Here is a 144,179-nt window from a genome sequence, read left to right as displayed (position 1 = left end):
TGTTCCTTTCTGTGTCCATGGAGGATGACCTTTACAGACTCAACTACGTAGGCTCCCCTGTATGTCTACATGGTTGTATGAATATTGATAGAAGGGATAGAAAATATACATGCCAAGCTTAAGTTATCTGGTTTAAGTGAGCAGGGGTTTTGGTGGTGGTACTAGAGATGTTGGGTAAAAAAGAAATTTTAATTAAGTGAAAAAAAAAACTAGGGCAAAATGAGAAAAAATTACATCTAAAAACATTATGTTCAGTAAAAGAAATGAGACACAAAATCATACCTATGTATTATAACATTTGTGTGAAACTCTAGAAAATGAAAACTAATCTATTGTGACAGAAAGCAGATCAGCAGTTGCCTGTGGCCAAAAGTGGAGGGAGAGATTGACTGTAGTAGGGTATGAGGGAATTTTTTAGGTAAAGGAAATATCTGATATCTTGATTGTGGTAGTGGTTACAAGGTGCATACTGTCAAAACTCAACTACCTATACTTAAATGGGTACAGTTTATTATGTGTAAATTATACCTGAATAAAGTTGATTTTCTAAATATTCATGACATAAGTGGAAGATATATATCATAGAATTCCAGATGTGCTATTACTATAAATTTGTACAACATGAATGCACACATAAGGACCAGAGGCTGACATGGACCAGTGAACACAGCAGTTTGGTTCACAGATGCCTGCTACTTTATAAGCAACAAACAGAAAAGACAGCGCTGAAGAGGACATCTGAAGACAGGGCCCACCCAGCGATGCCAAACTCTTGATGAGACTGCCTTTTAAGGAAATATGTATAGGCATATTGGAAGGGTCAAGAGGAAACAAAGAAGACTCTATAGTGTCCTGATGGGTGTCTCATTTTAAAATAAAGAGTTTTATGCAATGGACTATTGAGTTATAACGAGGCTTACAGGTAGAAGGAGCATGGTCTCAATGCCATTGGGATCAAATAAGTTTGCTAACCTCTCCAATTTTCAGTTGCTTACTTTATAGACTAAAAATAACATTAGCCTTCAAACGCCAAGTTCTCAAGACCCCAATTGCTATGAGAAATAATTCCAAAGACATGAAAGGAAACATCTATTGACTCAAACACAAAATGTGTTTGGCCCATCAGCCTTGGGTTAATTGTTCAGGAAATTTAAAACACAATTAGCTGTATCATATGGTAGCTCTAATTTTAGTTTTTAAGGAACCTCCATACTGTTCTCCATGGTGGCTACACCAATTTACATTCCCACCAACAGTGCAGGAGGGTTCCCTTTGCCCCACACCGTCTCAAGCATTTATTGTTTGTAGATTTTTTGATGATGGACATTCTGACCGGTGTGAGGTGATACCTCATTGTAGTTTTGATACATGAACTTCAATGTTCTTTGCAGCACTATTTACAATAGCCAGGACATGGAAGCAACCTAAATGTCCATCAACAGAGGAATGGATAAAGAAGATGTGGTACATATATACAATGGAATATTACTCAGCCATAAAAAGAACGAAATAATGCCATTTGCAGCAACATGGATGGACCTAGAGATTATCATACTGAGTGAAGTAAGTCAGAGAAAGACAAGTATCATATATCACTTATATGTGGGATTTAAAAAAATGGTACAAATGAACTTATTTACAAAACAGAAATAGAGTCACAGATGTAAAAACAAACTTATGGTTATGGGGGCGGGGAGGGATAAATTGGGAGATTGGGATTGACATATACACACTACTATATATAAAATAGATAGCTAATAAGGACCTACTGTATAGCACAGGGAACTCTACTCAGTACTCTGTAATGGCCTATTTGGGAAAAGAATCTAACAAAGAGTGGATATATGTATATGTATAACTGATTCACTTTGCTGTACACCTGAAACTAACACAACATTATAAATAAACTATACTCCAATAAAAAAAAAAACTTAGAGGCTAGAAAAAAAAACACACAATTAGCTCCTTGAATTTATGGAACTAAGTAGAACCCATCCTCTTTACGTCAGTCAAGTGGCTCTTACCCTGGCTGTGTCCCACAAGCATCTACAGAACTTAAAAAGTACAGATTCCTGAACACAGCTCTTGGAATGTATGACTCAGTGGGCCTGGGATGCAGCCCAGAGAGCTGTGTAAGTTTCACGGTGACTCGGCACCATCAGCTAATGGTAAGAACTACACCGCCTGGCACTCGTCTTGGTATTTTTTTTTTTTTTTTCGTCTTGGTATTTTTATGCAGCCTGAACATTCCAACATAGCCCTCTCAGAGCACACTCTCCATTTTCTGGCATGAAAGAAGTTTTTTGATATTCATTTAGCACTGCCCCCAACTCCATGGCCTCAAGATTTGAAAGAACTACAAGGCAGCTTCCTTACCCAGCTGAGACTAGATACATCTGAACTAGGGTAAAGGAGACAGAGAGATAGGATGGTAGGGATCCCCTTCCATGTTTCCATTAAAAGGGCTTAATTTGAAATGTAATTATTATGTATCTTCCTTTCTACTTCTTCTATTGGTGGTTGAGCTAGTTAACAAATAATACCTGAGAAGCACCATTGGCACATTATGCAATAAAATTTTAAGGAAATGAGACAACTTCCTGACCTGCTTATGACACCCTGACATACATGCCATCCTGAGATCCAGGCTTTTCGGGAACCAGAAAAATCAGCTCTTCATTCATTTCTTCAAAAAATGTTTATTGTCTGCCTACTTCATACAAGCTCTGTTCTAGGCACTGGGGACGCAGTGGGGCATGAAACAGACAAGGTTCCTTCTCTTCTTGGCTTACAACCTAGTTAGAAGAGACAAATATGAGACAACAAAACAAAAGATAGCATCAGATTATAGTCACTGTAATGCAAGAAATTAAAAATATGTTGTGATAAAGAATGAAAGGCAGGAGGCAGGACGCAGGGGTGGGCAATGACATAGTGGGTAGTCAGGGAAGGCCTTCCTGAGGTGGTGAAATCTGAGCTGAGATTCAAGGGAAGGAGGAAACCAGCATGCAGAGAGCCCAGAGGGGAGCCTGCAGAAGGAAAAGTGTGACAGCCGAGGTCTGTCAGGAAGCAGAAGACACCCAAAAGTGACTCTGTACAAAAGTGCAGACAACGAACGTTAATGAAACTAGCAAGAGAGAGGGAATACCCCAGGGCTACCAAAAGTGGGGGGAGACAGGAGCACTCGAGACCTGCAGGGGCAAAGGGAGGAGGGGTTGCCAAAAGATAGAGAAGGTCCCGTAGGAGCCATGGCCCTTGGTAAAGATATACAGCCAATCCCCAGGGACTGAGCCAGGAATGAGCAGGGGGAATAAATACCCTAAAAAAAAATCTCCTCCCTCCCTCTCTCTGATATTCTGCTAGTGCTTCCCATTGGCCAATTCCAATAGGAAACCAGAAGGTGAGAGTGTCCATCGATGCAGTTCACACAGTCAGCCTGCTGGGGCACGGAACACGGTGGGAAAGCATGGAAATTGGGTGTGGAAGGGTAAGTGGAAGGCATCAGCACAAACAGCAAGGGCAAAGGCTTGAGACAGGAAAGAGCATAGCTTGTTCAAGGAACAGAAGGGCCATGGGGCTGGAGCCTAGTGGACAAGGTAGAGGAGGAGGGCAGGGAGGAAGCCAGGCCAGATCATGCGGGGCCTTGTATGCCATGTTGAGGTGCTGGTACTTCATTCTGTGCCCAATAGGAGGCCTTGGGATGGTCTGGATGGGAGATAGGATCCGATTCTCACACTTTGAAGGCCTGCTCTACCTGCTGTGTAGGGTAGGAACTGCAGGAGCGGTGTGTGTGTGGTGGGAGGAGGGGAGGAACAGGAAGCAACCAGCATAGCAGGGTTGCAACCAACTAACCCCAGAACGCAAATGTGCACAGAAATTAGACTTCCACTTGGTCTTGAGCTGATCTAGTCTTGCTCACCAGTTCCTACCCATGACAGGACAGCAAAAGGAGCCGGGGGATAACCTTTAGACCAACACAATCACTTGAAGCTCCTTTTTAGGGGAGGGAGAGGGATGGACTGGGAGTTTGGGGTTGGTAGATGCAAACGATTACATTTAGAATGGATAAACAAGGTCCCACTGTATAGCACAGGGAATTACACCCAATCTCCTGGGATAAACCATAATGGAAAACAATATTAAAAAAGAATGTCTCTATGTGTATAACTGAGTCACTTTGCTGTACAACAGAGACTGGCATGACATTGTAAATCAACTACACCTCAATTTTAAAAAAAGGAAAAAAATAATAAATACACTTCCTTTTAGATAGAACTCAGCTTCTTTGGTTGGACACGCTTAATCTCTAGATTAGGCACCACCCCTGTCCTCAGGACCGTGCATGGCGGGACAGAATCCCTCCAGAATCCATGACCTTGTGGATTTGGGGGAAAGAGTCCTCAAAAGCATGCAAGGCCCTCTGGCTCCCCAGCAATGTCCCTTGTCCCCCCTTGTCAATGGCCTGCAATGGGGTCATTAGGGCCTCTGGCTGAGGCTACAGCTGCTGTACATCTTGGTCTGACCTCCCTCTCAGCTCGGTGTCTGACTGACTCATGTCACCTCAGCTCTCACTGGCATTACAGGCCCCTCTGAGTGACTCAAGGTCCCCATGTTGGCCCTGCTGACTCTCAACTCCACATTCATGCCTTGGGAGAACAGAGGAAGGACTGGGGAAACCAATTAGACCCTCATTTCCCTGTCCACATCTCTGAATTTATTTTCATGTGGTCACTCTCCAGGTTGGTCAAGAAGGCGACCCCCAGACCCTCCAGGTGACTCTTCCCAGGGTCCCAGACTGGAAGCCAGGAAGGAGCCCCTCTGTCCTCTGTATCCTCCAGCTATTGAACAGACCTCCTCTCTCTGGGCTGCAGCCTTGAGGGAAGATCAGAATCCCTAAATGACCAACTGCTTCCTCTGTCTGTCTCCCTTCTGTCTTCCTTCTCCAAAATTTTTTTGGGGGGCAGAAGCACAAGCTTCATCATCATAGTCCCATCTTCTGAACTCCAGCCTTATCACTCAGCATTAACGGTGAAGAGTATAAACATTCTGCATGTTATGGGAGAAATTTATCATCTCATCTTGCAGTCCTGACCCCTGCTATGTAAATAGGAACTAGAAACATTTATAAAATCCTTTCTCTCCCTGCAAAGACTAGCTTTCAAGCCCATTGTCCTTCTGTAGAACCCGACTTTTAAATGTCAGAAGCCAAATCTTAACTCTTTCTTCCAGTTTCCATTCTTTTTTCTCCTCTGAGCAGGTATAGTCAGGAAAAAGAGAAAAGCACATTAAATTTTTCAAAACTATTGCCATCATTACACCTTATATTGTTAGGAAGCACACTATCTTAATGGTCTAGCTGAGAGATAAGTACAGCTTGCTACCTGGTGGAAGTGGAGTAGAGAGCAGGAAAGGGAGAGAAAAGTAGGCAGGTATAGAAAATATTTCAGCAGGAGAACTAATAGAATTGGCTGATGGATTAGATGGTAGGGGTGAAGAAAATGGGAAACCCAGAATGACTCCTATGTTAGTAATAGACAGATGGTGGTCAATTTCTCTGGAATGGAGAATGCTGGGGAAGAAACAGGTTTGGGGTGGGATAAGTCAAGGATGCTGTTTTGCACCTAGTAAATTTGAAATTCCATTTAGACATCCAAGTGATAATGTGGAACAGGCCACGCAGAAGGGAGGTCAGAGATGATGATAAAAATTTGGGAGTCAGCAACATACAGATGGCACCTAAAGCTCAACACTCGGATAAAGAAAGGCTCGGTCCAGGCATGACTATACCAGGGCTGGAAGCTTCTATAGGCCATGCCATGTCAGGACAAGCAGAAATCCTGACCCAATCCAAACCTACCTCAAGGCAAGCTCTCAGATGCAGCATAACATTTAAGGTGCAGGCAGCACAAACCCATTTGATTTTAGTGATAACCACAGAGGAGAGAGAGCATGTATACATTGGAACTAGGTCATCCATTTTGTACAGACTTATATCCCAGAGAAAGAAACAAATACTTATTTGGGGCCTATCATCACGGAGCAAATGCCCTATGCAAGCAGGAGATGAACAAGAAACGAAGCACTCCTTCCGGACTTTTTTCTCAAAAAGGAGCTGGTTGTGGACAACTTTTCATCCAGAAGTCACCCAGAGGCTGAGCTCTCTATTCAAGTTTTCCAACATACACTCAGACATTTTTGTTGTTGGATAGGAATGGGGGGGGAAAGAATTCATAGGCCCTTCTAACTAAATAAGAAGAGGCAGAGTGGAAGGATGGGGGTGAAAGGACTAGTACTATTTCCAAAGAAATAGCCCCACCTGCTGAAACACATTTCCTTCTGGATTCCCATAGAATTACTCTTCTGAAACAGTAAGAGATCTCCTCCACCATCAGGGAATGGAAGTCTGACAACTAGAAGACAGATACGCTTAATAAGGGTTTAGGGAAACCTAGCGGAATGTCAAAAAAGGAACCAGGAAAATAGAAAATGGTGAAGAGGACATGATTCTTCAAAATGTAGGGTGGAAGAGAAAGACAGAGAGAAGAGAAGAGAGGAAGAGAGGGGAGGGAGAGGAGGGGAGGAGCGAAAAGGAGACAGAAGAGCTCTTTTGCAGGAATTATTACTACTTAACTATAACCCTCTTGCTCCCTCTGGAGGTCAAGATCATGAATAACATGTCTGTAAAAAAAAAAAAATCATTGTATTGCTAGAAGCTGTGGCTTCATTTTTCACTGCACCTTTCTTCTTCACTTTAAAAAAAGTCAGTATTAAAATAAAAGGACAAAACAAAGAAATGCAAGAAATTAAAATTCCACTGGCTTTCTGGCACTTTCCACATACTCTGAAATCTGAAGCCCAAGAATTTGGGGTGCTTTGTAAGCAAAGCCAGACCTACAGTACCAATCAAATACACAAGATGGGCCTTAGAAGATGGGGAAAAGATATACTTTTGCATCAGCCTTCACTAATATATTTCTCCAAACTACTCATTGTTTATTTTGAAAACAGGAGGAATCTGTAGGATGGCATTATTCCTCACATCAATGTTAAAGTCATTCTGGAAGAACAATGTCTGGACTTTGTTCCAGGTTTTCTGTATTTGAACAAGGATATCATTGTTGCCAGGCAACTCTGGACTCCAGATGCAGGTGCACCCACAATTTAAATGACCTTGTAATTCTAATGACTGTACTCTGGCAGTAATTGCAGTATTACAATTTGTTTACCTAGATCCAGCAGCTGAATTAAGAAAACAAGTCAAGGAGCCAAAGACAATGAACCTTAATAAAGCCAGTGCTCATTAGGCCATTCTTCAAGGTTTCAAGACAGTGGTTCCAAAGTAGCACTGAGAGTAATTTTAGAAAGCTTCCTTTCAGCCTAATGATTTTACAATATAACAGATACTGATAACATTTGGACAGAAGGAGCAATGTCTCATAGCTTTGGGTTCAATTTGGGTAACAGTGTTTTATAAATACAAAGCCAGAGGGTACATTTCTCTAGCTTTCAAGATTATTGTTGCAATAATTAACTATACTTTCAGAAGTACAAACACCAATCTGGAATGCTATTTGTGGCCACAGGCAATGAAAAGACAGCATAAGACAAGCCACACCATGACAAAGGACAAAAAGAACAAAAACGAATATTTAAAGGTGATTCCATGCAATTTATTATACGATAAATGTGACATCTCAATGCACTGAGGCAAAGATGGGCTTTTTAATTAATGGTGTCAGGACAAATGGGTAGCCATTTAGAAAAAAAAAAAACAAAACGGTAAAGTTAGCTCTGTATTTCATCCCATACAAAAGAATAAACTCTAAATGTATCAGATATCTAAGTGCAAAAAATAAAACTATACAAGTACTAGAAAAAAATGAGTAAATTCCTCTTCAGTCTCAGTGTAGAGACAAAGACCTAAAATATAGAGGCAATAAAAGAAAAGATAGATAATCTGACCACATAAAAATAAATACAAAGCATAAGCACAGGTGAAAGACAACTGACAAAATGGGAGAAAATATTTGTAACAGACATACCCCTAATATGTAAAGAACTCTTAAAAATCAAGGAAGAAAGGACTATTCACCCAAAAAATATAAAACAGCTCTTAAATATATGAAAAAAAAGTTAGAGTTAGAGAAATTAAATTAAAACAACACTGAAATACCATTTTTTATCTATCAGACTGGTAAAAATTATAAAATATGGTAATACATTCTGTTGGCAAGGCTCGTTGCTGGTGGGAATGAAGATTGGTATAACTCTTCTAGAAGGAAATTGGACAATACTTAACAAAAACTACAGATATATTTAACTTTTGCCCCAGCAATTCCACTTTTAGGAATCTACTCTGAAGATAAATCTCCAACAATACAAAATGAATATTTACAAGGTTATTCACTGCAACAGTGTAACTGCAAAATATTAGAAGCAACTTATCTCAGTGACATACATTGGAGAGTGGCTAAAGTCTCCTATGGATAAACTATGATACATCCACACAATGGAGTACTAAGCAGCTATAAAAAAGAATAAAGATCTGTGTGAAATTATATGGAATGATTTTTTTCTAGGACACATTAAATTTAAAAAGCAAAATGAAAGAGTATTTATAGTATGCTACATTTCATATAAGGCAGAAGGGGATATGAATATATATATATTGAATATTCACATATATAATATTCTATATATATTCATTTGTATACAAATGATTGTACAAATATTCATTTGTACAAATGAAATGCCAAAAGGATAAACCGTAAATTAATGAGATTGGTTACCTACAGTGAGTGGGAACAGGGCAGAAAAAAATGGGGAAATAGAAACACGGCAGTGATGGGAGGGAGTGGAAATATTCTGAGTGTACTTTGTTTTAAATAACTCTGATACTTAAAACAATGTAATGCTTCACATACCCAAAAAATAAATAAATGATTACAATAAACTAGGAGGTGGGGAGAACCCAAAATGGAATAAGCAGTAACAAATAAACTTAACTGGATTACAGATGAATAATGTTCCCATATGAAAGAAGTGGGAGAAGGAAGAGCTATCCTAAGAAGCAGTATTTTAATGATCTACTACAAAAAGAAGCAAAGACAAAAAGAAATGTGTACAAATATTGTACTCTACTTAGTAAATTTGTGAATACTGGTTGTGAACAAACAAGTAAATATATTACGGATTATGGGAGCCAGGTTTCTCATTATCAAAGAAAGACATTACAAATAAGGAAGAGGGGGTAAGGGGCTGGAATGAATCCTATAGTACTGGACTGGAATTGGAGGTGCCAATATGAATTCATAGTTTTTAATATTTGTACAGATGGAAAGCTATAAAAATAGATTTAAACGTGTGTGTGTGCATGGGTTAATATACATACATATATTTCCTAGCTCTATCCTCTGAGAGGGCCTAGAAGCAATGAGCACACCTCGCTCCAAGATCTTGGTTTCCAAATACCATTCTCCAATAAATGGAACCAAAGCTCCTTGGAGAAATGGTAGGTTCCAAGCCTGGCACAGGAAAAATAGAAGATGCACCTGGAACATCTTCTGGTGCCAGAAAATAAGGAAGTGCTCAAAAAATGATAGGGTCATGCTGAAAGGACGCAGGAGCCAAATGGAAGGAGCTAAGGCAGGAACAACACACATTTTGATATCTGAGCAACAATATATATAATGATAGTGATGGATTATACCCATGAGTCCAAAACTGATAAAATAAATCAGCATTCCAATTAATAAATGTGGAAGGAATGATGGAAATAGAAAATCAGGGTCAGGCAAACACCATACCTAATAAATGTTGCATAGAAGAACCATCAATGGATGGTAAAATTAGCAGGCAAAAGTATTATGAGAAACAGGATTTTTGCGTAGTCTCAAAGCATCTCCCTACAACACACTTAATGATTACAAAGGGAAAAAATAGTCACCTTACAGCACAGAAACCTGGCATACAGCATCCTAATCAACTTATCAAAGTGAACATCACCAGTAATAAGACACGGTGACATCTCGTACCCCTGATGGGATGCACTGAGAAGGGCACAACATAACTTCTCCAGTATTCTTACCAAAAAATGCATCATCTCAGTCTAATCATGAGAAATCATCAGACAAACCCAAACGAGGGATATTCTACAAAATAACTGATCAGTACTCCCCAAAATTGTCAAGGTCATGAAAGACAAAGAATATTAGAGAGATGACAGAGACATGACAACTAAATGCAGTACGTGATCCTGGATTAAATCTGGGACCAGAAGAAGGATTTCTTCAACGTTAGTGGGAACACTGTTGAATGTGAATAAGGTTTATAGATTGGTTGATAGTAGAGTGTCAATGTTCATTTCCTGATTTTTCTGTTGAATAAGTATACACATGAGAGAAAGCTGGTGAAGGGCATATGGGAACTCTCTGTATTATTTTTGCACGTCTTTTCTGTAAGTCTACACTTATTTCAAATTAGAAAGCTTTTTAAAGGATTAAGAAGTGTTTCTGTGAAGTGAAAACATGTCCATGTGACACATTTCTGAGGTTATTACATGTGTAATACCTTTTTATAATTACTGAGCTTAAATCCCTCTGCAGTTATTGGTGTAAATTCTGTAGGAAGAATGTTGGACACTAGAGAAAACATCAGCAGAACCATACTTTGTTTAAAACATCATAAAATAAAATAGAGCCTATTTGCCATTTAGCAGATTTGGGGAAATAAGAATAATAATGAGCTATTTGTGCTATTTCCATATTTTCAGAAATATAACCAAGTAGTCACTAGATGCATACTATGTGCTCAGAATTGAGCTGGGGCCTATTAGTTTCACGAAATTTTAACGGACACCTCTTAGGCACCGATGTACATCCTTTGGTCCCACCTTTTGGAGTTTACACTTGCATGGCCAGCCTTAGCCAACAGGAGGCAGAAACCAATGGATAAATGCTCTCTCCTTTTGTTCCCCAGGCAAACAGTTCTGAGACACATTTAAAAGAATATCCCATCAATACTGAGCACCAATCACCCATAGGTATGGACAACTTAATAATGTATCACTGTATTAGTTTTTCCTCCCTCCCTGTTCAATTCCCCTGATTCCTTACCCTTGCTCAATGGGATCACGTCCAAACAAATTACTTGCTCACCAGTCTTTGTCCTAGGCTCTGCTTTTGGGGGGGCAGGGAGAGCAAGGTGGGAAGGGAGTGTGAAGGAAGGGATGGCGGAGACACAAGCTAAGAAAAAGATACAGGCTTGCCTTTAAGTGTAAGTTGCAGACACAAATATGAAATAGATATCAATCAGTGGGCGTATATTACCAAGTACATAAAATAGCCATAAAGATATCCGCAAATGAGAATTCTACCCAGTGAACAACCTGTTCCAGATGGAGGTAGGTTGTGAAGTGATCCCTGAAGGAGTAATAACTCTTTGAGAGAGTGACAGAATAAGCAGAGGGCATTCCTCGTCCATGGAGAGTCAACTCAGGAACCAGCTCAAGATGGGTTTTCTTCTTGCCACATGGAAAACAAGACTGTCAAAAGACTTCATCAGCACTGCTCAACAACTTCTTAAGTACATGAGCTCTTAAAGAAGTCCATTATTAGCCAGCAAAGATGAAAAATGAGAACATTTTGACCTGGGAAGGAAAAAGATGTATTTCTGGCTTGTTTACATGAAATGTAAGGCGTACATTTCTTTTTTTTTTTTTTTTTTTGGCTGCGTTGGGTCTTCGTTGCTGCACGCGGGCTTTCTCTAGTTGCGGCGAGCAGGGGCTACTCTTTATTGCGGTGCGCAGGCTTCTCATTGCAGTGGCTTCTCTAGTTGTGGAGCACAGGCTCTAGGTGCCCGGGCTTCAGTAGGTGTGGCACACAGGCTTCAGCAGTTGTGGCACACGGGCTTAGTTGCTCTGTGGCATGTGGGATCTTCCCAGACCAGGGATGGAACCCGTGTCCCTGCATTGGCAGGTGGATTCTTAACCACTGCGCCACCAGGGAAGCCCCTACATTTTTTTTTAAGGGAGAGATTTCTTTTGTGAAATACCAGATAGGAAATATTTGGTTTATTTATACAAGGAACAAAAAAGGCAGAGGAGACTAAAAGAAATATAACTTAGCAAAATTTACATTCAGCTTTTTAATAAAAAATAAATTCAGTGCTATCGATACTTGAAACAATTTTTAACAAAACAGCTACGTATCAATTTATGGTAACCACAATCACATTATTTTATGTTTGGCATACAAAACTTTTGTTGCTCTTTTCTCCTTGTGTTTCCTTTATTTATGGTAATACATTAGTTTGTTTTCTTTAAAAGATGTATTAGCTACTTCCTTTAGGAAGAAAATATAGGAATTGTGAACTAAGACTCTGGTTAGCCAGTACCCATGTTCCTTGCCAGTCTGAAATTTCAGCTGGAAAATAGTCAGCTACTAAATATAGTGTATTTTAAACCTAGTCAAGAAATCCAGCAAGGTTTTGGAAGATTTGCAAGAGAGCTACTTCTCCTGTCATGAATGGCTTCTCCCAGGTGTGGTAAACACACACACAAACGAATAAAAAATCATGTGTATTATACATTAGTTATACATCCTAATAAAAAAATTAGGAGTTTACCTATTTTATATATACATTACTATATATAAAATAGGTAAACAACAAGGACCCACACTGTATAACACAGGGAAGTTTGCTGTAGACTTGAAACTAACACAACACTGTAAATTAACTATACCTTAATTTTAAAAATAAATGATAACGTTTGACTCTAAGAGTTTACTCTTGTTATCTCCATATTTAACACACCTGATGAGGATGACTTTTAAGTTTCTAAATCCCGTCCCCATGAAACAAGTTTTCCTCAGTATATCAAATCATGTTGCTTTCATTCATCTTTTTCCATTTCTCAAACTATGGGATGCAAGCTTTTAGGAAATCTAACCACCCCACACAGTTATACAGCTTGCACTGCACAAATGTACCAAGGGGATGTGAGGGTCAAGGAGGGGGTTGGTTCGCCCAAAGAAAATGCATGAATATAAATATATGTGCAAAACTACATAATTTCAGGGGATCTCAAACCTTTTGAAGTCCAGATCACAAGTTCAGAACCCCCTGCTCTATTAATTTCTATTCAAATAAATGAGATTTGCATTTTACAGTAATGATTGACAATTTGTTGCTGAGTCAATCCAACCTCAGGCACAAAGCTAACTACAAATGTGCCTTCTTCAAGGAGAGAGAAAATTTATCTTTACCAAGTTAATTAACTATTTTGTCCTCTGCGGCAAAACACAGATTTTTATCTAAATAAGATCTTAACGCAATAACTCTCAAGTATTTTCTCTATAATTTCTCTTCTGCCTCATGAAAGGTCATTCTCTGGCCTTTATAAATTTAATAAAGAACTAACATAATGGAAAGTATATCCAGAAGTAAAAGTCATATTTATAACTTTGTGATATCTACTTTGTATCATTTTTAAATTTCACTAAAATGAGTAGAATTTATCATTTGAAACTATCAGTTAGCACAGCCTAACTGAGTGAAATGATGCAGGAACATACCCTTAGATACATACATTCATCTGTCAAACCCAACTGATTTAATAACAATATTTGACAATAAAAGGGAGGAACAAAAGCATCACACTTAATTTCAGGACTCACCTATAAATTTAAACTCAATTCTGTGTTTGTGAAGTCACCCCTATGCTTCAGCATAAATAAGGTCCCAAATGTAATAGTTAAATGATCTTCCACAATAAAACATTTCTGTTAATCTTTAATTTTCTCAAAACAGTGCTGAAGTGATGGCAAGGAGATTTTTTTTTTTTTTTAAGTGTAAATCCACAATACAAAAAAGAATAGGAGAGTACTTCTGCCTTAGGCAATTTAGTGAAGTGGATAACTCGAGAAAAACTCCTAAGACAGACACCTAAAAGGTCTAGATAAATGTTATTTTAAGTCTCTTTAAATATATGGCTGGGCATTTAAGGAGAAACTCTCCACAGGCCAAACATGAAGCAAAAACTTGAATCCAGTGAGACAGCTAAGTGCAAGACCTAACAGCTACCACTGAAGCTTCTGCCCACCATTGGTAGATTCGATTTCCAGCTTTTTGGTCTTTATAAAAACAGGGGCACCGGAGAAAAAGCCTAGGATGACAGGTCAGATGAGGTGAAATTTGCCAGTAACTCCTTCAGACATAAGATAAATACAGACATCATAAGAAAATGTGCCTGTTTCACCTTAGCTCTGGGAGAAAGGAAAAGTCTTCTCTGGGAGTTTCTATCCACAAGGTGGCCCTGCACACAAAGACAAAATCTGTACCACCTTCACGTGTGAAAAACTCCATGGTGAGAATTTACTTTAAGACACCACAAGTGACTGGCAGAAATAAATGAAAATCCTAGAGGAAAATACCTTAAAGCCAGGCCTCCAAGGATTTACAGATAAAGTAAATATGACCTTAAGATCAAAAATTCTTAGGCACAGAAGGAAACAAATAAGCATACACGACTGACACTCAGAACACAAACAACTACATCAGACTCACAATGACTGAAAATAATTATATTGACTATATTTAAAAGATAGTATTTAAAATAAATAGCAGATTTCATAACTAGAGTGTCTAGAAATTAAAAATATATAATTGAATTTAGAAACTCAATGAAGAGATGAAATAGAAGATTAGACATGAATAAAGAAAGAATTACTATTGGAGATAGTTCTGAAAAAATTATTCAGAATGGAGGGAAGAATAATAAAGAGATAAAAAATTTAAAAGGGAATTTGATAGATATTGAGAACAGAGGGAGAATGTTTAGCATAGCTCTAATAAGACTGTCAGAAGGAGCTAATAGATAATATAGGGATGAGTCAATATTTAAAGACATAACAGCTGAAAAATTTCCAAAAATGATAAAATGCACAAATCCTCAGATTCAAGAAGTCAGATAAATCCTAAAAATCTTAAATAAAGAGATACACACCTAGACACAACAGAACAACAAAAGGCAGATCATATATGCAGTCAGAGGAAAAAAGACATCACCTTTAAAAAATTATTCTAATAACTGGTTTCTAAAATTCAGAAGACCTACTCCAGGAGGAAGTAAAATGGGCCCAAAATCATGGTACATGACACAAAATCCAATGGTGAGCAAAATAAATGAAAACTATATGGGAAAATAGAAATTAACATTGTATAAGACAGCAACAAAATAGTACTATCTAAATTGTGGGGTTAAAGATAGAGAACTAAAATTAAAAATTATAGCATATACATTGAGAGATGGGCAAAAATAGTGATTACATTTTGAAGTTGTTAAGTTAAACATGCTTGTTAGAACCACAAAAAAAATTAAAATAGCATCATTTTCAATGAAGGAGAAAGATGGAATTTCTTTAAAAAATTGTTAAATCTCTGTCAAGCCAAAAGAAAGGAGACAATATGTATATAAAAATCAAGACACAAAGCACAAAATAAGATGGTAGAAAGAACTCCAAATATATCAGTAACCACAATAAATATTAATATTAAATTTTATTCTTCAATAAAAGAAAAGATCCATATATCACCACCTGTTTTGTAAATATTATGTTATTGGAACGTAGTTCCATTCGTTGATTTACAGAGGGTCCAAAGCTGTCTTTGTGCTACAACAGCAAAGTTGAGCTCTTCAACAATGTCTCACTCTAGGGATTCCTAGTTACTATAAATCTCTCTGCCTATTTGTATGGGAGTAATCTGTACAAGCTTTTAATGTTCTGACTTAATTTCATGGGCATCACTGGGGGCCAAAGGCTTACTACAATCTTCTTCTTGACCTAGTGGCAAAACCTACTGCCCTGCTAAGGGCAATAGCTACAGCATCTAACTTAGTGAAGGCTTCTGCAGATTTTGTTTTAGGGTCCCCTTTAAACTTGATGCATCTTATGCTGTACAATCTGTGTTGCTTGCTGAAAATACACATTTCTGAGCAAGTGGGCTTACCCCCTATGAAATCGAAATCGTATTATTTTCTCTTCCACATATTTCATTCATTGTTACAATATTTTAAATGCTGCTACTCTTCTATTACCTGGAGAACGAGAAACCCCTGACTGTTTAACCTCTATGTGTGTATGACCTATACTCCAAATTAATTCATTAGAAAATCCAGACTTAAACTTCTCTGTTGATGGATCATATCTTAAGACCTACAGAGAAAAATATTAGGAGAGATACACCATAACAGGTCTCACTTCACCTCTAGAATATGACCCCTTGCAAGAGGCAAAATTTGCCTAGATGGCAGAACTCATTACACTCACCAAGGCTTGCTGGTTACTTAAAGATAAGAGCATTGATATATAAACTGATAGCAGATATGCTTTGGGGGTAGACCATGATTTTAGAATGCTTTGGATACAGTAAGAGTTCTTAGTTTCAGCAGGAAATCCAATTAAGATCAGTTAGCAAAATAAAGAATTTTTTTAAGTGCTCTAATACTTCCTAAGGTGCCAGTCATTAAAAAGGTCAGAACTCACCCCCAAAAGGGCTAACCCTCAACAAAATATCCTTGCTGATCAGTGTGTGAGACAGGCATCTCTTGCTAAGATCCTAGCATCCATGAAATCCCAAAAGACCAAATTTTTAAACAGACTCAAAAAGGCTATTACAGAATGCCAGCAATTAGATCCAGAGTCAAAAAGAGGTGCTGGGAGAAATCTGGATGCAAATCATATAAAGATCACTTCTGGCATTCTCAGCATGGAATGTTGTAAAGTTTACATGAAATTACTCACCACAATAAGGAAAAATTGGCCACTGTACTGAATCAACATTGGTTCATGTATTAGGGTTCTCCAGAGAAACAGAATCAATAGAAGGCGTATAATTATAGGAGAGAGATCAAGAAGGCAGAGTAGGAGGACGCTGGGCTCACCTCCCCTCACGAACACCTCCAAACTACAACTACATATAGAGTGACTCTTGCTGAAATCAACCTGGGGACTAGCAGGATAGCTTTTCTACAACCAAGGCTGTAAAGAAAGATCCACATGGCTTCTGTTAGGAAGGGAGAAGTGGTCAGGTTGGGACCTACACCCCTAGTAGGAGACACAGAAGAAGAGGGAGATATCACAGGCTCAGGGATCCTCCCTGGGGGGTGAGAGATTCAAGCCACATATTAGGTACCCCAGCCATGGGGTCTGACACCAGGAAGACAAGCCCCCTTATTTAGTTTGAAAACGACTGGGGCTCACTGGAGGGCTGTAAGAAACCAAGACTCCACTTTTGAAGAACACGTGCACAGACTTGCTTACTCAGAGTCACACTGTGGATGCAACAGACTAAAAACTGCCTGGGGCTCTGGCCTGCTTCCCAGGACTGCCCTGGTGTATCCCCCAGCCCACACCAAGCTCCTGCTCCAGCCCTTCTTGCTCCAGGGCTGCTTCCCACTAAGGTGGAGGCTGCTAAGGAGGGTGTGTACACTTGAGTGACATGAAGCTGGCTGGGACCCTCCGGACCAGAGGCAGCCATTGCCAGCATGTGCATCAGTGCACACACTAGGGAGGGAGAGAAACCAGCTCAGCAGTGTAGTACCAACCTCTACAGTCCCGATCCAGCCTCTAACCAAGGCACACACACTGGGGGAAAATGTGAAACCAGCAGAGAACTATACCCCCAAGCCCTCAGGCACCAGTCACGCCCCTAACCAAGGCAGAAACTGCTATCACACCTGGGAGAAACCCAACTCCCTCAGGGCTCCTGCTCCAGACCCTCAGGCCCTGATCCACCCCCCTTCCCCCGTAGGGTGGTGATGGCCATGGAGCCTAGGAGAAACCCCAGCTTGCACCTGGCTCTGGCTCTAGTCCTACCCCCTCACTAAGACTGTGGTTGCCAGCACACCCTGCGGGGGAGATGCAGCCCGTGTTCCCTTCAGATCCAGCTCTCCCACCAAAGCTGCTGGGCACATGCCAACCACAAAGGGAGGCTCCCACACAAGGACATGCTGTCAAGACTGGGATATGTAACTGTTTTACCTACTTTTATAGAGACAGAGAGAGTTAAGCAAAATGAGAAGGCAGAGGAACATGTTTTAAGCAAAAGAACAAGGAAGAAAATGCTAATGAAACAGAGATAGTTTCCCTAATAAAGAGTTCAAAGCAATCATAATAAGAATGATAACTGAACTTGAGGAAAGAAGAGATGAACACAGTGAGAATTTTAACAAAGAACTAGAAAATATAAAAAGAACCAGACACCGCGATGAAGAGTGGCCCCCACGTGCCGCAACTAGAGAAAGCCCTCGCACAGAAACGAAGACCCAACACAGCCATAAATAAAAAAATAAAAAAAAATAAAAAAAAAAACAAAACCAGACAGAGCTAAAGAACACAATAACTGAAACGAAAAATACACTAGCGAGAATAAACAGCAGACTAGGTGATACAGAATGCATAAGCGATCCAGAAGATAGAATAATGGAAATCACCTAGTCAGAACAGCAAAAAGAAAAACAAATTTTAAAAATGAGTACAGTTTAAGGGACCTCTGTGACAACATCAAGCATACACATAAAAAAAGAATATGCGTGTGTGTGTGTGCATATATATATATACACACACATATATATATATATATATATGAAGAAATTTATTACAGAAATTGGCTCACATGGTTATGAAGGCCACAAAGGCTGGCAATCTGCTGTCTGCAAGCTGGCAAAACAGGAAAGCCAGTGATAAAATTCAGTCCAAGTCCAAAGCCCCAAAAACCAGAAGCTCTGGTGTCCAAGGGTAAGAGGAGAGTGAATCTACCCTTTCTCAGCCTTTCTGTTCTATTTGGGCCCTCAACTTATTTGATGCTGTCCATCCACATTGGTGAGGGTGGATCTTCTTTATTCAGACTACTGATTCAAATGCTAATTTCTTCCAGAAATACCCTCACAGATGCACCCAAAAATAATGTTTACCAGGATCTGGGCAACGCTTAGCTCAGTCAGGTTGACACAAAATTACTCATCACAGTAGGGAAAGTTTGTTAAATTTGCTGGTGCATGTTTCATGCCACCAGCATTACCCTGGAAAAGCTGTAAAGTTGAACATGGACAAAAGCTCCCCATTCAGGTCCTCTTTGAACATGTCCAAATGGATTTCATACAAGTACACACTGCTATGGGTTTTAAATATGCCCTGGTCATTATTTGCTTATTCTCAGGATAGACGGGTCTTTCCTTGCCAGAAAGCTCTGGCTCTACAGTAGGAGAGAAACTACCATATTTCATGCCCCAACCTGGGGAATTCAAATCTATCTCTCTAGTGTCAGGGGCAGCAATTTTTCTGGAACTGTTATTAAAGAGCTTTAATAAGTGGTAGGTAAAGACCTACCACTTAATCAGAAAGTTTGTACAGGCAAACCTTGGAGATACATCAGGTTCAGTTTCAGACCACTGCAATAATGAATATTGCAATAAAGCGAGTCACACAAAATTTTCAGTTTCCCAGTGCATGCAAAAGTTATATTTACATTATATTTTAGTCTAGTAAGTATGCAATAGTATTATGTCTAAAGAAAAACCGTGGACATTCCTTAATTTAAAAATATTGGGGACTTCCCTGGTGGTGCAGTGGTTAAGAGTCTGCCTGCCAATGCAGGGGACACGGTTCGAGCCCTGGTCTGGGAAGATCCCACATGCCGCGGAGCCACTAAGCCCATGCACCACAACTACTGAGCCTGTGCTCTAGAGCCCATGCGCCACAACAAGAGAAGCCACCACAATGACAAGCCTGCGCACCGCAATGAAGAGTAGCCCCTGCTCTCTGCAACTAAGGAAAGCCCACGCGCAGCAACGAAGACCCAATGCAGCCAATAAATAAATAAATATATTTATTTTAAAAAATATATTTTATTGCTTAAAAATGCTAACCATCATCTGAGCCTTCAGTGAGTCATAATCTTTCTGCTGGTGAAGGGTCTTGCCTCCATGTAGACGGCTGCTGACTGATCAGGGTGGTGGTTACTGAAGGGTGGGGTGGCTGTGCTTTTTCTTAAAATAAGACAGTGATGAAGTTTGCCACATCGATTGACTCTTCCTTTCACGAACGAGTTCTCTATAGCATGTAAAGCTGTTTGACATAACCATTTTACCCACAGTAGAACGTTTTTCAAAATTGGAGCTAATCCTCTCAAACCCTGCCACTGCTTTATCAATTAAGTTTATGTAATATTCTAAATCCTTTGTTGTCATTTCAGCAACCTTCACAGCATCTTCAAGAGAAGTAACTCCCTCTCAAGGAACCACTTTCCTTGCTCATCCATAAGCAACTCCTTATCCATTCAAGCTTTATCATGAGATTGCAGCAATTCAGTCACACCTTCAGGCTCCACTTCTAATTCTCGTTCTCTTGCAATTTCCATCACATCTGCAGTCACTTCCTCCACTGAAGTCTTGAACCCCTCAAATTCATCCAGGAGGGTTGGAATCATATTCTTCCAGACTCCTGTTAATATTGATATTTTGACCTCTTCCTGTGAATCACATATGCACTTAATGGCATCTAGAATGATGAATCCTTTCCAGAAGATTTTCAATTTACTTTGTCCAGATCCATGAGAGAAATTACTATCCTTCGTAACTTTAGCCTTAAGAAATGTATTTCTTAAATAGTGAGACTTGGAAGTCGAAATGACTCCTTGATCCGTGGGCTACAGAATGGATGTTACCAGGCATGAAAACAACATAAATCTCATTGTACATCTCCATTAGAGCTCCTGGGTGACCAGATGCATTGTCAATAAGCAGTGATATTTTGAAAGGAATTTTTTTTCCTAATAGTCGTTCTCAACAGTGGGCTTAAAATATTCAGTAGGCCATGTTGTAAACAGATGTGCTGTCAGCCAGGCTTTGTTGTTGCACTTACAGAGCACAAGCAGAGTCAACTTAGCATAATTCTTAAGGGCCCTCAGGTTTTCGGAATGGCAAATGAGCACTGGCTTCAACTTAAAGTCCCCAGTTGCATTAGCCCCTAACAAGAGTCAGCCTGTCCTTTGAAGCTTTGAAACCAGGCATGACTTTTCCTATCTAGCTATGAAAATCCTAGATGGCATCTTCTAATATAAGCCTGTTTAGTCTACATTGAAAATCTGTTGTTTAGTGTAGCCATCTGTATTAATGGTCTTAGCTAGATCTTCTGGATAAACTTGCTGCAGCTTCTACATTAGCACTTGCTGCTTCACCTCGCACTTTTATGTTATGGAGACGGCTTCTTTCCTTAAACCTCGTGAACCAACCTCTGCTAGCTTCAGACTTTCTTCTGCAGCTTCCTCACCTCTCTCAGCCTTCATAGAACGGAATAGAATTAGGGCCTTGCTCTGGATTAGGCTTTGGCTTAAAGGAATGTTGTGGCTGTTTTGATTTTCAATCCAGACCATTCAAACTTTCTCCATATCAGCAAATAAGGCTGTTTTGCTTTCTTAACATTCATGTAGCACTTTTAATTTCCTTTAAGAACTTTTCCTTTTCCTTCACAACTTGGCTAACTGACACAAGAGGCTTAGCTTTCGGCCTGTCTCGGCATTTGACATGTCTTCCTCAATAAGCTTAATCATTTCTAGCTTTTGATTTAAAGGGAGAGACATGCAAATTTTCCTCTCACTGAAACACTTAGAAGCCATTGCAGGGTTATTAACTGGCCTAATTTCAATATTGCTGTTTCTAAGGAGATAGGGAGGCCCAAGGAGGAGATGGGGGTGAACAGCTGGTCAGTGGAGCAGTCAGAACACACACAATTTATCGATTAAGGTTGCAATCTTATCGGGGCAGTTTGTGGCACCCCAAAACAATTACAATAGTAATATCAATGATCACTGATCACCATAACAAACATAATAATGAAAAGCTTTGAAACATTGCAAGAATTACTAAAATGTGACTCAGACACAAAGTGAGCAAATGTTGTTGGAAAAATGGTGCTGATTTACCTGCTCGACACAGGGCTGCCACAAATCTTCAATTTGTAAAAAACATAGTATTTGCAAAGAGCAATAAAACAAAGCACAATAAAATGGGGTATGCCTGTATCCATATTGCCTCCAATTTCTAGGAAAAGTAGAAAGAGCAAGTGGAATTCTGAAACTCAATTTAGCAAAGCTCTCAGTCTCTCAAAGTTCTATGGTCTAAGAGCTTCTCATTGGCTTTAATGACTCCTCTGGGCTTCATCAGCTCTTGGCTTATGATTAAGTAACAGGCCTGTCCAGACATCTAGGAATATTTCATCTGATCCTAGACTCCACACACTACTAGCAAGTAGACATGACTAAATATTGCAAGGAGCTCATGCAATACACCCAGCCTTGTCATCAACGGGTATGAGCAGCCTTTACTCAAAATCCTCCTACACCTTGCACAACCTAAAACCAAAGATTTAGTCTTCAGGAATAGACAGTTTACTCATGAACTGGTTAAATCATGCAATCAAACTAACTGCTGCAATTGTACACATTTTCCTTTGGGAGGAGCACCCAGCTTTCCTTGGTTCTACTTCCTTATAATGATATCAGATGATTTTCTGGGTAACTGACAACTGTTTTATTAGGTGACTTTTTGGATGGCAAACACAAGTATAGCCAGAAATCTAAAATCCCCTATCATCATAGATCTAGATGATGATCATCTAGGTGAAAAAAAAAATACCCTTGTCTCCACCAAAACTAATACTTGGGACCTTCTGTGGGAGCTAGCTTTCACAGATACAGAGCTTGGGACAGAACTAGGGAATAGGTGGTGCATATTTGGAAGCTGTCTCACTTTATCCAGTTTTATAGGTAAAACACACTATTTCTTTCACTTTAGATCTGCCTAATTAATGGTCTTGACACTTTATCACCTGGAGCCAGACTACTCTTAAGTGGCCCCCAAATCATAAAAAACTATTTGACAACCCATAGGGGTATTTTGACCAAAAATAGATGACTGGGTGGCACCAATGACCAGATTTGTAACACAGAATTGAATTTGTAACACAATTACATCTTTTTTTTTTTTTTTTGACTGCCCCTCGCGGCATGCAGGATCTTAGTTCCCTGACCAGGGATTGAACCTGTGCCCCTGGCAGTGGAAGCATGGACTCTTAACCACTGGAATGCCAGGGAAGTCCCCTATGTCTTAAACACAAAAGCCCACCATCTACTACCTGCAAAATGGACAGGGGGTAGTTACCTTGATAGATGGATACCTGCCCTCAAGATAGTCTGACATGCTATGATTCAGAGAAAAGCAGACAAAGGGGAGTTAGACAAAGCCACCAAGGCTATAAAATTCCACCAAGGAACTCCTCATCCAAGAGGTTCAGGAAATTAAATGGAATAAGAGCCCATTAGATATAATATTGGTGTCTTGAGGGGGAGCATGTGCTGTTTTTTTTTTTTTTTTTTTTTGCATGTGCTGTTTTAGGCAGGTAGGGGGAAATGGTGAGCTTATATCCTTCCAAACTTCTAGGACATCTTTATTACTACTAAAGAGATCTGGTAAACTAACAAAGAAATTACAAAATTGGGTAATTTGGCTAATAATCCCATATTTGGTACTGCAGGCTCATTACACTGGAAATGAAATCTGTTCTTCCAGTTTAATTTGGGCACTCTTGGCTCATGCATTAGAACTCTATAAACTCTGGTCATAACCCTTCCCTTGCTATTTGTTATACAGGGCCTCAGATGGGTGACTACAAGTTTTATAGCCACCATGCAACTGTCATCCCACCACATGATTAAAAAAAATGATCCAGTAAAAGAACAGAAAAATCTCACACTTATGGATGTTGAAACAACCATCTAGGAAACCTGATACATGATAATGATGCCACAAATAGTGGTGAAGCTCTGCAGTCAAGATCGTGAGATCACATCCTCAGTTGTGAATCCTTCAGCTCAGGCCAAAGAATGGCAGTAAGGGGGCCATACGGATAACTGAACCCATTTGCACCCATACAGCTTACTATTAACAACTTTATTATTCGACTGTCTTCATTCACATGGCATTTATATTCTAGGAAACTTGCCCAGGAAGCTAAAGTTGCAAATAGCTTCATTGTTCAAGAACTTCTTCAATGTCATTTATCTGAACACTAGACTATTCAATTCACCCTCAGCCAAGTTTATACTCCCTTCTCAGAACAATAGATGGCATTGAATGACTGTTTACTTTTCAAAATTTGCTTTAAAACCCTAGTCCCTAATATGTCCCATCATAAACAAGCCCTCAGATCAAAAAATCACCTTAAACCAGATCCCAAAAGAACTCAATAACCTGCCTCTATCCAAGACACTACTAAGACTGTCAATGTAGTGACCGGCCTTACCATATATAGTAAGCAATAAACTCAGCTTTAGTTTATCAATAGGATGATTTTGGTGTATTTTCAGGAAGCTAGCATTCGACAAGAGTACAAAGCTTAAATTATAAGGTACCATACAAAAAGTTCCATACAAGATTAGGGTAGTACAGTATAGGAAAAGTTACTACACTAATATTCCCCCCAAAGTGTACTTTAAGGAATACTAATGCCTTGGGGTGTTTAGAGTGTGTTAGTTTTAAAAGGGGTTCTATATTCAAATAAATCTGGGAAATATAAGGTTGAACAAAGGTAAACTGGTCTTGTTGGTACAGGGACTGATGTATTATGAGCATCCAGAAGGAACAATATACACAGGCTTTCCCAAACTCATTTCACCATGAAGATCTTCTTCATGAAACATCTTGTGGGACTAGTGTTCTACAGAAAATAATCTGAGAAACATTTAACTCTATACTAAAGTCAGCAATCCTAGGTTCGAGTCTTAATTGCAGCACTTACTAGTTGTGTAATCTCAAGCGGGTCTCTTGGCCTCTCAGAGTTTCAATTTTCTTATCTGTAAAATAATAATAATAATAATAATACCTACCCTAAAATCAAGGTTTCTATGAGACCCAAATGAAATAAAGCTTGTGAAAGCCCTTGGTAAACTCTAAAGCAATACACACAAGTAAAGCGTTTTTAACAATACCTCACATTAGAGATAATGTAAATCAATGGGGATCATGAGACAGAGTATAGAAAATACTGTAATAAAATTTGTATTGTACAAAGTCTGATAACTGGCACCATCGGAGCTTTCTTTGGCGGTCTGCCTCAAGGTCAGCGGTAAACATTGCAGAATGAATACATTCAGCAGACATTAAGCTGTCATAGTGCCAAGACATGAATGCGATCCACATGAACTTAACTTGGGCAATTCTCTTCTTACTATAAGTTTTATAATGATGCCTCAACTAAAAAAAAAAAAAAAAAAAGGCTACAGAACCTCAGTGTACCTAACTGGTCTTTCTGTTCCTTAGTACCAAGCATCAGATTCAATCTCATCTCCCTATATGATGAGGCAGAAATGTTATTAATGCAACTAAATTTGAAAGATAATCATTCACCTTGATGATTCTGTCTTTCCAACACAGACACATAGAGAAATGAGACTACAGGCCTAAGTGGTACAGTAATAGTCACCTGATAGATCTATAAGCCAACAGCCCATTTTGATCAAAGACGGGTTCCATTTAACAACACGAATAGCGCATTTAAGTTTGCAGTGGTATAACATGGCATGGCTTCCACTAACGCCACTCAGAGAAAACTTCGTGAAGTAGGAAGAAAGCAGTTAATGTGAGGAGACCTGAATCCTCACTTTCTACTGCCTTTTATGAGCTGTCTAGTGAAGAAACTTCAGTTTACTCATCTCAGACTAGATGAGTTTGTTCTCAGAGTTCAAAATTTTGTGGCCCAGTAAAATTCTCCAAATTTAGGATACTCACAAGAGATTGTCAACTCTGAACTTTGTTTTTTTTTTAATTTAGCATTTTTAATTTTAAAAACATTAAGAAGTAGAAGAATATATCAGAATAAAAGATGGTCCTTTAATTTAATGAAAAAAAAAACTCACCACATTGTCCTGTTCTTGTGTACTATAATTTCTCTCTAAGCTCATATGCAAGGGGGAGAACACGTAACATCGTTTTGTACAATTTGTGTATCCTCGGATTAAAAATCAACCTGAAGGCTGCGGCCATTGCACAATCTGAACTCATACATAAACACCGAACATAACAAAAGAATTTTTACATGCTGTATCTAATTGAAAGTTATCGAGTCATCTGGCTTCTCCAGCAATGATGTGTCAAAGCATCCATTGATAAGGAGCTCAAAAATCATATCAAAAAAAGTAATCATACTCTTTGCAGGTCTGCAAAAAAAGCCTTCAAAAATAGCTCAAATTACAATGCAAGTTACATAGTCTATTAAGCAGTAGGGCTATTCAACTGAAATCCCCTTTCATAAACATTAGATTAAGAAACATTCCATATTGAGCAGTTTGCACGTGCTAAGTTATAACTGGCATTTTCACATACATTATCTCATTTAATCTTGACGATAAACAAAAAATAAACTAAAAAAAAAACAACCCACATATTTCAGAAGACATAAACATACCTCAGCCTTTACTTCCTCCTCCTCAAAGGGGACAAAATGGCAAAATAATTCTTTCTTACCACCTTCAAATTTACACTGCTCCCGTTCTCAGGAGAAGACTCAAGTTACTGTCAAAATGACACGTAAGATTTTGCATACTAAACACAAAATCCACATAAAATAGGATTTAAACTTGCCCCTAGTAAGCAAGGACGGAGTCAAGCTTCCCCTGAAGCACAGGGCTGCAAAGAAATGCAGAACTTAAAATCTGGGTTCTGGTGTGAAGGATGACATGAGAGTAAAGGCAGAAGAGTTTTTCTTTTCCTGCTCCCCCATCTCAGTAGATTGAGGACCCAAGTGAGTTCCTAGTGACACTCACACAGCTTACTGTCAACATTAATAGCTTTACTATTTGACTGTCTTCCTTCACAAGGCATTTATATTCTAGGAAACTTGCCCAGGAAGCTAAAGTTACAAATAACTTGAATGTTCATTTCAAGAATTTCCCCAAAGTCATTTATCTGAACACTAGACTACTCAACTTACCCTCATTTCATAAATACGAAAATCAATGTCCAGAGAGGCGGCAGTTGCATTCCTGGTCAGGGGCGGAGACAAGATTTGAAGCCAGGTCCCTTGACCTCTGCCCAGAAGTCTCCCCCCAACACTACACTTCGTATCAAACTAACAATAAGTTCCAGGCCTCAAGGAGCTGACAGTCAGCTTTTCGAGACAACAGATGAGAGCAATGTTTATCTTGTTGAAGGTAGAGAACCTCCGAAATCACTTTACTCACAAATCGAGGCCTAGAGATGTATTGTGGTTGCTCCATGTCAGTTAATTGGTATAATAAATGCAAGAGGAGAAATATTACAAGATAGTATATGATTTAACTGCCAGAGAATGGTAGAAACCCACAAAATAGTTTCTTTCTGAAATAAATGACTGTGGGCCAGAAAGGACTCACAGGATTTGAGCTGACTCTTGAACCAACAGATGGAATGAGGCAGGCTCAGAGAACAACAGTTCATATGTTAAAGTAGTTTCAGGAACATTAGTTGGGTTGGGGCCAGAGGGATAGGGTTAAGAGCATTTACAATTTCCAACCAAGTATGTACTTGATTCTGTGGCAACAGAAAGACTAAAGTTTAGAGAAGGTTTCTTAGGAATGCCTTGGTAGCAATATGTTGAAACTTCCTAAGTACTTACTTGAGTTGATACATTCTAACCCACTAGCAACCTTCTTTCTACTACATGCTTTAGTAAAGCACTGAAGCTTAGGAAGTTTAAAAAAACACTTAATTACTTAAGTTATTCTTCCAAGTGAAGTATCAACATATTTTCAATGAATTTAAAACATGATTCTCTCAATTATGCTTAGATTTAAAAGAAGTTTCAGATAAATCAAACCTCTATTTGCTCAACTGACTTCTTATATTTTCATTTTCAGGATACAACCAGTCTGAGTTGTAATACTACAATGAGAACAGGCTTATAAGTAATGTCACACATAGCCAAATGGGTAGAAAGGAAGGACAGCTGATTTCATTAATGGCCACAATACAGTACTGATATTATCACCATTTGTAATGAATGAATCAAAATTAAAAAATCATTAAAGGAGAAGGAACATTTTAGATGTTTAGTTCAAGTATGTAACTGAATCTTCTTATAGATTATCAAAGTTCCAATTTAAACTTATGTTTTTCTAATTTCAATGGCTCTAAATAAAACAGGTGCAAAAGTTGCTGGATATGAAATACCAACATATCTAAATCTGCAAGTAGGATATTCAATTTAAAATTTACTTTTAAAATTACACAATTATACTCAGTATGACCACTCATTTAAATTCCAACCCAAAACAATTATGATTAATAAAAGACCCACATCGAAAGTAATTTGTCAGGGCTTCCCTGGTGGTGCAGTGGTTGAGAATCTGCTGCCAATGCAGGGGACACGGGTTCGAGCCCTGGTCTGGGAGGATCCCACATGCCGCGGAGCAACTGGGCCCGTGAGCCGTAACTACTGAGCCTGCGCGTCTGGAGCCTGTGCTCCGCAACAAGAGAGGCCGCGACGGTGAGAGGCCCGCACACCGCGATGAAGAGTGGCCCCCACTCGCCGCAACTAGAGAAAGCCCTCGCACAGAAACGAAGACCCAACACAGCCAAATAAATAAATAAACTAAATTAAAAAAAAAAAAGTAATTTGTCAATCATACCTCAGTAAAGCTTGGGAAAAAAATTATCTAAAGAATTCTAACTTAGATTATGCAATGAATCAGAACATCCTAGGTAACTTTAAAATGAGTTAAAATGTTCATTCAAAAATGTTTATCTAATCACAAGTCCAGTACTATGCCTTTTTATGCATCGGGCTCAATAAGAACACAACTGACTAGAGAGAAAACTGCTTTCAAAGGCATCATTTATGGTAATAACCTCGATTCTTTATGCAGTACCCAAAACACAAGACTGCAAGTACTGAATTCTGGTATTTCTGAATAGTATTTGTTGCAATATTCTGGTAAGAGTGAAATTTTTATATTTATATTGTCATTTCATATATAAATTGCTAAACTTGCAGTACTCATGCTGAAAAAAAAAGCATGATTTGAAATCTTGTGGTTTCAAATTGTACCTATTTCTGCCATAGCTCTCTGAGCCTGTTCACCTGAATGACACGTAATGCTCAGATATCACATACTGGAGTCAGACTAAATGAATTATTACAGGAAAATAGCACAGCTCCAATACTCAATGAATGAAAAATGTTCCCTATGGAACCTTCATTAAAACTATTGTCAGTCTTGCCCATTTAAGTATTTAGGCAATACGTGGTAGAATACTGCATTTTCTAGTGGAGTGATCAGATTTCAATACTTTAGTGGCGGAGCTGAATGACTGAGGCAGTGTGGGGAGAAGCGTTCTCCAGGATGCTGATATTGCACCTTATTCCCTCCTAGACGACCTGTTGCTAAGCTGCCATGTGGAGCCCCTTTAAACCAATGCAGAAACAAAAGGGGTCTGTTGAAGGTAAAATGATCCCAATATAGTTTCTGTAAGCCTCTGGTGTGACAGAAAATTGATTATTCAGATGTCTACAGTGACAATCCTGAAGACACACAAGATCATCTCTTTTCTGAAATATCAAGTCTCTACATGTTCAGCCTACTTGTAATCTTCTGTATATATTGCATTTTTTAATCACTTAAAAATATACTGTCATGTATACTACAAGACTAGAAAAATAGAACGCTTAATTAACGAGCAGCATTTCTCTATCATCTCAAGTGACAGAAACAGATGTGTATGACTCTAGCCTTTTGATTACACATATCAAGTATATACACAGTGACACAAATATTCACTTGAACACTGTTAAATGCAAATTAATTAAGCATCGTTAAATATGCAACTAGAAATCACACTTGCCTTCAGCTTCAGTGAAGTGCTTAGAAAAGTTTATTTTGTGCTTAGATTATTTTTCTAAAGAATCACAAAATTACACATCCAAACTCTTCAATGGCAGAATATTTAATATTCTAAAGGACAGGCCTTTAAAGAAAACTGTTGTACATTATGATATTGTAAGTCTAATGAATTCACACAGCAGCAGAACCTAGATGAAAGGGGACATTACAGAAATTGTCTATTACCATAATGGAGAGGTGATCCATTCTAAATATTTATGCTTTTTCCCCTTCTTGTAGCTAATACAGTTCTCTACTGCCACTGCACACATCCGCCCACCCCCTCTTTTGCTGTAAAGTGAAAACTCTATTCTTAAACTCTTCAAGGAGTAAAAATATATTAAATGTCCCACCCTGCTGATACCCACCTGTGAAATACCACACAACAGAAAGTACAGTAGAATATGGAGTTTGTCTTTTCAAAAACATAAGACTTTTATGAGTTTAAGACATCAAGCATACATTGACTTTGTAAAATCAATTAAGAACTTTCTGTATGAGGACAAATATACACTGAAAACATACACTACAAGATGCTTTTTCCTGAGTAGAATGCTAACTTTATATCAAATTAAGCTTCTGTGAATTTTCAAAATGTAAAATACCAAGGCTTTTCCACAAAATCAAATAAAAATCAGGAATGTTCACCTTCACATCCAAAAAAAGTTCAAGTAGAGGTTCAACAAGAATGATGTAAAATCTGAAACAAGTAGCCAAGATTTTAAATTATCAGTAGATGCCTCTTCACTTTTAAGGATTCCTCAGTAAACTTCAGTTTGAAACAATTTATTAAAACATGAAAAACATTTCCAAGAAATTATCCAATTTGGAAAATGAAAAATGTAACTCATGGTAAGAAAAATACAAATCATACACTGAACAGAGGAGAACAAAAAGGCAACCAACCTTTTATAGGAATCAAGACAACATCATGGGCTTATAAAATCTTCCTAAACATATCCTGTATTATCATATGTAGAAAACTGTAACTAAAGTAAGGTAGCTTTTATTAGTTGCATACTCTAAAGCTATGACTAAATTTTGGACTTTACCTCTGAAAGGACCTCAGACTTGTCACTGAAATACACATTTCTTGAGACAATGGGCAAAGTTCCCATTAATGGGAAATATGTTCTTTTTTTCACACAGTGAAACTGAGAAAAATTGTATCAAATGAGAAACCTTTTTCTCTAAAGTAATCTCCTTAAATACCTCAATAATGCAATACTTGGGAAATGTAATTTTTCAACTCAGACTTGAAAAGGTTATTATGAAACAAACATACAGAAATCTTATTGCTTGGCACCAGATTTTTCAAAAATTAAACAACTGTTTGAACCACCATACTGTTCTCAAATCCTGTGTTTTCACATAGTGCTACTTTTATTTCCTGAAGGTAGACTGTTCAACCTAATGACAATCTAGACTGAACCCTGCAATGTACAAGCAAGTCACAGTTCACTTCAAACCAAATGAAATGATCCATCTTCTGTTTTTGTCAGAATCATAGGCATATACTTGTACAAATTAACTAGATTTATCTGTGGCCAATGAAGGAGCCACAGAACGTTGTCTTATGGCATTCTGTGCAGAGTCTGTGTTTATTCTTTCTTTGCTTTCAGGTTCCTCTTCTGAAACATCTTCTTCATCAGCCTCTTGTTCTTCCTCCACTTTTTTCAGAGGTTGAGAAGATTCTAGTAATAATTTTTCTTAAAGATAAAAACCAGAAATGTTCTTTTGTTGATGTATTAGAGTTGTGTTAAGAGTACAATCAAGACACAATTCATACGCCCATAAATTGCTTTGGCATTTATTTATCAATCATGTTTGGATTTCCAAAAGGAAAAAGCTATCTTCAAGAACAAGTGATACTGTAAAAACAACTGGTTTGGAAGATCCATTTTACTTACCAAATTCATTCTTATTATCCACCTATTCATAAACTGAACTGAAATTAATGAACCAGAATTAATGCTGTGCATATGGATGTTGTAAGAAAACAGACTGCATTAAATATAACAATCTTATATTAACTTGCTATTAAATCTTCTAGCTAAGAAGTATACTAAGACAAACTTCAATACCACCCTTGTTTCAGCTCCCAGGAGAAAAGGAATCAGACACTTAAGTTGAAGGCTATTTTCCTAGCCATGTTTTTTTTCAAGTGGTTTCATAAAGATGCTTCCACTTCTCCACATGTGTAATTTTATTAAGGTGTAATTACAAATAATATAAGATACATATCTTAAGTATACAGCTCAATTAATTTTTTAATATGCACACACACACATACCCCCCCTCCCTTTGTTAATAGGGACTGTTGCTAGTTAACGTAAACATAGAACACACCATGTTACTGAGATCCAGAATACAGAATTTGGCCAATGAGCTTTTCTCTGTTCAGTGATCCGAGACCGTCCCTAATCCTAGGCAACCCGGAACGGAGCGGGAAGAAGAACACGGGGGTGCAAGGTAGAAGAAATTACGGGAAGGAATTACCGTAAAGTGGACAGTCTGTTGTTTGGTCTGCCTAGCATCCCTCTTCCTGTTGGGTTACCCCTTCCCTATGCCACACCCCAGGTGGCTGTGGTGAGCACAAACGACAGTGTAGAGCAGTGGTTCTCCACCAGGGGTGATTCTGCCTCCTCGGGAACACTTGGCTATGTGTCAAGATATTTTTGGTTGCTACAACAGAGAGGGGCAGTGCTACTGGCAACCAGGGGGATGCTGCTGAACATTCAATAATGTACAAAAGACAGTTCATCACGATTAAGAATTATCCAGCCCAAAAGACCAACAATGTCAAGGCTGAGAAACCCTGGTTTACAGTGACTGTTCCAAAAAGTGAGCCCTCTATACAAGTGGAATACACCAGAATTTTCCCAAAAGATAGGTGAGTACAGGCAGAAGTATATTTCCTTCTTACTCGGGATGAGCTATAGCTTTCTATAGTCATTCTATTCTCAGGACTAAAAAGAGCCCAAAATGGAGCAAGCAAAGTCATAGAGAACTGAGCAATTCAGAAACATAAAAACATTTGAGCCCCAGGATCCAATCAACTCTGCCCTGAGGCTTCTGGACTACGTGAACCAATAAATTCTGATTTTGCTTAAAGTTAGACTCAGTTGGATCTTTCCCTAGCAACTCAAAATCTAAGCCAAACACACATAATGGAAAACAACTCAAAAATCCTGTAGCCTGCTGCAGAAGGGGTAATATCACATTAAAGTATGGATTAGTATCAGTTGTGTCACAGGTTACTTAAGAGACAAATCTGTTGTTAGGCTTAAGGTTTCTGAAGCAAAATAAATATAAAATGTACATTCACTGACTTAATTGTCTTTTAAGTAATCTGTGCTTATTATATTTTTTCCTACAGGTCAGTGGCCCTTGGTGGATAAAATTATTCCCTCCCCTACCTGTGTCCTTCTTAGCATCAATGCAACTATCTAAGAAATTTTTTAAAAAACCTTATCAGTTGTTTGACAGACGAGGAATACTGTAAATGCAATCTCCACTGATTTCATTTCAGGAGTTTTGACCTCAGTTTAAGTCCTAAGTCACGAAACACAACAGAACAGAAATGTCAGGCCAAAAGTCTGGTTTAGGTTCTACTCTCAGCTCCGTCATTTCTGTGTGAACTTGGAAACACAGTTCATCTCTCTGAGCTTTAGTTTCCTCAACCACAAAATGGGAAGAGTATCACTTATGCAGTCTACTTTAAAGAGCTGCTGAAAAGCAAATGGGACGACAGAAAGTGAAAGCTCTTTACAAACAGCAAATAAGAGGGCCTTCATAACAGTATAATTTTCAAGATTAAAAATAAATGATTGGTAGGTAATTATATTAAGATAAACAGCAGTGAATATTCTAATTCTATAAACCCATCGTGTAGTAAAATACAGCGTCAGTGAGAATCCTCAAGCAGCTACAGGATTTGCTTTTCCCAATAACCTAACAGAAAAACTTAGACTTGACCAGTATACAAAGAAAAAGCTTCAAATGTGGTCACTATACCAATGAAAAGACTTCAAGAGTGGAATATATTCAACTTTTTTTGACCCAAGTATATTCAAATGGATCCATGAGTATCACGGAATTTTCAAACAAATTGACATCAGGTCAATTGTTATCAAATATCTATAAGTTATATGCAGTGTTAAAATTCTCCACACTATAAAAACCAAAAAAAAACTATGTTTCTAAATCCAATGGGCTGTCATTCTTACATGAAATATACATCCCTCTTCCCCCACCACTCCATATTTAGACACCTAAGCTAGAAAGGCAATTTGTTTTATGTGTGATTGTGTTTATTACAGAAATCAATGGGATTATAGTGAATAAAAATAAACATTTAAGGGGCTTCCATGGTGGCGCAGTGGTTGAGAATCTGCCTGCCAATGCAGGGCACATGGGTTCAAGCCCTGGTCTGGGAAGATCCCACATACCGCGGAGCAACTAGGCCCGTGAGCCACAGCTACTGAGCCTGCGCGTCTGGAGCCTGTGCTTCACAACAAGAGAGGCCACGATAGTGAAAGGCCCGCGCACCACGATGAAGAGTGGCCCCCACTTGCCGCAACTAGAGAAAGCCCTCTCATAGAAACGAAGACCCAACACAGCCAAAAAAATAAAAATAAATAAATAAGTCAGGAGCTCTTAAAAAAAAAAAAAAAGTAAAATAAAAATACAGATATTTAAATAAATAAATAAATAAACATTTAAAAATATACTTACTGGAAGGGTATGGCTGTGGTCTGCGCCTTTTTGAAGGACAAAGGCAATCTGCCACAAATATCATGCACTGCAAAAATAAACATAAGAAATATGATGTACAATATAAAGCTAGTGAAACTATACTGAATTATGAAATTCTAAAGTATTTTTCTTCCCAGTACTCCGAAAATGAAGTGCTTACAAGTCCTAATAATAGTCCCGAAAGCAGAGTTGCTAAGGCAAACACTGTATATGATCCCCAAACCGGTAATCCAAGGTCTTCAATAAAATAGTTATGGCAAGTCTAAAATCAAAAGAAAAAAATAAACTAAAAACATGGTCATTTCTTAAAAAGTGACAGTGTCAAAATGTTTAAAATGGAAATAAAATTTTAGCCCATACCCTGATCCACATAGACAGCTGAAAGAGTGCTGACATACTACTCATCCTAAAATAAAGAGACAAGTGAAAAACTGAATCAGATACACAGCTTTGAAGTAGAATACATGTGTGTTACCTATATCTATTTTTTACTCTATAATTTCCCCAACACAACAGATTTTATTGCTGTTACTCAAGATTAGTGATACATCAGTGATTTCAAGCCCATAATAAGAAGGTTTGTTAATGGAAATTAATAGTTTCTGAATTTTTGCCACTATGTGATATCCTCATAAACAAAACACTTGATCATTTTTGTTTCCTTTTCTCCTATTGTTTTGACTTTAACCTTTCACCTGATGATTTCTCCAATATACTTTGAGTACATGTTACAAGCTCTATGGAACAAACTGGTTTGAAGTTAGGCACACTGTAAGCAAATGGCAACTCTTATTCACCCTTAAAATCCTCCAAAGAAAAAGTAGAGAAGGGAGTCTGAAGGCAGACTGGGAGCACTTGTTGAGTTGATCCTTCCCACCTAAGAATTACCCTCCTTTCGTATTAAACTTACAAGAGCATTAGTTTGATATAGTTTAATGATACACAAAATAATTACACAAGAAGTAAATGCTAAGTTACCATATAAGTAAAACGGTAAAAGTAAAAATAACAATTTTCACATAATTAAACCCAAGTAGCTTTGATGGGCAGTTAGAAAAGCGACCTGCTCCAAAACTTAGCTTTGTGGGTTCTCTCTAGCAGAAGTGGGGCCACTAACACATAAACTAATTCACACACAAGCCAGAGGTCTTGCATGCAGGATGGCCTAATCCAATCACCGATCGCTGGGTGGGTGAACCTGCCAAGCTGACCCTGGGAGTGCCTCTTACTCAGTCTACCAATAAAAAAGGTATGGACTGCTGCCCGGAGGAGTCAGCGGGGACTTACAAGCGACCCCCACTTCCTCGACCAGAGACGGGAAGAATCGTTTATGACATGAGATTTCAAACAAAAATCAGTTACATTTTCAGTCCAACACAGACAGGTACATTAACCATGTTGCTTCTGTTCTTTAAAACACAAAATGGGAATAGGAACAAGGAACTGAAACATGTATCACTGTGTTGTCTCACTGTAGTCTGTGCTAATTAGATTCTATCAGGAAGAGCAAGTGCCTTATTTGGGCTGGGCATGGTGGTTCAGTGGGGGAATTCTGACAGTTCAATTCAGAGGTGTTAGGAAAAGGTCCTAAAGATGAACTTTCTTTTTCAAAATACTGCTTAGGGATGATCATGCCCCCACTCCCAGATCCAGAGCATTATCGCTTACACTCTCCATCCTCCAAAGGCAAGTGTGGTAAGAGGACAGGAAGAGATAGCTTAGCCACACCAGGATGAGTCCATGGTGGCCTCAGCAAAACTCAGTATTCCCAGAGGTCTCTCAAACGACCCGTGAGGCCTTGCTCCCCAAGAAACGTTCAGAAAATGCGTTAGTTATGCCCAATCCTACTGCTCCATAGCGAGCTGCTATGGAGAAATGTACCCTCTACCTACATATAAAGCTCAGTGGTTAGTCATGTCATCGGGCTCATCGTTCATCTGTACTATTCGTACAAAAAGCTATCAGACAGGTGGAATAATTCAATCACATTAAATCAACAACTGAAATCTAAAGGTAGCATGAGTAGATATATGGTTGAGGCTTCTCATCCAAATGCTAAGCTTAAATGATAAGGACTTCCCTGGTGGCCCAGTGGTTAAAACTCCGCACTCCCAATGCAGGGGGCCCGGATTCGATCCCTGGTCAGGGAACTAGATCCCGTGCGCCGCAACTAAGAGCCCGTATGCTTCAACTAAAGATTCCACACGCCGCAACTAAGACCGGGCACAGCCAAATAAATAAATAAATATTTTAAAAAACAAAAACAAACAAAAAAACCCTCAAATGATAGTTTTACCTATTATATCGCTCACACTCTTAAGGGGATTTATTAGTTTTTGATGATACAGATGACCATATTTACAGAGCTAAAATATTCCTAAAAAGACTTTCAGCTTAATTCTATAGAATGCCTCCTTCTACATTAACAAGGATCACAGTATGCACTGGACTTAGAAGATAAAGTCAAACTGAAAATATCACATAGTAAATCTGAACGTATCTTAAGAGTCCTAGAGTTAAAACTAAGTATATATGCTTTATTTACATGAAATGTATGTCCCAATTAATCCTGAAATAAATAAGAGAAAAACCCCTCATACTTACAAAACAGAACCTGGACCAAGCCATGATGAAACGGGTTCAATACTCTTCCACTCTTTTTCACTTATAAAGTTTATGAAGTCCTTCTTAGTCCTTGAGCCCTGATAGCGCCTAAATTCACCATTTTTACAACTAAAGAAGATCACAAGTAAATATTAATCAGCACCAAATAAATAAACTTTGTTCTGCTATTTCTATAACCTCATTTTACAATCAATCCTAATCTTCAAAATCATCAGCAATGCACAAGTAGCAAATTACACTAATTACCTACCCTTGACATCCTAGCCCCAAATTTAATTAAACACTGAGGTTATATTTTTAAACAATCATAAGTCTTAAGACTGTTACTGTTACTCTTCCAAATAATAAAACTATGAAACACAGTAAGTAGTTATATGTCAACTATGTCTCAATAAAAAACTGGGGAGAGGGCTTCCCTGGTGGCGCAGTGGTTGAGAATCTGCCTGCCAATGCAGGGGACACGGGTTCGAGCCCTGGTCTGGGAAGATACCACATGCCGCGGAGCAACTAGGCCCGTGAGCCACAATTACTGAGCCTGCGCGTCTGGAGCCTGTGCTCCGCAACAAGAGAGGCCGCGATAATGAGAGGCCCACGCACCGCGATGAAGAATGGTCCCCGCTTGCCGCAACTGGAGAAAGCCCTCGCACAGAAACGAAGACCCAACACAGCCATAAATAAATAAATAAATAAATAATTAAAGAGAAAAAAAAAACAAAACTGGGGAGAAAAAGAAATGCAGTACGTAGATATATCTCAGAAAATTATTTTTAAGCCACAATACACACATTAAAGAGATGACTTCATGAAAAAGCGGTTAGAATCGCGCCTGACATTTATTATTTATTAGCTATTGTTAAAGAGCTTCCACAGCCATCATGCTTTAAGTCGCTGGAGGCATCTGATGCAGTGACATTCGGCTTTGCGTTCTTCCTGACAGCCACCTCCTCCTTCCCATTCCCAATGCACGGAGCTCTGTCAGGATCGTAAGTGCTCTCCCTGTTCCCACATCCTCACCATTTCTAAACTATCTTAAATAATACTGCCAGTCTAACTCTACTCAATGAACACTTCAATTTTTATCACTTAAGCGCAAAAACTTTCCATAGCTCCCCACTACCTACAGTATGATTAGAGGATCCTTTATCCATCCAGAGCCAAAGACAACAAGGAAGCCCCCACTCAAAAACCCAAAGTTTTGCGGAGGAAATGACATTTGAGCTGTTTTTGAAGGATAGGTAGGATTTCAGCAGGCAGAAATTAGGGGAATGGGCGTGATAAACAACGTTACTAAAAGAAAAAGGCAGGAAATTCCAGAAAATTTCAGGGGGTGTTGAGACAAGGGGGAGACTGACTAGCCAGTTAAGGGGCATGTGGAGAAAAGGACTGAGTAAAAACGGAGAGAAGCACTTACAGAGACAGAGAAGAGACATTTAAACATATACAAAGGGAGTAGTGGCAAATAAAAAGGTACAGGGAAACAGATACAAACATGAAAAAAAGACAAGGAAAATCGAGAAACACACAGAACCGCCGACTTCTTGTTTTCGTAACTTTTAAGTGAAGGAGAGAAGTGCCTCCTGGCATTCAACCCACCAGCTAGATGAACATTAAGGTTCAGGGCAGATACAGAGATTTAAGATTTCTTATGGCCAGTTCAGAAGATAAAGACAAACTAAAAAACCTGACACTGCAGACTACATAATCTTGTTTATTCTGCCTTAACAACCATTTCACCTACCACTGTCCCCAAGGCTGAGCTACAGCACTTTCTTATAGCTAATGTTTGAACATACCCTGCTCCTAATTATAACTGTTTATGAGACTGTTCTCAGGATGGAATGCTTACTCTGCACTCTTGAAAATGCTACCTCCAAGGTTGAGTTTAAACCCCATATTCTCCAGGAACCAGTCCAAAGCAGCATTTTTTTTCCCTTACCAAATTTCCTACAGTATTTAACCACAACTCTGCGCTCATAATCACTTACTAGCTGAATGGTATCACACCATTTCTCGTGCACATCATCTTCTAAAACAATTACAAATCTTTGGGATCACAGATTGTTTCATACATCATTCATCTATCTAAAGGCACCTAGGATAGCACTAAGCAAAGTAAGCCTTCTAGTAAACTTACTGAATATAATGCTCTTTAAACATGATCTAGGCTAGAGGTCTACTATTCTGATTACACTGTGATGCATCTTTCATAACTGCAGAATCTTCAAATACTCACTGATAAATAGTAGGAAGAGCAGTTATGATAAATCGTCCGCTTAGTCCTACAAATGATAAAGAAAGATTAGAAATAAATACAAGAAAGAACACATAGCAGGTTTTATATGGGCCAATCACTTACTACTTAAATCTGACTCTGAATTACTTGAATACTAATAGGCAAAGAATATGAAATTATACCTAAAAATAGTTGAGCTCTATAATATAAACAATGAAAGAAATTCCAATTATGTACTTAAAGCAACTGAAAAAAAAACTACTATACATTATCTCCACTTAAAAGTATGTAAAATCTGAATATTGAAGACATTTGTGAACATATATATACGTATAAACATTTGGTCAATTATACTACTATAAGATTACTAGCAATGAGTCATGGGACAGCACAATATAACTGTGGTCTTAGGTCTAAAATCAAATGAAATTGCATTTGATAATCAAAAAACAAACACAGAGTTTCTAAGGTATTGTTAAAAATGGAAAATATTATGAATCTTTCAAAAGGTGGGCCATAACAACGTCAGCTAACATTATCAACCATGTGTTAAACACTAAAATAACTAAGAACCAATCTATGACTCCGTTTTCTGATCTGTAAAACGGGGATATTATCTATCCCACAACGTTGTGTAAGGACTACATAATAAATGCAAAACACTTGGAGCAGTACCTGTAATAGTAAGTGCTCACCAAATATTAGCAATTATTACCATTTGGGATAGGGGCAGAATCAAGAATTCAGGTTTACTGTGACCAAGAACAGGTAAGAAGAAGCATCTGTAAGGGCAGGGCCTGACACTTCTCCAGGGGGCCAAGTCAGGAGGCCACAACCATGAGGGCTTTGTAATTAACAGCCAATGTCCTCAAATCATAGTTAACGGATTAAATTTGAAACCCAATTGCAGAGATTTAGACGACTCACACACAGGGAATGTGACCTTGACTCTACAAAGAACCTCAACCACATGCTCCTTATTCTGAAGCTTCATACAGATGCAAATGCTGGGTTGACCAATGTCCACCTGAGCCGCAATGTTCTAGGGCTTCTCACAGACGTCTTACATACTACTCTGGGGCCTGAGATGCAAAGGAAAAAAGATCACAGGCAGTTCTGTGAGGGAAGAGTTGGGGGAGGGAGATGTCTCCAAGGTCCCTTAGAGCAATACAGAAAAGAAGTAAGCTGCCATACCCAACCAGGGAATCCACTTTTTGCGGCACTTCACACTGAGCCCCCATCAGGGAGGTGGGTAAGTCAGCCTAACCAGCTGAAGACAGTTCTGTTTTTAAAAACTAGTGAAAGGTAGAGTTAAGATCAAGCAATGTGGAAAACAGATCAACAGATCATCCCAATCTGCAACGAAACAAAATTAACCACAGACTTACAGTACCTGGCTGCTCTGTGACATCCACTTTTGCAACATTAACCTCAAGATCTTCTCCCCATTCGGCAAAACTTTCCCATTCTGGTTGAAGATTCTGACAAGCAGGACACCATGGAGCATAACTAAGAAATAGTTTTTAAAAAAGTTAAACACTCTAATATGATTATATTGGGATAAAAATTCTAAAATGTGTAACTTGTGAAGAATATTTTATACTAAAAACAAGACAGCAAAGTGGTTAATTTTGTGAAGATGAAAAGGTTTTAAGTGTGAGTCGAACACTCTGGAAATCAAGAACTATGAATTGATAATGCTAATCACAGAAAAGTAATTCTGAGAATGTTTTTAAGACACAAGGCCTTTCTCAAGTGCAAAACAGCTCTTTAAAAACCTTTGGATTTCTCTTATTATAAGGTGGGCAGAAAGCTCAAAGCCAAATTTGGAGTTCATCAGTTTTAACAATGGTATGTGCAGGAGTCACAAGTGCCAAGGTGCTAGTAAAAAAAGAGGAAGCACCCACGGCTGCGGTGAACAGGAAACACGTGCCTCATCTTAAGGAAGGAAACACTACTTAGCTTGACAGGTCCAGGACAGCTGGCCCAGTGCAGCAGGCTATTCTAATTTAAAAGGAGCTGAAAATCTGCATTTTTATGTAAAAATACTACCTCAAAACTTAACCCAGACACAAATACTAGGCAGGCCAAATGAAATTCTTTGCCTAGACCTTGGTCAATCTCAGGTTTATAAATCTGTGGCCAAGCATATTAGCATTTTAATTACTCTTCTGGTATTCAGTCTTAAAAGGCCCTGAATCTTTCCTAGGATTTGATTCTTCCCATTTTATTGTATATTACCTCATAATTTACCTCAGTTTTTTTTTAATGGAACCAGGAAGAATAAAGCCTGTACCTGTTAAACACAAGAGTACAGCTTCTGTACTTCATTCTATTTTGACTTATTTTATGAAAATAAAATTCTTAAAAGTAATATGCATTGTGGAACAAGACTAGTACCATACACAAAAGCTAAAGTCCGTAACAATAAATTGAATTACAATGAAAATATCTCTGTAACATAACTCCTGATCAGGGCAGATTTAACGCAGATAACTAACTTGTAATAAGAGCAGACTATCGTTAGAAATACTAGATACTTTTTCAAGTTCCTTTTGTTTCTTAGGTGCTTTTTAGAGACAACTTCATATTCAGTAGGCTAGGGGGAAAAATACTATGGTATACTCTTAATTTCATACAGATGCTCTAATTCAAATCCCCAAATACTTCACTTCTGACTGCTGTATTGATATAGTTTGATCAAATGAGTTAATAAAAATCTCCTTGAGTAATACTTGACTGAATTTGCATAAAAGTTCATAATCACAATTGCTCAACACATTATTTATGAAATTGTGAATATTTTACGGGCACAATCTAAAACAAGGTACTGAGGACAATGAAAACCAAATGCTGTCCCTGGCTGTATTTCCTCTCCCCTGCATCTTCAACGGTGCCTGAAAATTCATTTCACTGAGTTACAGATTACATGCATACTATATAAACATTTCCCCTATTGTATCCTGCATATAAACGTTCTATGCCTTGTTTGACTTTATGACTCAGGAGTTACTGATGTGACCTTCTGGGTTCTCCCTTGGGGATGTCCACCTCCACCTCCCTCCTTAACTGGCAACCCAACCACCCAGAAAAAAGCCCGCCTGAACCCTGTTAAGGAAGGGGGTTATTCTAACAACATCTGCATGTCTACTCTGTGTTAGTTTCTGAAGACAAAAAGAAAGCCACTATGGCAATACCTGGACATGTTAATTAAAGCTTTTAGATATGTCTCTCATCTGTAAAATGCGGGAAATGATACCTATCTTACAGAATTTGTAAAGAATTAAATATGATAACGTATGTAAAGAGCTTAGAAGTGTTTAGTACACAGTTAACAGTCAGTAATGGTGTTTTTTACTAATGAATAATGACTAGTACCACTAATAATTCTGCCACCACCGTCACCACCACCACCAATTTAGTGACTAAAGCAAAGGCAGACAGTTTATTATCTACCGATGCAGAAGGGACATTATTAAAAACGGAATCACCACAGACACATGGTTTTATCTGAACAATAAATGACGACCTGACGCTCTTTTAAGAGTTTATAATCACACTCGTACATTAATTTTTTGAATGCAATACCATTTAGAGAGGCATAAGAGTAATAACCCAAGACATTCAGTACTTTGCAAAAACACACACCCAAAAGAAAAATGAAACGTGGGCAAAGAAAAAAACAACAACAACAAATGATAAAGGGAACGCAGATGTTTAAATAACGCAACTTGAATTTACTTGGCATTTAAAATAAAAATATGCCTAATCCATAAAATAACATTTAAAATAAACTAAGAGTCTCAAGTTCTAACACTGTATGTGGACTAATTTTTAAGGATAATGAGACAAAAAGAGAGGAGAGGTTCACTCAGTTTCCTCCTTTGTAGAGTTTGGTGAAATAAGTCTGTAAGTCTGTGAAGACTCATTCCAAAATAAATAATTGTATAGGAACTACACAGACCAACCACCCTCAACCCCAAAGCCATGAAGAAAAGTTGAGAGAATTCAAAGCTGAACGTAACCTCACAGGCGCACCTCAGTCCTAGCAACCGAACTAGGGTGCACGCTTTAGAAGAAACTTAACAGAGTTATCCCCTGGTCAGAAACGAGGAGGAGGTGGGACCAAGGCTGCGGAGGATCCCAAGAGGAGTTAGGGGATCGCGAGGAGTCGGGGGCTCCCGCCCCGCAGCTCGGAGTCGCAGTCCCGGGGAGTCTGGGACTCGCATGAGACAAACGGGGATGAAAGCGGGGGTCCAGACTTGGATCTAGGACCCCGGCCCACCGAGGGGGCCCCGAGACTACCGCCCCGCACTCACAATTCTATCATCCACTCTCCTTCCAGCAACTCTCTCCAGTTCTCGTCCGTGATGATCCGCACGTCGCTCCGCCGCCCGTGGGTCCAGGGAGCCCCCCAAAGCAACAGCAGCAGCACTGCCACGGGGATCCTGAGACTCCTGGAGGGCGCCATGTCGGCCGCTCGCCCACCCACAGCAAGCGCGGCAGCCCTCACTCCGCGCAGCGCCTCCTCACTTCCGCCCGCGCAGGCTGATCGGCCCGTGCGCATGGGCGCGACGGCGCTCGCGCGCGCGCGCGCCTTGAAAACTCTCAATGCGCATGACGAAGCCAGGTCCTAGTGGGTTGGTGGAGCAGAGAAAAAGGGAGCGCGCCTGTTCCCTAGTGCGCATGACAGAAAAGGGGTCTCTCGTCCAACCTTCTGCTTTGCTCTAAACCATTTTGGAGGAAGAGTGAACGGAGGGCGTGGTGTAGAAAGGGGGGCGGGACTTCGGAGAGGAACGGCTTAAAAATTTGCCTCAGGATTTTGGCGCCGAATGATTGGCATTTATACTTAACGAAGGCAATAGGTAAGTTTACACTAAAGCAGTTTCCAGTTAAATGCACGTCAGAGTTTTCTTTTGTTTCCTTTGAAAAATTTTGTAGGGAAGCTAATGGGTGTTCGTATGAGTCAGAATATTGGTTTACTTCTGGGGGATTATAGACTGTAACGGGGTACAAGAGAACCTTATGGGTTCACTTTGTATTCTGTATCTTGGTCTGAACAATGCTTACACAGGTGTACGCATACCTAAAAAACCATTGAGACTGTATAGCTCAGGGAACTCTACTCTGTGCTCTGTGGTGTCTTAAATGGGAAGGAAATCCAAAAAAAGGGGATATATGTATACTTATAGCTGATTCACTTTGCTGTACAGCAGAAACTAACACAACATTGTAAAGCAACTATACTCCAATAAAAATTAATTTAATCAAAAAAACACAAAAAACCATTGAGCTGTACGTGTTTAGTGCACTTAGGATGTATATTATGCACTTTAGGATGTATATGATCCCTCAGTTTTTTGTAATGCAGCAGTTACAGAGATGCTAAATCAGAAATTCACATGGAACAAGACGCAGGCTTGTAACAAATATTTAAGGGTTTTTTTCCTCAAGCATTTGTAAATACAAATGCAAATCAAAATGTGCACTGTCTTTAGAAAGTATTAATCAGTCAAATGAAAATAGTTGCCATTACACCTCCTCACTTCACATTCTCTCCTAAACTCAATCCAGTTGGCTGATTTCCCCACCCCTTCGCTGAAAGGCCCTTTCTAGGACACTAGTAATCTGCATGTTAACATTCTTTTTACTTGACTGCCTGCAGCATTCTGTCACCACACCCTTCTTGAAAGGCACAGTGTGGTGCCTCACTTGCTTTTTTTTCTCCTTCCTCACTAGCTGCTCCTTCTGAAATTCTTGGCCGTCCTCCTGTACTTGACTTCCAGACATTGGCTTTCCCCAGGATGCTGTACTGGCCCCCTCCTCTTCATATCCACACGCTCCTCCAGATAACCTCAATTCTGGAGCCCTAAAAGCTATCAATATGCCTGTCGTTCCAGCCCTGACCTTTCTGGGAACTTCAGACATGTATGTGGTTAAAAAACAAAAGTCAACCAAGTAAAGTTAAAGATCTAATTGTCTTGGGACTTCCATGGCGGTCCAGTGGTTAAGACTTTGCCTTCCAATGCAGGGGTGCAAGTGCGATCCCTGGTTGGGGAGCAAATGGGAAGGAAATGGGAAGGAAATCCAAAAAAAGAGGGGATATATGTATACTTATAGCTGATTCACTTTGCTCGTGGCTCGTGACCAAAATATCAAAACAAAAAACAGAAGCAAAATTGTAACAAATTCAATAAAGACTTTAAAAATGGTCAACATCAAAAAAAAAATCTTAAGAAAAAAAGATCTCATTGTCTTTATTCAGTGATTGATGAATCAGGCAGCATCCCATCTAGCAACTAGAAGGGCACTCCTAGAGGTTATACAGAATGGAAGGCTTTTATAGGAAGAAGGGTGAGGTAAGGGAGTTATTAGCAAAAGAAAAGAAACAATTATTTTTTAGGCTTTTTTAGGAGAGGAGAACTGGCAAGGGTTTTATCATGAGATTGCCTCTTCTTTAAGTCTGGATTTGCTCTCATGGGGGACAAATGACTCCATTTTGAGACTGTTATTTCTTTTTTAACAATATTCAACCCGTGGCTGGATATCTCTTGGATATCTAATAGGTAGCTTAAACATAACAGGATCAAAAAATAAAATTCTTGATTCTTCCTCTCCTGGTTTTCCATCTCAATTAAGAGCCCCAAGGTCCATCTGGTTGCTCAAGACAAAAATTTACATTTTAATTCTTCATTATTGTTCTCTCTTTTCACCCCCTCTTCATGTACTCCATCAGCAAGTCCCATGAACTCTACCTTCTCTAGTTTCCATCTCCACAGCCAATACCCTAGTCCAAGTTTCTATCATCTCTTGCCTCGACAATAGTAGATTCCTAACTGATCACCCTGTGTCCTCTCTCTTGCTTCTCTAAATAAGATCTAGCAATTTCTCCTTAAAACCCTCCAAGTGGTTCCCACTGCACTAAACATTAAAGCCAAACTCCTTAAACTCATTACTATGGCTTAAAAAGTCCTACATGATCTGACATCTGCCTCACTGCTACCTCGTGTAGTACTGGCTCTCCTCCTCCCTACCCTGCTACACTCCAGGGGGTCCCTGAATACATCAAATTCATTCTCACACTAGAGAATTTGCATTAGCTGTTCCCTCTGCCTAGATTACTTCCCCACCAGTCTTCACATCACTCCTTTTTGTCATTGATCTCAACTTAAAAGTTACCTCAAAAAGGCATCTCCTGACCACCCCATCTAAGGAGCCTTCCCAGTCATATTAGTGGGTCATATTATCCATCATATTTGTCCATGATAATTCTCTACATAGTATTAAACTGATATGCTTCTTTATTATCTAATTTCTTTCCTCACCCAGTAAGCACGTTAAGTTTCATGACAGTGGAAACTTCTCTGTTTTGTTCATTACTACATTACTACAAATCTACAGGGTTTGGTGCTAAGCCACTATTAAAACCTGGCACATTATAAATGCCCAATAAATATTTGTTGAATGAATGAATTAATGAGGAAAATTATAATTATAGATATGCTGTGCTTTTATTATAATGTATGGGCTTCATTGATAAAAAGAATGTAAATATATTCTTATATGTAATATGGAGCAATACCTGCCATTTATACCTCATGGGGTTGGTAAAATGATACAATGAATTATGTTCATGAGTATTCTTTTTAAACTAAATCATTCATGATAATTTGTTAAGATTTCATTTTAATATTTCATTTATATTACAAAAGAAATTCAGTCTTATGACTAAAAAGTGCAAAGTACAAAAGGTTGGAAAGTGAAAAGAAATATCTTCTAGATTCTTTTCCCATCTCCTGCCAGAATTTGCATCCCTTAGGCAACTGCTATTAACATTTTCTTTTGTATGATTTCAGAACTTTTCTATGCACATAAACTACTCTTTAAAAAAACACTAATGAGCTCATATTTCATTATTAGTCAGCTTTTGTCACTTAACAATACATACATATCAGTTTAAAAGAATTCTAATGTGGTCTCTGAAATATTTGTCTAAAAGTATAAGTATCAAGATACATATGAAAATACCATAAAATATCATGGTATTAATAATTTATTATATTAATAATTATTAACCATTAATTTAAATGTAGTTAATATTATAATTAAATAATTAATATAAATTAAATACTATCAGATGGTATTCATTATATTTGATAGTATTTAATATATTATTGATATTATCATTTTTTCTCATGCTCTGAATGCTACCTTATTCTCTGTCAATTAAAGCTGGTATGCAGACTAGACCATATGTACTCTTGACCATTGAGTTTTATTTAGTATACTGTACTTCCTCTCTGTATTAACCAGAATACATTCTACCATGCAGCATGAGTGTTTTCTGAAACTAGTGCCACCCCGTGAAAGATCAAAAGGCAGTGTAGTGTAGTGATTAAATGAATGCACTCTGGGGCCAGACTGGGTTAAAATCCTGCCTTTACCACTTAAATGCTCCTTGATCTTTGGCAGGGTTGCTTAACTTCTTTGCTTGGCTTCTGTGTTTGTATTGATAAAAAGGGGTAATGATTGTCCTCCCTCATGGAGTTCTCATGAGGATTAAGTGAGTTAACATTTGTAAAGTGCTAAACACAGAGTCAGTTCCAATCCTCCAAGATAGGGGTCCCAACCCCCAGGCCACGGACCAGTAGCGTCTGTGGCCTGTTAGGAACCGGACTGCACAGCAGGAGGTGATCGGCAGGTGAGCCAGGGGAGCTTCTTCTGTATTTACGGCCACTCCCCATCGCTCACATTACCGCCTGAGCTCTGCCTCCTGTCAGATCTGCGGCAGCATTAGATTCTCATAGGAGCATGAACCCTACTATGAACTGCACATGTGAGGGATCTAGGTTGCGCGCTTCTTATGAGAATCTAATGCCTGATGATCTGAGGTGGAGCTGAGGCGGTGATGCTAGCGCTGGGGAGTGGCTGTAAATACAGATCATCATTAGCAGAGAGGTTTGACTGCACAGAGACCATAATAAATCAATTGCTTGCAGACGCATATCAAAACCCTATCAGTGAGTGGCAAGTGACAACAAGCTCAGGGCTCCCACTGATTCTGCATTATAATGAGTTGTATAATTATTTTCATTATATATTACAATGTAATAATAATATAAATAAAGTGCACAATAAAGGTAATGTGCTTGAATCATCCCGAAACCATCCCCGGTCTGTGGAAAAAATGTCTTCCACAAAACTGGTCCCTGGTGCCAAAAAAGGTTGAGGACTGCTGCTCCAAGAAACAAATGCTAAAAAGGGATTAGACATACAAGGGACTTATTGGGGGAAAAGGTCTGTGAAGGATAAGGGGAAGAGAAGCAGGAGTAGGTGGCAAAACTTTCAGACTGCAGTGTTGATGTGACACCTGTGAAAGGGCAAGGCGAAGGAGGATTGGCTGGGAAGAGCCTCAGACCAATCACAGTACAGTTATAAGAAAGGGTCAGCCAGATCAACGGGAATTGTGAGCCAAAATTGCCTGTTAGAGGAATCCCACATCAGGCGGGAAAGGCTGGCATTAGTGTATCTGCTACTCAGTCATTGGCTGGGAGCAGTGGTTAAGGGGACAGGGAAGGGAACGTGGCCTCAGCATTCACAGTGCCGCAGCTGGGGACCATCCATCTGCTAATGGTCCCACAGCAGACTGTCTTGAAAGTGATCAGAGTAATGCATCTACAGCCCACACAGGGCCTGGCACATACTAATAAGTGTTGATAAATAATGAGGCATAAGAGTCTAGGGTGGGCTTCCCTGGTGGCGCAGTGGTTGAGAATCTGCCTGCCAACGCAGGGGACACGGGTTCAAGCCCTGGTCTGGGAAGATCCCACATGCCGCGGAGCAACTGGGCCCGTGAGCCACACCTACTGAGCCTGCACGTCTGGAGCCTGTGCTCCGCAACAAGAGAGGCCGCGACAGTGAGAGGCCCGCGCACCGCGATGAAGAGGGGCCCCCACTTGCCGCAACTAGAGAAAGCCCTTGCACAGAAACGAAGACCCAACACAGCCATTAATTAATTAATAATTTTTTTAAAAAACATGCTAAACAAGAGATCAAATGGAAATTTAACAAAATGTTAATAACAGTTAAAAAAAAAAAAAGAGTCTAGGGCAATTCTGTCCAATAGAAATATAATGAGAATCACATATATAAATTTTAATTTTCTTATAGCCATATTTTTAAAGTAAAAATTAAACTTAATTTTCATAATGTTTGAATAATATAATTGAAAAACATCAATCTAATAGCCCTATATGAAACTCTAAATTTTGATAACAGAGAGAATATATTTTCTTTTCAGTTACTCAGAGAACTTTTACTGAAATTAACTTATATAAGACTACAGAGAAAAGATCAAAAAATTCGGGAAACTAGATGAAGAATAGCATAGTGGTTAGCCTGTCTTGGGTAAATCCCACCTCCACCCTTGGCTAGCTGACCATGGGCAGTTTTCCCTTGAACTTCCTCTTTTCAAAATATCACCAATTAGAACAAGAACAAGCCATAATGCTCCAGCAATGTCCTGGTGGCCCCTGTGGCAGCTAACAGTTAATTAATGCTTTAGTTGTGAGGAGGTCTCTTAAGAGGGAAGGTGGAGGGCAGGGGTAGAAGCCGGGGTGGCCACGGTAGCTGGGAGCTTTGCGGAGGTTGGTGGGGGAGAGGGTGGAGGGGGAGGAGGTAGGTGGCTCCAGGCAGCAGCTATTCACCAACCATCCTGGATGTATTTTAATATTTTAACAACTGGTGCAGCTTTATTACAACAATGTAACTGAGTAACTATCCTGGGCTAAGTGCTGTTCCTCTTCCTCTGCCAACTAGTTTTTCATTGTTTTAGTTTATTTCATTAGGTTTAGGGGGAGGAGCCATTGATGATCTAACATCATTGCTCCATCTTAACATGAAAGCTCTCAAGGAGATACTGTTAAACTTGAGTCACTAAAACCAGATCAACCCTCCTAACTGATCAACCAAGTCTTCAAGTCCTGTGCATGCTAACTCCTAAACTGATCTCAAATCCCTCTCTTCAACCCACTATCACAGCTTTGATATATGCCATCATCTTTTATTTTCCTGGAGTCTGCCGAGTTTATTTTTTTGTAACATCATTGTTGATATATAACTCATATACCGTACAGTATACCTACTTAAAGGGTACAATTCAATGGTTTGTAGTATATTCACAGAGTTGTGCAGCCAAATCAAATTTAGAGCATATTCATCACCCCAAACAGAAACCCCATATTCATTAGCAGTCACTCCCCATTTCCACCCAACCACCACTTTCCCCAGCTCTAAGCCACCACCAGTCTACTTTCTGCCTCTATGGTTTTGTGTAATCTGGATATTTCATATCATATAAATGGAATTTTTTTAACATCTTTATTGGAGTATAATTGCTTTACAATGGTGTGTTAGTTTCTGCTTTATAACAAAGTGAATCAGTTATACATATACATATGTTCCCATATCTCTTCCCTCTTGCGTCTCCCTCCCTCCCACCCTCCCTATCCCACCCCTCTAGGTGGTCGCAAAGCACCGAGCTGATCTCCCTGTGCTATGCGGCTGCTTCCCACTAGCTATCTATTTTATGTTTGGTAGTGTATATATGTCCATGCCACTCTCACTTTGTCACAGCTTACCCTTCCCACTCCCCATATCCTCAAGTCCATTCTCTAGTTAGGTCTGTGTCTTTATTCCCATCTTGCCCCTAGGTTCTTCATGACCATTTTAAATGGAATATTTTAATACATGGTCCTTTGTGACTAACTTCTTTTATTTAGCATAATGTATTCAAAGTCTGTACATGTTGTAGCATGTATCAGTACTTCATTTCTGTTTATTGCTGAGTCACATTCCATTTTATGAATATGTTTATCCATTCATCAGTTGATGGACATTTGTTCTGCTCTTTGGCTGTTTATGAGTAATGCTACTATCAACATTCACAAGTTTTTGCAGGGACGTAATGTTCTCATTTCCCCTGGGTACACACCTTGAAATGGAAATGCTTGTGATGTAGTATCTAAGAAACTGACTATTGCCCAATCCAGGGTAACCAATGTTTTTTATCTAAGAGTTTTATAGTTTTAGCTCATACATTTGTGTCTTTTATCCATTTTGAGTTAATTTTTATGTATGGTGTGGGATAGGGGGTCCAACTTCATTCCATAGCATGTGGATAGCCAGTTGTCCCAACACCATTTGTTGAAAAGACTATTCTTTCACCATTGAATGGTCTTGGCACCCTTGTCAAAAATCAGTTGGCCATAGATGTTCGAGGGGGGTTACTTTTCCCCTGACTTTTCAGTTCTATTCCATTGATCTGTGTGTCTCTCTTGATACCAATAGCACACTCTCATCATTACTTTAGTTTTGAAATTGGGAAGTATGAGTCTTCCAACTATGTTCTTTTTCAAGATTATTTTACCTATTCCGGGACCCTTGATTTTCCATATAAATTTTAAAATAAGCTTGTCAATTTCTATTAAAAAGTATGCTGGGATTTTGCAAGAGAATGCGTTAAATCTGTAGAACAAATTGGGGAGTATTGCCCTTTTAACAATATTAAGCCTTCCAGCCCATGAACATGGGAAGTCTTGTCATTTATTTGGGTCTTCTCAATTTTTTTCAGCAATGTTTTATAGTTTTCAAATTCTAAGTTTTGCACCTCTTTTATTAAATTTATTCTTAAGTATTTATTCTTTTTGATGCTAATGTGAATGGAATTGTTTTCTTAATATCATTTTTGTTTTGTTCATTTCTGCTGTATAGAATTACAGTAGAGTTTGGTATTTATCTGTATCCTGCAGCTTTGCTGAATGTGTTTATTAGTTCTAAAAATTACTAGATAATTTTTAGAGGATTCCTGAGGATTTTTTGTGTACAAGATTATGTGATCTACAAGTAGAGATAGTTTTACTTCTTTGTTTCCAATTTGGATGCCTTCTATTTAATTCTCTCACCTAATTTCCCTGGCTAGACCTCCAGTACAATGTTGAATAGAAGTGGCAAGAGTAGATATCCTTGTCTTGTTCCTGTTCTTAGGGGGGAAGCATTTAGTCTTTTATTATTAGTATGATGTGAGTGTGGGTTTTTCATAGATGCCCTTTATAAGGTTGAGGAAGTTTCCTTCTGTTCCTAGGTGGTTGTGTATCCTGAAAGAATGTTTAATTTTATCACATGCTTTTTCTGCATTTATTAAGATGATCAAGTAGTCTCTGTCCTTTATTCTATTGATATCATTTATTAATTGATTTTTGAATGTTAAACCAACCTTACATACTGCTCACCATATGACAGGCCAGTAAACCTAGAGATGAATTGTTGGGGCACAGAATAGTGACTTTATTTTGAAAGCCAGAAGACCGAGAAGATGGTGGACTAGTGCCCCAAAGAGCCGTCTTGCCTGGGTTTGGATGCTAGTTTCTTTTATAAACAAAGAGGGGGAGATGAGGAGGTAAAGTAAAAAAGGTAATACACAATAAGTTGTTGCAATATTTCCTGGTTCCAGGTAGACTCCGGAGGAGATGCGGTAATTTCTTCTTTCCTGCAGCAATTCACAGGTGAGCCTGGTCAGGATGTTTCCTGTGAGCTTAAACAAAGGTATTTTTGCTTGACGTTCAGGCATGGGAGGCAGGGTACCTGGAAATGGGCCATTATGTATACTTTAAGCTGTAGGCAACATCCCTTTAGTGATTAACTTGTATTATAGCAAAAGCAATACAATACAAAGGTTAAAGTAAAAGAAACAGATCCAATATGGAGTCAGATCTGTTATTCCCTATTAATGGTGTTTAGTTTTTTTTGTATATTGCTAGATTCAGCTTGCTAGTGTTTTGTTGAGGATTTTTATATCTGTATTCATAAGAGATACTGGTCTATAGTTTTCTTGTGATGTCTTTATGTCATTTTGTTATCAGGATAATACTAGTTTCATAGAATGAGTTGAGCAGTGTTCCCTCCTTTTCTATTATTGGAAGTATTCGTGAAGAATTTCTCTTGTCGTCTTCTTTAAATGTTTGGTAGAATTCTGCAGTAAAGTCATCTGGGGCTGGGCTTTTCTTTGTGGATCTCCAATCTCTTGTAGATTTATTCAGATTTTCTATTTCTTCTTGAATCCGTTTTGGTAGTTTGTGTCTTTCTAGGAATATGTCTATTTCATCTAAGTTATCTAATTTGTTGGCCTACAAGTGGTCATAGTATTCCCTTATAATCCTTTTTATATTTGTAAGGTCAATATTAATGTCTCTTCTTTCATTCCTAATTTTAGCAATGTGAGTCTTCTCTCTTTTTTCTTGATAAGTTCAGCTAAAGGTTTGTCAATTTCATTGAGCTTTTCAAAGAACAGACTTTTAGTTTTGTTGGTTTTCTCTATTGTTTTTTTATTCTCTCTTTCATTGTTTTTTTCTTTTTGCATGATTTGGATTTAGTGTGCTTTCCCTCTCCCCCTAAAGTATTTTAAAGTAGAAGACTAGGTTATTGATTTGCAATGTTCTTCTTTTCTTAATGTAGGTTTTGAACCACTGAGTTTCCTCTAAACACTTCTTCAGCTGCATCCCATAACTTTTGTCATGTTTGTTATGTTGTGGCCCTCATTTCATTCATGTCAAAGTATTTACTAATTTCTCTTTTGATATCCTCTTTGTCTGTTATTTAGAAGTGTGTTGTTTATTTCCATATATTTGTGAATTTCCCAAATTTCTTTGTTATTAATTCCTAATTTCACTCTATTGTGATCAAAGAGTATACTTTCTGTGATTTCAGTTCTTTCTAATTTATTGACACTTGGTTTATGACCTAGCATATGGTCTATTCCAGAGAATGTTCCAACCCTTGAGAAGAATTTGCATTTTTCTGTTGTTGGGCAGAGTGCTCTATAGATGTCTATTAGGTCTAGGTGGTGTATAATGTTGTTCAAGTCTTTTAATTCCTTGCTGACCTTCTGCCTAAGTGTTCTATTATTGATAGTGGGGTATAGAAGTGTCCAACTATTGTCCCTTCAATTCTGATAGTTTGTATTTCATGTATTTTGGGGCTCTGTTTTATATATCTTAATAATTGTTGTATATTTCTGATGGATTGACTCTTATAAAACTTCCCTCTTTATATCTAGCAACATTCTTTGTTTTACAGTCTATTTTGTCAAATATTAGTAGAGCCACTTGCTATGATTTTGTTAAATTAACACGTGTTATTAGAGCCCTGGGGTGTCAGATGGATAGCTGCCTTCCGACAAAAGACCACAAAAGACCACCAGGGAAATTGAATAGAGAAGTTTATTACTCACAAGTCCTGAAGGAAGTATACAGCATGCCTTGAGGGCCCACGCAAGGAGGGTGAGGCAGGGTGCAGGCAGAGAGAAGCAGGACTTGGGGCACATGCCTTTCTTAGGGTCAGTGGGTGGAGTGCTTTGGGGTTCCTGGGCAATTCAAACCAAAAAGAGCAGGGTTTTAGTAAGCTTCTCAGGGGTCTTATCTAAGGGGTGCACAGAGCAAAGCCCCTGAGAGGATGAGGGGGACAGTTTATCACAAGGGCCACTGGGGGAGTCATATCAGTAACCTACATTTACTTGTGACCCTCGGGGCTGTTATCTAGGGCATACACTCACGGGAGGGGCTAGAGTTAGTTCAATGCCCCTGCAGGCTGCTGGGTCACACAGAACGTATGCCGAGGCAGCAATATTATAGCGTAACTTAGCTAAACTCTCCGAGAACTACACTGACAGTAAGATAACATCCTCAAATGGTCTCACAGCTCTTTAAGCCAAGATTAGGAAGATTAATTATTCTCCTCTCCCATTTGGATACAGCAAGGCAAAAGTAAGGATCATTCTAAATGTATGAGGTTGGCTTTAAAATTTAACTTTAAAGACGCTTATTAAATATTTTATAATGTTCATGCATAAAATATTTAAACCCAGCTAGAGAAAATTGTAGCTTTGCAAAGGGATACTATCATGTGAAACCCTAAATTAGAGTTAATAAATGAAGATTTGGCCATCTGAAGGGTTACTAATCACTGACATAATTACTTGCCAAGTTGCAGAGTATTTGTAGCTCAAGGTTAGCTTAATGTATGTTATTGCACTTGTCCAAAAGGCACAGGAAAGCTAAAGCTATAGACACCAGAGTTAAATTTGGAAGTCTGGCCAATTTTAGGAGGAGAAAGAGATGTGTGTTCACTTAGCATTAAAATCTCTGACACAAGTAGCAGCTCTTCCCATACAGATGGCTCAAGGCATAGAAGAGGTCATGAATGATGCAGAGTCAGGACAACAAGAAATACTTGAACTGAACCAGGACAGAGATGGTTATCTGAGCACACCATGGGTCTCACAGTTTCCCTGCCCATGAGAGTTGGCAGTTAATATAGAGCAACATTGCATCTTAACTTATTTTTACCTATTATATTAATTATAGTAGGTTAAGTATCAAATTTTATATATGTACACGGATATATCATACTTAGACATGTAAATGTCTCTGAAATTCAATAATTATGGAAAATGACCCCTTAATTGTTGTTATGGACTGAGTGTGTCTCCCTAAAGTTCATGTGTTAAAGCACTAAGCACCACTACCCCCTCCCTGTCCCATGCAATGGTATTAAGAGGTGGGGCCTTTGTGAAATAATTTGGTTTAAATGAGGTCATGGGGATGGAACCCCCTTGATGGAATTAGTACCCTTATAGGAAGAGGAAGAGAGACCAGAGCTTGTTTTCTCTGCCATTTGAGGGTAACAGCAAGAAGGCAGCTATCTGCAAACCAGGAGGAGGACCCTCACCAAGAACCCAAACTGCTGGCACCTTGATCTTAGACTTCCCAACCTCTGGAACTGTGAGAAATAAATGTCTATTATTTAAACCACTAAGTCTGTGGTGTTTTGTTACAGCAGCCTGAATAGACAAGGACTGTCATTTTTAAAAAATTAAAGGCAGCAAGTCAATATGCTTTTGGTTTTTTGTTTGTTTGTTTTAATTTATTTATTTATTCATTTTTGGCTGCGTTGGGTCTTCGTTGCTGCGCGTGGACTTTCTCTAGTTGCGGTGAGCGGGGGCTACTCTTCGTTGCAGTGTGTGGGCTTCTCATTGCAGTGGCTTCTCTTGTTGCGGAGCACGGGCTCTAGGCACACAGGCTTCAGTAGTTGTGGCTTGCGGGCTCTAGAGCACATGCTTAGTAGTTGTGGCACACGGGCTTAGTTGCTCCGCGGCATGTGGGATCTTCCCGGACCAGGGCTCGAACCTGTGTCCCCTGCATTATCAGGCGGATTCTTAACCACTGCACCACCAGGGAAGTCCCTGCTTTTGTTTTTTAATATTTCCATTCTAAATAATATTTGGACCCAATAGCATAGGAGTATCTGTTTTTACAAAAGCCTAATATATTACTTATCTATTGCTTCCTCAAATTACTTCAAGTTTAGTAACTTAAAAGCAATACACATGATCTCTCACAGTTTCTGTGTATCAGGAATTCAGAAGTGGCTAAATTCCTGGTGATTCTGGCTCAGAGTCTTTCATGAGGTTATTGATAAGATGTTGATCATAGTGCCGTCATCTGAAGGTTTAACTGGTACTGGAGGATCCACTTCTCAAGTGGCTGTCATGTGCTGGCAACTTGGTGCTGACTGGTGGGATACTCCAGCACCTTTCCACGTAGGTCTCTCCATAGACTGCTTGAGGTCTTCATGACTCCAAGAAAGCAAGCCAGAAGCAGTGATGCCTTTTATGACCTAGCCTCAGAGGCCACTCGCCATCAGTCACTTCTGCAATATCCTACTGGTCTCAAAGGTCAGACCTATTAATTGTGGTAGAGGATCATACAAGAGTGTGATACACATAGACAAGGATCACTGGGGGCCATTGTGGAGTCTGGCTACCATACCTAATAGATCCATTTTAATGGTCACGATGGCTTAGGTCTGGTGGCTAAGAACCTGGTTCTGGTGTTGGGTAGACAAGCATTCCAGTTTTAATTGCACTACCTACTTACTCTTTCTAATCCTCTGTTTCCTCATCTGTTGTATGGAAATGGTAGATCCATCTCACAGGTTTGCTGTAAGCATTAAGTGAGTTAATGGACACAGAATAATCCTTTCTGTCAGATCATGTCATTTCGTAACTTAAAATCCTCCAGTGGCTTCCCATCAGACTTAGAATTCAACTGGTCTACCAGATCCAGACCTAGCTACTAACTGACTTAGACACTACTACTACTGTTACCACTATCACTACTACTACTACTACTACTACCACCTCCACAACCAGCACCACTACCTAACCTAGCTCTGATATGGTTTCTTCTCACCGTCTCCCTTCCTCACTCCACTCTATCCCCTGGCCTCTTTTCTGTTCAACCATACTAAGTTCTCTCCTACCTCAGAGCCTTTACCCTTGCTGTTCCCTCTACCTGGAACATCCTTTCCCTGTATGTTTTCATGGATCATTTGCCCACTTCATTCAGGTCTCTGCCTGAATGTTACCTCCTCAGAGACCTTCCCTAGCCATTCCTTTCATCCCTTTATCCCTCTTTGTTTTTCTGTTTATAGCCCTTATCACTACTTGACATTTTATTATATATTTGTTTGCCTATTTTGATTTTTGTGGCTCTCCTTCATTAGTATGTGAGTTCCATGAAGACTATGTCTCATTCACCACCTTATCCTTAGTGCTTAGAAGTATGCCTGGCTTATAGTACACGTTTCATAAATATTTGTTTGAAAATTAAAGAATGCATGCAAATTACTCAGCACATTGCTTGACCCACAGCATCATGAGGAGTTCAGTAAATCTTACCTGACTTCAACCTCATCGTCATCTACATCCTTCCCATCTTCCCCAACCACCCTAATATCTCACATGTATATGGTGCTTTACAGTTCTCAAATTCTTTTGTCGTTTATAGAGAGTAGGTAATAATACTTTAAAGCAAAGCTGTAATTGTGTAGCTATAATTGAAATGCTCTGACAAGTAATGAAACTGGAAAGTGCAGGGGGAGGATTTGTCTCCTATAAACAGCTTATTTTTTCAAATGGCCCTGCCTGAAAATTGGTCTTTTCCCACCAAATGAGCAGGCTTTCCTCAGGACAGATCAATGTATTATAAACTGGTCATTTTAAGTTCATTTAAGACTTGACTCTTAAAAGAGTCTTTAATGGTTGAGCAGTACCCTGGATCTTTCCAGGCCAAACTCTGAAGCAGAGGATCATGTCTTATGACTTTTCAACTTTTGGAATTCTCCTGGAAGGTTAGTCATTTCTTCCACACGCTCACTATCCCTCTGTCTACACCCACTGTCCCTAGCAAATCAGATCCCCATGCTGGCCTGCTTGCCAGTCTGGTGCCTTCACATAAATTAGGAGAAGGAAACCTTTCCTCCTGCAGGGGCCTTGACTTGGCAGAGATAGCGGCTGGGGCACAGGGCACTGTCTACAGAATACAAGATGAATTTGAGCCTCACTTACCCCTTGGCTGGAGGCCCTGGAGGACAGTGGCGGGCAGTGGAAGTCTCTGCTTCCTTTGTGCTGCCCACAGGCCGCCCATCTCCGCTGTCATCCTAGGAGATGACTATCCTGCTGAATCCTATTGAGTAAAACAAGTCTTGGCTGAGTCTAGTCCAGTGCGGACTGTGTAGCAAGGTGCTTAAGAGTCAGGGTTCTAAAGTCAGATTCCTGGCCTTGAATCCTCCCTCTACCAATTAGTGATCTGAGACCTTAGGCAAGTTATACAATCTCTCTGTGCCTCAGTCTTGGGCTATTGTGAGGCTCATGTGAGTTAATATATGTAATGTGTACTGAATACACGTTATTTATTGATGCAGAGTGGCCCAGAAAACCTAGGAGCATTGTCCAAATAGTGCATCCTTGTGCATTTTTGAGCAACTGGATGAAAATATAGTAACGTCTAAGAATGCTTCATTTTGATGCCTTCCACTCACCCTTTCTGGAGTCAGAGACTGGCGCTGTCATTCAGCTAGCATTTGAACACTTCCTGTGCACAGTGGTGGACAAACACATTTAAAGAGATAACCCCCAACTTCAAATTATGTTCCCTAATTCTCAAAAAGTGAATCAAACTAAGAGAACACTATTGTTCTAAAACAAATGTGACCATATCAGGAAGCATGGCATATTCTTGTTTACTGGCATGGACTCATGCTTTAGAGATAGATCATCTTTCAATTCAAGCTCCCTCACTTATTGGTTGTGTGACCTCAAGTAAGTTATTTGACTTCCACAAGCCTCAGTTTTCCACTAAGTAAAATGAGGGGGGAAAAGTTTCAAGGGTTACTGTAAGGGTTGAAATAATATTTAGAACGAAAGGGGTCTGGTACACAGGAGATAATTATTCAGTGGTAGCTTTTGTCCTTATCAATCATCTAATTTCCATTGTAAACATCTGTGATGGCTTCTAATATCCCACAGGTGAAAGTCCAGATACATCCCATTCCAGGCCTTTGGGAATCTGGCCTCACCTGCCTTTCTACACACTACTTTCACCATGAACCTTACAGCCCAAACACATGGAACTACTTACAGGTTACAGAGCCTGCCGTCACACATACCCTGCCTTTGCTTCCAAGGTCCCCTCTGTCTGGATGACCCTTCTTGCTTCTTTTGCCAGTGAACTTTCATTCTTGTGTAAAACAGATACATTTAGTTTAAAGAATAATAAAAATAAACATGTTCTTACCCCCAGTTTAAGAAATAGAAATAGAAGGCACCTGAGCACTCCACACTTTTAAAAAAAAATCAGCACTTGTGATATTTGTATTTTAAAAGCATAGAAGATGAAATCCTTATGTTTATGTACCACCTCTACCGTGAAGACACCAGGGAACTTACTTGTGGCCTAAAAGCCATAAAGGCTCCCTCCCCGTCACTCTGCAGAGATGCTGTTAGCAATTAAATATTGAAATACAATTTGATTAATATAATATTATGAAGAAAAAATAATGTTAAATTTAAGCAGTTTTTTGCTACCATGTATTACTTCTTTAGAAAATCTACAGCATGATTCCTTTGCTAAAATAAATATGGTGGCTTTTGTGGGGAGATTTGAGGGTGTCTTTTTATGTTTTCCTTGACTGGTCATAAGGAGCCACTAGGTGGCAGAGGACGTGTCTTTAGATTACAGTGAGAAAACATGAAAATATTTTCAGCTGGAAACAGGTTTTGGAAAACATAAAAAGCATCACTTCAGGGCTTCCCTGGTGGCACAGTGGTTAAGAATCCGCCTGCCAATGCAGGGGACACAGGTTCGAGCCCTGGTCGGGGAAGATCCCACGTGCTGCAGAGCAACTAAGCCCGTGCACCACAACTACTGAGCCTGCGCTCTAGAGCCCACGAGCCACAACTACTGAGCCCGTGCGCCTAGAGCCTGTGCTCCACAACAAGAGAAGCCACCGCAATGAGAAGCCCGCGCACCGCAACACCTGCGCACCGCAGCAGAGTAGCGCCTGCTCGCCACAACTAGAGAAAGCCCGCGCACAGCAACAAAGACCCAACACAGCCAAAAATAATAAATAAATAAAAATAAATAAATTTATTAAAAAAAAAAGAAGCACCACTTCATAGGTTAACGTGTTGCACTAGTATCCCATGGCCCTGCAGTTAGCAATTTTGGCCTATTGCCTATGTTGTAGTAACAATATCAACAATATCAAGACCACAGTATTTATTGTACGATAACTGTGTATGAGGCACCAGATGAAGAGGTGTCCAGATATTATGCTGTTTAATTTTCACAGCATCCAGAGGAAGCAAACACTGTTAATCACCTTTTTGCAGATGAGAAATCAGTCTTGAAAAGAGAAGAAACAATATGCCCAGGACATTGATAAGCAGCAGAAGCCAGATTCAAACCAGGTCTGTCAGATCTTAGAGCCTGGGGGATTAACAACTTCACTCCACCGACTCTCAGAACTGGGAGAACATTTAATTTTTTTTGGAAGGATTAACCACTGTATGATATCATGTTTTAGAAGTCATGTTAATATCTGTGAGCTTAGTCCTTAAAGGCCTTATCAGATAAAGAGTTTATTAAGGCCTTAACAGGTGTGTGGGCCCAACCTCTTATCTCTTTCCCCATTTAGTGACCATTTGAACCCAATTCCTAATCATCATGTTTAATCCATTCCCTCAAAATCTTCTTTCCATTGTGCCTATATGTCAAAAAAAGGCAATTTATGAATGAAAGCCAAATTTTCCCCAGTATTTTGAAGATCTTTCTCTAGTCAAAAAATTTTAAGTTCCTTTCAACAGTGTAATTGGCAAGAATAATATTATAATGGTGTCAGTATACACATGTAGATAGTAAAGTGAAATCAAACATCATTAAAAAATTAGTTTTTGCAATCCAATGTGCTCATCTTCAGAAAATGATACCATGTTCTAAAGCCTCAAAGTAACAAGACATCCATCATAGCAAAGAAGCATTTTTCTTTATTTCCTAAAAACACTGAATAACAGTCTTAAAGGTATAATGGGAAAAGTGAGAGATTATGGAGACAATACTGGTTAATGTTAAGCTCTGTGGCAGTGTGTGACTGTTTTATAAATCTGAAATGGGGCAGTGATCATTTAGAAATATCTCAGGGCTACGTGATTCATAGGGCTGGTCCTTCTTCTAATTGATAAAGTTTTCCTTAGTGTCTTTATACTTGTTTCCTTTCTATTTTTTTACTTTGGGGAAAAAAAAAAGGCAGAGGGGTGGAGGGAGTGAGGTGATAACCTATACTTGCATAGATGTTAATTGAATAAGAGAGTGTCTCCAAATGTTCATGTTCCTGGATGTGAAGGTGGGAGTGTAGGCTAATAGAAGGAAGCTTAAATCTCATATGTCTTTACTTGTTATGACATTGTCCTCAAATCATCTAGATTGAATGATATCTTACACTACCTTCATATTATGCTTTATAGTTGAGAAGGTGCTTTCAAAAACATCAGCTTATCCTTTGAAATAGAGAGGAGAGAAGTGCACAGACTAGAATGGCGATGGGTGGTTCATTAGATGTTGATAGTTTGTTGGATGTTAACTGTGATGCTTATTTGTATTATTATTGTTTAAACTAGATTGTAGTGTTTTTATTTTTGTTTTGAATATCAAATGATAATAGGCAAAATTTTTTTAAAATACTCCTTTCTTTAGTTTCCTTTTAAATATTCAATCTTTATTTTGGTCAAACTTAAATGTCTAATATGGCTGTACATTATTTTTTTCCAGCAGGTTTTTGTTTTAGTTTTCTTTTTTCTTTTTTAATTTTTTAAAATATTATTGAAGTATGGTTGATTTACAGTGTTGTGTTAATTTCTGCTGTACTGCATAGGGACTCAGTTATATATATATATTCTTTTTCATATTCTTTTCCATTATGGTTTGTCACAGGATATATTTTTTTTCATATATAAATTTATTTATTTATTTATTTATTTTTGGCTGAGTTGGGTCTTTCTTGCTATGCGTGGGCTTTCTCTAGTTGTGGCGAGCAGGGGCTACTCTTCGTTGCGGTGGACAGGCTTCTCATTGCGGTGGCTTCTCTTGTTGCGGAGCACGGGCTCTAGGCGCGTGGGCTTCAGTAGTTGTGGCTTGCGGACTCTAGAGCACAAGCTCAGTAGTTGTGGCACACAGGCTTAGTTGCTCCATGCATGTGGGATCTTCCCAGACCAGGGCTTGAACCCGTGTCCCCTGCATTGGCAGGCGGATTCTTAACCACTGTGCCACCAGGGAAGCCCTGTCACAGGATATTGAATATAGTTCCCTGTGCTGTACAGTAGGACCTTGTTGTTTATCGATCCTATACATAATAATTAGCCTCTGCTAATCCCAAACTCCCAATCCTTCCCTCCTCTACCCTCCCCTCCTTGGCAACCACAAGTCTGTTCTCTATGTCTGTGAGTCTGTTTCTATTTCTTAGGTCAGTTCACTTGTGTCATATTTTAGATTCCACAGATAAATGACATGATATGGTATTTGTCTTTCTCTTTCTGACTTACTTCGCTTTGTATGATAGTCTCTAAGTCCATCCATGGTGCTGCAAATGGCATTATTTCATACTTTTTTATGGCTGAGTAATATTCCATTACCACGTCTTCTTTATCCATTCATCTGTCGATGGACGTTTAGCTTGTTTCCATGTCTTGGCTATTGTAAATAGTGCTGCTATGAACATAGGGGTGCATGTATCTTTTCAAATTATAGTTTTGTCTGGGTATATACCCAGGAGTGGAATTGCTGTATCATATGGCAACTCTATTTTTAGTTTTGGGGTTTCTTAATATTTATTTATTTATTTATTTGGCTGCACTGGGTCTTCGTTGCAGGAGGAGGGATCTTTGTTGCCCACATGCGGGCTCCCTTAGTTGTGGCATGTGGGCTCTTAGTTGTGGCATGTGGGATCTAGTTCCCTGACCAGGGATCGAACCCGGGCCACCTGCATTGGAAGCGCAGAGTCTTAAACACTGTACCACCAGCGAGGTCCCTCTACTTTTATCTTTTTGAGGAATCTCCATACCATTTTCCATAGTGGCTGCACCAATTTACATTCCCACCAACAGTGTAGGAGGGTCCCCTTTTCTCCACACCCTCTCCAGCATTTGCTATCTGTAGATTTTTTAATGATGGCTATTCTGACTGGTGTGAGGTGGTACCTCATTGTAATTTTGATGTGCATTTCTCTAATAATTAGCGATGTTGAGCATTTTTTCATGTGCCTCTTGGCCATCTGTATGTCTTCTTTGGAGAAGTGTCTGTTTAGGTCTTCTGCCCTTTTTCTGATTGGTTTGTTTGCTTTGTTGTTGTTGAGTTGTATTAGCTGTTTGTATATTTTGGAAATAAAGCCCTTGTCAGTCGCATTGTTTGCAAATATTTTCTCCCAGTCTGTAGGTTGTCTTTTCATTTTGTTTATGGTTTCCTTCGCTGTGCAAAAGCTTATAAGTTTGGATTAGGTCCCATTTGTTTATTTTTGCTTTTGTTTCTATTGCCTTGGGAGACTGACCTTAGAAAACACTGGTACGATTTATGTCAGACAATGTTTTGCCTGTGTTCTCTTCTAGGAGTTTTATGGTGCCTTGTCTTATAGTTAAGTCTTTAAGTCATTTTGAGTTTATTTTTGTGTATGGTTTGAGGGTGTGTTCTAACTTCATTGATTAACATATGGCCATCCAGCTTTCCCAACACCACTTGTTGAAGAGACTGTCTTTTCCCCATTGTATATTCTTGCCTCCTTTGTTGAAGATTAATTGTCCATAGGTATGTGGGTTTATTTCTGGGCTCTCTGTTCTGTTCCACTGATCACTACGTCTGTTTTTGTATGGCTGTACATATTTAACGTGCCAATAAGTTGTGCATGTATATAATTTAAAACTTTTCTAAAAACAAAACAAAATAAGTAAAACTTTCAAGAATCCAATTTCTTAAAAATTTGGGAGTAAAAGTTGCTATCACACTGATTGTAAATTTTACTGACAAGCAGTTTTTAATATTATTATTTCCTTAGGCTAAAGAAATAAACAGAAGTATGTTAGGGATTAGCAATTTAAAGCTATTAAGTGTCACTTTAATGATTAATTGGTTTTTTCATAAATGGTTTACTAGCTCCTTTTTTTCTATTGTTTTGTAAAGAAGTTATATTTACCTATAACAATTTTGAGAGACTTCTTGTCAAAAGAGATCTCTCTTCTAACTTTACAATTTAAAATGCTGTACATTTAGAATGTAATTATCCTATATAATATTATTTTAGCCTACTTATTTCTTCTAGCTGTTGGGTAATATTCTGTTTATCCGTTCATTGTTTAGGAAGAGATTACTGCCTGTATTTTTATGTTTTGCATGATTTGTATATGTATTGTTATGCAACAAAACCACTAAAAGTCAGATGTTTTATATATTTGTACCTTTCTCCCCTTCTCTGAGCCTTTGTAACACTTTTTGTTTTCTTACTAAAAATAGCTACTTTTTGGTATCTAAGCATCAAGGGTCATCACTCCACTGAAAATGGTAGTGTAGTTTTAACAAAAAGGGGGCAGCCTTGACAAAGGCATCAAGGAGAAACAATTTCATATTGTATAAAACTGCTTCCCCTTCCCCATTGTACTAGAGTAAATAAGGCTAGCTGCTGTGACAGTCAAATCTCAAAATGTCAGTGGCTTAACACAATAAAAGTTTATTTTTGCTCTACTGTCAAGTCTAATGAGGGTGTTCTGGGCTGGAGGACAGCTTTCACTGTGGTCATTCAGGGTCTCCTTCCCCCATATGACTCTAATTTGCTAGGATCTCAGACTTCTCTGTTGGATCCCCTGCATCCAACTGGCAAATAGGGACTGAGAAGACACAGAGGATCACATAGAAAGTTTGCATGACAGGCCTGGAAATGGTCAACGTGGTTTGCCCTTGTTTCGTTGATCATAACTCACTCATGTACAAGGGAGTCAGGGAACTGTGATTTAGCCGTGTGACCAGGAGGTAAAGGAAAAGGTTTTGTTGAACATGTAGTAGTCCTTGCTGAGCTAGTGAATTCTGTTACTGAGAGGTCTCAAATGTTACATGGCTCTGGAAGGCTTGAAAGCAGACAGTGGTTATGGATGGGCATGAAAGAGGAAAAATGAACACGCAGTAGCTGAAGTGGGGGCTCAGATTTACCTGTGTCCTCTGAGGGCACTTCCCAGATGCCACAATGAGAGCTCTACTGCCATCTTTCCAGCTCTCCTTTGAATTCACTTTCCATTGCCTTTAGCATGACCTGGCCTCCACCTCTGTCAGCCAGAGAACTCATAATCAATCAATGTGGCCAATATTCATTAGTAGAATGAAAACTGAAAACCTGAATAAGAAAATTAATGAGGCTATAGGCTCATTAAGCAAATGTATTAGTGAATAGTTTAGTGATATCTGAACTAGATTACGATGTTGTTTTTATCCTTATGCTATGAAGGACACTTGTGCCCAGCACTGAATTTGGTAATTGGGTTGTTTGGTTATTGAAAGTTACATTCAAGTGTATTGATCACCTTTTTAATCTTTGAAGCTGACTGAATGTAAATTTGATTTGATGGTTTAAATTTGAATATGTCGTAAAAGGGCCTTAACCCCTTTTATAGAGATTAAGAGAAACCTCTTCCCGTTAACTTGTTTTATTTTTGTTACCATGGAGACCACAAGAGGCACAATCTTCATAAATTCATAATGCAGATGAATTAGCCTCCAAGTAATGAATGTTTTTATACATTTATTCACTTCAAATAATGTTTGAAGTGATTTACATTTATGTCAAAAATGAATATGGATTTTTTTTTACTTTCTTGAGATTCATAAATATGCAGTCTAGGATCATAGGTTATGAATATAAATTAATTCACTGAGATACCCACTTTATGAGTCTAAGTTATTAATTAGTTCATCACAAAATGCCATAGCTGGGCTTCCCTGGTGGCGCAGTGGTTGAGAATCTGCCTGCCAATGCAGGGGACATGGGTTCGAGCCCTGGTCTGGGAAGATCCCACATGCCACGGAGCAACTGGGCCCGTGAGCCACAATTACTGAGCCTGCGCGTCTGGAGCCTGTGCTCCGCAACAAGAGAGGCCGCAATGGTGAGAGGCCCGCGCACCGCGATGAAGAGTGGTCCCCACTTGCCGCAACTAGAGAAAGCCCTCGCACAGAAACGAAGACCCAACACAGTCATAAATAAATAAATAAATAAATAAAGAACGTGAATTTCTAAAAAAAAAAAAAAAACAAAATGCCATAGCAAAAAGCAGTTTAATGATATAAATTGCTTTTATCAACTACAGATCATTAAAATGTACAGTTATAATGGAAAGAAAATCTTATACATAATATCAAGCTTTACATTAATACTCTATTCTAAAGTATCTAGTATTCTATAGGATATATATTTTCTGTTCTAAATTTTGGAATAATAATTATTATTTCAAAATATATGCATAAAATGGGAATCACCAAAAGTCATGAGCGAAAGTAATTTGCTGCTGTCAGTTTAGTGTTAGTAATGGTTATGACCAGCAATATTTACTTAATTCTTATAACAAACTCTTTGCTTGAATGGTAACATTTCCTCCCTCACCCCTAAATAATTGTGTCTTTCTCACTGAGAGTTATGACCCTCTCAGAAATCTCTGCGAGGATTCTGGAGAGAATATGGATTTAGCCCAAATGGCTGTTATAATTCTATAAATTCATTCATCTTAGCCAGAAATGACATCTCATGTTTACATTAATTTAAGAAGAAAAGTTCTGATATTGTCCTCAAAGAACATTCAACAAGACTCTGCATATTAGCTTGAGTTCAGATGCAGCCTCCTTCTGGGGGCAGAGGGAGGAAGCAGCAGTCTTTTTTAGCTTGGTGGGGATTCCCTCTCACCAGCCTTCAACCATCCAGGCTAGAGTCATCTATCCCTTCCTAAAGCTACTCTCCCCACTAGAGACCCACAAAATAGTTTTTCTCACAGCCAATAATTAGCATGTAGATAGAGATGACTTTGGGGTCACTGGGGGCTGTTTTGTCTACACTTCCCCAGCAGAGAAGCAGAAAAGCTTTGGAGCCTCAGTTTGTTGCCTCAGCTCAGGCATTCACAAATTATGGAAACTTGGTCAAATTACTAAACTTCTCTCTTCCTCATTTTCCTATTAACATAAAATGGGGATAATAAGAGTACTTGCTTCATAAGCAATAGTGTGAGGGCTTGTATCTGTTTGCAAAAGTCAACTGTTAAATTTTCAGGAATTTTGCACGTCATTGTTAAATATAGCCCCTATTAAAAATTAAATTATATAATTTAATGAATAAGTTATATTAAATCAGGTAATAAATAATCAAAACTCATCACTTCCTAATTATTTGACTACATTTTACTATTATCTATGGTTCTGAGATTATTTACATCTGTTGAATCTATATGGTGCAAATAGCATATAATGGTGAACTACTGTGAATTTCTGCCCAAGTCCCACGTTCAGTGACATCAGATTGGTAGCTTGAAATTGGCCATGGTGGCAATGTAAGTTCTCAAAATGCGTTAGCCATTAGTATTTCTGAGGTGTGTTTATTTCATTTTTCGCATCTCTGTTCTTTCCAACCTTTCTCCTTGAAAGGTCTCTTCTTTTCCTCTTCCCTTTTTCCCTTCCCCCACCCCCAAACCCAAAGCAGGGGGTATGGGGAGATATGACAGTAACTGGAAACCATTCTAGGTCCCTTTCCTTTCCCTTTCACCTCTATTGACTTGACTTTAAGCTCCGCCTGCACCAGATCACAGACAGTGTATATCTGACTTAACAATGGATCTCCAGAACCAAGCAATGAGCCTACCCTGTAGCAGCCCTCAAATAATCCCTGCTCTGTAGACCCACCTGAGGACAAGGAGGGGGAGTGTTGTAGAAGCCCTGCAGGACACACATTTGCAGTCTTCTTTCTGCTCACTCTGACTCTCTTATGACCCTTTTGGTTCTAGAAAGTCAAAGCTATAGCTGGGAACTGCTGCTTTTCAACACTGCTGCCCTCCCCAGACCACTGCCAAGATTAACTAGAAGGGTTCTAGAAAATGTTCTAGAGAGTATATTTGATTAAATGACCTCAAGCAGCTGTAAACAGCAGTAGACTATTCTGTGAAGAAGTATGCAGAGCTAATGACTTACTAAGGTTTTCATTTGTCCCCAGTTCTGGAAACTTCATCTTTGCCCTTCCTCCTCTATTTTATATGCCTAGTCAAGAGCTTTCCTATGTAGCGATTGTTGTCAAATTGGCTCTGGTTTTGAGAATCAGCTATTCATCCTGTTTGTCAGTTTAATGACCTGCTTTGGTTCATTTTACAATTAAGTATCCTTCTGCCCCATAGCCTAATTCAGTTTTCATTAATTTGCCTTTTAATGAAGAACTTTGAGATATAGTTTTACCATGTCTTGGCTGCGTTCTATTTTAAATTATAGGTTACCATTTTGCCCTAATTCAAACTACCAGTAACACCTGCATTTTGAGTTGCAGTTGAGCATGTAAAAATAGATTTGCTATGGAATAACTACCTTTAATTATACTTTTAGTAAACAGAGTCAGTTACAGATTCCAAAATTTAGAGAACTATCCAAGGGATATTTTTTTCCTCCAAGGGATTTTTATGACTGACTTTTGCCACAATCCTCAATGATCTTCCTAGCGCTCTTCATGATCAAAATAGTTCAGGGTTCTGTAACTGGCTCTTTTATCTATGCCACTGGGGCTACTTTATCTAAATATGTACACTTGTATCTTCAAATAATTGTAGATAAAAAAGTGAAATTCTAAGGTAAGACCTTTCCGTTAATGACCTAGTCCCTTAAAAGTTTTTTGTTTTTTTTTTTAATTGATTAAACACTTTCTCTCAAGATTTTGCTGCCCAGATCATCTTAAATAGGCCATGGATTGGCATTAACCCACCATCTGGGGCAATTTAGTAGTTGCTTTTTAGGTTAAAGGTGGCCTTCTGCAGGGGCAAGTTAATTGTCTAACCAGCACCTGGTATTGTCCCAGCTGCAGAGCAGATGGTGCAGTGAACAGAGGGCAGCTGCGGGGCCCACCCCATGGTCTCACCTGCTTGCAGGCCACAACACACTCTCTCTGTCTCTCTACTGGGGGCTCAAAAACATTCTCTTCCATCTCCGCCTCCGCAACCCCAGCAGAGTTCTGAAATAGAAACTGTCTTTTTGTGTAATAAAAGATAATGGAATGACTTCCACAAGTGTTGCAAAAAATTTCTTTGAGTTTAGGGAGGAGGCCTGGGTGAGAAGTTCCCTAAAGAACAGGTGTTAGGATGTGTTTGAATAGTGGGCCATCTGCTAGGCTGTGGGAACCTGCTGGGTGTAGCTGGCTGCCTGACACATCAGGGTGTCACTGATTAATACATCACATGTATTAGCACCATGCTTGTAGGAAATGATGCCCAGTGTGGTATGAAGCTGAAATTAAAATAATAGATCTGTAACTTGTTTGTTCTGCTTGGGGAGGCCTAATGTGTGATTTAAAGTATATCATACTTGGGAGTATAATAAGATTTTCATTCACTTACTTAGTAAAGCTATAAAACCTGTTACTTCTTCTTTTATAACAGTAAGGTCTAATGGCATGAATCTTTCAAAATGTAAAATATCCTTCTCTACAAAATATAATACAATCAAGCAATATTCTACTCAAAAGCACATCTCCCAAAGATCAGATTGTCTCTTTAGTAAAAGATTCGTCCGTCCTAATCCAGAATTTTTTAGAGTTTTACCAGAAGTTAATATTCTCTGTCATGAATGTAGTATATATCCAAAGTGTATTACTTTGTCTTGACTTCCTTTGAATGACATTTCTGTCTCATAGAAGTTCTTGTTCATATTTTCGAAGGGAGTAGGTGTAGAACCATTTGCAGCCATTATATAGCTTTTGAAATAATGTTATGTGTTATCTGAGTGATCTGTCTGCTACTCTTAACATCTTTCAGACAGGCTGGCAAATTACTAGTAGCTCTCTCCATCTTGAAATATAGTTGACAGAAACTGAAGGAAACACCTTACAACTACTGGGGAAAATCTTATAATTGGGTTATAATTTTCCTCTCTGAAGGGAAAATACCATTTAGACATAGGAAATAAGCTGGGAAATATAAACTGAGTTTAGGAGCAACTAGATCTGTAATACATAGACAGCTTTCGGTAATCCTTAGTGAAATTAGAAAATCTCTTCTTCGTGATGGAAGTCTTACATGAAAACAGAGCATGGTTTTCTGTGTTTTCCTTTGTCGGATCTCTCCAGTTCTCATAGGAATTATGCAGGTAAATAGCAATAATGTGCTAATAGTCCTAGACATCAGAAGCATCATTGGTTATGTTGTTGGTCTGTGAACATCTATTGCAAGTTCCATCTCAAAACTCAAGTCACAGTCTCAGGCTTTCCTTCTCCCTCTAGCAGAGGGCACAAGATCTGGGATCAGACCCCTGGGGTTCCGGCAAGTTGAGAAGAGTGTTTTGCCCATCTATTTAAATGCTCTGTGAGCTCCAGTCTGGTCAGCCTGGACCTTAAGACACAATTGGTCTGGGCCTTCAGGAAGCAGCAACTGGGATGGAGAGAGAGGAGGGAAAGGAGAGGGAGACAGGTAACATGGGCCCAGCAGCCACCATCCACGGGAAGAGTCCATCCTGATCCTGGGCAGGAGGGAAGGGCAGTTCTTGCAGTCAGGCCAAGTCTACAGAACGGGTGTTGGCACATTAGTGACTCCCTGCATGAATTAAAACCCAAACTCCCCAAACTAAAGACATGCTCATCTTTATAAAGTGCAACCATCTGCCAGTGCATCGGTGGGCTTCCTCTTGCAGCATCAACCTATGATGACAATCAACATTCAAGACAATTATTATTCATAAGAAGTAAAATAACATTTTAAGGATTTGTAAGCTGCTCCTTTGTTAGGTAAAGTGATTCTACAGAAATTCTGGTTCACCCTGATGAAATGCAAGGATTATGAAAATTAGACAAACTAAAAATACTTCCAACAACAACAAAAAATTAAGTTTAAGATGTTGTGTGCATCTAGCTAAGGAGAACAGAAATCTGAGCTGTGTTCACAGGAGGTATCTTTTACAAAAGCAGGGACAGATATAAAAACAGAAATCTGAGCAGTGGCTCACAGCCAATTTTATATCATTTGGGTTGAGAACAAATGGTACCATAGCATCTATCATTAGAAAAGAACATATCCTGCCCAAACAGAGAATGGGAGAAAGTGATTTATGAGGTGCTTTTGAAGAAAACATGCCTTCTGGAAAGCAAATGAGAGACAACCAATGGAACAGCTGTAAACGGTGACTACTAAAATTCAGGAACCAGACCAATATAAATTGAAACATTAGCGTAAGATGAATAGGTAAGAAAGATACCTTAAGGTCAATACTCATCTCAGGCTCTTTGTATTCAAATGACCATAACTAATTAAGTCTCTGCCCTTTTATTTTCCCAACATATATAAATTCCACCAATAACCTAAACTTAAAGTTATGTTGTCTTTGTATGTTTTCAATATATTGAAGAGAAACAATAAAAAAAAAATCACCCACTAAAAGGAGGTCTCTTAGCCACCTAGAACTTTCAAGTTTGGAAACACTGAGTCATCTAAATTGATGTTCAAGGACATGGTAATTTTTATTAATCTGGAAGCTGGATTCTAAGGTAAAGGAGGTATCATCTACTGGCACTCACTTCTGGGGCAGCACAAGAGTTATGTCTCTGATATTGCATCCGCAGTTTAACATAGGAAATGCAGAGCCCATCCCTGTTTTTTGAGTAGGACCTTGGTGACACATTTCCTGGACAGAGTGGACATGTGATCCTTCATCACTTCCCTCATATTCTCTTGTCTCAGCCTTCTCCTCTGCTACCACCAGCCCATGTGGCCACAGCAGAAGGAACTAGCTCCAGCAGAGAATGGGAACAAAGCTGCTTTTTGCCATAGGATCTGCCTCTACTCTTGACCTGCCTTTGGCAAGGCTCCTTCTGAAGGAGACTGGCTGGACCAGGGCAGCAGGTGACTCTGGACCTCCCAACCCTCTGTCATGTGCACTGGATGTGGGGAGGGGGTCGTCCCAGGAGAGGAGCACATTGTTCCCTCCATGGCTTTAAGAGGTGTTCACTTTTCCACATTTCCACTGAGAGGGGACTGCTGAGCTCAGGTACCACTGAAACCAGGGAACACACACAGCTAGCTATCAGCTGACCACCCACAGGCTTGCCATGCCCGAGAAGCCAGCATTTCTGGTTTTAAAAAAAAGGAACGCTGTATGCAAAATTGTTTAGCCAAGAAAAATGAGTACTATTTCTTTCTCATTATGGAAAAAAGTGCTAGACTTCAAGTGTGATAAATACATGAACTGGCCCAATCATTATTTTTTCTTAAATGACATAGGAAATTTATCCAGATTAAACTTAGTTTTCATTGGTACTTCTTTCTGTTTGGAATTTTCATAAAGAAGTGAAATTTATTTTGTACTTTATATTTATAAATGCATTTCATTAAAATTTTCAGAAGTTCCTAATATAAATGGTACCATTTTCTATAAATATAAAAAGTGTAATAAAATAATATCTCTATACATAAATACTACAAAATAACAATAGTGACAGACAGCAATTAAATTAATCAAAAGAAATATAAGTATGGTAATCATCCTTTAGTGAGATACAATATAAGATATTGTATCTTTAGTGAGATACAATATTTACAAATTGCTTTCAGTCCAAGTGTATAGGGGGACTCAATTAAAGGTTGAACTTTCAAGAACAAAAATAAAGGTAACAAAAGAGGAATAAAACAAAATAAAGATTAAATAAGATTTTACATATCAAAACTGAGTGAGATTATTTAGGAATTCCAGACTCCCTGATCACAAAAGCCAAAAGTCAACCTTTCTACTACACTAATGTTCGAACCTATATATATATATTTTTTTTTTTTTTTTGAAGTATATGGGGAGAAATCCCACATAAATTGTTTTTGTAGAGCCTCAAACAACAGTTAACTGATGACAATTATTAACAATATTGGTATACCTTAGAATTCAGTGTCTTTGTGGAGGAGAAGGAAAATTGTATAACAGCTTATTGTACCATTTAATGCCACAAAATTAGAATACTTTATTAAGGTTATGCACATAAAAGAGCTCTAACTTAGTTAATGGGAAGAAAGGATCCTGTGTTTTATGTTCAGTAGATTATGCTGCATACTTTTTAAAGTTTTTTCTTAAAATTCCATAAGTTATGATCAATGAAAATAATACAGTGCATGCATGTTGACAGAGTCTGTGGAGGTCTATCAGCCATTTGAAACTTAGTTTTGAAAGGCTTTATTAAGCTCACCCACACTTCACCTCACCAGGGGTAATTAATAAGTTCTACATTCACCCACTTGCCATTTTTGCTGGGTTTTTCTTTTAATAAAGTATGGTATTTATTGTTTAGAGCAATGTTCCCTCTGGAAATAACACATGATAAATAGTCAGAAATTATTAGCCACAGGGGAGTATTGGATTATGGATAGGAAACCTTGGAGATGTAAAGCCTTCCATGGGGACTAAACTCCCAGGAGACACAGCCACCTCCAGCATCTTTATTTCCTTCTGTCTCTTCCCACAGGTTCTGCTTTGCTTCCATCAAGAGAGTCCGGCTTGGCCTCCTGTGTCATATAGATGGGTAAGAAAGTCCAAGTTTCAAGTTCAGTCAGAAAACTATCAAGCAGTTTTGAATGTGGGTCTCATACGCTGCCTACAGCCATGCTTTACCAAAGTAATTCTTGAAAGAAGCTAGAGAAAGAGGGATTCAATGATTACTGAAAAAATTCAAGCTAAACATGGAAAGAATTTCATGGAGATTGATTATATACTGGAAGTGGATATTGAACAAGGTCATGAGATAGCTACCTAATAAAAAGGTCTTTTCTTAATATAACTTTTATTATGACAATATAACAATCTGTTTTATGACATAGTAGCAATTTGACTAAGGCAGAACACTGGATAATGGGTTATCAGTTCAAAAATGTTTTCCACAGTGCCTATGATTGTGTAAGAAATATCTCTGATTTCTCTTTTTCAAAAAGCCAGTAAAACATTATGCCTGTGTTCCTAAGAGACATTGTAAGCATAAAGCATTTGGACCCCGATGTACCTACATTTTTTAACCCATTGACTGCTGGAATATATGGAACAATGGATTTCTCAGACTGTTTTCCAAGCATACTAGATTCAAAAAGGAAAATAAATCTCCTTTTTCCCATAGGCAAGAACATCTTGCATTCCTCAGACTTAAATTTATTCCAGTCTATTTTCTATTCATCTAGTCCATTCATTTGCCAAAGGATTATTTCCTAATACACCATAAAGTATGAAATGAATGGATGAATAATGGAGTGAAGATAACTAATAATTATACCTCATAGTATCTACAGTAGAAATTATAAAAGTCACAGATTTAAAAATCCCCTGCAAGATAAATATTCTTTCTTTCTACTCTGTGTTGTAACATAGAGAAAGTTAGCATTTTGGAGTTAAGTTGCTACTTGAATCATGACTGGTGGCATTTTTGAAAAGGAAATGCCAAACTGTTTTAAGATTTCAAACAACAGAAGAATCAAGGGATCAGAATTAAAACTGGGGTAGAAAGAAATCCCTGTCACTTAGAGATTGACGCTTTCATTCATCTTCTAATTACTTCACTCAGAAATGTCTTCCATTATACACTGCCTTAGTCATCCCAGTTATCACTGCTCTGGGATTGAGCCCTAAGTCCCTCCTACTCTTTTCTGCACACAGCCATCCATATATTACTAATTTTATTCCTGGTGGCCTTCCAATTACCCATATTCTGCCCCATGAAGGAATTCAAGGTGAGTACTGTTCCCAAGGAGTTATCTGGTTCCAGTCTGTTACCTTCAGGTAAGTCAATAATGAAAGCAACCATCTAAATACATCTTGATCTTCTCCACACTAACAAGCTTTACACCTGGAGAACAATATTAAATTTGTTCCAGAATAGAATCTGATGTTTAAAATTGTCCTAACGTAGCATGCTATGTTCCAGTATAATCAGCTTTGGTAACTTCTAGTTCATTCCTTCCTCAAGCCCAGCCATTTGGTACGTTTTTGGAATCATCGATTCATTCACCATCTTGTTTAATCAAGACACTTCAGTGTGCCTGCTGTAATTCAACAGGAGACTTATAAACTAGTGTTTCCCAAAGTATCTGTGGTAAAGAATGATTTTTTTTTTAATTTCCCCACTGTCACAGACCAATTGTTTGGTAAAAGACAATGAAAATGAATTACTAGAAAATGATACTGGATATCAGCAAAATCAAATTGCTATTAAAAACCATCTAAGACTTGACTCTCAATTTCTGTACTTGTCACAAATCAGCCTCAGGGCATAACCCATGCCTTCCTTGCATAACACTATTCCCAAACATTCTTGTTACTTTATCTCAGGGTTTTGTCCTATGTGTGCATCATTATCATGCCAAGAACAGGGAAGTGGGAGCAGACCACCTGGGAACATGCAATAGGAAATTGTATTGTCTGTAGACAATTTTTTTATCTTTTTTAAATTTTATTTATTTATTTTTATATTTATTTTTGGCTGTGTTGGGTCTTCGTTTCTGTGCGAGGGCTTTCTCTAGCTGTGGCAAGTGGGGGCCACTCTTCATCGCAGTGCGTGGGCCTCTTCACTATCGCGGCCTCGCTTGTTGCGGAGCACAGGCTCCAGATGCGCAGGCTCAGTAGTTGTGGCTCACGGGCCTAGTTGCTCCGCAGCATGTGGAATCTTCCCAGACCAGGGCTCGAACCCGTGTCCCCTGCATTAGCAGGCAGATTCTCAACCACTGCGCCACCAGGGAAGCCCCTATCTTTATTTTTATTTATTTATTTTTTGGCCATGCTGAGTGGCATGTGGGATCTTAGTTCCCCAACAAAAGATCAAATCCATGCCCCCTGCAGTGGAAGCGAGGAGTCCTAACCACTGGACCACCAGGGAACTCCCTGTAGACAATTTTTAAACAATCATAAAACTGAATAAAGACCAGAGGACAGACAGCAGAAGCAAATAGAACTGCAATTCTGCAGCCTGTGGAAGGAAAACCACATTCACAGAAAGATACACAAAATGAAAAGGCAGAAAACTTTGTACCAGATGAATGAACAAGATAAAACCCCAGAAAAACACCTAAATGCAGTGGAGATAGTCAACCTTCCAGAAAAAGAATTCAGAATAATGATAGTGAAGATGATCCAGTACCTCGGAAAAAGAATGGAGGCAAAGATCGAGAAGATGCAAGAAATGTTTAACAAAGACCTAGAAGAATTAAAGAACAAACAAACAGAGATGAACAATACAATAACTGAAATGAAAAATACACGAGAAGGAATCAATAGCAGAATAACTGAGGCAGAAAAAAGGATAAGAGAATTCACTGCCACGAAACAGAATAAAGAAAAAAGAATGAAAAGAAATGAAGACAGCCTAAGAGACCTCTGGGACAACATTAAATGCAACAACATTTGCATTATAGGGGTCCCAGAAGGAGAAAAGAGAAAGAAAGGACCTGAGAAAATATTTGAAGAGATTATAGTCAAAAACCTCCCTAACATGGGAAAGGAAATAGCCACCCAAGTCCAGGAAGCACAGAGAGTCCCAGGCAGGATAAACCCAAGGAGAAACACACTGAGACACATAGTATTCAAATTGACAAAAATTAAGGACAAAGAAAAATTATTGAAAGCAACAAGGGAAAAATGACAAAAAACATACAAGGGAACTCCCATAAGGTTAACAGCTGATTTCTCAGCAGAAGCTCTACAAGCCAGAAGGGAGTGGCATGATATAGTTAAAGTGATGAAAGCGAAGAACGTACAACCAAGATTACTCTACCTGGCAAGAATCTCATTCACATTCGATGGAGAAATCAAAAGCTTTACAGACAAGCAAAAGCTAAGAGAATTCAGCACCACAAAACCAGCTCTACAACAAATGCTAAAGGAACTTCTCTAAGTGGGAAACACAAGAGAAGAAAAGGACCTTCAGAAACAAACCCAAATCAATTAAGAAAATGGTCATAGGAACATACATATCAATAATCACCTTAAACGTGAATGGATTAAATGCTCCAACCAAAACACACAGGTTTGCTGAATGGATACAAAAACAAGACCCATGTATATGCTGTCTACAAGAGACCCACTTCAGACCTAGGGACACATACAGACTGAAAGTGAGGGGATGGAAAAAGATATTCCATGCAAACGGAAATCAAAAGAAAGCTGGAGTAGAAATACTCATATTGGATAAAATAGACTTTCAAATAAAGAATGTTACAAGAGACAAGGAAGGACACTACATAATGATCAAGGGATCAATCCAAGAAGAAGATATAACAATTATAAATATATATATACCCAACATAGGAACACCTCAATACATAAGGCAACTGCTAGCAGCTATAAAAGAGGAAATCGACAGTAACACAATAATAGTGGGGGACTTTAACACCTCACTTACACCAATGGACAGATCATCCAAACAGAAAATTAATAAGGAAACACAAGCTTTAAATGACACAATAAAACAGATAGATTTAATTGTTATTTATAAGACATTCCATCCAAAAACAGCAGATTACACTTTCTTCTCAAGTGCACACAGAACATTCTCCAGGATAGATCACATCTTGGGTCACAAGTCAAGTAAATTTAAGAAAATTGAAATCATATCAAGCATCTTTTCTGACCACAACGCCATGAGATTAGAAATCAATTACAGGGAAAAGAATGTAAAAAACACAAACACATGGAAGATAAACAATACAGTACTAAATAACCAAGAGATCACTGAAGAAATCAAAGAGGAAATCAAAAAATACCTGGAGACAAATTACGAAGATAACACAACGATCCAAAACCTATGGGATGTAGCAAAAGCAGTTCTAAGAGGGAAGTTTATAGCTATACAAGCCTACCTCAAGAAACAAGAAAAATCTCACATAAACAATCTAACCTTACACCTAAAGCAATTAGAGAAGGAAGAACAAAAAATCCCCAAAGTTAGCAGAAGGAAAGAAATCATAAAGATCAGATCAAAAAGAAATGAAAAAGAAATGAAGGAAATGATAGCAAAGATCAATAAAACTAAAAGCTGGTTCTTTGAGAAGATAAACAAAATTGATAAACCTTTAGCCAGACTCATCAAGAAAAAGAGGGAGAGGACTCAAATCAATAAAATTAGAAATGAAAAAGGAGAAGTTACAACGGACACCACACAAAGCATCCTAAGAGACTACTACAAGCAACTCTATGCCAATAAAATGGACAACCTGGAAGAAATGGACCAATTCTTAGAAAGGTATAACCTTCGAAGACTGAACCAGGAAGAAACAGAAAATATGAAGGGACCAATCACAAGTAATGAAGTTGAAACTGTGATTTAAAATCTTCCAACAAACATAAGTCCAGGACCAGATGGCTTCACAGGTGAATTCTATCAAACATTTAGAGAAGAGCTAACACCCATCCTTCTCAAATTCTTCCAAAAAATTGCAGAGGAAGGAACACTCCCAAACTCATTCTATGAGGCCACCATCAGCCTGATACCAAAACCAGACAAAGATACTACAAAAAAAGAAAATTACACACCAATATTAGGGATGAATATAGATGCAAAAATCCTCAACAAACTACTAGCAAACAGAATCCAACAACACATTAAAAGGATCATACACCATGACCAAGTGGGATTTATCCCAGGGATGCAAGGATTCTTCAATATATGCAAATCAATCAGTGTGATACACCATATTAACAAATTGAAGAATAAAAACCATATGATCATCTCAATAGATGCAGAAAAAGCTTTTGACAAAATTCAACACCCATTTATGATAAAAACTCTCCAGAGAGTGGGCATAGAGGGAACCTACCTCAACATAATAAAGGCCATATACGACAAACCCACAGCAAACGTCATTCTCAATGGTGAAAAATTGAAAACTTTTCCTCTAGGATCTGGAAGAAGACAAGGATGTCCATTCTCGCCACTATTATTCAACATAGTTTTGGAAGTCCTAGCCACAGCATTCAGAGAAGAAAAAGAAATAAAAGGGATACAAATTGGAAAAGAAGAAGTAAAACTGTCACTGTTTGCAGATGACATGATACTATACATAGAGAATCCTAAAGATGCCACCAGAAAACTACTAGAGCTAATCAATGAATTTGGTAAAGTTGCAGGATACAAAATTAATGCACAGAAATCTCTTGCATTCCTATACACTGACAACGAAAGATCAGAAAGAGAAATTAAGAAAACAATCCCATTCACCATTTCAACAAAAAGAATAAAATACCTAAGAATAAACCTACCTAAGGAGGTAAAAGACATGTATGCAGAAAGCTATAAGACACTGATGAAAGAAATCGAAGATGACACAAACAGATGGAGAGATATACCATGTTCTTGCATTGGAAGAATCAATATTGTGAAAATGACTATACTACCCAAAGCAATCTACAGATTCAATGAAATCCCTATCAAATTACCAGTGGCATTTTTACGGAACTAGAACAAAAAAATCTTAAAATTTGTATGGAGACACAAAAGACCCCGAAAGGCCAAAGCAGTCTTGAGGGTAAAAAATGGAGCTGGAGGAATCAGACTCCCTTACTTCAGACTATACTATAAAGCTACAGTAATCAAGACAGTATGGTACTGGCACAAAAATAGAAATATAGATCAATGGAACAGGATAGAAAGCCCAGAGATAAACCCAAGTTGACCTATGGTCAACTAATCTATGACAAGGGAGACATGGATGTACAATGGAGAAAAGACAGTCTCTTCAATAAGTGGTGCTGGGAAAACTGGACAGCTACATGTAAAAGAATGAAATTAGAACACTCCCTAACACCATAATACAAAAATAAACTCAAAATGGATTAGACACCTAAATGTAAGCCTGGACACTGTAAAACTCTTAGAGGAAAACATAGGAAGAACACTCTTTGACATAAATCACAGAAAGATCTTTTTTGATCCACCTCCTAGAGTAATGGAAATAAAAACAAAAATAAACAAATGGGACCTAATGATACTTAATAGCTTTTGCAAAGCAAAGGAAACTACAAACAAGACGAAAAGACAACCCTCAGAATAGCAGAAAATATTTACATTCAAGTCAACGGACAAAGGATGAATCTCCAAAATATATAAACAGCTCATGCAGCTCAATATTAAAAAAACAAGTAACCCAATCCAAAAATGGGCAGAAGACCTAAATAGACATTTCTCCAAAGAAGACATACAGATGGCCAGAAAGCACATGAAAAGCTGCTCAACATCACTAATTATTAGAGAAATGCAAATCAAAACTACAATGAGGTATCACCTCAGACCAGTTAGAATGGTCATCCTCAGAAAATCTACAAACAACAAATGCTGGAGAGGGTGTGGAGAAAAGGGGACCCTCTTGCACTGTTGGTGCGAATGTAAATTGATACAGCCACTATGGAGAACAGTATGAAGGTTCCTTAAAAAACTAAAAACTAAATTACCATATGACCCAGCAATTCCACTACTGGGCATCATATGACCCAGCAATTCCACTACTGGGCATATACCCAGAGAAAACCATAATTCAAAAAGACACATGCACCCCAATGTTCATTGCAGCACTGTTTACAATAGCCAGGTCATGGAAGCAACCTAAATACCCATCGACAGATGAATGGGTAAAGAAGATGTGGTACATATATACAATGGAATACTACTCAGCCATAAAAAGGAACGAAATTGGGTCATTTGTAGAGACGTGGATGGATCTAGAGACTGTCATACAGAGTGAAGTAAGTCAGAAAGAGAAAAACAAATATCGTATATTAACGCATATTCGTGGAACCTAGAAAAATGGTACAGATGAACCTGTTTGCAGGGCAGAAGTAGAGACTCAGATGTAGAGAACAAACGTATGGACACCAAGGGGGGAAAGTGGCGGGTGGTGGGGGTCGTGGTGTGATGAATTGGGCTATTGGGATTGACACATATACACTGATGTGTATAAAATTGATGACTAATAAGAACCTGCTGTTTAAAAAAATAGATAAAATAAAATTCAAAAAAAAAACTGAATAAAAATCAGTCTGCTTTTGAAGTCACTGTGACTGTACTGGTCTTGAACTAAATATCCACAATTTCCTGATGGTGTGGCCAGCAGAATTAGGTAGTGCCAGGCGACAAGTATCAGAGATCTTTAAATGGCATTCCTTTGAAGATTAGCAAATCCTGTCTTCTCAAATTCACCAGTAATCTTTTTATTTGTACTTATTACAGGCTGGATACATAGTAAGAAATCAATAAGTTCTTTTCTTTGTTTGTTTGATTAAAATTTTCCAATGTGTAAACACACACTCACAAAAAAAATCAGTCTGCTTTTTGTTATCATCTTTCATCATTCAGTCATTGACATTTCTAAACAATGTCAGTAATAAGATCTTCTCCTTGATAAAAACACTCTTCTCCCCTCAAAAAAATCTTTTCCACACACACAGAACCTACTATGTGCACTTTAATCAATTTTGTTGCTGTACCCTACATGGTCTCTAGTTTCTCCACAATCTCTGTTATCAAATAGGACAACTATTAAGAGTCTGACCAACTCAGAAAATAATGGAAGACCTATTCTTAGCTGTTTAGACATTAAATTTCTTCAATATATCTCTGTTTTTAACAATATTTAAACAATAGCACTGCCATTGCTAGTTGATATTTAGCTTTTGAGATCAACTATACCCAGTTCTTCTTTCCTCTAGTGTTTAGTCTTAAGCTACACTTCTGTATCTTAAATTTTCTATTTGAGGAGGTTTTGGTTTTTTTTTAATTTCCCCTAATTATACCATGGGGTTCTTTTCCCTTCTGAAATCCACCCATTGTTGAATTAGTCTTCCAATTGGTTTAAGTCAACTTAAAAATTGTTCCCGCCTCCTAGGATCAGGAAGGGCACAGTCTTAAGTTAGTTTCCCTAAAAGCAGAGCCTGCAGTAGGGATTTAGGGTGTTTTATTGAGGGGCTGGTCTTGAGGAAAAACATTAAGGGATTGAGAGAGCTGAGTGAGGATATGATCTCAGTGGTCTAACCTTGGCCTGAACCACTGGGTTATGTGTGCCTGTATGCAGAGGGTGCTCTGGGGTAAAAATCACAATGCAGAATCATCCTGCCTATAACAGACTATCATTGTCTGTCCCCAGGAGGGAAGTATATAACCTCCCAAGCATCCTAGCCATGGGACTTGAAGAAGATGGAAGATATAGGTCTGGTTATAGGTTATGTGGGTGGAGCACCAGCAGCACCTACTATATGTGCAGTGCTCAGGTTCACTGGCTTCCCACATTAAGTTCACTCCATCTAGATACAACTTCTCCAGGATTCTAGTTGGTCACAATTTCTGGGGAAGCTTGCAAGAGTAAGGTTAGAGGAAGAAGGTAGATTTCTGCTGTGGCAGTTGTTCCCAAGGCTATAACTAATGTTATTACTGCCTTTTTTTTACCACCTGTTCTAGATTCCCCTCATCCTTGGCTAGTACTTCTACTAGTCTAAGTGGTTTGCTTGGTGGAATGACCTAGACCCACATCACTGAAGGGTCTGGGCTACACTTCACTGTACCCTATCAGTCTATGGTTGCTATACTTGCCCATTTACAGTTAAAATCAGGTATGGGAGAACCACAGGATGCCTCAATAGATCACCTGAGTGCCAGATATATTCCTCCCACCCCCATTTTGTATCAGGCTTACCTCCTTATAATGATCAGGGTCAACTCCATCTGGCAGTGTGGGAACTCCTTTGTGTGCCTGCCAGTCTACTGGCACAAGGAGCCTTAAGTGACCACATGGCAGCCACAGAAATAAGTGTAATAGGTATCTTGATGCACCACCTGTTGGAAATATCCCCCTTTTGTGAACCAGGACTTCTAGACCCACAGGGCCAAGGGTTGTGAGAAATGGGAAGCACAAAGTCCCCGAGTGGGTCACTGGGAATACTGGAGAGCAGTGCTACTCCTACTTCTGTCCCTTGGTTCCCCAGTCCATGTTGTTCTTCCACCTGTTTGGGACATAGTACCATAATATGGCTTTTGGTTTACATCTTGAAGGATAACACCCCTTCCTCACAGGGTGTCTACCTCCAACTCAGCATGTCAGCGGTGCCTTCAAGTGTCCTTTCCACAGCTCTATCAAGCTGGCAACTTCTAGATGATGAAGTATGTGATAGAGCCAATGGATCTCATGTTCATGTATCTTTTCCCACACTGGTGGTCTTTGCCATGAAGTTTCATTTAGTCCAGGGTGGCGTTTTTCAGGATACTGTGTCAGGTTATCAGACAATCTGTGAACATTTGGATAGTGCTGCTGTACTGTGGGTAGGAAAGGCAAACCTGTACCTGAATTATGTGTCAGTTTTGATCAGTGATGAATCATTGACTTTGCAGGGTAGAAGGCACCTGATGGAATCACCCTGCCATCAGGTTGCTGGTGTGTCTCCTCAAGGATTGGTACAATATCAGGGGGGCAGTTTGGGTTTCTGTTGCTAGAAAGTGAGACATTCAGCAGCAGGAATGGCTCCATGTTCTGTTGTGCCCAGGCAGAGTCTCCACATACGCCTCAGTGGCTATTCTGTTCTTGAGCCCAATAAGTAAGCCCTGGGGTGGCCAGTGACAGAGGCTGGCTGACATCTACTGGCCAAGTCATCTTGTCTACTTGGTTACTTAGTGTTTCTTCTACAGTAGATGCTCTCTGGTGGGCATTAATGTGCAATATGAAGATCTTACACTTCGTTCCCACTCTAAAGTTCGTTCACATGCCTCTTTCACAGAACACTTTTGTCCCCATACCCTCTTGGTGGGCTGAGCAAGGGTATATATATACACACATTTTTATATATATTTGGAGAGAGAGAGAGTGTGCATTATAGTTATAGTTATTTATATGTGTATATATATATATATATATATATATATATTAAAATCCATTAGTTTACACCAGTATCTCTAATTCAGTCCAATATCCGGGTGCTAATTCTAGTTTTCTCCCTTTGTGTATTTGTAACTCCCTTCTCCAACATTGAGAAGTCCAGTTCCCATTTTCCTTAATAAGTTTACTTATAGGAAATTTATAATTTCCCTATATGTAATCTATCTCATATTGCCGTTGTTGCCCCCTACCCTTTATGGGCACCCTCCTCACCGCACTTGGGCTCCAGTACCTGACACCAGTTCTTCCTTCCAAATGGATGCCTTCCTCATTCTGCTGAGGCTCTAATACCTCATGCCAGTCCTGCCCTTCTGCATGGATGTCTTCTTCACTCTATTCCGACTTTGACACCTCTCAGAGGGAGGGAGGGGCCTCACACAGTCCCCAAGTCTGAACCACATGGTCCAAACCGTCTTTACCAGAGCTTGACAGTAGGGACATTGGTTCAGATAATGAGGTAGAATTACCTTGTTTTTTTTCATTATCTTTTTTCTTTGTGTAAGTCTGTCTCTAGACTCACCCATGAGGGGGACAGGGCAAGAGGAAAGGATTGTTAGCAGGGCAGAATTGGAGAATTTCAATACCCTCAACTATTATGTTTCTAAACTTAGGCCCAATAAGTGATGAAGACGTAAAGATAAAAATGGAAAAATATAGAAGTATCATTGTTGTGTGCCAGTATATGAGACATATTAATTTTCTTTGTTGTAACAGACACTATACAGAACTCCTTGAATGCATGTCAGAATATTCAGATTAACAAATTACAAGGTAATCACAACGGCCACATGCAGTGGATGAGAACTGCCTTGAGTAACAGCCTTTTAATTTCCATCTACTACTTTAACACCATAAAATTGCCCTCTTAATTTTATTATTCCACATACTCCTGGAAATGCTTCAGTTTCAAAAGATAAAGGCAGGGGAAAACTTTCTCAAATGAAGTACTTCTTGCTGTAATAATTGTGTTTTCACCATAAATGATGAGATCATGCCTATATTTCCTTGGCCTTAAGAGCTGGAAATGGAAATTGAACTGCAGTTATTGCTGGTAGGTCAGTCACAGAATAAAAGCAAGAGCAGATTTTGAAATGTGTTAAGACTAGGGTCACCAAATAAAATACAGGTTGCCCAGTTACATTTGAATTTCAGATAAGCAAGGGATACTTTTAGGACAAGTATGTCCCAGATATTAAATGGGGTATACATATGCTAAAAAATTATTTGCTATTTATCTGAAATTTAAATTTAACAACATGTCCTGTATTTTTATCTGCTACATCTGGCAACCCAAGATGAGAAGAGAAGCCCCAAAATTCTAATCTATTTGTTTTTCTAAAGCTGTGGAACAATCTCAACCGCTTTACTCAATAAAAAGAATATAACCCAGAGAAAAACAACTGGCACTAAACTGGGAGTTTTTCCAGATGTTACCAGGATTGAAATTAACTGGTAAAAATGGAAGAAACAGACTAGGAGAATATCCCAATCCTAGGAAAAACAGAGAGAGTGAAAGAGGGAGAAACCAAGAAGGCCGAAGGAAATATAAGGAAGAGAAAAGAGAACAAAGGAAGAAGACAGAAGGGGAGAGAAAGAAACTACTAGGAGAAGGAAGGTGGAGCCACAGAGGAGAGGGTGTAACCATTTTCACCAGCTCAGCAGAAGCAGAATGGAGACAAAGTCCACCATGGGAACCCCATGGCCATTCCATCTCCAGCTCCAAAGCAAAGCTATCTCCCATCTCAGAAATCATGATGAGATGCATATCAGATGAAGAATATAGTCAATTTAATGTCCCAGCCCCCAAAAGGACAAGCAATTATATCTGCACTCCAGAGTCAAGCCATAGGCCCCGAGTGATTTCTTATTATGAAAAATGCTTCTGTAACATCTCCCCATATCCACTTTCTTCAAAATGAGCCTCTCTAAATATGTAACAAACATCCTTTCTTATTCATGGCTTTGGAAATTATTGCAATAAAATGTACTGGGATAGAGTCATAATAACATCCCAAAAGATCCTACCAAGAAATCAGATATTTTGATACCACATACCACAAACAATATCCTAGAACTTAGTTTTCTTACATAGTAGAAACTTCTAACATTGCAGTTATATTGTAATAGTAACAAGATAGCATTATAATTCTGGCTGCAGAGTTTAAGCAAATGAGGAAACTGAAAAATATCATGGAAGCTTTAGAAACTATCTGATCCAAATATCTCTCTCAACAGATGAAGATATTAACTATTAGGTCAACATCTCATCTAAGTTGAGTTTTAAGAGGTCTGGATCAGTTACAAAGTCATGGTAGCAGACACTCTGGTGTCCCGCCCATAGTTGCCACCCTCACCAGGTTACTCTAGCATGGTTTCCAACTGCCAGCCCCATCATGTATTTGTCTGAGAACAAGAACTCCTGCTGCTGGAACCAGCAAGATAAAACTTTACTGCCATCACTTTGTGATGGTCAGTGGGCGGGAAAATTAGCTCTTCCTGGGAGCAGCCCTCAAGCACTCCCCTATTCCTTAGGTGAGATAACTGAGGTGTGCGTGAGATCCAGGCTGGCTCCACACGTTCCTCCAGTGGGATCAAGCGCAATCTCCCACATGGATAACTCCCTGGATAGCACCCTTTATTGGCTGCCTTCCCTTCTCTGTCTCATTTCTTCACTCTTTTATCGGTGCTCTTTTCACCTCCCAAATCGACTATCTGCACTTGAGTCATTGTTTGCTAGTGGGGAACCCAAACTAAGGCAGTCAAACTTGTAGAATTCTGTTGTATCTCCAAATTTCTGATCAATATGATAGGTTATTAGAATGCATTTGGTAAATAAATCTCATTTTATTATACTTTGATAATATACTATTGTGCATAATAACAACAATAATTGCTACTTGGATCACAATATTTTCAAAGAATTTATATAGACATAAGTATATATATTGCTAATTCAGTATTCTTTCATTCATTCATATTTTTTCTTTTAGATGAATTTGTGAATTAGTAAAATATCAACAAGAAAAGTGAAGCTTTACTATCAGTAGATAGAAATCACTAGGCCCTTAAGATAAAACAAGAAGAAAAACATAACTGCTTTAAAAAAAAAAAAAAGTGAGGTGAGGCAGACAGAGAGAGAATGAAGTCCATTTAAACACTCTGGCATCATTTAAGTTGCTAATTACTTTTTATAGCAGCTAAATGGGCTAGGTTACCTTTGTCTGTGACCTACTAGATCAGTCTAAAAACTATAGACTTAGAAAGTTCAGAGGTTTCTTTGAACTCTAAACATTTCTTCTTAAGTAGCCCCAGGAAAGTCATCTCAGTGTTTCAAGCACTCTACTTCTCAGGCAAGAAAGGATTTAAGAAAGTTAGGAGGAAAGAGACACTTCATTCAAGCCCCCATGGGGTAGACAGTTGATATACTTTGGGCTGCCCTACTCTTGGATCACCCTTCCTATATTGGGAAATTCTCCATCTTTTGAGTCCTGTCCTTTCCCTGACAGAAGCCAGAAACCCTTTCCCACTTCCCATACAACTAGGCACCAACATGTGATAGGGGCCACCCCAACCAGACATACTCATGCAACACCTCAGTTCAGAAACTGGTGACCCACCTGAGCTAGTGCTACACAGATTCATTCTGGGGAAGGTGAATGGCAAAGACATGGGCTTCCAGTGGCAGAGAGGGCCGAGGTTCAGCTGCAAGCTACAGCTTGTTTTGGGGGGCAGCAGTGAGCTGTGGTCTTGCCTCCATCTGGTGACTCCACGGGACCGTACTGTGCTGATTTACATGTTGCTCCTGAGACTGCACACCTCAGATGAGACTCGAACCCAGCCAAAATTCACATTGGGACTGGAACCCACAGGCTGGGACTCAAACCCACTGTCTTTTAATTGAGATTGCACACCTGGTCTCAGGACGTAGTGAAGCTCAGTTTCTTTATGTCTCAGCGCAGAAGGAATTCAGAGAGAGGCAAAGTGATTGGTTAGAAGTAGATTTGTTGAGAGAGAGACACACTCCATAGACAGAGTGTGGGCCATGCGGTCCATCTCAAAAGGCGAGAGCAGCCCCGAAATACGGGGTGGTTAGTTTTTATGGGCTGGGTAATTTCATAGGCTAATGGGTGGGAGGATTATTCCAACTATTCCAATATTTCGGGGGAAGGGGTGGAGATTTCCAGGAATTGGGCCACTGCCCACTTTTTGGCCTTTTATGGTTAGCCTCAGAACTGTCATGGCGCCTGTGGGTGTGGCATTTAGCATATGCTAATGCATTACAATGAGCATATAATGAGGGTCAAGGTCTACGGGAAATCAAATCTTCCACCATCTTGGACCTAGTTGGTTCTATTCAGTTTATGTTGTATCCTCAACGGCTATGACATTCTTTTAAATGTTGTGCCCTGCCCCCTTCCCTCCTGTTTCATTCTGGACTATATAATCTTTAAAGCTGATTCTCTGGTCCTTTGGAAGAGGCTTTGTGCTACCAAAATCACTTGCTACATTTCTTTTATGCTTAAACTAGCTAGAGTTTGCAACTCTGTGGCCTGCAACTAATAACTAGCTGACATACCCTTTATAATATGCAAAGCTACAATGCAGGAAATTTAAAGATGAATGGAATCTTTTCCTCAAGGAGTTTATATGGCACAGTGGAGAGAAAAAAAGCAAGTGACCACAATGTACAGTAGACTCTGAGAAGGCAGAAGAGTATTGTAGGTAAGAGCAAACCCTTTGGAGCCGTACTGCCTAGGGTTCAAATCATGGCCCCACCATTGTTAACCTTGTTTCAATGGACAAGTTACTTAACTTCTCTGTGCCTCAGTGTTTTTATCTGTAAAATGGGGATAATATTATAACTATTTTATATGGTTTTATCATGGAGAGTCCTGAATGTTTTCTCACATCCATTCTCTCCTTTCTGGGCACATGACCGATCAACTAAAGATTATATTTTCAACCTCCCTTAGAACTAACTCAATACAGCTATGTCACTAAGTGTTAACCACTGGAATGAGAGCAGAAGCAATGTGCACTGCCCTGGCTTTACTTGGTTAAAAATTCCTTATCCTGGACTTATACTCTTTCTTCCCTTTCCTCCATTTGAAAATGTTGATTATGGGTGATGAATGGTGATGGTGAAACTTAATGTTGAGGATGGGCCATCCTGCTAGCCTGGGTTCATGGATGACTCTGTGGAGTAGAACAACCCTTCTACCATCATTGCAGTGTTGTAAGAGAAATCAATGGCTGTATTAGTCAGGGTTCTCCAGAGAAACAGAGCCAATAGGAGATAGATAGATACGTACATACATACATACATACATACATACATAGTTAGATACATACATACATACACACACAAAGATAGAGATATGTTAGAGGAGATTTATTATGGGAATTGGCTCACACAATTATGGAGGCTGAGAAATGCTGTTGTTACTGAACCAAACTTGGGTTTGTTCACCCGCCACACAGCAAAACCAGTCTACTGACACCAGGGTGTGGTGAAGGAAAGTACAGTGTTTATTGCAGATGCCAAGCAAGGAGAATGGGAAGCTTATGCTCAAAAGATGCAAACTCCCCAATTGCTTTCAGGGAAGGGTTTTTAAAGGCAATGTTAAGGGTGAGGGTTGCAGGGTGAATGATCAGCTCATGGACTTTCTTCTGATTGGTTGGTGGTGAGGTAACTGGGTGATGTTTTGGGAATCTTAATCATCATCCTTCTGGTTCCAACCAGTTTGAAGTTTATGTGCTTGTGGTCAGTATGTAGTCATCATCATCTGCCTGGGTAGAGGCCTTAGTTTCTGCAGAACAATTCAAAGATATGTGTCAGATTGTTACGTATATCCCTTGAGGAGAAACTAGGGGTCCTGTGATTCTGCTTTATCACTGAACTATTGTTTAAAGTATCGCTGCTTTTCTTGCTTGATGGCTTTTCCTTTATTTCTGCATTCCCTCGCTTCCCTAATTAGTAACTGCTTGTGTCTGCTCTTTGGAACTCAGGGAAAACCTAGGAGACTAAAGCCTTTTTCTTTTCCTTATTGGCTTTTTAACAATTTGATGCTTATTAAATATTTAGCAAGACTCTGAGGAATAGGGCTATGGTATCATATGAGTGGCTTTCAAACTTTTCTCCAAAAAGTTGAAGAGTTCAAGGTGATCCTATATGACAATGATGCCCCAAAGAGTTAAGACTATAAATATGCAGAGTATAAAGGACTTGCCACTGAAGGGCCAGAGAAGGCATATAGGAAATGCACTACAGTGCAATAGTTTTGTGTACTACTAATATCATTATTTATAGGTGAATTCATTTTTCATTTCATTACAAAATGCCATTATTAAGTTTCAGTAAGTTCTAAAAGTAAAGCCTTTTTCTATAAACAAGAAACAGGGGGCATAGAGGGACTTTTATATCCAGGAAGGCCCCACAAGGTGCTTGGGTTCATTGTTTGCAAACCAGACAACCAGTTTGCAGTAATTCAGTCCAGATCTGAAGCCCTGAGAATGGGGGTTGGGAGGATAAAAGGTGATGAGGGGACACACTGGTGTAAGTCCAAAGGCCTGAGAACCAAGGGCTGCTGTGTCTGAGGACAGGAGAAGACAGACATCCCAGCTCAAGAAGGGAAAAAGAGAATTTGACCTTCCTTCACCTTTTTGATCTCTTTGGGCCCTCAAAGGATTGGATGATGTCTGCGGCCATTGATGAGGGCAGATTTTCTTTATTCAGTCTACTGATTCAAATGTTTATCTCTTCTGGAAACACTCTTCATAGACATACCCAGAAATAATGTTTTACCAGCTATCTGGACATCTCTTATCCCAGTCAACACATAAAATTAACCATCACAATGTCTTTATTTTTTAAGCCTTTGCATCACTGGGGCTCTTTATCGTAGCAACGCTGGCTTTTACCCTAAATACTATAGTTATTACAAGGATTACACATGTTTTACCTGAGCTTAGAACAGTACCTGGCTTAAAGTAAGCACTATATACATTTTGCTGGTATTAGCCCCATTCTTTTTTCATGTGAAGATATTGAGGCCTAGATAGATTAAACAATTGAACCATGGCTATACTCAAAGTGTCAGAATTAGGATTTAAACCCAATCTGTCTGCTATAGAATGATGTATAAGTTTCAAATTATAAATGTCTTTGTTATTTAAACAAGTTTCACACTTAAATAAAAATAACAAGGTCCTAATTGATATTGTCATCCCTGAGAATTTACATTTATTAGGTTCCCTTGAAGATCAGGGGGGGGCCTTTCTATCCCAGGCTTCCCTTATCCTCTTATTAACAATGAAATGAGTCATCAGGGGAATAGGAAGTGAGTGGCAATGTCTCTAGAGTTGGGGTCCAGGGAGGTGATCATGAGAGAAGGATTCTAATTCTCACTGAACAGGCTCTCCATGGGGTCCAGCTAGGAAGGGAGAAAGTGAGGGTAAAAGGACCAAGGGGGGTACTTCGCTGGTGGCACAGTGGATAAGAATCTGCCTGCCAATGCAGGGGACACAGGTTCGAGCCCTGGTCCGGGAAGATCCCACATGCCGCGGAGCAGCTAAGCCCGTGTGCCACAACTACTGAGCCTGCGCTCTAGAGCCCGCATGCCACAACTACTGAAGCCTGCACGCCTAGAGCCCATGCTCCACAACAAGAGAAGCCACTGAAATGAGAAGCCCACGCACTGCAACAAAGAGTAGCCCCAGCTCGCCGCAACTAGAGAAAGCCCGTGCACAGCAACGAAGACCCAATGCAGCCAAAAATTAATTAATTAATTAATTATTTAAAAAAAAGGACCAAGGGGCTTTGAGCCCAGGTACCAGCTCCCTGTCCCTCTAGGGATATAAAGAACAGGTGAAGCACAGGGAGGACTGGGAAAGACAGAAGGATGAGAAGTAGCAGTCACAACGGGGTATTTCAGACCAAGTATAAAGACTGTTTCAGCCTTTGCCTTGATGGTTTGTACATATTTGTTTTTTCCCTCCATTTTTTAAAAAATAAATTTATTTATTTTATTTATTTATTTTTGGCTGCATTGGGTCTTCGTTGCTGTGTGCGGGCTTTCTCTAGTTGCGGCGAGCAGGGGCTACTCTTCGTTGTGTGCAGGCTTCTCATTGCGGTGGCTTCTCTTGTTGCGGACCACAGGCTCTAGGCACGCAGGCTTCAGTAGTTGCGGCACGCGGGCTCAGTAGTTGTGGCTCACGGGCTTTAGAGCCCAGGCTCAGTAGTTGTGGCACATGGGCTTAGTTGCTCTGCGGCATGTGGGATCTTCCCGGACCAGGGCTCGAACCTGTGTCCCCTGCTTTGGCAGGTGGATCTTAACCACTGCACGACCAGGGAAGCCCCCTTCCCTCCATTTTAATGGTCAATGAGATCTCCCTATGATCTCTTTGGGAGAGGTATTTCTTTTATGTTAACAGCTCATATCATTTCACTATATTCTGCTTGCAAAGGATTTAGTCATTTAATGGTTCATTTGCTCACTCTGACGATTGAAAGCCTATACAGATTGCTTCTCCCAGCTTGATTGCGTATGGATCTAATGTGACTTTTGATCAACAGCCCTACTATACAGCAATAGTCGGGGACTGCCAGGATTGCAAGGGAAGGAAAGGAGAACTAGAGTTTATTGAGCACCCACTATGTGCTTGACATTTTAAGCATATAATTTTCTTTACTTTTACTAACTCATGACATTTTATCATCCCAGTTTTCAGACATGAGAAACCCAGGTTAAAGAGGTTACATAACTTATATGTAACCAGGGTCACAAATATAGCAAGTGGAGGAAATGGTGTTCAAACTCAACCCCCTCTGACTCTGAAGTCTATGCCCTCCACTCTACTCTGCACACACCCATGAGGATGCTGCCATTCAGACTGAACTGAATTTTCTCTATAAAATGGGGAGGATAAAGTTACTTACCTCATGTAACTGAATAAAATGAAACAATGTATGCACTTAGCATGGTGCCTGGCACATAGTAGATGTTGAATGTGCTTGGAAACACGTACTGATTTTCTGTATGTGACCACGAATTGATAGAGTTCTATTGGCATTTCATTTTGCATTGAAATCTATGAAGCTGACTGATTTGTCATCTTGATCTGCCTCCCTAAGCTGTGAGTGGACCCTTGGGCTAATTGTTATTGATAGAGTTCTAATGGCATTTCATTTTGCATTGAAATCTATGAAGCTGACTGATTTGTCATCTTGATCTGCCTCCCTAATCTGTGAGTGGACCCTTGGGCTAATTGTTCCATTTGGTAGTAAATGATGTATTATCGTATGAAGACAAAAAAATAATATGGTAGTTGACTTTTCTTGGTTGCTGCAAAAGGTAAACAAAAGCAAATGGGTGGAAGTTATAGAAAGGCGGACTTCAACAATATTTAGAGAGAGAAGTCCAGTTGTCAGATGTTTCCTAAGGAAGTAAAGGCCACTGAACATGTCCAAGCTGACTGGGGGACCCCCTGACGAAGGTCGTGTGTGACAGCATCCTCTACTGGGCAAGACACCAGACTACAATGTCTCATCCAGTCTCTTGGCCAAGTTTCTATTGCTTTTTTGTAGGTTACAGAGAACAGTTCCTGGGTGATTTCAGGACATCTCAATCTTGAAATTTATATGAATTATGCTTGATTGAAGACTGTTTTCTTCTTCAAAAGCCAGTTTTCCCATTTGTTTTTCCCCCGCTGCACCTTTTGAGGGAGGAACCGCGTTGAGCATCTGCTCCCAGATTTCTGTCCTGTCCTCCAGCTATGAAGAACACCCCCGTTCCCCTGTGGGCGGGAGGCTTGGCTCTCCTTTTAGAAATTCCCTTCTGTGCTGCGCTAATCACATCCTCAGTACATTTTACATCTTATTTTTAGGAGCAAAGTATAAAGAATCCTAGCACCAACAGCAGTTTCTGTGGCAACCTGCATCGCCCCCTTGCTTGTCCAGCTGTGCAGAATTAAATTCTAAAAGAGGCCATTTTACATCATGTAAAGGAGATCCAAAGTCAGGGTGCTTTTTAAATGCAGGTTTTCTTCTAAGTTAAGTGGGAACCAGCCAGGAATTAGGTTGGGAGGTGGGTGGGTGAATAAAAGAAACAGAACCTTTACTTAGAACTAGAACTCTTATAAAGTGCCAGGAGTTCACAGGCATGCCCTAGTTGCCCTGATTTTTTTCCCACAGGACATCATTTTAGATACAGAAATAGCATTTAGAACAATGAAAACTAGGTTTGAATATTTATATCTGGGGAGTTTGTTGATAAGTCCTCCCTCCTCCTTCTCTTCCTCCTCCTCTCATGGGGTCTGCCTGCATAACCTTCCAGGTTAGACTTGATTAGAAAATGACATGCTTTTCATGTTTATCTTGAATAGCTCTTTCAAGCCAAATATCCAAGCTTCCAGGAGGCTTTCACCAGACTCTCCCTTCCTGACACAGTCAAAACAGGCTGAGTCCCCCTAGGCCAGGCCGGAGGGTGTGCCTATAAAAGCTGTGCCCTGAGAATGTGATTCGGGGGACATGGAAAGACCACCCATCCAAAATAATCTCCTCCAAGGCCAACTGATGTCCCTGATTATCATAATAACCACTACTTTGTGTTGTCATTTGGTTCCATCTGATTCTGGGAAATTACAAACATGATTCTGGGAGGAATAACATATTCTAATGAATGTTATATTTTACATTCTGTCTGCTTCTAGGAAAACATGACGTGGCCCATAATTTAAAAAAAAAGAAAATAGACATTTCTCCTAAGACCATTAGTTTAGAGACCACAAAAAAGAAAAAATAAATATGCCCCAAACTTAGACTACGCTTAAACATTGATTGAACTCCAAGTTTCCTGAATTCAAATGAGTTTTTAAATTATGATTCATTACATGATTATCACCTGTTAAAAGATACCAATTTGTCAGGAGAGAGACATTTTTCTGATATAAAATACTTTTTTTAAATTAATTTTTATTGCAGTATAGTTGCTTTCTGATACTAAATTCTTAAAAGGGATGCTTCTATGTAGGAAACAGAAGAATTAACTTTTTTTAACAATAATTTATGAAAAGATGCAAAATCATTCTCCACAGGACCATTTATAATATTGACCTTTGATAAAATCTAAGGTTATAACCTAAAAGTAAAACTCAGTAAAGCTACCAATGTAGTGCATTAAAACATTTTACAGTCAAAATATATTTTATCCTCGAAGTGTTTTTCTCTCCATTAGATACAGATTCATCAAAGGACAGGGACACATTTTATCCATCTTGGCATCCTCAGTACCCAACACAATAGCTTACATACAGGTGATACTTAGGACATATTTATTGAATGAACTGATAACAAGACCAGTTCTTCAAAGTATAACCTGTAACATCCCAGAAAAATTTACCCTGGCACTGGATTTAAAGAGTGTTACTCTTTCTAACGGGGACATGAGAGAGGAGGGGAAGTGTCATTTCTGCATCTCCATCCCCCTCGCCATGCCTGCCCCAGCAGCTGCTCAGCTCATGTCAGCATCCTCTTATTTGGCTCTATAGATAATTTGGGAGTTTGTGTAATCTTTTCTGGTAAAAGTCGTTGAGACTGGGGAGATGACATCATAACAGGTGCCGGCATTAGGAGGAAGTCTGGCCAAGTGACCCCTGAAAGAAGGCATGGCCAAGACTGGATTGAGTGACGAGAATGCTGGCATGCTCCTTCCGGCAGCACAAAAACAGAACAAGCTCAGAGAAGCTCAAAGACTGAAGGCTTCCTCACAGTTTCTGAGAATGAGAGTTTCTCCTTTACCCATCACTGGAATCATGGGTCCTTCTCTGTATTTCTGTAGAGTTCTTCTCAGTATCCATAAGATACTGAAGCATACAGCTTTGTATTAAATGTAAGGGAATGGTAGAGGCAACAGTGTATACTAATCCGATGATTTACAAGCACTTGAACCCATTCAGTTGAACTTGGCATGTGTTCTTTGGTGGAACCTATTTTTAGGTCACTTCTCCCTCTCCTGTAGCTGTGTGGCTCTGAGGATGTTTCACCACATGCTCTTTGGCTTGCTGAAGAAGCAAGGCTGCTTTCCTTCAGTCCCTTACTTTTCAGTTGAAATGACTTCTGATTCTCATAGTCAGTTTCCTAACATCTACCTGGGATTTTGCACACAGAATTTCTTGAAAATAAAGTTCTCCCTTTCCTGGGAAGATCCTTTTTTTTTTTTTCTTTTTTTTACAATATTTATGTCCATAGTTTTATTTCTGCGCACATACTTTTTTCAAACATGAATTATACTATATATTCAGTTTCATAATTTGCTCTTTTTCTTTTAATATTCCTGGGAAGATTCTATCCACACCAAGTCTCTTCTGTTGTTGCTTCTCTGAGATTCTCCCACTCTTTATCGAAATGCCCCAAATTCCCTAACACTTCCAGGCTTGACTCATTGTCTTACCTGACGAATTTTCACACATTTAGTGGAGGTCTTTAGCCCACTCACATTTATTTTAACCACCAGTATATTTAGTCATATTTTTTACTTTATATTTTAAATTCTCTTTTTCATGATTTCCTGTTTGCTTTGTTTGTCCCTCTTTCCTGATCTGTACTGGATGGAGTTTTCTTTTTCTTTCCCTCTACAGCAGGGATACTTTTTCTGTTATGGGCCAGATAATAGATATTTTAGTCTCTGTAGGCCATACGGTCTCTGTCACAGCTCCTCAATTCTGATGTTATAGTGTGAAGCAGCCAGACAATACACAAATGAATGAGCATGGCTGTGTTTCAATAAAACTTTGTTTACAAAACAAGCAGCAGGCCAGACTTGGCCTGTGGCCGTAATTTACTAACCCTTGTTGTAGAGGATTAGAAAGAAGTTCTATATCCTTCATTTTTAACAAACATACCTTGCATTTATTAGAATATACATTCAAATTCTATGAAAGATAATGTAAATAATATGACTTAAACAAGACAGTTTCTTTCTTTAATTATATGTGAGCAGTCAGGGGCTGCTTTGGCAACACTGCAGTTTTGGGACCCAGGATTCTACCTTGTTGGTCCTAGTCACTGAGGTGTTGCGCTCACCTGTACCTACATCATCATCCACATTTCAGCCAGTGGGGAGGGGGCATGGGAAGTGGAGGACATGGCCATTTTCTTTAGGAGGCACAGCCCTGAAGATGCACAAATCACTTCTGCCTGCATCCCTTTGATTAGAAATTTGTCATAGGTCACACCTGGCCTATAAGGGAGCCTGAGATATGTAGAGAAACTGGGAGGCCATGTACCCAGCTACAAATCCTAAGACTATAGAAGATGGGGAGGATAGATACTGGGAGGCATCTGGCAGTCTCTGCTGGAACTAAAATTTTGATTTTCTGACTTGCTTCAAAGATTAATTAGAATCTATAACCCCTCATCCAATCAAAACAAGACCGTTAGCATATATTTATTTAGCACAGTTAAAATCCAGTTATGTTTTTACTGCTGTCATCTCACTAGATTTGGGTTCTTCTAACTCCCTTGGGAGTTTTTGGTGCTCCATGCCCCTTTTTTAATAGATGTGATTGGTTTCTCAATGATCATTTTCTAAGATCTGACCTTCAAACTTTCAGGACAATTATTCCACACATCTTTCTCTCTTTTTTTTTTTTTTCATGGAGAAAGAAGAAGCAGTACATGGGAAAGGCTTAATATTTTTGCTTAGAAAGACCTGGGTTTTAATTACCATAATTTACATGTGAGTTTTGTGTTTAGTGGTGGACAACGTGAAATGAAATATCTGCTAATGAGACATGACACTAAGTGAAGGAACAGCCCTCCACAGACAACATGTCAGTGAATTAATTCCCTGCTGTCGTATCCCTTCTGAGAACCTCAGTCATCATCCCCCGTTATGAATAATTTTCCATTTGTATGTACGGGTGTCTGACAGTTTGTTTACGTGAACATTGGGAGGAAAAGCCAAAATTATTTGGCTTAGCATCAAAAGCTGCCTCTATTTTTGTTGTCTGCACTGCTCTGATTCAATGCATTTTAATAAGTTTTTAACAATGCATGAATTTGAGTCAGAGGAACTAGAGCAAAGGCTAGGATGACACATACTTATTATAGGCTATAAAGGGATGAGGCGTCATCTATTGCTTGCCATGCCAACAGCCCTTAAATTAATGCCCTTTCTCCTTCAGAACTGAATTGTTCTCATTACAACCGGGCATGAGCAACTTGGCATGATTTGGTGTGTTCCTTTAAGACGTTTTAAATCTGAAGTCATGCTTGAGTTAATCTCCAAGTTCTGTGTCACCTAGATTTTATCAGCTTTCTTCAAGGTCCAGGCTTTGGAAGATTTCTTCCCTACATGACCATTAGACGTTTGTAGTTCGTCATGTGGGAATATATCTTAACCCATGCAAAGGCAGACAAGAAATGCAGTATTGTTTTCTTTAGAAGTTGGAGTAATCCCTTTTTCTGCATGCTTGCCCTCCTGCTCTTTGGCTTACAATGTTGAACCAACAATGTAACAAACTAAAATGTAAAAGCATTGGGGTATTTTAGTTTTTTTAATAGGTGAAAAAGTAATTTGGACTCTCTTATTTAGTCTTACTGAGTAGCCCCTGTATCAGGGACAAACCAGTATTGTTAAGCTGCCTGCAGTTTCTTCCTGTTGCTAGAGGTAGAATTTGAATTTTAAGTTGCCAAAACTGAAAACCTGCTATCTGGGGGTTCATAACTAATTTCTGCATATTAAAATGGAAACAGAAGCTATTCTGCAGGCAAGCCCTTTTTAGGTTTTGCACTGTGGATAGATGTAAAGCAAATAATTCCACATTAATTTTGGGAAAGCCCTAAACCACTGAAATAATACAAATATTGTTGCCTCAGACTAGAATGTTTTCATTCAGTTTAGAAATAGGAATGGGATGTGTCTTTAGTAAGACTGTGTCCTTGCAGAAAAACGTCTTTTTTCTAAATATATTTTGAATTGCCCTGAATGCGTCCCAAAAGGATAGTTATTTAGGACTGAATAACCTACACTTTGGTTAATATGTTGCCTATTATTATGATTGCCTTGCAGTGGAGGGAGTAGGACATCAGACCACACTGACTTCCCCCCCCCATTAGTCATAACTGGGGTGGAAAAAAGAAAGGTGAGCTTTAAACTGAGGGAAGGGGAACTCTCTCTCCTAATGGCTGAGAGAGATGGGGAGCTAAGCTGTTGGAGAAAGAACAAGGGATGAGCTATTTGTGGGGCATAAACAGGTGCCTGTATATAGCGGCAGATCTGGAGAAATGATCTGTAGGGGACCTCTGTGAAGGGGCATGGACCATGGGCTCTACTTAACTTTTTTAGCCCCAAATTTCCAAAATTTATTCAAATAAGGAATCCTTCTGTTGCATAACACTTGTTAACATGTCTTAGAATACTTTCCTGAAGAATACACCATGGGAAATAGCATTAGTCAGACAACCTCATAGCATGCGTTGGAACCACCCAGATGGCTTGTTGGAACACAGATTTCTGGCCCCACTCCCAAAGTTTCAGATTCAGTAGGTCTGGGGTGGGCCTGAGGATTTGCATTTCTAACAAGTTCCTGGGTACATGCTGATGCTGCTGGGTCCAGGAACCGTACTTTGAGAGTGAATCACGGACCAAAATGGTCTGGTTCCTTCTTTCTCTTTCTAGAGTAACACAAATCAAATCAAGAAGTAGTCACTGAAATAAAGACCACAAATATGAAAAGCCCACATCTAACATTATACTTATTGGTGAAAAACTGAAAGCTTTTCCTCTAAGATCAGAAATAAGGCAAGGATGCACACTCTTGACACTTCTATTCAATATAGTACTAAAAGTTTTAGCCAGAGCAATTAGGCAAGAAAAAGAAATAAAAGACATGCAAATCAGAAAGGAAGAAGTAAAATTGTCCCTATTTGCAGAAGACATGATCTTATATGTAGAAAACCCTAAAGACTCCACAAGAAGACTCTTAGAACTAATTAACTCAGTAAAGTTACAGGATACAAAATCAACATACAAAATTCAGTTGTGTTTCCATACAGTAACAGCAAACAATCTGAAAAGGAAATTAAGAAAAAAAATCCCATTTACAATAGCACCAGAAAGAATTAAATATTTAGAAATAAATTTAATGAAGGAGGTTACTTGTATAGTGAAACTACAAAACATTGATGAAACAAATGAAAGAAGACACAAATGGAAAGTCATGCCATGTTCATGGTTTGGAAGACTTAATAATGTTAAAATCCTCATGCTATCCAGAGCAGTCTACAAATTCAAAGCAATCCCTATCAAAATTCCATTGGCATTTTCTACAGAAGTAGAAAAGCAGTTCTGCAACTCATATGGAATCATAAAAGACCATGAATAGCTAAATTAATCTTGAGAAAGAATAAAATTGGTGCCATTACACTTCCTGGTCTTAAAATATGTTACAAAGGCTATCATAATCAAAACAATATGGTACTGGTATAAAGACAGACCTACAAACAAATGGAACAGAATGGAGAACCCAGAAATAAGTCCACACATATATGTTCAACTGATCTTCAACAAGCACACAGTAGGGAAAGTTTAGTCTCTTCAACAATTGGTGTTGGGAAAACTGGATATCCATATGCAAAAAAATGAAATTGGACTCTTACACCATACAAAAATCAACTCAAAATGTAATACAGACTTAAATGTAAGGCCTGAAACTGTAAAGTTCCTAGGAAAAAACATATGGGAAAGCTTCATGACGTTGGTCTACACAGTGTTTCATAAATACGACATCAAAACACAGGCAACAAAAATGAAAATAGACAAGTGGGACTACATCAAACTGAAAAGCTTCTGCACACCCAAGGAAACAGTGAACAGAGTAAAAAGGCAATGTACAGAGTGGAAGAAAATATTTAGAAACCACATACCTGATAAGGGGATAATCTCCAAAAATTACAAGGAACTCCTAAAACTCAATAGCAAAAACACTAATATGCCAATTTAAAAAATGGGCTAAGGACTTGAGTAAACATTTCTGCAGAGAAGACATGTAAATCACCAACAGCTATATGAAAAAATGCTTGATGACATTAAACATCAGGGAAATGAAAATCAAAACCACAGGGAGAGAACTGCTGAACAATCATTGACAGGAAGACACTGGAACTCACCAGAAAGGATACCCCACATCCAAAGACAAAGGAGAAGCCACAGTGAGACAGTAGGAGGGGTGCAATCACAATAAAATCAAATCCCATAACTGCTGGGTGGGTGACTCACAAACTGGAGAACACTTATACCACAGAAGTCCACCCACTGGAGTGAAGGTTCTGAGCCCCACGTCAGGCTTCCGAACCTGGGGGTCCGGCAACGGGAGGAGGAATTCCTAGAGAATCACACTTTGAAGGACAGCGGGATTTGATTGCAGGACTTCGACAGGACTGGGGGAAACAGACTCCATTCTTGGAGGGCACACACAAAGTAGTGTGCACATCGGGACCAGGGGAAGAAGCAATGACCCCATAGGAGACTGAACCAGACCTACCTGCTAGTGTTGGAGGGTCTCCTGCAGAGCTGGGGGTGCTTCTGTCTCACCGTGAGGACAAGGACACCGGCAGCAGAAGTTCTGGGAAGTACCCCTTGGCGTGAGCCCTCCCAGAGTCTGCCATTAGCCCCACCAAAGAGCCCAGGTAGGCTCCAGTGTTGGGTGGCCTCAGGCCAAACAACCAACAGGGAAGGAACCCAGCCCTACCCATCAGCAGTCAAGCAGATTAAAGTTTTACTGAGCTCTGCCCACCAGAGCAACAGCCAGCTCTACCCACCACCAGTGAACTGGACAGCTACATGTAAAAGAATGAAATTAGAACACTCACTAACACCATACACAAAAATAAACTCAAAATGGATTAGACACCTAAATGTAAGACTGGACAGTATAAAACTCTTAGGGGAAAACATAGAAGAATACTCTTTGACATAAATCACAGCAAGATCTTTTTTGATCCACCTCCTAGAGTAATGGAAATAAAAACAAAAATAAACCAATGGGACCTAATGAAACTTAAAAGCTTTTGCACAGCAAAGGAAACCATAAACAAGACGAAAAGACAACCCTCAGAATGGCAGAAAATATTTACAAATGAATCAACAGACAAAGGATGAATCTCCAAAATATATAAACAGCTCATGCAGCTCAATATTAGAAAAACAAATAACCCAATCCAAAAATGGGCAGAAGACCTAAATAGACTTTTCTCCAAAGAAGACATACAGATGGCCAGAAAGCACATGAAAAGCTGCTCAACATCACTAATTATTAGAGAAATGCAAATCAAAACTACAATGAGGTATCACCTCAGACCAGTTAGAATGGGCATCCTCAGAAAATCTACAAACAACAAATGCTGGAGAGGGTGTGGAGAAAAGGGAACCCTCTTGCACTGTTGGTGGGAATGTAAATTGATACAGCCACTATGGAGAACAGTATGGAGGTTCCTTAAAAAACTAAAAATAGAATTACCGTGTGACCCAGCAATCCCACTACTGGGCATATACCCAGAGAAAGCCATAATTCAAAAAGACACATGCACCCCAGTGTTCATTGCAGCATTATTTACAAGAGCCAGGTCATGGAAGCAACCTAAATGCCCATCGACAGATGGATGGATAAAGAAGATGTGGTACATATATACAATGGAATATTACTCAGCCATAAAAAGGAACGAAATTGGGTCATTTGTGGAGACGTGGACGGATCTAGAGACTGTCACACAGAGTGAAGTAAGTCAGAAAGAGAAAAACAAATATCGTATATTAACGCATATATGTGGAACCTAGAAAAATGGTACAGATGAACCAGTTTGCAGGGCAGAAATAGAGACACAGATGTAGAGAACAAATGTATGGACACCAAGGGGGGAAAGCCACGGGGGGGTGGGTGTGGTGGTGTGATGAATTGGGTGATTGGGATTGACACGTATACACTGATGTGTATAAAATTGATGACTAATAAGAACCTGCAGTATAAAAAAACAAACAAACAAAAAAACAACTAATACTAAACTTTCTTTGGGTTATTTGTATGGAAATATGTTAATATAAATGTTTCAGACATTACATGAAATTTCTAAAAATCTTATATGTTCTGGTATAATGTTATAAGTCATAATTCTAGTTATTACTTTAAAATGTATATCTCAGAAATTAAAAAAAAAAGAACCTGCTTATAAAAAAATAAATAAAATTCAAAAATTCAAAAAAAAAAAAAACCACAGGGAGATAGCAACTCACACCTGTCAGGATGGCTATTATCAAAATAACAAAAGACAGCAAGTGTTGGCAAGGATGTGGAGAAATTTTTAACACTTGCACACTGTTGGTGGGAGTGTAAAATGGTGCAGCCACCATTTTATGGAGATATGGTTATATTTTATGGAGATACCTCAAAAAATTAAAAATAGAACTACCGTATAACCTAGCAACCCCACTTCTGGGTATTTATCCAAAAGAATTGAAATCAGGATCTCAAAGAGCTATTAGTACTTCCAGGTTAGCAGCACTATTCACTGTAGCTAAGATATGGAAACAACCTGAATGTCCACTGTCAGATGAAAGGATAAAGAAAATGAGGTCGGACTTCCCTGGTGGCGCAGTGGTTGGGAATCTGCCTGCCAATGCAGGGGACACGAGTTGGATACCTGGTCCCGGAAGATCCCACATGCCGTGGAGCAACTAAGCCCATGCGCCGCAACTACTGAAGCCCGCGTGCCTAGAGCCCGTGCTTACAATAAGAGAAGCCACTGCAATGAGCAGTCCGCGCACCGCAACAAAGAGTAGCCCCCGCTAGCGGCAAGTAGAGAGAAAGCCTGCGCACAGCAACAAAGACCCAATGCAGCCAAAAATAAATAAATACATTAATTAATTATTTTAAAAAAGAAAATGTAGTATATACGTACAATTGAATTCAGCCTTAAAAAAGAAGGAAATTCTGCCATATGTGACAACATGGAGGAACCTGGAGGCCATTATGCGAAGTAAAATAAGCCAGTCACAGAAGACAAATACTGCATTAATCCACTTATATGAGGTATCTAAAGTAATCAAATTAATAGGATCAAAGAATAGAATGGTGGTTGCCAGGGACTGGGAAGAAGGAGAATTACTAATCAATGGGCATGAAGTCTAATTAAACAAGATGAATAAGCTCTAGAGATCTGCTGTTCAACACTAGCTATAGTCAACGAGAATGTTTTGTAATGTTTTGTTAAGAGGGTATATCTCATATTAAATAGTCTTACCACAATAAAAGAAAACAAAACAAACAAAAAAGAAGTAGTAATTGAACTTGTCATTGAACTCATAGCATGAGCAGGGCATATAGGATTTGTTCTGCCCCAGAAACTCGAAGGCATACTGGTGAAGAAGATCCCAGAGACAAAGATTTAAAATACAGTCACCCCTCAGTTATAGCAAGGGAATTTTAAAAATTAATAAGCACTTACTACATTATCCACACTTCCTGGCTATTTTGACCATTTTATAATGCAATAGTGTTTTGTTTCAAGTATAAAATAATTGAAAGGAGTTTTACTCATTAATATTAGCTATATGTGAATTTTCTGCCATCTTGCCACCTTAAGAGCCATTTGGGCATGCTGGCTTATGTTGTCATAGCGGTCCAAGATCTAGTCAACTGAGTCTGAAGAAACCCAGTTAGTCATTAGGTGATTTGGAATTATAACAATAAACAACTGGCTTTGTTGATTGCTTTGGCTGAATTGATTAAATGCCTCAGAGATATAGTAGAAACACTTCAGTTTGTGTGACAGCATTGCATTTCTGCTTTCCAGTAATTATAGTGTCTGTTGAGCCAATATTTCCAAAGGAAATGCTGTGAAATATTCTGAATTGGTGTCTCATTTACAGTATATGGTTATCTTTACTACATTCACCTGAAATAGGGAATTAACGAAAACAAAACCACAAATAAAGCAGAATAGATGAGCTGCCTGTCCCCAGTCAAAGTTCACCTGGAGAAGTTAAATATAAACACAGTATTTCTATATCTGTGAGGCAATTAGAAAGTGATACGCATTAACAGCCCACAAATGCAAATGTGTTTTCCTCCAAGTTGCTTTGGGCATTGCCTCTTGGCACATCTGTCTATAGTGATGAACTTTAAGAAAATGTCACGGTCACTCATTCTGTTTCAGAGACTTAGGGCACCATTCATCTGTCCATCTTGTAACGTGCATCTTAATGACTGTGGTGACCCTGAACTTGTGCTGCTCAGATATCCACTGTGATGGGCATAATTGACTGTGGCCCTCATAGCTGCCCCTCTGAATGCACCACCACATTTGTGCCAAGGTCACAATTCCCACAGGCTGCTTCCAGTCAGTGACTGAGCATGATGAAGATACAAATGTGTTCTGTTCCTAGGAAACACGAGACTCCTTCAGTGGCTAACTTAGCTCGAGGACTTCCCATTGGCTTGGCTGAACCTCTTTGGGAGCCACGCTGCAGTCTGAGACGCTTACCACCCAACCTTCCTACCCCTCTCCTTCCACGAGAGTCAGACCTTTGTTTCCATCTGAAAGCTCTTTCTGCCTTTTCCTGCTCTCCCTTCCTTTGTCCTTCACAGCTGTTACCCTCTCTTGCACATCTTACCCCATCTTGGCATCTACTTCTTAGAGGACCCGAACAAACAATGACCTTGATTTTTATACTGTCACCCAAAACAAAATCAAGAAAACCTGTGGGAAAAATAATGCTGGGCCTAGAGTAAAAAAAAAACAAAACCAGAAATGAACAAACAAACAAAAAAACCCAACCAAAATCTAAAAGTTTAATAGTTTTCTTGTGAGAGCCACAAATTCTCTGTAAAACCAGTTGATATTTTCCGACGTTACTTCCTTTGCATTTTGCATGTCAAAACTATCCACAGCAGCATGTTACTATGAGAAAAAATTCTGGCTTCTCCTGATATGCACTCTCTCTTATTCAAAGACTGATGCAGAGTTATTGAAAACTATCTTTCACATAAACATTTATAGTGTTTATTAACTAACACATTTTAAATCACTTACTTGTTCCTGCTTTAAAATTTTTCCCATTAGAAAATCATTATGTAAAGTATAGAACACGATTTTTAAAAAAATTAAAATCACCAGCTAGTTCCAGCATCCAAAGATACATGATATCCATAGTTACCATTTTAGTATGCTTTTGTCTGTGTTTTTTCTGTGCGTGTATTGATGTCTACGTAGGTGAGATAATACTCTCTATATAAATTTAGTATCCTGCTTTTCCCCGTGGTATTACATTTTTTATGGAATACTTTTAATGTCTCACAATATTCCATTGTACATTATCCTATGATTTACTTAACTATTATCTTACTGTTAGACTTCAGATAATTTCTAATTTTCTGGCTATTATAAACAGCCTATAATGAATATATGTGTTCATAAAACTTTAGCCTACATCTTGGGATTTTTTTCCTCTGTATAGATCCCTAGAAGTCTTCCCTGGTTTCCTGATAAGCTTGCAGCTTGAGGAGAATCAACAAGTTTACTCCCCACATTCACATAACATGTTAGAGGGATACAGGCCTAGCAGTCAGAAGACTCACTGCTGGGCCTGTATCCTTCTAACAATACCAAATCTCTTTCCCTCAGAGTCCACAAGTGTAAAATCAGGGAGATGAATTAGATAATCCCTATTGTTCCATCCATATTTAGTATTTCTTAAACATTCAATTAGTGGACCTAGCTCCTATCCAGTGCCATAATTTTTCTTATACCTTTTAGGGCTGTATAGACACAAAAGTACATGAATGATAATGATGGATCCTAGGGTATTACTATATTATTATCTTTATACCATAGACAACACTCCTTTATATAGGAATATAGTTGGCTCTACAACTCTGTTCTCTCCAGCCCATATAATATAGCTATCTGTGTGTTTTTAAATTACTTTTGGCTTCTAAGTATTAAGTACTATATTATAGCTATGCGAACCTACTCACTGAGCCTTCTACTATTAACCCAAGCAAAATTAGACGTTAAAATATCACATTTGAAATTTTTCTTTTGTGTTCCCTAAATTTACATCTGGCTCCACCTTCATAAAAAAGACTGTATTGGGCTTCCCTGCACAGTGGTTAAGAATCCGCCTGCCAATGCAGGGGACATGGTTTCGAGCCCTGGTCCGGGAAGATCCCACATGCCGCGGAGCAACTAAGCCCGTGCACCACAACTACTCAGCCTGTGCTCTAGAGCCCGCAAGCCACAACTACTGAGCCCATGTGCCACAACTACTGAAGCCCACGTGCCTAGAGCCCGTGCTCCAGAACAAAGAGAAGCCACCGCAATAAGAAGCCTCCGCACCGCAGCGAAGAGTAGCCCCCGCTCACCGCAACTAGAGAAAGCCCGCGCACAGCAACAAAGACCCAACGCAGCCAAAAAAAAAGACTGTATTAAGTGTTTCTCTGTGCATGACCTTATGCTAGGAACTGAGTTATAAAGATGTTATATTTGATGTCAAGGGATTTCTAATTTAAAAACCACAACACTGAGGACAAAGGAGCATCTAGCAACCAGTCTGGATCTCAGTGCCTGCCAGGTACTGAAGGCCTCTCGTGGGAGGTCAGAAAAGGGGGGCTCTGAGGAATTCTGGGTTTCAAGAGGCTGAAGCCGATGTAGTATTGTGCTCCTCAGAGAGAAGATCTGTGGAGGAAATGAGATTCTGGAAGCTTTTCAAACTGAAGTGGTGAGGTTTGGGGTCTGCCAGAGAGAGAACATTTCAAGATCTGGGATCTAAATCAGGAAAGATTATTTTTCCTGATAAAGGTGGAAACAGAGCCATCTAATGTTTTACAGATTGAAAATAAGTCAGATTCAGAATAAACAGGAATGATAGTAACTTAGGAAAGGCAGGTCTTAGCAAATGACAGTGCAAACAAGCAATGAGAGTGTGGAGGGTTAAGGCTGAGCACTTGGACACACTAAAATGCTTACATGAGAAAATGCAATTACTTTCAGGTGCACTAGACCTAATTAGGTCCCCTTATTGCTTTTAATAACAACCGCTCTTTATGAAATACAGTAGTTCTGGCTATTCGCTCATACGTTGTATTGTGAGCTTTACCTGGCTCTGCCATCAAGGACTGCATGAGGGGTATGGGAAAATGTTTTGTGGGAAAAATACTGCCTCTCCCCTAAATAGACTTGGGGTGGAGCGTGAAATGTAGTTTTGAGAATGCTAATATTACCAATCAGGGCTTCCCTGGTGGCGCAGTGGTTGAAAATCTGCCTGCCAACGCAGGGGACACGGGTTCGAGCCCTGGTCTGGGAAGATCCCACATGCCGCGGAGCAACTAGGCCCGTGAGCCACAACTACTGAGCCTGCGCGTCTGGAGCCTGTGCTCCGCAACGAGAGGCCACGATAGTGAGAGGCCCGCGCACCGCGATGAAGAGTGGCCCCCACTTGCCGCAACTAGAGAAAGCCCTCGCACAGAAACGAAGACCCAACACAGCCATAAATAAATAAATAAAATTAAATTAAAAAAAAAAAAAAAAGAATATCCTTTAAAAAAAAATATATATTACCAATCATCATTTAATTCTAAGCTGGGATATGTTTTCCAGGTGAGGATATTTTAATAGGCTAACTGATGCCCAGTGTACTGTGCTACCCATACATGAATTCTCGGAACTTGAAGTTCTAGCACAGAAGAAGAGCCTTAGATGGGGCTCCCCTGAAAGCAAAGTGTGAGACACAGACTGGAGTGTGGAGTTGAACTGGGAGGTGACCCCAGGGAGCAGGAGTGAGGCTGCTGAGAGAGGGAGACAGAGCAGGAGAGAGAATAATACACAGTGACTTTTGACTTTGGAGTAGCCTGTATCTGAGGCCAATAGAGGGAAAATTTTTACCGCCATGGATGGCAGGGACTCATCTCACCACAGGCCCTCAGAGGAACTGTGGCCAGTGTGACCCAGGATTATCCCACTGAAGGACAGGGAGGCGGGGGGATTCATTCACTAACTGCTTGTTCCTCATTCCCTGAAGTTCGTCCCCTAAGGCATTAACCCACCCCACTTCCGCATCACGTCCACGTGGACTGAGCAGACTCTGGAGAAAGTCCTAAGGCAGAAAGCAGAGAGAAAGCCAGGCACGTGCTTGAGGCTAGACACCGGCCGCTCACGGGGACTGTCCACTGACCAGCTCCAGGGTCCCCTACAGAGGTCTGCACTGGAACCAGATGAGCCGGGGGTGTGGTCAGGCCTACGGAGGGCAGCACCCTTGACTTCTCAGCGCTGCCACTGTCACCCTCGCTAGCACGTTCCTTCTTGCCTTAGTGACAGGACTATCTTCTGGACCCTCTTCCCACGGAACATAGTCATTGGTTAGGTTCTCGGTGTCTGTCCTGTAATAAACCAGTACAAACATGCCCTTCTGACTCTTCTCTCCACACTTCGCCCAAGCAGTTGTGGCATTTTTGCCTCATTCGTTGTTAAGTTATTTTCATGTCCAACCAACAGAGAAACTGGCCAGCAACTTATTAAGTGTCCCTGCCTGGAAGTTAAATCCTGAGTCATGGGAGGGTGCCCACAGGTCAATAAATGCTCACTGTACAGTGCTCCCCTTCACACTCCACCTCCCTCTGTCCGTCACCCTCAAGATCCGCTCCCACACTTGCTTCCATGTTCCTGTCAGTACATTTTAGTCCTTCCCCTAAGAAAGCTGTCTGCTCCTGCAGAGGGGACTGCTTGGGCTATGCAGAGAGCTGACCCAAATTATTAAAATCTGATGGCATCCGTGTCTTGACTACTGATAATAATGCTGCTCTGAACATTGGGGTGCATGTATTTTCAAATTAGAGTTTTCATCTTTTCCAAATGTATGCCCAGAAGTGGGAGTGCTGGGTCCATATGGTAGCTCTAAGCAACCTAAGTGTCCATCAGCAGATGAATGGATAAAGAAGATGTGGTGTATATATATATGTATATATATATATATATATATATATATATATATATATATATATACACAATGGAATATTACTCAGCCATAAAAAAGAATGAAATAATGCCATTTGTAGCAACATGGATGGACCTAGAGAGTATCATACTAAGTGAAGTAAGTCAGACAGAGAAAGACAAATTATCATATGATATCACTTATATGTGGAATCCAAAAAAATGATACAAATGGACTTATTTACAAAACAGAAACAGACTCACAGACATAGAAAACAAACTTATGGTTACCAAAGTAGAAAGGGAGTAGGAGAGAGATAAATTAGGAGCTTGGGACTAACAGATACACACCACTATAAATAAAACATATAAACATCAAGGACCTACTGTATAGCACAGGGAACTATATTCAATATCTTGTAATAGCCTATAATGGAAAAGAATCTGAAAAAGAATAGATATATCTGCAGACACATATATATATATACACATATATATATGTATAACTGAATCACTTTGCTGTATACCTGAAACTAACACAACATTGTAAATCAACTATACTTCAATAAAAATAATCTGATGGCAACGATGGAAGCTGGGATCAATCTTGGAAAGGACAAGTATCATCTTATATCTGCCTCAGGTAAAGCCCTTGTGTCACCTGTTGGCAAAGGGGGCGCTGCTCTTCTCTAGCAAGATGGAAGGGAATGTTTCTTCCCACTCAGAGGAATCCAGGGCTTGAAAATTCTCAGGTACATCCACCTACATGCCTGATGAAGGTGAGGAGATGCAAGTCCATTAAAAAAATCTGCTTCCAACCAGACTCCTTTCTCAATGGTGCCAGTCCCATTCTTTATTCTGGTATCTCTTCGGCTCCTGGTTCCTTTCTTGGAAATAATCATCATGCTGATCTTCATTAAGGAGCAGGTCCTGGCACCTCCTGCTGCTCTCTTGGGACCAGCTAGATGATCTCTGAACAGATTTATTTTCCTGGAAGAGCTCCTGCTGCCACCCACACTGTAGGACTTGGCTTCAGTGCCATGAAGCTCTTAAGGGAGGAGATGAGGACACAGCAACACTCATCACTGACGACCTGAGACTGTTTGATAACAGTAATAGCTGCAAGCAGCATCTCAGTCAAGTCACTGTAATCCCCTGCACTGGCTCCAGAAATCACTTTGGAAATGGCACTGTTGGAAATTGCTCTGTTTTGCTTCATGCTCTCTCCAAATGCAGCTTCACTCACCATAGAGGGTGGAAAGCCCAAATCTTGGCTGCAGTGGTGGATAGAGGGGCCAAAGGCCTTCATGTAAAAATCTGGTGGAGACCCCACTGTAGCATTTGGTGGGGGAAAGAAGGCTGGATCGAGGTAAAGGCGGTGGGATAACCCAGGGGAAGGTACAGCTAAATAAGGAGATAATGGAGGGGCATGAGACGCTCATGGTAGATGCCAGAAGGAAGAGGAGGGACTCCAAAGCTTGAGGAGAGAAGTGGTAGGGATGGAGTTGGGACTGGGACCAGACCCATCAGGTGAAGGGCTGAAGGAGGGCAGTTGAAGTCAGGCAGCACACTGGGGGGCTTATCCATGTGGACGAATGAGAGTCCAAGTTGCTCAGAGTGTGGCCCATCCACCAGCAGAACCACTAGAATCTCGGGCATGGTCCCATGGAGCTATTTCCACTCTTGAGACTCAAGTACATTCACGTTCTGAGCCCCTGCCTCAGACTGTGGCAGGTTCTGCCAGGTGGCTGACCTCACATCCACTTTTTCTCCATTAAGTACTTTTCTGGCAAGAATTTCCAACAGTTTTATGGACAGTTTTCAGAGGCTTCCACCTCCTCAGCATACCCCTTTGGACTGGCCATTTGCTCCATTCTCTGCAAATTTCAACTCCACCACACCACAGACTCCTACAAAGTGAATAACCTGGCTCAGCTGCTTGTCTGTGGTCCACCAGGAGAAGCTGCTCACATAGACAGCAGTTTGTCTGTTACTCAGGCCGCTGTAGGTATGCAGAATTACAGGGCTTATTGGGCTTGGCGTTGACTCCTGGTGAACAGGAAGAGGTGGCTTAGTACTGCTGCTTCTGTCATGTGAGGGCTGTAAGGTGGACCTCACCAAATGGGATTGCTTTTCCCATAACACCCAAATTGTGATGTGGTTTCTGCCGAAGGAGGCGCGGCAACAGGGTCCTACAGCGCCCACGGAGGGATGGTACTTCTGCCCGCACGTGCAGGGCAAGCTGCATCTCACATGAGAAGGGATGGGGCATATAAGGTGAGACTTGGCACGTGAGAGGTAGGGTCACTGGAGACCTCTGGCTCAGCGGTGACAGACTGAATTGGACTGAATTCTTCCTCTGTTCCCTGGACATTTCTGACATAGCCCTTAATCAGTCACTGAGGGAGTCTCCCCAGGGTCAAAGAGGCACATTGCCTAGGGACAGAGGCTACAGGTTGTAGCATTTTCCCCCCGTCCCCCAACCCTCACCCGACCTCCCCTCAGAACATGGCAGCTGTCCAACCCCCCCAGTGGTAAGTGATGTCCTTATCCTCAAGGGCAGTTCTGGGTGTCTTTAAAATGTAGAGATAACCAAATAAGGTGATAATTTGAGGAAAAAATATAGAATGCCAGAAGAGCCATTTACCCAGAGAATTTTGTCTCCCCATTTTTATTTTGTTTTTACTCAATAATACAACTTTTAGCTTTAATTACTGATAGCAAACAGAAAAAAAAAAAAAAAAAAGCCTTGTCCCTCTGTTGTCGGTTATTTGTTTATCTTTCTGGTAGGTTGAAAATTGTATAAGAAACTTGATGATGCTATCAACATTTTATACTGCATTGTATTTTTTTCCTCTTGCAACAAAACATTTTAAAATGAGAAATGAGGTATGAGCCGTTAAACAAAAACTACAAGACAAATATGTGATTCCACTTATATGAGTTACCTAAAGTAGTCAAATTTATAGAAAGTAGACTGATAGTTACCAGGGGCTGGGGGGAGGGGAAGGTGGGGAGTTAGTGTTTAATGGGTGCGAAGTTTCAGTTTGGGAAGATGAAAAGTTCTGGAGATGGATGGTGGCAGTGGTTGCACAATGTGAATGTACCTAGTACCACTGAGCTGCACACTTTAAAATGATTAAAATGATAAATTTAATGTTGTATCTATTTTACCATGATACAAAAGAAAGGAAGAAAGGAAAAAAGAAAGAAGGAAAGAGGGAGAGGGAGGACGAACCCAGAGAGGAGACAAACACTTACCTGTAGACAGAAAAAAATTCCGCTCGCAAATCAGGATCTCATCTTTCAGTCAAGGATGGGATAAAAACAAGATAGACTCCTACCAAGTCTGTACCCAAGGGCAGCCCTCAACAGGCTCCCTCCCTGATGAGTCTTTTCTTCTGGCACAGAAAGCAAAAACACGAGTATTAAATTGGATTTTTATGCCGTTCAATATTTCAGACTCTGGGTGCTGTGTGATTGCTGTATTTACTGAATGCCTGCAGCGAACCACACTCTGTAAACCTCAGAGTCACTCCTATCAGATAGATCTTAATATTCTCTCTCTCTCTCTTTTTAACAGATTAGCAAACTGAAACTCAGAGAGGTTGAACCACTTCCTGAGACCTTAATGGTCTATTAAGCTATTAATGGGCTAGAAGCAGAATTTAGTCCTGGCTAGGCCTGTCTCCCAAACCACCCCACCACCCTCTCTTTCATTCAATAACACTTGCAATGCTCTTTGCTGGCTGGACTCACACTAAGAAGGGACATGGTTCCAGAGGGTGCAAATTTAGTTCATTTCAACAAACGTGACAGGAGGCTGGTCGCTGTGCTAGAAATTGATAAGTGGTGTGTGACCTTATATTATGCATTTATAGTCTATAAAATGCCCTTCTGATTGTGACAACAAAGTTAAAGTGGACAAAACATTTTGAAGGCGCCAGCTCAAAGGTGTTGCCACTGGCCATATGGACTATCATTTTGAAAATCTATGATACCCCTAGTGATACTCAGAGAGACAGAAAGAGAGAAAAGAGGAAAAGATCTTTATAGAAGAATAACTTAAAGAGAAGGAGATAATAAATAGAAACAAAATGATTTCATTAGAAATCATCATTTTGTAACCCTTATATAATAATTGATTCGGGCAAGGATTAATAAAGGATGCTAAAACCATTGGGTGAAAGTTTGTTGGAGAATAAGATAGGTATATTATTCAAATTATTACCCCACAGATTCTTTTTTAATTAAAAATGAAAAAATATGTTTACAGTAAAGATATCTGGAAGACGCTCCTTAACCAAGTGATCAAACTTGTTTCTCAGTAATAACAGAACAAAATTTACATTCTCTACCTCTTTCTCATAAGCTACAGGGAGAAATACACAATGTCATTTATGTAGTTGTCTTGCCAAAATGTTTAACTTGAATCTTATCATTAGGACCAATCCAGAATTGTGGTAAATCTATAAGACAGTAACTCAGATTCTTCAAAATGTCAGTGTCAGGAAAGAAAGAAGAAAAGGCAGAGGGATACTATTCTATATTAAAGGAGATGAAGGAGATGTAACAGCCAGACATAATGCATGAATCTGGATTTCATCTTGGATTATTTAAATTTATTTATTTATTTATTTATTTTGGTTGCACCAGGTCTTAGTTGCGGCAGGCGGGCTCCTTAGTTGCAGCACGTGGGCGCCTTAGTTGCAGCCTGCAGGCTCCTTAGTTGTGGCACTCGGGCTCCTTAGTTGCGGCATGCATGTGGGATCTAGTTCCCTGACCAGGGATCAAACCTGGGCACCCTGCATTGGGAGCTTGGAGTCTTATCCACTGCACCACCAGGGAAGTCCCCTCATCTTGGATTTTAAAAATATGTAAATACCATTTTGAAGATAAGTGGACTGTATGTTAGATGATATTATCAAGTCATTGAAAGTGTCATTTGGGGTGAATTGTCATGATATTTGCAACTTATTTTTAAATGATTCAAAAAGTATGTTTTTATATATTATATGTTATATAAATATATAAATATAAAAGTTATATACATATATAAATATAAGTAAATATATAGGGACAGACAAAGGCAGAGACTGAGTAGAAACAATGACCGACCTATTAGCAATGAGCATCCCTAGGGCCCACACTGTGGTGTTGAAATACTAGTTCTCACTAAAAGAAACCACAGCCTCTGGAAAAAATGGCTAATTTCAAGTCTGTGGCAGAAAATGACAAGATAAGCCTGGAATACCTTGTCTATCAAATACCAAGGAGGTTATCGAAGACTGTTAAGACCACCTCAAAAAATTTCACAGCCCACCTGAAGAAGATTTCACTGGCCAAAGATGAGAGAACTGGAGCTTCAGTCATGATAATAGTAATTTTGATGGATTAAAACAAATCAAATATGTTTAAATCTATGAGCTCAAAAAGAATTGATCACCTTCAGAATGTGATAGGGCATCAATTCATTATCTTGAAAAATGGTTTAAATAAAAACAAAGAATCTATCCTGCCTTTCTATATGAACTATATACCACTGGGTAACCAAATAATAGATTGGGGGAGTATCTCTTTATAATAGTGTTTCAACTAACAAATGAGTAGAAATTATTAAAATTAGAATATCTCCATTCTGCAAACCAAATGAACTACTAGATACAGGCAGTAATAATCACCAATGGCTACTGACATCACACCGAGGGAGACAACCAGATGTGCCTCCTACAGAATTGCCTGACACCTGCTTGCCTTGACAACAGGATCAACGTGATCCAGCTGCCAATTTGCAGGAAATACAGAGGACAGAGAACCTGTTGAATTACACCACGAACATGCACTCAACAGAATCCAGGCTGTGGGAACCTCTGCCAGTCGAAGGACGCAGATAAAATGTAAGGGAAAGAAAGAGATCATTAAGTTAAAACTGAAAATATATTTTTTAATAGACAAGACTAAATTATAATGCCCAGGGACATTTGATCACAATTGGGTGATAAAACTATTTGCAAAGTAGCAATTACTGTAAAAGTAATTGGGGAAGAAAGTGTTCATCATTGGAATGAGTCTCATGGACAGAGCTTCTGAAGTGGAAGCCAAAGTTTTATTTTCTGACCTCGGTTGCAGTTACAAAGCTGTTCACTTTTATAAAAATTAATTGTCATACATTTGTTTCGTGTAGTTTTCCATGTCTTTATTTTATATTCTAATAAAATTAATTGTTTTAAAAGAGAGAAAGATACTTTAGGAGACACAGCAACCAACTGCAATCTGTGGACCTCGTTTGGATCCTAATTTGAACAAACTAATTATAAGCTATTTATGAGATAATCAGGCAAATTAAAACATTGACTAGATCTTTGATGATATTTAGGTATTATCGTTTAATTTTAGATGTAATAATGCTATTGTTTTAGAAAAAGAGTGTTTTAGAAAAAGAGTCATTATTTAAAGATACACACTGAAATATTTTAGATAATGCCTAAGGTTTACTTCAAAATAATACATTGGGGGTAGAAATGGCAAATAGATGTATAAATGAAACAAATTGACCAAAGTTGATAATTGGTGAGACTGGTTGCAGAGTACATGGGGAGGGGGGGTCATTATAGTATTCCCTGCACTTCTGTGCATGTTTGAAATTTTCCATAATGAGAAATTTCTTTCATGATTTGAACGAGTAGTTCATAAGCAAAAGAAAGCTGGACCCCTAAGTTCTGGGTGTGGATGGCTCAAGCAGCTCCCTCTCTCTTGAATGAACTACTCTGAAAATTCTCCCTCCATGGAACAGTGTTTAAGTCAACCAAAACTTCAGGGCCAGGTGTCATTTGTCAGATAAAATGTCCCTGCGTACCGAATATTCCCAACACTTCTTTCAGATCAGACTGGCCAAATAAAACATGTTTTCACTTCTCTGTGGAGGGCTGAGGACTGTGAACCACAGCCTCTCTGCAGTGTGCATCCTGTCTAGGAGTTGAAGCCCAGATTGGTACCTTGTAGGACAGAATCTTCCATTCCATCCTGCAGAATTTCAGGTCCAGACCCAATATTTGTCTCTGAAATGCCTCCCACACTTGTTGAACAGCTGCTCAATCTCAAGTTAGCTCCCAAAGTAAAACATAATAATATGGGTTGTTTTTTAAGGCCTCGCTGCCTCAATTTTGTCATGCTGACATCAGCACCATATGCCTACTGGTGTGGCAAATTGAGAAGGAAGTGTTTCTATGGCCATGCTGCTGATTTCAAAAATAGCATAGCTAATGAGCCAGCTGTGGTTAGACAGAAAAACATTAATAATCACTTCTGCAGTTTCTTTCATCCTAAACAGTTCTCACATATTACTCTCTCTCGTTTCAAAACTGTAATACAGATGTCATACAGATGGCCCATTTGATGGGTTCTATTCTAAACAAGCCACCTGGGAGATCACTGTTTTTATCAAAAGGTAGGGAAAATAATTTATCCCAGGTCAAACGGGCAGCGCTAAACGTAAATTATGATTTTGACAAAATGATGTACGTTTTATAAGACAGTGCTATCAGTTCATGAAGATACAGTGATGTGTCCCCCCTGGAACTTAAAAATGAGGGAAATAAAGATTGACTTGAGCATTAAACTGTGCAATCAATATATAGTGATCAGAGCTGAGAATACAAATCTGCTTAGAGACCAGACAGCTGTCAGGTCAGCAAGACTGGGCTGTCAAAGAATGAATATATTACGATACCTAAAGAGTGCGTTCACCAAAAGTGGGGGGCGGGGTGGGGGTGGGGTGATGTTGGTCCATCAGAGAAATACAGGAAAAAGTGTCACTCAGACAAGTGTTAGCTGTGTGTCTAAACATTGTTCAGGGGACGGGAGCCTTAACCAATGGCTGTGAATTACTTGAGTCTTATGGCTCAAGATCACGTGAGCCAGATGCATCAGGCTTTGGAAACTCAAGGCAGAGGTCGCAAACTGGAGTACTGGGCACCTAACCTCGCTTACGGCTGGATTCGTCTGGCTCTGTTAGGTTCTTTTTAACTGGAAACTTTTTTTTGTTGAAAAGATTTTACATAAGATTATCCATTTATTACTTTTTTTGAAAAATCCCACATTCCCACATGGCAACCATCAGCTAGAGCTGTGTAAGAGCTGTCCCCTGCAGACGGCTCTCTGCTGTCCACAGCCCACACCAGGCCCCTTCGCTCAGCTCGCTTACGTCCCTGGCCCCTGGACACATCTGCGCTGGCTGCCCCCAGCTTAATAACTTCAGCTGGCCTCACTTCCTGTGTTTTGAATCCATGCTGCTCACAAAATCTTCTTTTCCAGGCTGACTTCCCTTGTTGGTCTTCTACAGGGAGAAAATGAGCTGGTCATGTCAATGTGAGGATTCCTGACTTTGTGAGAGTTTTATGTTTCAAGGCTCAGTAAGAAACTGGCATTTTGATTTTACACATCAATCTCCGATAAGTCAGCCCTAGAGAGATGGCTCCACTCTTGGTGTAACAACAAAACCAAGTGTCATTCTCCAAGGCTGACAATCAAACTTCTGTTGCTGCTAAACTCCCTAATACAGTGGCTTGGGACTAAACTATTCAATGTCACCATTGGAATCCTGCACAAAGAAGACGTTTTCCAATTTTTATTTTATTTAGAAGATACTGTATGGTCTAATTTTGTTTTATAAATCACATTTGCTTACACTATACTTTTGTATGTAAGGGTGTGTGTGTGTGTGTGTGTGTGTGTGTGTGTGTGTGTGTGTAAAATCCAAAAATGGGAGATTAGGTTAGTGGAAGAGCATACAAAATGAAAGTTTTGGTTCAAAAAATACGATCTTTGCCTTTCTAGCACTTCTTCCTGCAGAGTGCTGAGGGTGTTTTTGGTTCCTTTATCCTTTCTATTAGTATCACATTTCATGACTCTTTATTAGTTGTGAAAGAATTAGTGCTTTTTCGAACTCTCAAACCTTATCTTCTCCACTTTGTGAATGCCATTGCCTCTGCAGTCACCCACTAGCCGCCTATATTTTATAATTTAGAAAATGTCCACCTACATATTGCACCTCCATTGTGTCATCTGCCAAAAAGCAAGATGATTGGGAAAGAAAATCTTAAAAGCACTTCCTACACGTTCACACATTGCAGAGGCTTTACATCATAGGCATTCGGGAGTCCCACTATGTCTGAAAGAACTTTGGCATGATTCGTGCAGGAAATAACTTGGGAAAAGATAATTCTGGAAGCTTCTCATTAGCATGAGTACTGTGTTGCTGACTCATGTAACAACTCTGAAATATTTAAGATCCTCCAACTCTTTTCCCATTTCAGCCATAAACATAGACATCTCATTCATTCATTCATTTAAAAAATAAATGGTTACCAAGCATCTACTATGTGCAGGTAATTAAAGATATATCTAAAGCCAATAGAAAGCAGTTTTCCTAGACTTAGTATCAAAGATCATAATAATGATGATAACAATAAAACAGACAAGGACATTTTTGCCTTTGTAACCACGTGAGTGATTTCAGTTGTTCTGTTGTCTGTACTTCAGGCTAGAACTGTTTGGCAGCTTACAAGAACTTCTAGAAAGTGCCAAGTGGTTCTACACTTATGATTTTTGTTTTCCTCCCATAAAGAGGTATCTTTGGACATCAAACTGGAGTTTACTACAAAATGTAGGCTGAAGCCGGCAACTGTTTAGGGAACATTCCTTTTTTTTTAATTTTAGGTTTTTTTTGTTGTTTATTTTTTGCCCGCGCCACTCGGCATGTGGGATCTTAGTTTCCCGACCAGGGATTGAACCCACACCCCTTCATTGGAAGCATGGGGTCTTAACCACGACCGCCAGGGAAGTCCCAGGGGACTATTTCTGAGTATTGCTTCTAGATAATTTTTAAAACACAACAGAATATCAGAAACTCTTTTTCTATCGATCTCTGTCCCTCCTATATCATTCCTATGTATCACTTATGGTGGAAGCATCTAAAAATGAAGTGAATATGTGGCATATTGAGAAACAATAACTAAACATATTTCTTAAAATTATGTTTTTGGAATCACAGATGCATTTGCTTAATAAATTAGTCACACATAAAAAGATCCTAACTGAGTAACTTCTCAGACCTTTCATTTCTGCAAAATGGAGTACTTCCAAGGCTGACCGTTCAATCACTAAAATACATCTTCAACGACAGGAAGAAGTACTTGGGTTAATTCTTTATCAGGGTTACAAACTTAAGTTTGTTTTAGATCTTGCTTTCTAAGAATCAAAGAGAAGAATAGAGGAACAGAAAAATGACCACATTTTTGAAGGACTGAATATTGATGTATTAATTACAGAATTGACAGTCCAGCTCCAGTAACTCAAATAAAGCAGCTGGCATTGGCCTGGGAATGGGTTTTATCCCATAAAGATATTACATTTGTTGCCTTTAATGAGTACATAGAATTCAGATAGAGATAGGAACATCAGAGATACAATTTTAATGTAAACATTAATGTAAGTAGGATCTATTTTTTTCATAAAATAGATCTACTTGACTAAAAATTTGTTTCTTGTAAACTCTGTCAGCAATAAATCAAGGAATTTAGTCAACTAACAAATAGTGGTCTGGAAGCTATGTGAGATTATGTGTTCTTAAAACTTTTAAATAGCAAAACATAGTAACAAAACTATGTTTATCATAGTAACAAAACAATGACTCTGTGAGTTTTATGTGGAAACCCTGCAATTAATTTTAAAACCGCCTTAGCAACCTGGAGGTAAGCTTAGTGATGTGACAGTCAATGAAGACGTTTGATGGCCTCACAAAAGTGGATTTGATATGGTATTTTATAACAGAAGGGGAAAAAATATCAAGCTGAATGCCAACTATAATGCATTCTGTAAGCAACCACAGAATGATAGCATTACGTACATTGCATACATATTTACCTGTACTACTCAAAGCCACTGCCCAGCTGCTCTAAACATGAAGGACAGAAGGCACATGACTCCCCTGCCTGGTATTTACTTTGCAAAGCAAGGACTGCAGTGAGTCTAATCTACTCCAGAATCTTTGGCTTCAGAATTAGACACTTAGGATCTTCGTGACCTTGGCCAGTTTCCATAACCTGAGTCTAAGATTTTTATCGGTAAAATTAATAAAGTTAATCTATAAAAATAAAGAGAAATACCTTTCCTGCAAGACTGTAAGCCTATTGTAAGAATCAGATGAGATAATGCACTCAGCAGGGGGCCTGGTAGATAGTAAGTGCTCAATAAGTGAGAAGACTTTGTATTACCCTCTCCATGCCCTGTCTGCTACTGCTGGAAGCAAAGAAACAGATTTGCTTTGCTTTACCTCATAGATGTGGTCACCACAGCTGAACTGCAGCAGCTTCTGGTTTCTTCCTAGAAGAAGAAAATTTTATATTAGCAATATAATGTGTGTTTTCCTGAGGAGGATTGACTGTGGGGTGAATATGTGTATCCCCTTCCATGTGGCAGTGTGTGCCGGGCCTCCCGGTGTAATTGAGACGGCCTCTTGTTTACATGGGAAACACAGGTGAAGACCATTTTCTCATTATGAATGGGATTGAACTTTTCCCCCATGGGTATTTCTCAACTCAAGTCGTTGCTCAAATATCACCTTCTCTACAAGGCCTCCTCTGACCACCACGTTGAAAATAGCAACCCACCTCCCCATATTGATTCTCCTTGACCTTCTTCATTAGCCCCATTAATCTAATGGAAAATATTGTTTTCAAATTTATGACGCCTATGGCTTATCATCTGTCTCTTCCAGTTAGAATGTCATCTTTTGGGGGATAGGAATCTTTCTCTGTTTTTTGCCTGGAACACTTGATAATTTGTTGAATGAACAAATAAATCAATAGATTTATTCATATTTGCTTGTATATGCACAGAGAAACTCTGGAAACTTTCCTGAGAAAATAACAGTTGTTACTAGGGCAGGGAAAGTGGAAGACGTGGTCTGGATAAATTGGGGATGGGGTGGGAGGGAGATTCCAATTTTTGATTTTTGAACCATGTGAATTATATATATATATATAATAGATATATAAATCAGACATCACTATTTCTAAAGTTGCCTACCATCTCTGATAGGCCTTATTTCCTTCTCTCCACTGTCTCTAAAGAGACCTCTCTCTCCCATCTCTTTTTCCTGCACCCCCTTAATTTCTCCGTTAAACTTCAAAATAACAAATTTTCTTCCTGCTACATATGCATATGCATCTGTACATATCTTTTCTATATAAATGAGTGTTGTAAGAAAAGTGTGAAGTTGAACTTCAATTTCAAAACAGAGGTACTCTACTCAAATACAGAATGTGACCAAGTAAAGGTTTACTAAACAAAAGCAACAACAAAAAGTTGAATCCAAAGAGGAAGGTCAACCAGGAAGAGTGATGGTGACTTTAGAGAGTTTGATAAACACATGGTATATGATGCTTTGCGGGCATCCGCCCTTGATCCCAGGGGTCACGTGATGGATGTCCACTGTGTAGTAGGTGAAGTGACCTCTGTGCTGGGAGCAGGTGCTCTGAGATTCTCCCTGAGGCCAGATATCTGCTTCTGGGCTGCACGCTCCACCATTCTGATCAGAGGACTCCTTGGTGTTGGGGCATCTGAGGCAACTGTCCCAGAGAGACTGAGGGAACACAAACAAGCAGATCTGCAATATGATGCAAAGAAAACAGAAGGGGCACGTGAGTTAGCATGTGTTAAGTGTTATGAATCCACTTACATAGTCACCAGCGGAAGCAACATAATCCAAAGTTTAGATGAAGCCAAGAGCCTTGCCTTCCTTCAAATCTCCAGGGAGTCAGAATATAAGTAAAAATTTTAAATATAGATGCTTTCTTCTTCCCTTCCAGCCTCTTTTCCACCTCCCTGCCATGTTTTCCAGCCAGTTTTAGGCAAGGGAATTATTATTCTAGCCAAATTCCTCTAGGAAGGAAAGAACAAGCTCAATCCATCTTCATTTCTCTCTTCTGACAAAGTAGGTAAGACAGTGATGATATCAGTCTTTTAACTCAAGGGATTTTGTTCACAGGGATTTAATGAATATTCGTTAATACACTGTGATAAGCAATGCAAAAATATGAGGCACAGCAAAATGATAAAAGCCACGAATTACAAATTCCTAAGCCCTTATTATGCAGAAAACTAATTTCTTCTTACTACATTAAGATCTGACCATCCCCAGACCCAGTTCCTTTTATGTACTTCTATGAATTTTAATTATATATAAATGAAAACCTGAAGAAAGGAGTCATTTTAAATATAAAGATCTATTCCTAATTTCTTACAAAACCATTTACCTTTACAAAAAATGTTAGTGAACAATGGTCCTCCAGCATCAACAATGGTCAGAGTCACATGCCACAGTGACTTGTAAATATTGTGTATTAAAACAAAGTCTAAAAAGATGCTTTAAATCCACTTGTCAGATTGTGCATGCTATTTAATCCACTAACCTAGAAAATCATGTTAATGAAATTGGAAATTGAAATCAACATTTTCTAAACTGCTGCTTGATATTTTTCAGTGTTGGCTATTGCTTCTATCCTGAAGCAGTATAATGACATCACCCCTTGAGAATCTCCCCCCAAAACTGTCACATGATGCCAGAGAAGCACATCATTCAGTTCTTTGCTTTTTCCCCTACTTACTCACCACCATGGCTGTAGTTATCTTTCCACTGTGGGAATCACACAGTGGGAGAGGAGCAGGCCCCGTCACATCTCCAGGTTACGTAAGCACCCACCCAAAAGGAGCAACCCAGATCCTCTGAGCAGCACCGGCAGAGAGAGGGCTCAGACCCCAAATAGCAACTTCTGCGCTGAGCAGCAAAAAGAAGACGCAGTTCCACTTATGATACTCAGAGACTGCAGCAGTCTTCAAAATTGGGCTTTCCTAGAGCACTTAACAGAAGTCACACTTCACCGTCAAGTACTGGAGGAAGGGCCAGGACAGCACCGAAACCTCCAGCAGTTGCCATGGCAGCAGCAACAGGACTGGAGAGGTTTCCAGAAGCAGGTCTGTCTCAGGAGTTTATAACACAATCACATGCTGTCTGTGTTTAACACAGGCCGAATGAACAGTCTGTTTTCCAACTCCCTCCGTCAGTTTGCATTATGATTATCTGGTGAAATTCCGGCAAGGGAAGTGTGATGCATTCTCTGACCTGTGTCTTCAGGTTTGCCTGCAGCAAAGAAGGCTCCAGCCTTTCTCCCCAGCTTGTGCAGGAAATGCAGCATAAACCACTTGCTGACTTGGGCTTAACCTGGTTGGCTGAAATTTCTGGTTATACTGTAACATTTACCAGTTAATGCCGTGTTTGATCGAATAGCAAAGCTGATTCTACCACTATAGTATTAGTTGGAAATATTAAGACCTATTTCAGATGGTACAAGGAAATGTTCTTTGAATCTAAATTCATTTCAGAAAAAGCAACAAGGAGTTATTTCTTTTTCTCTTTGTTCCTAAGTAATTTGCAGGGAAAATTAAGCTATGATTGCAGATGTTGACTCTTCCCTGGGACAAGAGGCCAGACCCTCAGATGTGGATCCTTTCTCTAGATGAATTTTACCCTTCCTCAATCCCAGGGAGATCAAGTTGCTTTTTTATTATGGTAAAATACACATAACTTAAAATTTATTGTCTTAACCATGTTTTAAAATTTATTTTTATTTATTTATTTTTGGCTGCATTGTGTCTTCCTTGCTGTGCGCGGGCTTTCTCTAGTTGCGGCGAGCGGGGGCTACTCTTCGTTGCGGTGCGCGGGCTTCTCATTGCGGTGGCTTCTCGTGTGGAGCACAGGCTCTAGGCGTGTGGGCTTCAGTAGTTGTGGCACGTGGGCTCAGTAGTTGTGGCTCGCGAGCTCTAGAGCACAGGCTCAATAGTTGTGGTGCACGGGCTTAATTGCTCCATGGCACATGGGATCTTCCCGGACCAGGGCTTGAACCCGTGTCCCCTGCATTGGCAGGCGGTTTCTTAACCACTGCGCCACCAGGGAAGTCCTGTCTTACCCATTTTTAAGTGTACAGTTCAGTGGCATTAGATATGCTAACAAAGTTGTGTAACCATCACCACTATCCATTTCCAGAACTTCTTCATCATCCCAGGTAGAAACTCTGTACCCATTCAACAATAACTCCCCACTACTCCCTCCCCCCAGCTCCTGGCAACCACGATTCTGCTTTCTGTCTTGATGAATCTGCCTAGTCTGAATACTACATATAGCTGAAATCATATAGTATTTGTCCTTTTATGTCTGGCTTCTTTCACTTAGTATAATGTTTCAAGATTCATCCATGTTGTTGCATGTATCAGAAGTTCCTTTTTAAGGGTGAATAATATTCCATTGTATTTATATTCAACATACACACATTGTATGTATATTTTGTTTTTCTATTCCTCTGTTGATAGCCATTTGGGTTGTTTCTACCTTTGGCTACTGTCAATAATGCTGCTATGAATATTGATGTTAAGTACCTATTTGAGTCCCTGGTATCAGTTCTTTGGGGTATATACCAGAAGTGGAATTACTAGATCATATGGTAATTCTATGTTTAACTTTTTGAGGAACCACCGAACTGGTTCCCATGGTGGCTGTACCATTTTACATTCCCAAAAAGTTCCCCCTTTTAATACCTTTGAAAAGATATAACCTCTGTGTTACTTTCCCAAATTTCAAGGTACTGAGGGAAGATTGCCAGTAGAAGCATCACTGTTGTCAATACATTTCCCTGATGTCACGCTGAAATCCTAAGTTAAAGTCAGTAAACATTTGTTGAATGCCTACTATGAGCCAGGTAACAACGGGCCAGGCATTAAATATACAAAGAGCACAAAGCTTAGTGAGGAAGATAGACATTTAAATGCAAAAGTGTAGTGTGATGAATCCAATAATAGAAGGATATGCAAGGCAACAAAGGGGCAGGAGAAGCTTTGCAGAAGGGATGACTGAGCTGGGTTTTGAATGACGAACAGGAGTTTGCCAGATGGGAGGAAGGAGAATAGCCCAAGCAGGGAATAATAAGTTCAGAGAACATCCAAGAGAACATGGCACTCTCAGGGAACGAGGGAGAGTTCATTATGGCAACAGCTTACTGCTTTTACTGGTTTCTGGCCTATTGGTGTCCCCTCAGAAGTTCTGTGGACAGGGAAGGAAGACATGCATATGTGTAAGCATATATGTACTTGCATCTGAGGGTAGGAAGAGGTGGGACTTTACCAGGTGGTATCTGGAGTCTTGTGATTTGTGGCCCATAGCAATGCTGAGTGAGGAAGGTGATTGCAGAGTGAGAGCTGACACTTTGAGGCACTGAAGTGGTTGTTACCAAACAAAATTTTAAAGCCCCCAGAGATAGGAAATATGACTTAGAACTTTAGAAAAATCCACTTTTGATTGATCCAGTTTCAGCAATATGGCAGACTAAGAAACCTGAAAACCCTCCCACTGCAACCCGTAGAAAGGGTTTGTAAAATACAATAAAAATTCCTATAAATGCAAAGCCAAATTAATGCACACACAAAATAGGAACATCTCCTGGTGCCAGAAAGGAGGTCAGTGGAAGCCAGAGCAGTGACCTGAAACCGTTGCCGTGGGGACAGGGATGCAGGATGGATGGTGAAGGATAGGCAGAGTTTCCTTGCTTCTATAAAGCCAGCAGGAGAGCAGGAGTGAGAGTCAACAACAAGGAGTGTGATCTGATATAATGTAACACTGTCATGGGGGTGCCAGCCCATTGCCTTTGCCATGTTTTCTTGGTTAGAAGCAGGTCCCGAGTCTCACTCACAAAGAGAGGGGATTATACAGGCCATGAATATCAGAAGACAGGGATCATGGGGGACCACTTTAGGGTCTGTCCACCACTGTCCACAGACATTCATTGGTGCCACATCCCAGGAGTATCTGTCGAGACGTTTCTACCAACATCAGAGTTCAGACTTCTCATGCCACCTTTGGGATGCTAATGACATACTTTGTCCCATGGCCATTGCCTATAAGCGTTGAAGAATACAAGATTTATTAGTTTTTATTTATTTTATGAAAATACTACATGGTTATGGAAACATTCCAAACAGTGCAGATAAGGATAAGTAAAAAGGACAGATTCTCATCTTCTTTCCCATTCACAAACCCCATACTACTACTCAGAAGTTATCTTTGGAAATGGTTTCTGGATAGTGTGTGTTATCAAAACTATCATCATTTCAGGAAAACAAAAGCACCATCTGTCCGAGAGAAAATTGGAGTTGTCCTGGGCAAGTTCAACTATTTAGTTTTTTGAGGTTCCCAAGGTGAAGATGAAAGAGTAAGAGATTCATTAAAGGGGCAAGAGGGGCGACAGGGCAGCTGCAAAGGTGGCCTCCAGTCTGCCCTGCTGTCCTATGACTTAAATAGTAAAGTTCAGCGGCAGGTTAAGGATAGAGTGCAACCAAAAGCTTACTTATAAAATAAGAGAATTAAAAATTAAAAGGAATGAAATAAATAAATTTACATAGAAAAAAAACACAGATTATTTTGGAGTAAAGACAAAAAATATTAACATGAAAATAGTACAAAGTATAAAAGTAAATAAAGGTCAAAAGTTAAAAGATACCACATTGAAAGTTAAAAGCCAAAGAATTACAAAAGCTAGGCTTAATTTTTTTTAAAAATATGGGTGAAAAGTTGAACTGACAATTTACAAAGAAACACAGATGGCCTGTATATGTGAAAATATTATAATTTAATCTTCCTTGTAACCAAAAAATAATAATAAAAATCACAAGATACTATTTCTCACATATTAGATTAGCAAAGATTTAGAGGTTTGATAACATCCAGTATAAACATGAGGAAAACAGTCTCATACACTGTTGGTCAGAATATACATTTCTATGAACTCTTTAGATGGCAATTTGACAATATCTACAAAAATTTACTTAGCTACTTGAATTAGCAATTCCATTTCTAAGACTGTATCTTAAAAGTATATTTGTGTGGTGTGTGTGTATAAATACACAAGATAGATAGATAGATGCATAGATACATAGATACATAGATTCATAGATAGATCATCATTGATTGAAACAGAGAAATGGTAGAACAACCTACATGTCTATCAATTGGGAACTGGTAACATAAGTTACTATTATCTCCATTAAATACGATTTATTCCCACAATATAGCTTTCTCCCACCTGAAATGGGCTTCTCTTCATTCTCCTCCTTCAGGAAGCCTTCTCAGATTATTCCATATCCAGTCACCAATTTGGGGGGTTCTGTTTTCTCCCAATCTGTCCCAGTTTCAACAGTGGTTCAAGACCTCAGTTGACACAGAACTGGTTTCAAATCCAAGGAGAAAGAGGTATACCTGCAATCAATTATCCATAGTAAGGGAATTTAAAAAAAAGAAAAAGCAGGAACCTTTCAGATTGAGATGAACATGGCTTTATTTTGATCTTGAAAAAATGTCAAGCATTTTTTACAATGCTGTGTGACACAAATTGATTTAACTGTCTGTCCTCACTTTTATACTTTTTAAAGCCTACGGAAAATAGATACTACAAAAGGAGAAGATGCCAATGTTAACATTTTAAGTCCCTAACTTTTAAATCCATCAACTTTTCTTTCTGCTCAGTGCCTTTTCTAGAATCTCATCTTTTCCTTGCATTCTGTTCTTTTTTAATTTTTTTTAACAGTCTTCAATTTTCTGAAATAAAGGAGGATTGATTAGGACCTTCATTCATGCTTCAGGTGCCGCATTCTTGGAAGATGAAGTGCTTCTTCAAAAATCCTTTCTAAACAAGCTCTCAAGTCAATTACTCTTCTCTTTTGGTGATGTAAAACAAAGAGTACCATTAGTCATTTAGCAAGAGCAAAATGTCTCCCTTTGTGAAAACCACCAACCATTTGGTTTAAAAAAACTAAAGGATAAATCAGTTCTAATGTATGGAACTTGATAATTTTTCCATATGTTATTACTAAAGTTGACATGGCGGAAGTTGCCAAGAGGAAGCAATAAACAGTAATGCTAGAGAAGGAAGAATAGTTCTTGAATCCTCATTAAACGTATCTTTGTTTTAAAGTTTGATTGTTTTTCCACCATGAAATTAATTGACATTTTCACTTATTATTTTTACTTACAACTAAACAGCTTGAAGAGAGTGGTTTTCAAAATACTCTTCCCAAAATCAGTCTATGGAAAAAGTAGCATTCCCAAGTAACTTTTTATGACACTTGGTTACCAGTGAGACTTGTCCACACGCCCTTTTTATACCCTAGCAAAGCAACAAAAAGATGCCCACATCTGCATCATTTGTCTTCTATGATAGTGGACCTTGGCACGAGTATCATCAATTACAGGAAACTGGAATCTCCCAGAGCAAAATGACCTAAGTTCACATTGCTTTCTCTAAGTCCAGCCTGGATCTCCTAAGGTCATTGCCCATATTCAAAACATACACTCCTTTCTCCTGGCAATTATGCTGTATACCAATGGAGCTTCCTCTAAGAAGCTGAAAATTCTATTAATTTAATTCAATCTCTTTTTTGCTATTTAGCAATGGTTTCCCAAAAAAATTAATTGAAAAGGCTGTAATGGCAGCCAAAAGCCACTCTTACTGGATGGCAGGATGCCGTTATTTTATATATATACATATATATATGTGTGTGTGTGTGTGTGTATATATTTGTATACATACATATATATGGGGGGGAGAGTTTTGTTTTTTCGCCTCACTAGTCTCCTTTGTTTTTGTTTTTTAAGTTTTTTTTTTTTTTTTTTTTTTTAACCTATCTGGACAGGTCATGACAGAAGACTGTTTCTTTTATAATAAAGTTACATTCATGTTGTGGTTCTTTGAGTTGTTGAAAAATGTCCCCTTTTATATCCACTAAAGAGAGGTGTGATTCAAACAGAGGGAAGTATAAACTAATTTTGGAGTAACCATGAGCCAGGTGCTTTACATATGTTAGCTTATTTAGTCCTCCTAACCACTCTATAATTTAGGTGTTATCATCTCTTGTTTTGTAGTTGAGGAAATTAAGTCTCTTTAATAGATGAGATAACTTGCCCAAGACCATGTATGGAGTCAGAATGTGATCCCACATGGGTCTGATCCCAAAGCCAGAGATCTACCTCTTTCTTATTATCCAGTCATATTTTAATAAAATCTATTTGAATGACACTTATAAGAAGCCACCAAAATTCATCTAATTTAATTTCTATATCTAGGATTATTTTCTCCTGTTTTTTATTTAATCTACTACTTGCTTATATTTGACCCTTCTCAGTTGTCCAAAATGTAGGTATACAATTAAACTACAGTCCCCTATTACAAAACCCAAAACTTCACGTGACTTAACAGGCAAGAGAGGCAAGCTCTTTGCACAGACTCAGGGCAAGCATCATGGTTTAAATTCCAAGCCCTGTCATCAGGCAGGCCTATGTTCAAATCCTCAGGGTTTTTTTGAGGACTAAACAAGATCATGTATTAAGCACCTGTTAGATGTACAATAAATAGAAACTTAATTTGAAAAATACAGAGTGGCAAACAAAGCTGACCCAATTCCCACCCCCATTAGACAGGCCTTGGAAGGGGAGAAAAGGAAGGAAAGGTGAAGGGAGGGGAGGAGAGAAACAGGAAAGAGCCTTAGGGCATGGAGCTCAACCAGCTGAGAACGCAGAGACCAAACCTTCCACTTTACAAAGTCAAGGGCTGTGGCTTTTAATTATATCTGGGGCTTAGTAAAGCTCTTTTCTCCCGATAGAGAACCTTCAAATTCCCACTTGAGAGAGAAACAATCAGGCTTGGCAGATAACAAGCCTCTCTGTGATGACAACAGCGCTCAGACATCAAACCTGTTGACAGAACAAGCTGACAGGTTCATACCCTCTGTGCGGGATTGCGAATTCTCAAATGTGTTTTGCCACCTTCAAGTATGGACAGATGTATTTGGGGAAAAAAATGACTTTATAGCGAATTAGATTTTTCATATATTGCTGAGCGGCCCCTACAGTTTCGACAGGTGCAAGAGAGGCGGCAGAGGTAGGTTTGCAAATCAAGCCACCATGCGTCCCCCAACTGTGCGAGGTGAATGATCAGGATATGCGTGTAGGTTCCTACTGGTATTTGTTCCATCAGCATAGACGTGACAAGTGCTGCTTGGAAGAAGCCTTCCTAGCTAAACTCACCCCACCTCCATCTTTCAGCCTTTACGGTACATTCTTCTAGGGAGCTTACTGTGTGCACGCACTGTTCTAAGTGCTGTATGTGTAATAAATCACTTTATCTTCACATCAGCCTATGAGGTAACCACTATATTATCCCCTCTTTACAAACAAGGAAACAGAGCAGTTAAATAGCTCACTCACAGTCACACACCCAGGGCCTTGTACTGAGAGGCTGGAAATGCTGGGATTCAGTCCTGTCTCGCTACCTCCTCATAGCGAAGGCTACGTTCAACCAATGCGTGCTGTGGTCCCAGCCCTGTGCTAAGCATCTTCAGTACATTTCTCATTTAATACGACACCTGTGGGAAGTAAACACTGTTGTTATCCTTACAAATGGGGAAACTGAGGTTTAGAAGGGGTAAGGAACTTGGAGTTGGAGCCAAAAATAAAAACTCAATCTGTCTGACTGCAGAGTCCAAGGTCTTAACTACTACAGTGCTCTGCTTCTGCCCCTTACTAATTGTCTTGAGTATCTGATCTCTCTCAGCCTCAGTGTCCTCATCTGTGAAATGGGGATACCATCAATAACTATCTCAAAGGACCAGTGTGTGGGTGAAACAAAGAAAGGTATGTGAAAATGATCTAAGAACTATACTGTGCTATGCAATCTAAGTAACTATCATTTTTTCTGTATTGCTCTAGATTTGCTCCTTAGCTCTTTCAAATACTTATCCAGCCATTCCCCCAACTAAATGCTACTTTCTCAAGGGTAGACACCATGACTTCTCTGCTTGTAAGTTTATCTCCCATAGAATTTGGCCCTTTCTGGGTACATAGTTGGGGCCTGATAAGTGCTCCTTAAATAAGCACAGGCATGTGAAACAGCAATGCCAGAGGTTCTGTCTCAGGAGGAAACTTGGTTAAGCCATTTTGCAAAGGTTAATTCAGGCTTTTAGCCAAGAATTGTCCTATTTATAATGATCATGAAAGATGTATACATTCTTCTACTTTAAAAAGTACATAAGCTAATGTAAATCAACCTCAAATCAATGTTGGAAGACTCAAAGAAAAAAAAAAAGCTCTGTCATTTCACTAAATCCCTTAACCTGTGGCATCCATCCCCCACAGCTGTTCCAAAGGGTCCTGTGCTTAGGACAAGGAGAGTCTACTCTGTGGAAGTACGTGATTGATGTAGCAGGACTAATGAAAATGACTCCCCTTTTCTTGAATCTTCTAACCCATTCTCTACAAAGATAAACTTGTAAATCATGTAAATAAAGGTATTCTACTAGTAGTTTTAATCAGTGTGTGACCATTATATTATCAATTCACACTTTCTACAAGGCATGTGGTAATTCATATTCTTCTCCAAGCAAATTAATTCAATCCTTCCCAAAGCTGAAGGTTTTGGCACCTGTGACCCCTCATTGATTTATCAACATAATACATTTAGAGAGTGAAAGGGAGAAAAGAGAAGGCAAATCCCTTGCCTCTGTCTCCCCCACCAAGTGGTTTTGTGCAGGAGAACCCCAGACAATCCCTGTAGCGTGGCCATGTCTTTAGTCTTGAATGAAGTAATAGCAAATATCTGCGCCTTTTTCCTTCAAACATGACAAGTTTCTTATATCAGGGTCTTTGCATTTGCTACTTCTTCTGTTTGGGGGTGCTTGTCCCTAGATTTCCCTTAGCTGCCTCCTTCCCATCTTTCTGGTCCTTTCTCAAGAGACCTTCACCCCTGGCTAAAGTAGCCCCCCTGACTCAGTCCCACCCTGTAACCCTGATTAATCATCTCCACAACATTTCTCAGGGTCTGATGTTACCTTATTTGTTTAAGTTTATTGGGCATAAGCTCTCTCTCTCTCCTTGAATGCAGGAAATGCTGCTGCATCCCCAAATGCTTGACACAGAGTCGGCGCTCATTAAATATGTGTGGACTAACTATAGGAAGACAAGTTCTCCTCTCCCAAACCCCACCTTTACCTCCATCCCCATCTGTAAGCCAGAAAGGAGGTACAGAGGACATATCTAAGGAAATGGCACTCCCTGGTCCTTGGTGGTGATTGTCTAGTGGTGATTGGAGCACCACGGCTCTGCCTGTGGCAGCCTCAGTTCAAATTCTAATCCACACATTTGGTGTATTGTTTCAAGGAGTCTATGTCATGACTGCCAGGGTGCAAATTCCTGCTCTGGTTCTAACTAGCTGGGTGGTCTTGGGCTAGTTATTTAATCCCACTATGCCTACATTTCTTTGCCCTTACAAAGGGGGGATATATCACCTATCCTGCAGAGTTGTGAAGGTTCACTAAGATAATGAATGTACCCGGCTGAGCCCAGTGCCTGGCACAGGGTAAGCACACAATGAATTGTAGCTTTGAATTTATTAATGATGGAAGCTAATTTATACTTGTGCCACTAATCTCTCTCCCATAGTAGACCTCACTAACTGATTATGCCATTCCTTCTTTTAAAAAATGGCCTCACAACCTTCATATAACACCACCCTCTCCTAGACAGTCACTACCAATCAATCATTTGGAGCTGGCGTGCAAACTGAAACCTATTAGCCCTTCCTGATTCAGGAAGCTCTTAAAAAGGCTGTCAAGCAGGGCTATTAACATTGAGCTTGATGTCCAAAAGGAAATTGGTAGTTAATTTTGCCACTGGAAAAGTGGCAAATTCAGCAGGATACATCCATGGGCAAATTCACTAGCGTGGGAGAAGAGAGAGTCATGGGAGAACCCACTCTTGACAGATGAGGGTAGAGGGGAAGGCCCTGCCCCTCCCATTAGGCTTGGTTCCCTAGAGGTTATAGAAATCAGGGCTTTTGGAAGGCAGGGTGTGAGCAGTGCTCAGATTTACTCTCTGATATATTCCTTTCCATGAAGCAGCTCTGTTGGAAATTGGGAGTTCACCAGGAAAAAATCATCCCTCATGATTGGCTCCCTTTGAATTCTTATTAAATATTCCAAACACCTCCTAACAATTTCTGGATTCCAATCAGTATCAACAGAGGACTATAATTTTTACTAACTTATTTTTAAGTGATAGAGTGTCTAGCAGATTATTAGTGGGTGTGTGTGTGTGTGTGTGTGTGTATGCATGTGTGTACCATTTTATAAGTGACAATGAGGTTATTGAGGAGCTTTTCCAAGAGCTAAGGAGGCTGCCGGCTTGGATGGATAGCAGTGACACTTTCAGAAAAGAAAATGAAGCTAGAAAGATGAAATATAGAAATAAAAACAGAGAGTAACGCTTGTGTTTAATTTACTTCCATAAATCTGGCTCTACCAAAAGTAGCAAATTGGGAGATGCCAACTTTCTAGCATCCCCAGGTCCCCTTTCTTGCTCATTTTTCTTCATTCTCTAAAGGGCCCAGCGCCCCAACTTTCTCCATTAGTTTCATCATCAAAATCTTTCTGCAGGAAATTAGTTGTAGAAAAACTAGTTCATACCAGAGTAGAAATGACTAGTGGCTTAATATTTCCTCTTATAGGCAATACACAGATTTTATGACTTAAAGACACGGGCTAAATTGTGTTCACCCAAAATTCGTTATGCTGAAGTCCTAACCCCTGGTAACTGAGAATGTGACTGTATTTGGAGATAGGGTCTCTAAAGAAGTAACTAAAGTTATATGACATCATTGAGGTGGGCCTTAACCAATATGACTGATGTCCTTATAAGAAGAGGAGATTAGCACACAGACAGGTACTGAGGGAAGACGATGTGAAGGCACAGGGAGAAGACAGCTATCTACCAGCCAAGGAGAGAGGCCTTAGAAGAAACCAACCCTGTTGACACTTTGATCTTTGACTTCTAGCCTCCAGAACTGTGAGGAAATAAATTTCTGTTGTTTAAGCCACCCAGTCTGTAGTATTTTGTTATGGCAGCCCAAGCAGACTAATACAAATAGCTTAGGAGTTGGTCAGACTTGTGTTAGAATCGCAACTTTTCCGTTTAGGAACTGTGAAATCTCAGTCAGTGAACTATCTGAGCTTCAGTTTTCTCAGCCATAAATGGAGATGATAATGCCTGTCTCATGAGGTGTGTGTGAGGATTTTTTTTTTTAGTTTCTATTGGAGTATAGTTGATTTACAATGTTGTAGTTTCAGGTGTACAGCAAAGTGATACATATACGTATATATCCACTCTTTTTTAGATTCTTTACCCATATAGGCCATTACAGAGTATTGAGTAGAGTTCCCTGTACTATACAGTAGGTTCTTATTAGTTATCTATTTTATATATAGTAGTGTGTATATGTCAATCCCAACCTCCCAATTTATCCCTCCTCCCCCTTTCCCCCCTGGTAACCGTAAGTTTGTTTTCTACATCTGTGACTCTATTTCTGTTGTGTAAATAAGTTCATTTTTACCATTTTTTTAGATTCCGCATATAAGCGATATCATATGATATTTGTCTTTCTCTGTCTGACTTACTTCACTCAGTATGACAATCTCTAGGTCCATCCATGTTGCTGCAAATGGCATTATTTCGTTCTTTTTTATGGCTGAGTAATATTCCATTGTATATATGTACCACATCTTCTTTATCCATTCCTCTGTTGATGGACATTTTGGTGTGAGGATTAAATGAGACAATATACATTATTGGTTAGCACAGTGTCTGTGTGGTACCTGGCACTTAGCACTTCATAAAGTGCTATTATTACTATTATTACAGTAGAATTTTAACTGGATACAAAGTACTGATGAAATCAGTACTTCTGTACATCACTTGTCTTTACACCACAGATACTCAAAAAATATCTGTTACTGGATCACACTGCAATCGTGGCTTCTCACTCCTAAGGGGCCCTTAATTCCCATACAGTTGGCATCAGAAGCTACAGATGTGGTCTTGGTCTCCAAAATGTAGACAAGAATTATGGGAAAATATAAGAAAAATCTGTACTGCAGTAAAAGAGGCAGATAAGAGTCTACCAACAAATGAAATAAAATTTAAACTTAAAGAACAGTGAGTAATTATGTTAAAACCACTAGTTTATTAAACCATTTATACTAATAAGTAAGTAGCTTATTTCTAATTAACTTTCTGAGGAAGCTTCTTAAGTGTTGGTTCTCAGGTAAATGCCTTGACTTGGAGGACAGTCATCTAATAACTGTGGTTTCAGGTCAGGCACATTAAATTTCAAATAAACATTCTGTATTTTAACACTTAAGTTATTTTTAGTATAAATGGTTCCTCTAGCAATCAAAACTCCCCACATGGGAAAGGAAGACAACACTAAAACTTATACCATTCTCCTGCCCCACAGTTTTACAAAAAAGGTTATGAAACAGATCACTGAAAACTATTTTCCCTCAAGGCAATCTACACAATCAGTATAATATGTCCGGTTGCCTTGCATCCCTCCAGGAAGCAGGAGCAGAGCCACTTTGGACCTCTGGGTTCTGGGATTTTAGAGGTGAGCACATTGGTATCCACTGCATATTTTGAGGCTTTTCCTGTGCTTTTATCTATAAATGGAAATAAAGCTGAGGTTGAAACAGCCAGGTACATAATGCCAAAATATAAAACCAGATGTAGCCTTCTTCTGAGTCTTACTCCCAGTGTGCACAGTCTACCCCTGGCCATTCCTCCTCAGCAGCAGAAAGCTGCTCTGTCCTCTCTTTGTCTCTGTATCCCAACTCTGGCATGAGATGTCTCCATTCATTAATCTGGAGTCCATAATGTTACCCATCCTGCAGCTCTGTGTTCTATTCTGTCCTCCTCGCTCCTCTTGCCAGGCCCACTCATTTGTTCTTTGGTACCCAAAGCCCACTACACCTCCCCTTCTGACTTAGCTATCTATCTCTTATCTATTTCCCTGTGCAATACAGCTGATCGCATTGTGCAACAGACACAAGAAATCCTGAGTAGAGAGGCTGAGTACCAGGTCCCATTCTTATATCAGGCCTCTGGAGCCTGGCTATTAAGAGTGTATCATTAGCCTGATAATTTAGCATCTCCCCAAATCCAAAATTCACCTAAAACGAATATACATTAAAATCTTTGGAGAAGTAGCCTAACAAAAGAAAAATAGAGAAAGGTTTGATTTTCTAGACTTCTATTTTCTCTTCAAGAAGAATGTAAGCAAGTAACCTCCTTTGAACTGAAGTGAAATTCTCTGTTGTAAATGGTTCTTTACATGAGCCTTGCAGAAAACCATTTCTCAACATCTCCATCAGAACAGAAATGACCACAATGACACACTCCCTCAGCTCCTGTTAGCCTGACACCTTCCCATTGTCTAGCAGAAGAGAGAAGAAAAACTGACTTGTGGTTATTATAAATGCTATAACTGAAACTTTATTGCATATAAATTTTCGCTCACTAAATTGCTGAACCCAGTAAAGATGTATTTGTTCTCTGCTTTTCTTAAGTAATGATGAATCAATAGGTCTATTTAGCTCAGCTTCTCTACATTTAAATCCCCTAGTGAAACATGAGGGTGGAAGACAGGACCACACTTGATTTCCTTTGTATTACATTCTTCTATCTCCAAAAAGCTTCTCTGACTGTTCAGGTGACCTCAGTCCCTAGGCTGGCTTAGCTATTCACGGGTAAACTTGGTTTGCAAGTGCACACCCATAGTCTTTGATCCACTGATTCCCCACATCACTGATTTTGTGTCTGACTTGACTATGCTGTCTCTCCTTTCATCAGATTGTAATTTGTCAGTCAATTTTATCAACCAGTCAGTGTGATTTTTATTTTTTTAATTCTTTTAGGCTATACTAATGAAAGGAGACAAAAGCCATTAATGATTTAATCCTCTGAATTTTTTTTAGTGGTTCACAGAGGAATTTGGATTGATACAACTGGATGTGACAGCTTCCACAAATGTCCTGCAATGCCTTTTGCAGGACCTGATAAAATCTTCATATGCTCTCACAAGCAGATCTATTATCTTGTACATGCAAAAGAACCCACTAGAGAATATAATTATGACTAGCTCGATCATAGAATTCCCTTAGAATAATAATTAAAGGAATAAAATGAAATTAAAAGCAGCAAATATAATGTAATGCTCCCCATAAGCATTTAGTAGATACTCATTAACAGACAATGAGACAAAGAAGATACCAAAATGTGACTCGGGTCTGCACCTTCACAGAGTGCAGTCACTGACACACCATAGACACTAACGATGCCAGGCTTAATCATCTCCTGCAGCAGGTGATGGAGGCTTGAACTGGGGAAGTGTCATTTAAAAGGGAATATTTTTTTTGTCTTTAGCAGTGGTAACATCGGTGGAACAGATTCTTTTTTGTTGTTGTTTTTACTGAAAATCTCCAAACTAAGCAAATACTCACCTTTGTTTGGTGGAAAACTGCCTTGTCAGCATTAACTAGAATGCACATACTTCCAAATGAGATGTTCGGTGTTCAGTTTAATAATGTATTGGGTCTATCTCTGCCCTTAGTAGCAGGAGAAGAAATTTTTTCCCTATTTACTCCTAAAGGGAATGCATGTTTCCCTGTCATTCTCTGGGGACAGGAAAGGACAGCTCACTGCCAGTAATCTTTGAATAGGAATGGAGGTGGGTCTTGCAATGAAGGTGGGAAAGGACTTTCTCTAGAGCCAAAGGTTGGACTGGCAATCTAAGGTATGGTGGTGGTTGGAGAGTTTAATTTTTAAGGTTGAGCTAACCTACTACTACTCAGAGGCCTATCCAGCCATGGGCCTAACAGTAGCCACTTTTGTGGGTGTATCTAAGCTATGCTCAAAGGTCGATTGACCTACACAGGCAAAGTCTCACCTCACTATTTCTTCTCCTTTGTCACTTGCAAATCTTATCCTGAGTCTAAAAACAGATTGAAGTTTCTTATTTGCCATTGTAACCCCTAGCATCTAGCATAGTTCTTGGCCCACATTTTATTGGATTGATTTTGTAAAATTCAATGAATTTATCAGTACAGGAGTTTTACTTATATTGAATAAAAGGAGCTAGTCCTTTAAGTGACTTATTTCTAACTTGAGTTGCATTTATGGACAAAGTCTAGATCAACTGGCCTGCTTTCAGTTTTGTAAAACTAAATTCATTGGTCATGTCTTTGAAAACAGGTGAACCCACTGGCGCTCCCAGACAGACACAGAGGAGAGAATCACGGATTCACCCTACTGTCGCTCTGTGCCTTGTCTCCATTTCTCTCAGCACAGGCTGTGGCTGAGCCAGCAAAAAGCATCACAGCCAATACTGGTTTCTTTTTCTAATCCATGTAAAGAGCACATTTTCATGGGGCTCTTGGGCCTACAGATATTAGACCACATATTTTTAAAAACCAGATGTACAGTCATAAAAATAAAAAAGTAATTAATTAATGAAAGATACAGTTAGTGCATCTTGATCTGAAGATGGAAAGAAAGTCATGTGTTTAGAAACCTGGTACATGAAAGATACTGTGTTAGAGGATTTCCCTAACATTTTCTTATTTAATTTCTCAATACAACTCCTTGAGTTAGGTATTATGTTTCCCACTATATTAATAAGGAAATTGAGGTTCAAAAGGAGCATTAATTTATCCAACAAATATTTACAAAGCTCTCATTATATCTCAGGCACTGTTCTCGATGCTGGGGTATATAGCAATGAGAAAAACAATGTCCTCATGGAATTTATGCCCATGTTCTTGTGGCTAATAAGTGGGTTTACATCCAAATCTGTCTGATCCCAATATTCATGCTTTTTTTCACTGCACATGGCAGCTGGAATGGAGGAACTCAAAGAGACAATTACAATATTTGTGTAACCTGAATAAATTCTATGTGACCCTGCCTTGGCTCTACAATAAAAGAGCTAGAGTACCCAAAAAAGTAAAAGTACTTCAATTCTTGGTTCTAAGTTATTTATTCTTCTTTTTATGACTATTATTTTTTTAATTTGTTTATTTATTTTTGGCTGCTTTGGGTCTTCGTTGCTGCACGCAGGCTTTTCTCTAGTTGTGGCGAGCAGGCTTCTCATTGCGGTGGCTTCTCTTATTGTGGAACACAGGCTCTAGGCACACGGGCTTCAGTAGTTGTGGCACGTGGGCTCAGTAGTGTGGCTCACGGCCTCTGGAGCACAAGCTCAGTAGTTGTGGCGCACGGGCTTAGTTGCTCCGTGGCATGTGGGATTTTCCCGGACCAGGGCTCGAACCCATGTCCCGTGCATTGGCAGGCAGATTCTTTATCACTGTGCCACCAGGGAAGTCCCTAAGTTATTTATTCTTTTAAACGATTAACATATATTATTTTTTTTACTTAAAATATATTGTTAAATTCCCTTTTTCCTGTCTAGACTCTGGAGAGTATCAGATTTTTGTTAGTTAACAAGGAATTATTCTGACTCTTTCAGAGGATGCTAAGGCTCATGGACATGTTTCTGCCCTTTTGGAACAAGTCCAGCTCCTTCTTCCATCCATATGTTCTTGTGTCCTATACACTAAAATAATAACTCTGGGTTGATTCCCTTTACTACAAATTTTGTTTTCAGAAGACCCCAAACTCCAACTTCTCTGCTTACTATGTTCCCTACTAAATGTTCTTCCCAACCCTAACTGTTTCTTCTGAAATCCAACCCATGAAGGCTTCATAACCTCACCCACACATGCTCCCTCCTCTGACCCCCATGACACTATGGAACATGTTTATGGCACTCACAGTCTAATACTGTGACCCTGAGGGATTTTGTCTTATTCTCTAATAAACATTCACTCTGAGAGGGCAGAGATGTCTTCCTTTGGTCTCTCATAATCAACAAATGAGCAATAAATATTTTTAATTGATTGTGTTATTTTTAAAAATTAAGCCCATAATTATCTCTACTCAGATTTTTTTTAACTGTCATTTTAGAGAACCATCTATTTTCAAAACCACAAATAAACATGCCACTCAAATAAAAGCCCATGTTACAGTTATTGCATCTGGAAGAATGTAAGAGAGGATTTTCATTCAACCCATAAATAATTATTTGTCCTCTACACTGCACAAATAATAATTCCAAGATAATTGGAGGTTGCAGTGAAGAACCATATGTACATCCAAATTTGTGAAGTGTTATGAAATAATTTAATAGCCAATCAGTTAAGAGGTGATTGCAAGCAATTCAAAGAGATTTGAATTATGGAGTTGGAGCAAGAAAAATGATCTTGCTCATTCAGACTCTCATCAGAAGTAGATCAGTAAAATTGGAAAATCTGGGGCTCAAAAACCAGCAGTAAATGAAACTATCCTAAGATCTACATAAAGGCCTTCTAATACAGTATCCATTGGTGGCATCAAGGAAGAGAAATATGGAGCAATAAATATTAACCACTTCATAAAAAGTGGCACCTCATTTTCTATGTTACTACCCTACAAATATCATTGAAGCTGAGAAAACATTGCATAATAGAATGCTACTATTAGAAATTATGACAACAAAATATTCTCTTACAAGTTGGTTTGGCTACTCCTATGTATGAACTGAATTATGGCCCAGTGCCATCTGCATGACCCTGGGCACGCCACTTAACCTTTAAGAATCTCTGTGTCTGTAAAGATAAAGTCACTTACCAGGATTATGAGAACCAAATGACATCTAATACATGAAAATGTTAGTGAAAAATGGGGTACCATACCAAAGGTATTATTTCTTCTCTGCTTAAATATTAAATCAATATGTTTACTACATTAAACTTGTATTTTATTTTAAGGCATAAATAGATATTTTCTGCTTGATATTTGAGTAAAAATTCATACTAAAGGACAGAAATTAATAACGAAATGTCTAGTAGTACTACAGCCATATTTTAGCAATTTTCCTCTCCCAAATGAGTTTGAGTTCTATTTTATCCTATTTAGATGTTATCATGTAGCAAGTGGTTCTGACTTTTCACTTACTGCAAGAACTTGTACAGGATGCTTTAAGTATTATGTGTTCCCCAGAGCCTATTCTCGTTCTCATTCAGCCTGGGGAGAAAATGATATGAAACATTTTTTCCTGGAAGACTATAGGACACATGCTCTTCCTCCTCCTCCTTCTCCTCCTCCTCCTCTACTCCTTCTTTATCCCCTTCTCTTTTGCCTCCTCCTTCTTCCCAGAAATATAATGTGGATATGAACGCCACAGTTCCATAGAGCTTTAAAGGACTCAAGGAACCATCCAGGCATTCTTAAGACTTGGAAATTTGGGACCCACATGGTACAGGACATGCACAAGATCATATAGCTCAAACAATCCTGAGAAATCTAATTTTAGAACTGTAATCTGTGCTTTCCTCTTCAAGGAGCAGCCAAGTTGAAAGAATCAGTCCATTCGAGTCTTCATATTCAAGTCCAAGATCTTTACAAATTTCCTTAACTTGTTCTTTCCCTCACCAACATTAAGCAGTATGTAAACAATAATTTTATCCTTGTTTTTCTGATAGCTCAATGTAGGGGAAAGAGAATTGGACCAGACGTAAGAAGTCCTGGCTTAATGTCCTGGCTCTGCTCCTTAATTTGTAACCTTGGATAAGTCACTAGATTTCTTTAAGTCCCCGTTTTTGTACTTGTAAACAAAGATGCCTGTGTTAATTACCTTACAGAGTTTTAACAAATTAGAAGGTGAATGTGAATACCTTTTATTCTATTAATATATCTATTAATGTGAATATCTTCTATTAAATTATACAGATCTGAGTGAACACAGGCACTTTTATTATTTATTCTTTGATCTCCTGGAAGGTTTTTGAAGATTAAAAGAGAAAATTTTATGGGGCAGAAATATAAACCACTTAAATTCTCTTTGTAAAATGTAGGATAAGAATGATGTCAGATTCTTGAGTTGAGTGTCCCATGAGGAGCTTCAGCGCACGTCCCAAGCTGAGGTGTCGGCTCAGCCGTTTCACGAGGAACTCTGGTCTGAAGG

General features: G+C 39.3%; 1 protein-coding gene, 1 long non-coding RNA gene, 1 other non-coding gene and 1 pseudogene across 4 annotated transcripts; 1 reads left to right on the top strand and 3 right to left on the bottom strand.

Moving 5' to 3' along the window:
* Nucleotides 1-30,018: 30,018 nt before the first annotated feature.
* Nucleotides 30,019-44,162, bottom strand: TMX1 (thioredoxin related transmembrane protein 1). Its single transcript, XM_059914227.1, has 8 exons — nt 43,906-44,162; nt 40,980-41,095; nt 39,587-39,632; nt 37,333-37,461; nt 35,089-35,134; nt 34,889-34,990; nt 34,708-34,774; nt 30,019-31,679 (listed from the first exon to the last, which is right to left on the bottom strand). The coding sequence occupies exons 1-8, from the start codon at nt 44,151-44,153 to the stop codon at nt 31,498-31,500; spliced, it is 936 nt and encodes a 311-aa protein (XP_059770210.1). The 5' UTR covers nt 44,154-44,162; the 3' UTR covers nt 30,019-31,497.
* Nucleotides 40,728-40,862, bottom strand: LOC132361364 (small nucleolar RNA SNORA70). The gene has a single exon (XR_009501665.1). It is a non-coding gene; the product is annotated as a small nucleolar RNA SNORA70 (small nucleolar RNA).
* A 69-nt stretch (nt 44,163-44,231) lies between the features above and the next one.
* Nucleotides 44,232-140,569, top strand: LOC132359719 (uncharacterized). 2 transcript variants are annotated; one of them, XR_009500914.1, is made up of 4 exons: nt 44,232-44,451; nt 53,097-53,148; nt 74,735-74,791; nt 140,375-140,569. It is a non-coding gene; the product is annotated as an uncharacterized LOC132359719 (long non-coding RNA). The 2 variants fall into 2 exon arrangements; XR_009500913.1 differs by lacking the exon at nt 140,375-140,569 and adding an exon at nt 75,910-75,983.
* On the bottom strand, nt 111,973-116,514 carry LOC132360834 (cleavage and polyadenylation specificity factor subunit 7-like; annotated as a pseudogene).
* Nucleotides 140,570-144,179: the final 3,610 nt, after the last annotated feature.

Source organism: Balaenoptera ricei, chromosome 2 (assembly GCF_028023285.1).
Source record: "Balaenoptera ricei isolate mBalRic1 chromosome 2, mBalRic1.hap2, whole genome shotgun sequence".
NCBI classification, from domain to species: Eukaryota; Metazoa; Chordata; class Mammalia; order Artiodactyla; family Balaenopteridae; genus Balaenoptera; species Balaenoptera ricei.
Note: the sequence above shows the minus strand (reverse complement) of the source record. Positions and strands in the feature narration are given on the sequence as shown.

Coding starts and splice junctions, on each gene's coding strand:
- TMX1 (XM_059914227.1), bottom strand. CDS start 44,153: ATGCGCACGGGCCGATCAGCCTGCGCGGGCGGAAGTGAGGAGGCGCTG. Junction 41,096..43,905: donor GGAGAGTGGATGATAGAATT/GTGAGTGCGGGG, acceptor ACTATTTCTTAG/TTATGCTCCATGGTGTCCTG. Junction 35,135..37,332: donor CTTGGTCCAGGTTCTGTTTT/GTAAGTATGAGG, acceptor TCTTTATTTTAG/GATGAGTAGTATGTCAGCAC.